The sequence below is a fragment of the Lytechinus pictus genome, chromosome 19 (assembly GCF_037042905.1).
Source record: "Lytechinus pictus isolate F3 Inbred chromosome 19, Lp3.0, whole genome shotgun sequence".
In the NCBI taxonomy this organism is placed as follows: domain Eukaryota; kingdom Metazoa; phylum Echinodermata; class Echinoidea; order Temnopleuroida; family Toxopneustidae; genus Lytechinus; species Lytechinus pictus.
Window position 1 is genome coordinate 6,272,908 of NC_087263.1, and position 144,179 is coordinate 6,417,086.

At 35.8% G+C, this 144,179-nt stretch overlaps 2 protein-coding genes and 2 long non-coding RNA genes across 6 annotated transcripts; 1 reads left to right on the forward strand and 3 right to left on the reverse strand.

The window, feature by feature from the left end:
* Positions 1-37,232: 37,232 nt before the first annotated feature.
* LOC135157626 (myoblast determination protein 1 homolog) lies at positions 37,233-61,196 on the reverse strand. 3 transcript variants are annotated; one of them, XM_064113966.1, is made up of 4 exons: positions 59,743-61,196; positions 53,745-54,459; positions 47,301-47,373; positions 37,233-39,001 (listed from the first exon to the last, which is right to left on the reverse strand). In XM_064113966.1, the coding sequence occupies exons 2-4, from the start codon at positions 54,297-54,299 to the stop codon at positions 38,880-38,882; spliced, it is 750 nt and encodes a 249-aa protein (XP_063970036.1). In that variant the 5' UTR covers positions 54,300-54,459; positions 59,743-61,196; the 3' UTR covers positions 37,233-38,879. The 3 variants fall into 3 exon arrangements, with proteins under 3 accessions (XP_063970036.1, XP_063970037.1, XP_063970038.1); XM_064113967.1 differs by lacking the exon at positions 59,743-61,196 and adding an exon at positions 57,899-58,181 and having other exon boundaries at positions 37,238-39,001; XM_064113968.1 differs by lacking the exon at positions 59,743-61,196 and adding an exon at positions 57,843-58,181 and having other exon boundaries at positions 37,239-39,001.
* Positions 61,197-61,894: 698 nt separating this feature from the next.
* LOC129282645 (uncharacterized) lies at positions 61,895-73,492 on the reverse strand. Its single transcript, XM_054918523.2, has 9 exons — positions 73,448-73,492; positions 72,528-72,581; positions 72,000-72,047; positions 71,653-71,706; positions 71,239-71,286; positions 70,275-70,349; positions 69,493-69,591; positions 68,795-68,971; positions 61,895-68,124 (listed from the first exon to the last, which is right to left on the reverse strand). The coding sequence occupies exons 2-9, from the start codon at positions 72,568-72,570 to the stop codon at positions 67,823-67,825; spliced, it is 846 nt and encodes a 281-aa protein (XP_054774498.2). The 5' UTR covers positions 72,571-72,581; positions 73,448-73,492; the 3' UTR covers positions 61,895-67,822.
* Positions 73,493-73,781: 289 nt separating this feature from the next.
* On the reverse strand, positions 73,782-78,957 carry LOC135157581 (uncharacterized). Its single transcript, XR_010296574.1, has 4 exons — positions 78,871-78,957; positions 77,574-77,637; positions 76,221-76,424; positions 73,782-73,835 (listed from the first exon to the last, which is right to left on the reverse strand). It is a non-coding gene; the product is annotated as an uncharacterized LOC135157581 (long non-coding RNA).
* A 16,646-nt stretch (positions 78,958-95,603) lies between these two features.
* LOC135157612 (uncharacterized) lies at positions 95,604-98,036 on the forward strand. The gene is made up of 3 exons (XR_010296608.1): positions 95,604-95,795; positions 97,227-97,328; positions 97,981-98,036. It is a non-coding gene; the product is annotated as an uncharacterized LOC135157612 (long non-coding RNA).
* The last annotated feature ends 46,143 nt before the right edge of the window (positions 98,037-144,179 follow it).

Sequence of the window (144,179 nt, forward strand, 5' to 3'; positions counted from 1 at the left end):
TATATCCCATATCAAATTATCGTATGTCTCCATGGGCCTCCAAAGGACTTGGATATTACCATGATTATGAAAATTTTCCCGGATTTCCAGATTTGGAAAGTAGGAGGAATCGATTCCTTACCCTGCCTTCCCGGGGCGCTTCTATTCACCCAAAATACCCCCAGCGTGTAACAATTCACTCCCAATTTACCGGAGTTTTTAAAGACGACAAAAGTGATTTCCTTGGATGAGATTTCATCCATTACACTTCAATCATCTTGCGATAAATGTAGAGATTCAATTGAGAACGTGATAGCAAGTTTTGGGTACCTTTTCCCACGGTTGGCTGATCGTGAACATTCAATATTATTTTCAAGGATTTTTGTTTTAACACTGCATTAGTTGTAAATAAATGAATAAAGAATTTCCCAAACTGAACTTCCAAAAATTAATGTGTTTTTTGTTACTTTCATCCGTCAATCATATAAAATTCCAAGAGAGTAACAATACTCGTCATCATCATCATTAACATCATCACCATCGTCATCGTTATCATAACCATCATCATCATTATCATCATCATCATCATCATCCTCATCCTCGAAAGTTTGAAGAACTGACCGATTTGTTTTAATAGCTCATATCTTTTTTCATCAGTTGTAATTCAAACATGATTAAGAAGAGAAAGGTGTACTGAATACTGATAGGCCTATACTTCTAGCAACGTCTAACTAAGCACAGCGTCATATCTATTACAGAAATCCCAAGACGCATCAGCCGATGAGAACCTTAATGGTTGGTGGTTTGGTTTTTATGGTACATTTTACTAAATAGATCCGCATTTCCAGTTAACCAAATCTGTCATCAGGTTATTGTTCCGACCAACTTGCGATGAAATAGTTTATAATATCCCACAGCGTGTATAGTCACCCTCTGTACGATAGCTCGGGTCATAGTACTACGTTACGTAAGGGCATGGCGCTTCTGATAATCTCTGCTAATTTAAAATGTCCCAAGATCGCGTCACTAATTACCGACCATTCCTTTCTTGCCTCTCCAAATCCTGACATTTATAGGTGGGTTTTTCACACTCTTGCATTTCCGCTTCGGTTTCCCCCATCATTCTTTCGTCCTTTTGGGGCATGGAAGACTCGGACGGCGGCGGCTAAAAAGACAGCTGTATTTCCGTTGGTATTGAATGCGGCTGCCCGATGAATACTCGTCGGTGACAAACCGTTGATTACAGATGCACCTCCCCCGTATCTTCCCCGGGACCCCTTCAAGGTCATCGTGCTTTCACCATCTTAGAAGAAACCCTTGACAAGTTTCCTTATATCCATTGTGCTCTCATTGCCCTCGTTTGTCATTCACTGTTTCTGTACAATAGACTTTGTGTTTTAACAAAGTCTTTGCGATTGTAGTTCAATTGTTTGAATCCTGCTTAGACACACATTTCATACAACGGAAAACTATTCATGCAACACGTATTGCAGGATTGTGTAAATTCTGATCAACGTTGTGTGAAATTGCACCAATGACACGTGTTTTTTTTACCTTATAATAAATACATAGGCATATTCTGTCCAAGGTAACATTATTTTTTCCCCATTGAACTCAATTTACATGTATTTAGAGCGCAGAAATATAATTCTTCAGTCACGTGTCAGTGAGCAATTATGTTCTTCCTGTCTATTTTGTCTAAAATTGTGTTGGGAGTAAAAGAGATATCATTTGTAAAAGTTTGATGTGGTTTTTGGATGATCTTGATTTGAATCCACTGATGTCATTATATACTTCACACCTTTCATGCCTTTGAATAAAAAAAAACACAAAAAATGATAATCTTAAAGGAGAATGAAACTCTTGGAGCAAGTTAGCTTTTGTGAAAGCAGAAAAATCAAAGAATAAGATCAACAAAAGTTTGAGTAAAATAGGACTAGCAATAACAGAGTTGTGAGCATTTCAATGTCGAGATCACTAATGCTATGGAGATCCTCCCATTGGCAATGCGACCAAGATCTGTGATGTCACACACGTACAACTCTCCCATTTGAACACTGAAAATATACCCCAAAACATCTCTTTTTGCTCATTCTAATCATATGACAAACGATTCATCAATGATATGATGTTGTGAAACCTCTGTACTTGTCATCTCATAAAGAGAACACCTCACCTTGTGCCTAGACTCTATAAAAGTGAGAATATAAGTGAAATAAGTACTAAAGTAATGAGGGAGTTGTACGTGTGTGACAGCACAGATGTTGGTCGCATTGCCGATGGGAGGATCTACATGGCACTAGTGATCTCAATATTCAAATGCTCATAACTTTCTTATTATTTATTCAATCTTCCTCAAACTTTCAACAATATGTTTCTTTTATTTTTCTTTTTGATATGGATTCAGCTCGTTTCAAGGGTTTCATTCTCCTTTAAGTAATTATCATCTATTCTTCCATATTAAGGAAAGTAGATTGATTCATAAAATATATAATTTTGTAGAAACGCGCTGCCGCGTGAATAGATCCTATGAATATTTATACTCATAAATTTTTACACAAAATCCCGAGATTGTTGTCTATTGCATAATTAAATAAAAGTGTTGCAGTTTTTATCAATGCAAGCAATATTCTTAAATATTATATTTTTAGTGTCTGTGTAATTTGGAAAACTTAAAAACTAAGTTTTTTGTCCCCCTTTCTGCTAAAAGTAGACATTAACAAATGCTTGTCATCCGGTATTACATTAAAAATGTAACTTGATAACAAGTCACAATGAGAGTGTTGGTGACTATGTTCAACATGACATATTATTCGAATATGTGTGAACATATCAAGCACCATTATATATTCATACATTTCCAATATGTTTTTTTTTTCAATTTGTTTTATTTGTACCCCCACTTCCCTTTATCGCATAGAATTGATAGTAAACATCCCCCACACAACCCCACACCCACACTCTCACGCACAATGGGGAAATATTGTGCTCCAACAGCGATTCATTTGGAGGGGTAACCTCTACGATTTCCCGGGGGCGAGTCGGCGACGCCACTGTCTCAATCTCCGATATAAAAGCATAAATCACGGGGAGCGAACGCGGACGTTTGGGGATGCGCGGGCAGTCCGCCTTCAACGCTTTGGCGCCTAAATTGAACATTAAAATTTCCAAGCTGTCGTCTGCTTATTTCGCAGATTTAAGTTTTTTCCGCTCAATGTGGTATTGTTTGTTAACCTTCGTAGAGTGTTGATATTGATTATGGGGTTGAAGACATGGAGACAGTGGATGGGAAATATCGGGGTTTAATTATTCCGTCGCCAATTTTGTCGCCAAACATTTAATGTGAAATCCTAGAACGCAAACACGGTAAACATGATACGTACTGGAAAAGAAGGATGAGATTGTCATTATAAATCTTGAAAGCGAAAAGAGGGAAAATACAGAAACATCAGCTTGATAAGTGTGTGAAACAACGGGGGGGGGGGGGGGGGGAGGGAGGGGAGGGGGAGGGGAGGGGGGGGTTATCGAGAAGTATCCTTTGAGATGAGGGAGGAAGAGAAAACCTGACACTTAAGAAATAGGCCTATTTGCATAACAATGGCGTCAAAGTTTCAATACACTTAGTATCGCCATCTACATACACGCTATACTGTATACATACTAGGCATTTCATCGATCTGCATCTCTTGGTTGTAGATCCACGATCACACCAAACTTGGCGAATTTTTTTTAAAGACACCTACCACCGCTCTCTGTCAGGAATCTTTCCTAAAATTCTGTATTATGTAGAGCACTTTACACATCCCAGTTTACCCATTCTCCATAAAGGAACATGCATGTCATTGCAAACAAGCTAAATCTTATTCTGAATCTTATTATTCTTCACTTAAATAAGGTTGAGTAAGAATTACTAGATATTGCGTGAAAATGAAACATGCATATTTCTTTGTGTAGAATAATTTGTAAAAAGTATGTTTTATGGGTTTGAAAAATAAAATCACTCAACACTGCGTTGAATTAACCGAGTGTTCATTCGGTGATATTTTCCCCAACAAACCAAATTGTTCCCGCTTACTCAATAATTGGTTTATTTTTCTTTTAAAGTGGAATGGAGTGACATTCTTTTTTTTTTCACTGGGCTATAATTTATTTCAAGACTGAGGGAAACTTTTCGTGCGGCGCAAAAATGTTACAAACCATCAGAATGAATTTTATAAATTGAATTTGTTCCTCATATGAGCTCGCCAAAGGAGTCTTAATTTTTCGTTTCCCGTCAATATCATTTTCCCCATACCGTGTCAAGGTTCTCATAAGTAGCAAAAATTTGTCATCCATTATAAAAAATATTGTTGGATTCCAGAATACATGATACACTTGGGAAAATGATAGCAAAAAGTGAAGGTAGTGTATATTTAAAGGGCAAGTCCACCCCAATAGAGTTTATTTGAATAAAAGGATAAAAACGCAAACAAATCTAAAGCTGATATGAAATAAGAAAGTTGTAACGTTTTGTTCAATTATAAAAAAAACCCAGTTATATGCGCGTCCTGGTTAGTATTCAAATGAGGAAACCGATGACGTTATCCACCTTTTTGTTGTTGGGGGGGGGGGGGGGGTATTTTATTAAATGAAATATGAAATATTTTTACTTTTCTCCTCATTATAATGTGAAATAAAGTTTAAATCCTCCCTGAACACGTGGAATTGCAACTGTTGTAACCAATTGTGATTTGATGAAGGGTCAATAAAATAGAAAGGAAATAGTGAGTGACGTCATCGACTCTCAATTGCATATTATCGTCATAATCGTGTTCTGCATATAACTGTTTTGTGAAAAAAATAAGTAAGAATTCAAAATTACAAATCTTTCTTATTTTACATCCAAACTGGAAAAAATGTACAGTGCTATGCTAGTGTGATTTTTCGCTATTTATTCAAATTAACTTTTCGTTGGTATAAATATATACTTTAACTTAAATTATAAGCCTTACACACATAAATATTTATTTATATCATGGACTTACCCACGTTTATATGAATACTTCAAAACAAATGAAAAACAAGTTATATCATGAAGATGCAACAATATATCAAAAGTAAAAGATTGCTGTCACATAACTATATACTGGTACCTATAAGTCTTTATTGCAAACAATACACAGTATTAAATCTAAAATACAAAAAAAGTAAATATTATATGGATTAGACGATTGCGTGGGTTCCTGGGGAATATAATTCCTAATCGCTCATAAAGCATACAAGGTAATACACTGTCTCCAGGGAGCTGCTTCCACAATCTTCTTCGCGTTTGGGATTTATTTCTGGATTATTAATCAACACTTATAGATCATTCTCCGTTAGCAAGATTACGTTAATTTGGTGATTCATCGTCTTATAGAAGAAGAAGTGCGAAGGAGAGAGCTTTACAAAGTTTCTTGTCGACGAGTCGGGCTTAATACCAGAATCCGATCGAGCGTATTGGCGATTTTCCTTCTCGTCCTGCGCTTGTTCTTGGCAGTTTTTGGCGCGCAGTTGGATTAAGAAGGATCAGGGTTCGATGCAAGTGGGGGGCTCGTCACCGTTTATACATAGCCTCGCGTTTGTGATGGGGGATTTCTGAGGTGGAGCCTTGTTAATTAGTCGGAAAGCTTAATTAGCTGGTGGAAATTAGGTTAAGGAATGCGTGCTTTTATACACGAATGAAGCTACAGGGATGGGTGTTAGGGTGGGGACGAGGAAGGGCCGGTAATGATTAGTTCTGATATCTCGAGAAATATTACTATCATCGACCCTTATTCGTTAATTGCAAAGCATCGGATGGGCTACCGAGTAGGTCGAGCTGTACCCGCTTTTCAAGTTTACATCGAAGGATTAGCAGCTAATGAGAGCTTGTAAATCGGAAATTGATATGTATTCTGTAATATCCTACAGACAATTAATTTGACTTGTATGGTAATTTGAGGATGGCTTTTTTTTTAGGGTTGGTACTTGAGGGGTGGTGAGAGAGGAGGGTGTGGGACCGAGACACTAGACTGCAAAAACTCCGGTGTTGATTGAACACCAGCCCGGAATCTATATATGTCCACACCAGAGAAGTATTGAAACAACACCAGTTTGGAATCAAACCGATGCTGTTTTAATACTAATTGGTGTTGTATAAACACCTATCTGGTGTTAGACCAAAACCAAACTGGTGTTGTATTAACACCTCTCCGGTGTGGACATACATAGATTCCAAGCTGGTGTTAAATCAACACCGGAGTTTTTGCAGTGTACACTTTGCAGTAGGTATTCGTAGATTTATTTGAGTGGTTTTAAGCAGAGAAATCAGAAGAACGCTCCACCAATGAACTCCCCGCAATTCTCTACCAAATATAAATTAAGAAGGAGGGGTTTATAAAGATTTTCAACCCCTTTTACCATGTTTACGTACCCAAAGTTCGATACTGTGCTAGCTGCAGTAAGTCCATGCCCGAACCTAGCAGTCTACTGAATAATCACAAGAGCAGTTAAGGTATAAACCAACTTATTACACTGGGAGATAGACAGGGATATTTAAATTCTACATTGTAATGGCGAAATCGGCCTACACATAAGTATTTTTTTTCTCGAAACCGAAAAAGGGACAACTCCTTCAAGCTTATTGGCTGACACAGAACCAAAGTCCAGCAATGTCCACCATGCCCAGAGGAATATCTTTGGAAAACATTACTTTTCGATACCCTTAGGGCGTTGTTCTTCTGATACATGTTGATTCGTCACTCCCACCTTAACTTATTAATTGCCAGAAATTAAAAACTATTCCCTTTTTCGCATTATTTTTCTAACTTAGGCTTTCCAAAATATATAGGCCTAATATAAAAAAGAATATGCCGCATCATTCCGTAGAGAAGAAAAACAGGCAATGAACATTGAGTCATATGCAGTCGTACGTAATGTTATAGTGACGAACGATTATTTCTATAATTTTGATAAAACCCAGGTAGACTAGTACATATATGTTATACTAAACAGGGTCAGCTTGTAAAGATCTAAGAGATTGTATTATCAATATTACTTCTATCACTGCTATACATCCACAATCCTGTGTGTAGTAATATTACTCATGGCCCCATCTTTTAAATCTATTCTAACTTTACATTATCATAAAAATCTTGTTATTATTCCATTTCAATATTTTTTTTATGAATATGACTTGTCGTTGGTATTCTAAATCTTAAATGTGGTGTAAAGAATGATGAAAAAAAAAAGTGTAAATTATTAGCTTGCTCAAGTGTCGTGCCGGGTATCGACCCCACGACCTCGTAGTATTTAAACAATTGCGTTCGACCACAGTCATGACCAAGACACGAATACATCTCCTCTTATAAGTTTTTATCTTATCCTTCCATATATTGGTCAATGTAGCTAATTTGCAGATTGACAGGAAACTTGTGTAACTGTAACCATCGGATGAGCTAGACGAAATGAAAAAAAAGAGAGTAGCTCACACTTCATTTTGGCGCCAAGTAATCTTTACAATTTCCATTGTCTTATCGCCAGACAAATCAATTGAGTGGTTTGTGTTTATCTTTATTTTTTTTTGGATCATCCACCAATATCCTTTTCGCCTTTTAACCTGCATAAACCATTTTCATTTTCCACTACTCGAAAACGAATGGCGATGTTGTGTTTCAAGACAGACTGTGGAAGCAGTGCAAAGGAACTCTTGTTACCCCCATCATCCCGGATCTAGAATAGAGTTGTAATTGTATTATAATAACAGGGCCTTCCATAGGGGCGTATTTTCTTTCGTTCCCGACCAATAACAAGGGTATAAAGATGACGTACTTAAGGGGGATACCAGATAGTTTTGTTTGAAAACTCGACCCCTTTTCTGGCGCTGTTGAAGAGTGGAAGAGGGGCGGTATCGGGGCACGAAGGATGCGGTTTTGAAGACAGTTGGAGGGTATACTTGCGAAACAAAAGTGCGTTGCTCCGTCTTGTAATAGAGTTTATGAACGCCTCGGGCTCTGTTTTTGGAAGGGGGATGTTTTTGACGGTATAAATGACTGTCAGTTACCGGGCGAGTAAAAGTGCGCGTGAACTGTCTGTCTGTGTATTAGGTCAATGGGCTATGCTACGTGTGAGCGGAAAATGTCCCACGACAATTTTACGGATTTAAAAAAAAATCTAAACTTATTCATTATATATATCTGACATATCACAATTATTGATTGGAAACTTTGAATGTAACAGGTCTTATGGAAATTACTATTATGTTTGTTTTAAGTAGTTTCTTTACAAAATGGCAGTGCAGTATGTTTCCGACAAGAATTTTACAGATATATGTATGGTTTACTGGATCAAAAGAAAAAAAACATCGAAAAATACGAGATTCCAGAAAATTGATGAATGAATGAATGATGACAGAAATAGATTAAAGGAAGTAGGGAAATGATAATGGAAATATATATACAACTTTCTTTTATATATATTTCTTACTGTCCCGTATTTTGATACGGTTTTATAAAACACCCCAATATTGGAAAATGTAGTCTTTCTTGGCCTCGGTTTTTTCAAGACATTTAAATAAGCAAGTTCCAAATGATTGTCATGAGAGATTAAAGTGCATTACGATCGGTCACCATGGAAGTTTTTGACGATTTTAGATTATGAAACGAAAATGACGACCTCTTTAGCCACGCCCATATTTGTACTTTTTCACCTGCCCTGAATTCTAATTCAATAAATGTTTAAGGGGAAAAGCTCCGAAATTCTCAGTAAAAAGTTACCTTACACTATGACGAAACCACTTTGAAATACAACCTCATCTGCAAAGATGTGACGTCATATTCATAACGGTTTGTCAGAGGGTTATCCTAGATCAAAGACGGAAGTAGGTGGTGGGTAAAACCCACATTACTCAGTATGTGTATACTTTGAAATTAGTATCAGTCTTCAGACCCAGTTTGTCTAAAATGCTGCTCATTTTTACACATGGATAAAGCATGATTGAAAAGGAGCCTGCATCATTAGGGAAACTATTTATTACACAATTGAACTTTATAAATTGTTAGATATCTTTCAAGTGTAACTAAAGTATAGAAACGGTTTTATTCGTATTATGTGAACAAAATTTTGAAACAAAATAATTCCATTAATTCAGTGAATCTAGGTTTTGTCTCTGTTGAGATTAATCCAATCAGATAAGGTAAATTTAAAGTCATATTTCTTCTCACTCTCCTTTCCAATTTACTCAATGCGGCACCTTTGATTTTGTACATAGATCTTACCTTAAAATAAAATACTAGTAGACCATTACTATGGCCTGTAACATATCTTCAGGAGAAAGTGGACTGAAAATCTAGACTAAAGATTAACCAATGACAGAGAGGGTGTCGTTGTAAAGAGGGTGACAAACTCACTACGCCATGTCGGAAATTCGGTTAGCGCGCTCCAATTTGTTGTCGAGTTAGCGGTCACATTTTGGCGGGAAACGGCGTAAATTGCAAACCATCTTAATATTTTCCTCCTGGGGGAAATATCGGAAACTAGGGAAATATCCGTATTGATAGAAATTAATCAGATTTAAAACAAGAGCTTGCGTGTGCTTGCCCCATACGTGGCAGTGGTTCCGAGGTCAGAGCAAATGAAGGGGATTCCCCCAAGTTTGGAATGGAAAATGGAACGACTACGACTTGTACTAAGAATTTTAGCACGAGTAGGCCTATACCTCTGCTTCTGCTTCGTCGAATAAAGCATTACATCTGCTTATATTCCTCATCTCTTATAATGACATTGATACACACTTCGTGGTATTGCTCAATATTCCCTAATAATAATCCAGTTTCGTCTCAATGTCAAATTCTAATGGTTTCTCTCAACATATTCATGTATAAACTTTTCAATTAAGATTTTACCTTATAAAGTATTTATTCATTAAACTGCGCCCTTCCTCTAAAAAAAAGATCAATTGCTTTATTTTTCACACCTAACACTCTGTTCTGTCATTATTGAACTACATCAAGTGCACTGCCCACAATAGTCCCGAGATGTATTTTCCTGTGTTTTATCTGTTGATATACGAACACACGATTGGAGTCTACTCCATCTCCTTTCCCTCTTTTCCCTGATTTCTGTAAAGCCATCGGATCGCGAGGTTCGGTATTGGGATTTTATCTGTTGTTCTTAAATCGGGATGCTATTTGTCTTAGAGAACTGGCTGATAATTGAACGTTACCGTTCTTCTGACATCTCAGCCTTTTTGTTCATATTTGTTCGTAATATTCTGCTCGCATTCTTTAACCCACTTACATCGGACGTCACTTCTCAAGGACTGTTAAAAGAAAATCCCACCTCTCCGCCCCACACCTTAAACCTTTTTGTATTTGCAGATCTTTCTAAACATTTCCTAGCTCATTTCTACCTTTTAATATAATGTTTTATAAAATGAGTTTTTTTAACATGCATAACATCCCCCCTCATTCTCTCCCCCTTTTCGACCTTGCTGCCTTTAATTATAGAAGCCAACCGACTTGTAATCTTTGTTTTTCATACTCCCTCCGTCCATCTCTCCATGTCCCTTCTCTTCTTCCCTTTTAACTGTATTCGTCTCCTTTTCCCTTTCAATAATTTTGTTTCATATATTCCTCTCTCACCTATGCTTTTTTTATACAACATTATTTTAAACGACTTCACCCTACACTCGCTCAACCCTCACCCCAACCCCACCCTAGTTTATTCCCATCCTCCTACATTATGGGCATGCGCAGTTCAAAATCCGCTAATGGGCCGGTATTATTTTAGTCTGGAAAGAGTAAGCTTGAAATACAACATCTATTGACTCGAATGAATGCTGCTAACATGTACAAACAAAGACATACATCCTTGCATCTATGGTACAACGATACAAAAAAAATTACTTTAATAAAATAAAAACGAGTATACAATCTCATTTGACCTGGCTGTTCTGTTTTCTCAGTTTTTTGTCCAATTGTGATAGAGATCTGGGCCCGTAAAAATATATATAGATTATGAATTTCAATCAAGCTACAAGTTACCTAAATGTTACACTTCTATTCGCCAAAAACGTTTTGTTACATATTTGATAACGATGTTCATGGTAGAGTGTATTCTAAAAAAAACAAAAAATGTAGTGCTTCCTACCACTACCCGATGGACCTCAATTAAAAAATTATATTACAAAAAATGTATTCATATACCCCATTTTTCAAAAAATATATTTTTAATGTGGGAATTGGTTAGCTGCTTCAAAGCAAGTTGATATTTTTCTTGAGTGTCAGTACGTTCAGTCCCGCGCAGTAACTTTGATGCAATCTTCGTTCATCGACCTCAAGCATAATGACACTGATAACAAGGAGACAACGAAATAGAAAACATTTCTTGTTGAACTCATTATCTTTATCATGTTTTATCGAACTTCCGTCTCATGATATGTTTTACAATCAGTGCCAGACGTTTGATATTTTGTCCATCTTACATCCAATTAAAAATTATAATTTTTAAGTGAATCCATTCGGTATTTCTGATAACGAATTGTTTGACCACATTATGCTGTTCCTTTGAAGGGACTCGAAAACTTCGCAGAAGTTTGATGTGCATGAATGGTTGAATATACATAATTAGGAACTGCTTTTTAATCTTCTAAATTAAAATGATAATTCACTTCGATGATACAATGCTCTGAACCACATCTTCCACTATCATCGAGCATTAATAAAATGGCCCTTAACTATAACTAAATCCTAAAAACATGTAGTGTTACGCAAGGCAACTATTAATGCTCCCAACAACGTTGTTCTTTGTTGCAGATTGGTATGCCTATAATAACATAAATACAACTCTTTGAAACCGTTCTCCAATAATGGCAATGCAATTTCAACTTCAACATAGCGTTTGAAGATGAAGAGATGAAAACTGTAGACCTAAGGAAGAGACACAATCGGCAAAACCCAATTTATTTTTGCCGATATAGAAAGACATGAGAAAAAGGGAAATAAAAAATATGGCAATGGCAGCCAAGCTGAAAGCCATGGAAACATTATATGAACTTCAGTAAATAAAGTCAGAAGTAATGACCTTCCCCTAAGACTTCATCCTCGTGACGACAAAAAAAGTTTCGTAAACAAGCTGTAAAAATTACCCCATTTTGTGAATGTGTCCCCGAGGAGACCTGCTAAGATTGAGGGAAGAGAAGGAATGGAGGGCAGACAGACCGTCAAGTGTTTCCCACTTCTTCTCTTGTTAGTTAATTCCCGCCCCATCCCCCCTCATGCCCCGGTCGCAGTCCACCCTTTGGATTTTAGTTTCAATCAGTGTTTAACTACTTGATGACTCTGTAACTGGCAAGCGGGCTGGATGTTACTCTTGACCGTGATTGAAATATTCAACAATGTCGTCATGGTCGTTGCATGGCCTTACCCAACCTGTATGGGGGGGGGGGGGGGCAGATCCCCTCCCTAAAATACACAAACAAGTAAATAAAAAAATAATTTAAAAATTAAATTAAGACGATGAATAAAAAAAAATGAAATAAAAATGAACAAATAGATAAATAAAATAAAAATGCAGCCCTCCCCCCAAAACCCCAACAAGATGATTATGAAAAAATAAAATCACACTTTAAATAATTCTTTAGTTTTTGTTAGATCTTTTAAAGTGTTCAACAGAAACTAATTCAATGCATGGATCTCATATATACAGTCTTTGGGCTTGGAAACACTCCTGCCCGCGACATGCTCGATATTATCAAGCCTCATTCGAATGTTATGTTCTTAATACGTTTATTCTTTTTTCGCTCTTTTATCATAGACGGACGGCAGTAGTCCGGGCTCATACTCATCGGATAAGGCACAGCAATATGGTGATGGTTATGATGTTTCGTCACCTTATGGTAAGTACCTATTGATTAACCATTAGAAGTGTTTTATTATCATAAGGTGGTAAATTCAATTTGGTCAATTATGTTGCTTTCTTTCTCGTCCGATCTTGCACAGGCGCCTAAAGAAGAGTTATATTTGAAAATCCAATCTCCATAAACACATTTTGGTCAAAGGGAACAGAATTTGATACTACAAAAATCAGTTCTTCTTAGAAGTGGATTTACTGCCTTTTGGAAATAATGCCCTTTTAATATTGTTGAATAATATCAATTGTTACTACACTCTTCTGGGTTTATTTCCATAATTTAACTATAACGGATAGCCCTTCCTAATAAGTAATGCAACAAAACATGACTTATTGACTTTTTATACTATTTTTTTTCAACGGCTTTCCCCAAAATATCAATTCAATCTCTTTCTTGGGATTCTTTAAATTTCATTAATGATCCATGGATTCGTAAAATCACCATGAATAATGTTACACAGAGACCATAGTTCGTTTGAAAAAAAAAAACAATCACAAGCGTGAAAATATAACTTGTTCATTATGAAATTCAATATTATTGTTTACTATCATAAACTAGGGAGTGCATAAACTCATGTCAATTAAAAACAACTGGACGCTAATTGAAATTCTGAAGAAAAAAAAAACAGATTGGAATTGTTTTGCAATTCGCAAGTACCCTTAAACCCACCCATGCGCGAACACCCACATACACCACACAAAACGCGCGCACACACACATCTACCACACGAATAACTACACATTCATACACGAACATCAATCACGCACCTACCCACACACTATCAGCACGCACACCCCACACAATGCGCAAAACACACACATACACACACGCGCGCACTTTAATACAAACAATCGGTAAAGTGAATTCCCTGATTAAACTTCCACGGAGAGCCACACACATCAAGTGGCGTACACATGTCTAACAAATAAACACGAATCACCGCGTTATTTTTGTGTCTCCCGATAATGAAAATGTCTTCACCAAATTCAATCCGTAATTTGTTTGATGTTTTCTGCAAGTCCATCGGCAGACCATCAATAGATCTCGGGACATTCCCCCGTCGTAGCCGTGAAGAAGATATAGCATTTGACGGGCATGAACAGGCGGCAGCTGAAAGAACATTTTTATTTCCTATAAAGACGATATGGGGGAATCACAATTACTGTTGAAGAGGATCTCCATCTAAAGTGAAGTAGCATATGTGAGGAACTTATTAAAGGCGGCATTCACGTATTTCCCACAACTGGGAACACGGTTTATAGTCATCACGAAAATCATGAATGAAAAACAGTTTTCTGTGTAAACAAAGCGCCATAACATATTCTTATATTCCCCCAAATTATATAGTTCTATAAATATTTTTAATTCACGTTTTTTAGATCACTCTCTTAAAAAAAGCATATAGATTTAGAAATGTAAATGGTTTATCATCTTTCCAATAGAAGCAACTTCTTGTTATCATTGACCATTTTATGTATTGTATTTGATTTTTTTTTGTATTTCATAATCATAGGTTTCGGGAATAAAAGATTTAACATTGTTCGTAACAAAAAAAAATAGATTTTGTACTATATTACTTTCATTAGATTTTTTTCAAATCGAATTATTTCTGAAACAATCCTGCCTTTTCTGAATTGAAATGATAATCTTAATAAATCAATATTTTTTAGAACAAGTCGATACTCAATAACCATTTTTTTTAATTGTAAAGAAAATATATTTATTTCGAAAATAAAATCTCGACTCTTAGTAATACAAATTATAAGTGCCCCTCAATGATCTATTGTTAGTGTTTCTTTAAATTTGTATGACATATGCGTAGCTTCGTACTTATCTGGCAACGTGATTAAGCTCAAAGTCTGTAGAAACTGTTTCGCGCTTGAGGAATCGTGAATGCTTCTAAAGGAACCGAAAGTTCTTTTGAAAGGAAATGTAAATGTCAGTGCACTTTATTCTCGTTTCTTCCCTATTTAATAGGTGGCGATCTTAATTAGAAGCGGAAATTATTTAGTGAAGTATCCTAAACCAGTCGGTTGTACCACCCATTTTTTCTCGTTTAACGCGATACTTTTGCTTTTTTGTTATTTACATTCACATACATTCATTCATTCATACATACATATATATATATATATATATATATATATATATTTATATATTTAGGGGAATTAAATTAAATTTATTATCTCATCTTATCAAATAACTTGCTTCCTGGTGTTAAGAATATGACTACTCTTGCTTCAGAACTAGATTGTCGATACTTTTCACTTAACAAATTTAGAGATTACCACATGATATACTATCATGGATTGAAATATTAAAAAAATGCGTTTTCCTATTCGAATTGCGAGATCATTTTTTATTTTAAAAATCCAATCAGCATACATTTAAGCATCAATTTGTATGATGTTTCGCTTAACAACAGTTATGAAAATGTTTTCGCGTCTGCACTCCCCTGTAATAGCCTACCCACTACAGTTTTACCTCCCAACTCCCGCGGTTTACAGCACGTAAGAGACTTTCCTACATATTAACTCCTCAAACCCCGGGGGACACAGTATAACATACTCGGACCTCTACTCTTTTCTGGGTTGGGTTTAAACGTTGTGTTTATGGCACTGTTGTGGGGAGCAGTGATTTGATCTTGACGCCAGACAGTACCTTAACCTCTTTTTCCCTTTTCTCTGTATCTTACTCTTGGGATGTGTATGGCCTCTCCTTCGCTGTGTAAACGAATGATAAATCTTAGGAATTCGATGCCGCAACAAATGTCTCATAAAGTGAAGAGTTTCGCACATAAATCCTTGGCGGAGTACTTGATTGTAATGGTGTTCGGAAATAGTTTCTCCTTCAAGTTTTGTTTTATGGTCGGATGAAAGCAAAGGATGAGGAATGAGCCTCGCTTCCATGGACTTGAGATTTTCTTTCGCTCATCTAGATTTCTTTCTCATCTATTATTGTGTTTTTCATCTATGACAATAGATTACTCCATTATTAAAGTCAAGTATGTTTTCACTAGAATTGTGTCTTAAAGGGATGGTCCGGGCTGAAAATATTTATATCTAAATAAATAGTGTAAAATTCACAGGGCAAAATGCTGAAAATTTTATCAAAATCAGATAGCAAATAGCGAAGTTATTGAATTTTTAATTTGATCAATATTTTGTGAAAACAGTTATATGTACATCGTCATGAATATTTCTTAGGTGGGTTGATAATGTCCCATCCATACTTTCCTTTTCCTCATGCTATTACAAGAATTCATAAATGTTACATTTTTCATACATGTATATGTCTCCATTATGCTGAAATAAGTTGCGGCAATAAATAAGTAATGCATTTTATCAGTTGTCAATCCAGTTGTTTTAGTTCTTGGTAGAAAAAAATTGAATAAACCTTATTTCATATAAGAAAATACAAAAGAACAAGTGGGGATATGACATCATCATCCCACCTAATGAATATTCATAAAGACATGCCTAGAACTTTTTCACCGGAATAATGCAAATCTTAAAAATTCAATAACTTTGTTATTTGTTATCCGATTTTGATCAAATTTTCAGCATTTTGCTTTGTTAATTTTACTTCATTTCTTGAGATATATAGATATCTCCAGCCTGGACCATCCCTTTAGATTAGTTTTTTATACATTTTATGTGCACTGTTAGAAAGTTTAAACAACGCTGTTTACTATATGAATCGTACAGTAATTTTTAAACAGCTTAAACAACAACAAATTTTAATAACTAATTTTCAATGAACTAAGCATGGCTGTTTAAAAGTGTTTTTAGTGTGTGTATAATAATAATTCTTTCTTTATTTTTTGTCTCCTCATCTTCATCTTTCTGTTTCGTTCCCTCCCCACCCTCTCTCGTTCTGTCCTTCTGTCTCTGTTTTTTCCACTACATCACAGGTTACAATTGCGGGAATGCTTCAAGTCTTGACTGCTTATCGTTGATTGTGGAAAGCATAACTCCGAATAAAGGCAAAGCCATCACATCCCCGAAAAAGGCAACCTCCGATGGACTTTGCATGGTCTGAAATAGAAGAGAAACCAGATTTCAACGACTTATGTTGCTACCAACCCAAGCTCATATGTGGACGTTATTTGAAAGACTGAGAACCCATGATGAGGGCTTCCAAAAACATGTGATGCTCTGTTGTCACCATCTTGACTCTGTTTGTCCATCCGGGAACTTTCAGATGATGCAACGTTGTTTTTAATCAACGATCTACACAATGTATTCAAAGGATTCTCATGGCAACGATTACAATTGGTTGTGAGCTTCATGTGAAAACACCTGTACTGAGTCTAGAAATGGAGAGGCCTCGAAATATGTTCCCATGGTAACACGTCCATTGAAACAACCTCAAACAATCACCGATTCGAGGTCAAAATTTTGGTTGCCATGATGACGGAAAGTTTCTCTGAGGAGTAAACTTGAGAGGACAACAAACCGATGATTATTGTGTGCCAATGTATAAGCAATAGGACAAAGCGATTATAATTATTGATGGTGTTCTTGCCTTGTAAAATGTACTTATATATAAATATATAAATATATACAAATAAATATATATTATTTACAGTCTCGGGAAAGTAGAGACGCGATGTTATTGTGTCTCTTTATATAGATATGATTGATGTTCATATGATATTATTTGATATGAATACTCTGCATGATAGCATGTTTAATAGTCTGATTTACCAAATAGCATATGCTCTTGTACTTTAATTCGTTTCGTTTTCAATACTGTTGGTGATTTGATTTTACTATTCTCTGTCAAATTTCTAAGTTTGTGCCGTCAGAACAGACACTTAAGAGCCACCATACCACTCGGAAGTCTACACTACTTGCAATCACTACAACAGTTGCTCGATCAAAATTTATCTTCCCCTGATAACTTGATAATATTCAGATTTAGTTTATTGTTATTATTTTTTTTTGTTAATAAAACACTCTTTGGATTATGCAAACAGGCCACTCCGACTTGTAGCCCTGGTGTTGAAACAACATTTCAGGATTTTTATTGCACAGTATGGGTTCATGATACTAATTAACACTTAATCGTTAAAAAATAAGTTTCCTTATTCCGTTCCGATTTCTCTTTTTTTCTCTCAGTGTCTATATTCGTCACCCAGACAAGTGACAGACGAATAATTTGAATCGACTCCCAAAATCTAATTTTATCACCGCTTAGTGAACGTTTCCAGCGGTATTTCGCTGCTCGCACCTAATCGCGTATTACCGGTGGATCACCGGGAGCGACGAAAACTTCACCCATTTTTATTCTTCTATAATTCCCGCGCAAACTCCTCTCATTGTCAGCTTGCGGAGATGCAGACACTTTCTTAAGAGTTTCGAAGGAAGGAAAGAAATCAGAGGAAATAAGTCAAACGAATCTCTTAAGAAAGAAAATGCTTTCTTTGAATTTTAGAGTATTAATGATGACTGGAAAGGGACCGTCAGTGAGTCAGAGGCGGTGCGATCCCCTTACTCTCCGCCATGGCGTCCCGATGGCACCGGAGAGGATGAAGGCGGCTTTTTACACGGTATCCGACTCCGTGCTTTATTGTATTTCGTTGCATCATCTCTGCTCTTATTCTCTTAGTCTATTTGAGTATTTTCTTCCCCAAGACGTTTCTTATTTAATGTTTGCAATATCTTGATCAAAACTTGGAATAAAACATGCATTACCCGCTTTCTTTTAAAAAATAGTCAGGTTGTGTATACAAAACAGCTTATACTGTATGTGGACGGTAACATCCATGTTAATGCACAAGCATTTTAATTATGTCTTTATCTAATTGGTCAAAAAGATTTTAGATGAGACTACTTCTATGACGTCGTGTTTCTTCGAGAAAATGTTGGGTATCAACCCTCCTCCCACGCTAGGGGCTCGCACAGTACTCATTAACCCTTCCCTTTCCATTCAAACCACCTCCAATCCATCTCAAGTGATTGCTACAATTTCTGACAAGCAATCGATTAATCCTCGTCACCCCTCTTCTCCTTCTAAGGGGATAAAACAGATTTCAATCAAGGGAAGAGCGTTTTTAGATGTAGATAGCGACGAAATTCAATAATCTCGAAGCGCCCTTCTACATGACGCGAGGAATTAAATATATCTTACTTATATCGAGAATGAAGTATTACACGACCTCAGTGTTAGCTTTGCAATCTACGTCAGTCTGAGTAAGATTGACTCAATTATGGACAATCTATTGTCAATAAACTTGAACCTGTTGAAGGGAAGATCAAATTCTAGATACGAAATCAATCTATAACATGAAGGAGAACGATGTTAAAAATAAGGCAGTTATTGCAAACCGTTTATAAGCACTCGGGGATACAATGAGGTGCAAGATTTTTCGAAAATTCAAAATGGCCGACCTTGTTTATATCACGTGGTTACTCAATAAATGAACTGTACGAGAGTAACCCCAATTCTTAATCAATTTCCTGATCCGCGAATCCGGTATCCCTCTGATTCATACCACAACTATCATTTTATGGATATTTCTTTTTGATCAAGTGAGGGATTTGACAATGTAGTATATCGCGATAAATCTCGTATTGAAAAGTATACTACGTTCGATTTGGAGATTGGTTTCAGATTCGAGGACTTGTCTCCTTCTCAGCAAATGTAGGCTCACTGAATGATTAACTAAGAGAAACGCCCATGAAGTGTTTGATAATTTCCCTTCTGACATGTCTGAAGAAGACAACATTGCGCCACAGTGGTAGAGTTCAATGATCTGCATTCAGATCTGATCCTATATCTACATCAGCATGTTTTGGGGTTCATTTCAGAAAGATATATATCTATAGTAACTTTGCCATTTATGTATCTTCCATTGTAACCTTGACCGTGATTGGCTGATCTGTCATGTTACCATGGTATTTACCATAATATTAAAGTTACAATAATCTGAACTACATGAAACAGGCCCCATGTTGATAACTAAATTAAATTTTGAATGAATTGTAATGATTTTAAAATTCAGTTTTCTACGATAATTGTAAAAATCATGTAAGTTCATCATGGCGACAATAAAAGATGTGTTCATTTTCATCGTTTCAATAAGAATCGGATGGTCACGGTGGTGTACATGTACATTTGACTTCGCTTGAACAGAAGACATATTCATTATAGTGTTTATTGTCAGAACTGTTCAGCAAGATATTATAAATGTACTTGAAAAACAAAGGAACAATTTCACGCCATCGTTATGCGATTGGTTGAAGTAAATTGAATATATGAAATATTATTTATGAATATTCATATTTAGTCACTCAAAACATTGTTAGAAATGCACGCAAATTTATGACTGGACAGTGTACAAATCGTAAAGGGTGGCATGTCGTCACTGTATAGGACTTCAAATAAAGGAATATTGTTTTTATTTCTTTTTCACTGAGCATTTATATATTCCTTGCTTTCGACAACAATTAGTATAATGCCACATTTTGTACAAGTGTTTTTTTTAATACAAGAACTAAACAAGGCCAACTAAGATGTCGGCTCATCAATGATCTCAGTTCTCAATAAAATCCAGTTTCCATGTTCATTATTTTTGTCTGGCATTATTGCATTGCTAGATTAGAATGTGATTATTAAATCATGATTCAATGTTTCTATTATCACTTGTGTTTCTATATTGTATTCTGGTGCTACGTATGTATTCATCTCCACGTGCCTTTTCTTGGTGCAAAATGCTATTCAAGAAACAATAATTTCTTTGTTTGATTTGTTTTGAGTGGTTGAAGAAGGTCAATAGGCCTACTGCCTTATTCCGTAATTATGCCATTATTTCTTTTTATAATATACAAGTTTACTGAAAGATTTTTTTGCAGGTAGCGTATTCCCCTTAGCACTAGAACATGTAGAAAGTGAACTCTATGGGCGCTGGATCTTTTTGAATTATATCAGAATAAAATTGTTTTCAAACATCCTTTTTCATTTCAACAGGACGATATTTTAATTTCTCAGTTCAATAAAATGATTTCATCTTCCCACAACCTCGTAAGATTTTAATAAAGCCGTCCAGTTTATACGCCATTTTATCTTTGATTAATTTTCGGAGTGAAGAGGGCAATGTATTGACTATTGCGTATTCAAAAATAATTGCATGGAGACATTATTCAGACTCTCCGTGATAATGTGTATTTATAATTTGCAATGTCAGTCATAATGAATGATTTATTGTTGATGTACGTGTATTCATATGTCTATTTGTACAGTTGTATTGTGAGTTTGAAAGTATATATGTCGGCATTTGATGGTAATAAAATCTCGCAAGGTTCTTTTATTAGTATTTGTAAATACTTTACAAACATTGTATCTGTATTTTGTACAAAGAATACAAATAATTGAGGATCATACTTATGCTTTCTTCTCTAGAAAGGAAAATGTGTATTTATTTCGTATGTCATTGTAAGTTGGTCTTGAATTATATTATGATTAAATGCCTGTTTGAGATATACAATTTCTTTGTAATGCTGTTTCTGTCAATTGATCTGTCAATCAATGTAGAGAGAGGTGGAGCATGATGAAGAGAGAGAGAGATGGGGGATGAAGAGTGTGTGAGAGAGAGAGAGAGGGGGAAGAGAGGGATATTGAAAAGTATATGAGGGAGAGGTGGGGGGAGAGAGTGTGGGAGAGGGGGGAGGGGGAGAGGTGGTGACAGGGAGTTAAGAGTAGAAAATAGTATTATAGTGAATGATAATGAGAGAATAGTTTGGCGATTATGCAGCCCTAAATAGCGTGAATAGTAAGGGATTGGGTGCCAGCCACATGGCGATCCTGTATCATAGACGATATTTTTTTCTGATGAAAAATAACAAACAAAAATAAATTAATAACTGACTAGGTCAAAAATCTCCGAACGTTCACAAAAAGATAAGAAGCAAAAGGACTGTAGAAACATGGCTGGAAAGCTCGTTATGAAATCTGATGGCGGCAACCCGGTAGGATTATCCGAGCACTAAATCCGCGATGTCCCTCCCGCTAAGCCTGTCATACATCATACTCATTCCCCATTGATAGCTGATCAGCTGAATATACCGACTACTAGTATAGGAGGTAGTATGGTAGCGGGAAGGAGACAAATAATACACTGAGTCCAAAAGTAAAATCTCCCGTGATAAAAACAACAGTCGGTGTTGTGATATGTTATTATTTCATTTTGCTTATAACAGTATAAAGCGTGAAGTTCTGATAGGTCACAATGTTTCAGGTTTTTGAATGTAATAGGATCAATATTAGGCATTTCATGTATAATTTTTTTAATTTTGCAATGGCCTATCATTTCGCAAAGACAAACAAAAACATGTAGCCTACATTATGTAGGTTTTGGTACATGTGGATGTATTAAACACATTACTGCATTAGCACTTATATAAACCAAATTACTGTAGTAACATCTGAAAAAACTGTAATAAACAAACGACAAAAAAATCAAGAATCTAACAATATTGGAAGTACGTCTCAGAGCTGAAAAAGCTAATCAGCTTTGTGAACTAAACCTTGAGAAAAAGGATACGTTTTTTCTATATTTAAGTTTGCCTGCTCTCTCGCTTTACTCCCTTTTAATGAGTTAGTTACGATTCTAAATCAAAATGATTTTATTTGATTTATTAATATGTTACATTAAAGTGATTGGTTAACATTGGTTTGACTTTTAAAAAATCTGAGCTAGAAGGTCACACTTGTCACCTGTGTCTGTGATATGTTACAAAATTGAAGCCCAGAAAAAATTGCGTTCGAAAATAATTATTTAGTGCTTCAAAAATTGAAATATAAAGTGACCGAAAACACTATCTTAATTTCATCCCATACACTTATGTGTACTATTTAGGCGTCTATAAGACGCCTATTTACAAAATCGGGATTTGCCTTGTAGTTTTAGCTTTTCATTCTCAATAATGGTTGTTTTCAGGGTTTATTAGTTCTAATACATGCACTTGTACACATGTTTCATCTTGGTTTGATAATTTTTTAAATCGGCTGCTCACAAAGTTAAACAATACCTTTAACAGCGACATGTTATGAAAACACTACAAGCCGGAAATAAGACAACATTATTGGTAGAATGATGGTAAAGAGGGATCTACTTGATCATGTTGATTAGAATCAAGATGACATAAATTGATATTTTTTATTACTCATTCAGAGTAATTATTCTGGGATACATGGTCATACACAAATTTTAAGTACATTACCATGAAGCAAAACAATTAGGAAAAATATGGGATTATAAAATGAAGATTAAGGACGTTTTTGCTTGAATAGAAGAACTGACATACAAATTGGGATTGGGGGCTTTGGGGGCATGGACCCCCCAGAAATTTTGACGAGCAAGAGTTAAGAGGAGAAAAAGGAAAGAAAAGATAAGGGGGAAATTCAATGGTGAAACACGATACCGTATTCTGAATATTATGTTAAATTCTGTCACAAACTTAGATTTTTTTAAATCATAAAGGTCAATTTTGGCTTGCTCGCAGCTTTTTAGAACTTTTGTCTTATGCACCATTTCTTGCCCCTCATTTTTGCTTGTTTTTGAGGCTCAATACGCTACTGAATGGAAGCATATAACTACATTAAAATACTCATTAAAAAAACAGTCTTATGTCATCTATAAATAGCAACTTTCGATATTGCGTATGAATAATAGCAAGGACAGGTATACGCTTGATCATCTTAAAATGATCGAGGTCAAGCAATGCTTTACGATCCCCGGGGAAACCGCTCCCATTTTGTATGGCAAATTGAGACATCTTGTCTGGGCTAGGATCGGAAACATTTAATAACAAATCTGTATCCTTCCCAGTCAAAAGTGATGGAAGATGATGGATGGTGGGGTAAAAGGATGGCGAGGAGGAGAGGGGATGAGAAGAAGGATGGAGAGGGTGTAGAGGGGAGAAGGAGGAGGGGGATTGGGACGAGGAATCGAGGGGTGGAGGAGGAGGCGGAAGAGGAGGAGGAGAAAGAGGAGGAGGAGGGATTATATGAAGATGTGAAATGGAGGGGAGGGGGGCAAAATAATGATGAGGAATGGATATAGGGGGCGGAGGACCATTGAGAGGATAACATGATGATGAATTAAGGGCCCGGGCAGGGGGCGCAGAGGAGGAGAAGATGGAAAAGGACAGGCAATTGAAGGGTAGACATGGTTGAGGGGCGCAGGAGTGGAGGAACGGTTAGGAATGAAGTGGTAGAAATGCGGTGGAGGAGGAGAGATAGGAGTAGGAAATTGGGGGGGGGGGCAATGATTAATGCCAGAGTAAAGAGTGAAGGAGAGAAGAGTGCATTGGTGGGGGAAGGGGAGCAGAAAGGTTAGTGCTTATAGGGGGGCGGAGGCAATACAATGGATGGTGAATGGAGGGGATGGGGGCTGATGAGTAGTAGAAAGAAGGATGGAGGAGAGGAGAGAGAATTGAGGGGGGGGGGAATGGGATGGATAGAGCTAGGTGGGGGTTGGTGAATGATGCTATGGAAGGAGGCAACACCAAGCTACCGAATTGTGTAATGGAAAAGTATGGGTGTGTTAAAAATGTTTTGACATTTGTATTGTAGACATTCGGAAAATCCCAAACTATTTTTTTTTTAAATAATTATGACTAGTCTCCATCCATCTCTCTCCATTTCTTTCTCTGTCTTTACGGCAAAAATATTTTCCTGATCATGGCGGATGACCCGTTGTCCCGTTGAGTCAATGGAGAGGGGGAATTTTCACCTTTTCAACGATGGTAAATCGCCAAATGCCATTCCGTCCATCAACATTTTGCCTAACAACCATTTGGTCCAATAATCACTTCGTCTAATAACCAGTTTGTCTATGACAATTTCGTCTAATAACCAGTTGGTCGAATACCCATCTTCTTGTCATTCATTTTGCACAATTTAACACTTAGTCCAATTAGACCAAATGGTAAATGGACTAAATGGCTATTGCACCAACTGGTTATTAGACGGAATGGCATTAGACTAAATGAGAGTAGCCTATGTGGTGAGTGGACGAACTGATGGTAAATGAAATGATAGTAGACGAGTTGGCAATTGGACGAATTGGCATTAGACGAATTGGAAATAAACCTCAATGATTACTGAATTAGTAGTTGAGATGTGTTGTAGTACCTGTAAATGTGTTGTTGTTGTTGCTACTGATTTTATTTTCATTATTATATATATGTTGTTGTTGATGTATATGCCTCCTCCTCGTGACTTACAAGTCATGTCAATATCTAAAAAAAAGCTTCATCCTTGGCGAATGATCAATGACACAATACATACTTCAGACAGGCTACCCCCCCCCCCCAAAAAAAAAGGAACTATAGTTATTGTGCTCTACCTAAAGATTAACTCAAATCCTTCCCTTCCTCACATACCCCCAAACAAATCTGTTTCATTGTAGAAGAGGCCGTCGAGTGCGGAGACACACTGGCTAGACCCCTGCCCCATCATTGGCTCACGAACCGTCGATCTGGCCCGGTCGAGATCAGGCTGGGAGTTGGTTTATTGCACCCAGGAGGGAGTTGTTTACCACTCACTTTGCACTCTTTTTTTCAATGAACTTTCGAAAACTGACTTTTGGGGGTCAACACGATTTTTGAAATATGCGACGAGGAAATGCAGTTTCCGAATTCCAGTTGAAATCGAAAACGTTAGTGGTATGGATAATTTTGGGGAAGATTCACTTGAGCGTGGTAAAAGAGCGCCTCCTACGCCGACTATTAAAAAAAAAAAAAAAAAATCATTTTTCACCTCTTTTTCATTTAGTAACAGGGGCCTCAAACTAGGGAAGGGGGGGGGGGTGGTTGCTGATAGGCCTGAGTCCCCTGTTGTACACAATTTCAATTTAAGCAGTACCAAAAAAAATATATATATACATATACCATCTTATTTTGTCATTTTTGCATTGTCAGCTTGCCTCTCCACCCAGTTTCAAAACAATACCTCTGATTTGTTCATTTTATTCATTTCTCAATCTACTTTTGAAAAAAAAATACTTATATTCTTCCAACGATCTAAAATCCTTGATAAAGGGGAATATTTCTCCAACTTTTTGCAGACTTATCTAATATTTTTTTTTTTAGATTTAGCTATATACTACTCTTGCTCATGTATATTCTTTGGGTGATTTTAAAAATGTAGATGGGATGCGAACTCTTTGCCCCCCCCCCCCCGTTTGGATCCACCACTAAGATGAATAATCAATGAATAAGAATATGAAGAATCATGGAAGAAGTAAAAAGAGAAAGGAAGAACCATCGATAATATTTATCACGAGATGGCGCACTTTGAGTTTATTTATGAGCGGTTTACGTATTTGTCCCAGAAACGCTGTTAAAGGTCAAGTCCACCTCAGAAAAATGTTGATTTGAATCAATAGAGAAAAATCAGACGAGCACAGTGCTGAAAATTTCATCAAAATCGGATGTAAAATAAGAAAATTATGACATTTCAAAGTTTCACTTATTTCTAACAAAATAGTCATATGAACGAGCCAGTTACATCCGAATGAGAGAGTCGATGATGTCACTCACTCACTATTTCTTTTGTTTTTTATTGTTTGAATTATACAATATTTCAATTTTTACAAATTTGACGATTAGGACCTCCTTGCCTGAAGCACAAAATGTTACAATAATGGAATTCCACGTGTTCAGGGAGGAATGAAACTTCATTTCACATGACAATGACGAGAAAATAAAAATATTTCATATTTCATATAATAAAATACAAAAGAAATAGTGAGTGAGTGATGTCATCAGTTCCCTCATTTGCATACCGACCGAGATGTGCATATAACTGTTTTGTGAAATGAAGCGAAACTTTAAAATGTCATAACTTTCTTATTTTACTTCCGATTTTGATGAAATTTTCAGTGTTATGCTTGTTGAATTTTTCTCTTTTTATTCAAATCAAGTTTTTGTTGGGGTGGACTTGTCCTTTAACAGCTTAACCTGCTATCACGGTCACAGAAGAGCGGTCTGTCTCATTCACGCACTTGACATACCTTCTTCATTTCACAACTACCATCAGCAAGCCAAAAATTAAACATATTTTAGGATTTTTTAAAATATCTAATGCAATATAAAAGGAAACAAAAATATAAGTATGCAACATGATATCCTCCATTCGGATCAGTAGCGTAATGAGTAAAACAAACTAAGAAAAATTAGTGTTTATTTCATAACGCAAGTTTAATTTTGGAATGGATTTAAACATGGTACATTTACACTTTATATTACATTTGACGCTTTTCCTTCCTTGATCTTTCTACCCCCTTCCCTTTTTTTTTGTCGTGAATATTGTTTTGGGGCGCGAGAGCCTCGAAGCTCTCTTTTATACGCCAGCGCATGTCCCTTTTTCTTTTTATCCAATACATAATTGGGCTTACAATCTCTGTGGGTTGGATGAAAATAAACCTTGTATAACTTCCAAATTATGTATCATAGTCTTACCTATTCAATAATACGATACATCATAGTGGAATTTCCATTAGCTTGAAGGAGGAGCATAATTTATTTTAATACGTTATGACAGATAGCACCAGTTGCCTTTGTCCAAAATAAAACCTTTCCTCCTTGTCCTAATTATGCAAAAGGGTGACGTCGTAACGTTGTTCCTTAAAAAAAAACAATTCTTTTGTCATGAAGCGAGTATGCGAAAAGTAGGTATTTAAACTTATCCCTCCCCAAATCGTTCAATCTTCATCTCTGTACAAACGTTATACAAATCATAAACTCTTCATTCCTGACACGAATCAAAATATGACTTTGTGTATTTTCATTTTTTAGATACAACAAATAGTAAACTAATGCCGATGGCATTACGAAACTTTGAAAAATTATGACGGAAAGTTATTTCATTTTTTATTATTAATCACTGGCGTTCATTCATTCAAATAAACCTTTATTTTCTTCAATTTTGACAAAATATCATTGTTCAATACAAATTATACCAAATCATTTGTCATGAAAGAGTAAAACAGATTTTTTTTTCTAACAGAAGAAGGCGTAATTTCCTAAAACATGTAAAAGCAAAAGCTTGTCTACATACGGGGATGGGCTTGCGGCCCATGGACCGATAAATTTTCACCACCAAGGAAACATTAAAGAAAAGGAAAAGAAAAGGATGACATATTATTTATTTTTTTAAATATTATGTGAAGAATTATCACAAAATCAGATTTTGTATTAAAAAAGATAAAACGTTTAGGTCGCTAGCACGCATCATTGTATAAACTTTGCCTGCATACGCCATGTCATCCCTCTCAAAATTTCTTGCTTATTTCGCCACTAGTATTAGTATAACTACTACTACTACTACTACTACTGTCTTTATTATTATTATCATTATTATTATTATCATTATTATTTGTAGTAGGAGTAGTAGTAGTAGTAGTAGTAGTTGTAGTAAAAGTAGTTTTATAAGTAGTAGTAGCAGCAACAGCAGCAATAGTAGTAGTAGTAGTAGTAGTATAGTAGTAGTAGTAGGAGTAGTAGTAGTAGTAGTAGTAGTATTAGTAGTGGTGGTAGTTTAAGTAGTGTCAGTGTTAATAGATGCAGCATGGTAGTCGTCGTCGCCGTCGTTGTCGTCATCACCGTATTTCATCTTCGCTCCTATATCCGACACCCGCTTGTCTAACACTTGTTTTCTTCTTATTTTGTGTATTTCTCACTTCTTCCAACTCGCACTATTTTCACTCTCCTCTAGCTAGTTCCCTAATACATACCCCCCCCCCCCCGCCAAAACCATGATTTTTGCCAAATCATTCAATAATTGGAGGCAGAAAAAAAAACACAAAGTGCGTTACTGCGTTGTTGACTGCGGTGGCAGGAGATAAACCAATAAATGCGCGCGTGCGTGTGTGTTGCTGACCCTATTAGAATCCTTACAAGACAACTGGAATTGACTGATGATTAATGTTTAGAAATGAAGTCAAGGTTTTCAGAACAATGCATCATCATAAAACACAAAGGATATTTCCCCTTATTATACCTAATTATCTTTGAGTTTGGGCAAAACTGGTAAAAAAAGAAGATAATTGACGTTTATGGAATGAGGTTTTATCCTTATCTCTAACATGACGTTTTCCCACTTTATTTTATGATGAATTATCTGGGCATAAAGATAAAGGAACGAACTGAAACGCCTATGAATGAGATCTTCACAAACTCCTCTTTCATCAAACTGTAGAGTCATTGCCACACTCATATATTTTTCAAAAGAAAACAATCAAAATGAAGGTTTGAATCAAACTGGAAACAAAATGAGGGACAAACTTTCAACATTCCCCCCCAGTTCTGTGATGTAAATTTCAATGAACTTTCTCGTACAAATATATGTAGTGTATGGAATTAAATATATAGTTTATGGAATTATGAATAATTTATGGAGTCATAATGTTGTATTATATCATTCTATTCTTATAAAGTAAAACATTACAAAGGCCTATATTATAAAATAATCACATGCTATCATTTTATTTTCCCAACATTCTCTATCAAATCCAAAGAATGTCTTGTTTACGTAAATCAGTCTAGGGACGAAAAGAGGCCCCTGGGGAACCACGTAATGACAGCAACATATGCAGTGCATGTTAGGATGCTGCTAACATGCACGTCATTTACTGGGGGAGGGGGCCGATGTCCCAGGAACGCTGAGGGGTGTAGCACTCACTTTTACACCTAACCCAAACAATATTTGACAGGGACGAATTCACTAGGCTCACCAGGAATATTTATGATATCAGGGTATCGTAACCTTTTTGGACGAGCATTGTAAAGAAATTGAATGATTTATTAGTTCGTTAACTTCACATATTCATTCATTCATTTATACATTCGTTCGTTTGTTTGTTCATTCATTTATTCATTCATTCATACATTATTTCATGCACTTCTTACAACAAATTAACCATTGATTCTCATTGATTGATTATTTAAATACGTTATTCATTCCTTCATTTATTATTTATTATTCGTTCTTTCCTTATACTTTCCTTCCTTCATTCATTCATTCTTTCATTCATTCGTTCGTTCGTTTGTTCATTCATTTATTCATTCAACCTATTACTCACTCACTCACCCACTCATTTATTAATTAATTAATTTATTTATATAGTTATTTATTTATTCATTCATCATTTCATGCACTTCTTTCAGCAAATTCACCATTGATTCTCATTGATTGATTGATTATTTTAAATAATTTATTCATTCTTTCATTTATTAGCATTCAGTTATCCCCCTGCCCCACAAGGTACTCTTGAGAAGGGAAGTGAGAGAAATGCCTTCTAAACTAGCTTCATTTGTAGAAATCAGTTGGATAAAAACCGTGAATTATCTCTATACATAGCATTATGAAATGACATCATATTAATCTATGACGCTGAGGTAGCAAAAAAAAAACAACAACAAAATTATTACATGTACATTATTTTAATACATCATGATCAATCACCACATGTTATTCTATTATGGTTATTTCTTTACAGTAAAAAGTATAAACAATAAAAGCTCTTTAATCAAACTCTATTTATCTTTGGTTGACATCTTTCCTACCGCTTGGATGTTGTGATAGAACAATAGCGATGGAACTAGCGATTATTCAAAAGCGTAGCTTTCCCAGATATTTTCAAAGAAAACGAAAAGAATAAAGCTGAAGGATGATACAGCAAATCGCGTGACAATAGCAAAGTACACTCACCTCTTCTACCACTATCCCCCTTCGATACTCTAACAGTTGCCGTTTTTGTCAGGTAAAATAATGCCCGGAGTTTTCCCCTTGTTTTTTCCTCTTTAAAAAAAGAGAGCATTTTCTCTCTTTTTAGGGGAGGCTTCGGGTTTTTACCGAGTCATTGTTCAGTTCTCTGATTTCTGGAGAGAGGTAGCTAAATGGTTGTGGCAGGGAGAGGTGTTGGGATGTCTCCGCTCATTACGGGGTACTGTTATGCCGAGGGTGGATGCAAACGTGAAGGTCTATGAGTGGGACAATAATGATCGATTTCCTGCGCGAGCGCGTCGCACGTCTTTTGGCAGTCGGTGAAAATTGAAAGTGACAGTTGCTCTCTCTCACACAGCTAAAAACCGTATGCCGCCCTCTTGCGTTGACCATAACGTTGGCGCCTCTAGGTATTTATGCAAAAATGTTTTGGGGCACAGCAACTGACTTCAGTTTAGATCAATTAGCTGATAATGATCGCATTTTACCAGGTCGCTACTAATTGGCCAATGTTTGGAAATGTTAGCAGCACCGTCAATCGAAAGCGACAATCCACCTGCATGTGCATGATGCAACATTTTTTCTGACATTCATCACCTATATACTAAGGTCGAACATTGAAAGAAGAGTTTGTCGAACTCATCACATGCATCTCGATTTCGAAATTTAATATAAAAAAATTAATAAAACTAGAAGTTTTGACGCGTTCCCCCTGTTTTAATTAACAAGCCCCTTTTCAAGGTTTGTAGTTTGATCCCTGGGTTACGTTTTAACCAATGGTTAATTAAAATCACAATTATCATATCGGAATGGATATGTGTAATTCCTGTAATTTATTATTTACATATTGTTTTTTCCTCCTCCATCCTATTATTCCTCTTTCTTCTTTTTGCCACATCCCCCTCTCTTTTTTCATCCTTTCACATACTTACTCTTGCCATCAGGGGCGGATCCAGGATCTTTCGAAGGGGGTGGGTGGTACATTTTCCCGAGGAAAAATTTGACGAGCAAAAAAAAAGAAAAAAAGTTTCAACCAAAAAATTAAGGGGATTTTGTCCACGAAAAAACTTGACAAGCAAAAAAAAAAAGAAAAACAAAATGTTTTCACTTTCAAGGGGGGGGGGGGGCACACTTTTGTTTTAACGGCATTTTTACAATCCAAATTTTAATTGTGCCTCCCCTGGATCCAGTGCTTGGGTGCTTGCTCCTCTCTCTTGCTCCTCACCTGCTTGCCTGTTTTTTTTTTATTAAATCTAACCGGCACGCAATACACAAAGTATTCGATAAAATATGAATCGTTCCATACTAGTATTAGTCAAATTTAAACTTTCCCTTCTCGGAAATTACAAATCTGGTAATGTAAAAAAAAAAACCTATTTTTTGTCAAATCTATATTTGCCTAGCACGGGCAAAATTGAGGAAAACTTCGTAAAATGAAAGCTCTAAAAAGTAATTTTGTAATATTTTCCATGCGTCATTACATAATTAGGATAATGGGATATCAATGTTGTTAATGTTAATGGGAATCAGGGAATAAAAAAATGCTCGCAGAGAACATGGATTAAAACATATTGGGTGCAAATTCATGAATTTTACAAATCCTAACAAAATAAGATATAAGCCGTTCCGATAAAAGACACCGTAGATTAATAAAATAAAATATAATATACTAGTAAATGTAGAGAACGAACTGGTAATTTCACTATTTGCACGCCAAGGCCTATGACGGACTATCTTTCCCCTTTTTCTAATTTTTTTTATTCAACCTCGACTCTCTAACCCGATTTTCACGACCCACCGCAAAGGTATCGTGGTATGAATCATGTTTTATTCATAAGTACCCATCAATCTCGGAAATTCGATTTAGACCTCTCTCCACTAAAAACGACGGCGGAATGTGGCGCAAATTCACTCTAAAACCGCTGCAAACAATAGGAGCTGACAACCCGACAATAGATACTAATTTGGTACAAATTTATCTCAATAAAATTGGCTTGTTCTCCGCGATGACAAGGGGAAAATTGTAATCCCTCAAATCATATTAAGAAGATCAATTCAAAATTTGATTTCATTTTATGTTGGGGGAATTTCTGGCAGTAAACGAGGGATATTATTAGTTTGGATGACAACTGTCCCACGGTAATGTGACGATGATGTTGTCTCGAGTTAATATTGTTATGTTAATCATAACCAAATTATTTTATAGAGGGCGCTGTCGAACCACATTGGAGGTAAGTTCAATTGTCACGGTTGTTGATAAGACCGCAGTCACACCCAACGAAACCGACTGCAATCCGACCGATGTTCTGCCATTGGTAATAACGTAATAGCTTTGATCGGTATTGAGATGATGACGCCTATGTGACTGTGGCGATATTCTGTTATCAGACATGAAAACGTGAATAAATCTGAAATCAGTTTATATAATCTTGGAGAAAAAAAAGTTGGTCGTCTGAGACGCAGAGTAAATTTGATAAAACGTAATGATGTGAAAGGGTAAGAGAACATGAAAAACCAGCAGAGGGCCACCGATACAGACCATTGGGGTAGGGGTAGTCCGCAGGCACCGACCTGACTAAAACTCTGATCAACAAGTTGGTCTCCTCGAAAAGACCAGCGATTTACTTCAGGGGGCCTTTAGTACACAAAGCGTTATACATGTAGGCTGCATATTCAGACCCTTACTCTAGAGAAGAGTGTGCACAGCGGACTAGGGTGGGGTGGGGATTTTAGTGGACGAAATGGGAGTGGAAAAAGACTGAAGTGTATTATTATTATTATTATTATTATTATAATTTTTTTTTTTTTTTTTTTTTTTTTTTTGGGGGGGGGGGCGTTGTCTTGTGGTTACGGCACTCGTCTGTAAATCTGAGGGTCGTGGGTTCCATTCCAAGCCATGGCGTGTTTTCCTTCAACAATAAATTTAGACTAATTGTGTTGCACTCAACCCAGGTGATTGGGTACCTGGTAGGAATTGATTGCTCGAAACACAGTGCGCGTAACAGCTGCTCTGCTAAAGCCAGGGTAATAAAGCTGCATTACTGTAGAGCGCTCAGAGACTTCTGATAAAGAAAGCGTTAAGCGCTGTAATAAGCAAGTATAATTAATACTTATTATTAGGCATGTTAGGATGGAAAGAACGAGATATTTGAATTGAACACATGTAAATGCCTCTGTCTGCGAAACATTTGTATCTAAATAAATCATTTTTAATTGAATATAATTGAATTGAAGTGATGGCATAACAAAAATTACAGGAAACGAGGTACTAAAAAAGCAGACGAAATAAAAAGGGACGAAAACTATTACACCAGGGAAGTGTTATTACACCATATATATATATATATACACACACACACACATAAATCCTCACACGCCCTTGGTTGCACACACACTGGAGAGCTCCCATGATATCGCCTAATTTACCTGGAAATTGTAAGTCATTGTTATCATGTTTGTACAACCTCGAAGATTTCTATGTTTCTTATTTTATTCATGCAAGCTTATGAATTACTGACTTTATCCCCACATAATCATACTGTGGTTACAACTATCCAATATTACTGTTATCCCATGTATAAAATTATTCTACTCTTCTCCTTTCTTAAATTTCAACATATAACATTTATTTTATTACTTTTACATGTCATTTTGTTATAGTCACTGTTATTGTATATATTTTGTATTTTACCTTGTACATAATTTCGCAATTCAGCCTTCGGCTGCGATCAAGTTTTCTTATAAACCATTTCAATTTCAATTTCACACAAATATCTTTCACCAAAGCAAATGAACACCCACGACTTAAAATCTCTCTCAAAATACACATCCGTCACCAAGCAATGGTCCTACACTAGTTATTATGATTATTTCAAAGTGATATGGTAACTTTCTAAAATATATCATGCTTTGACCGTCTAGATGAATCTAAAACAAAAACTAAAAGGAAAAAGTATATCAACCAATGCATTCGACACACACTGTAGTGTTTATAACGCTTCATTTTAAATATAATATTCTGGTTTATTGTCGGAAGATTCGAGGATGTAGCTTATAAAATATGTCTAATATTAAATCAAACAAATTTCATTCTTTTCCCAATCAGTTTAGTTCTTACCTTATTTCTGCCCTTATTTCTTCAGACTAGCGCTGACTCGCCGTAGATGGGGTAGTATCGGGAGTACGTGCAGTCCGAGAGAAAGGGAATGTCTGTTGGAGATAATTGGTATTGTCCAGCATTTCTGTTCATAGAATGTGCCTGGTTCTTTTGGATGTGAATGGCCTCCCTAATCCACCTTGTGCTTCCATTGTCATATATCTTACTAGGTTTGGCTCCTATTCCAGTTTATTGTGTGATCCTTAGGGCTACATGGTCACTGATAGCTAAATAATCACTGAGCAATGCGACATCTTACGTGGTTTAAATCCACACACATTTTAACAATTGAATGTATTGGTTTTTAAATGATGATGATGATGAAAATAATAATAACTTGTAAATAATTCGTATACGGATGTCTTTCCCAAGCAACCGGCGAGTTCACTCAAAGTCACCCACTTACACATCATGCTAATTAAACACGATGAACGGGCCGCAGATGGCGCTATTGACTATTCCATGAGCCTTGCAAACTCCGAACCAGACCATTTCTGTCGCCAAAGTTCAAAGTGCTTCTCGAGATCTTTATCTCGGTCACCGAGTCTTTGCTCGCGTCTTCTACTTCATCTCCTTCTCTCATCCCCCGAATCTCCTCTTCCGTTCGTGTGTTTATTCAAGGACTTTTCTCCAAACACTTTAAAGTTGTTTTCTCCAAAAACTCTCTCTCTCTATTACTAATTGTCCTTTCTAGCAGTTCTCTTTCTTTCTAGCAGTTCCTCATCACTCTTCCTGAAATAATTTTTTCTACTTCTTTCTCTTTACCTTTTTGCTGATTCCCCTTGTTTGACCCACTCAATGTGTACATTTTCTTGATTCATCTCTTGAAATGTTCTCTGTTTATTGATTTCACCGCTAACTACAATACATTTTCGTTCTATTATTTTACTCTTCGCAATAAACCATTGTATCTTTACATTACCCTTTCCCTTCATCCGTCCATCCATCCATCCTTCCTTCCATCATTCATTCATTCGCACCTAAATATTTATCAATTTATTCGTTCATTAATCCATATGTTCATTCTCTCGTTCCTTTAACCCATCCGTCAGTCCGTCCATCCATCCAATCATTCGTTCACTTATTAGTTGATTCATTTCCTTTATCCATTTAAACATATCGTTCCGTACTCCTTTATACTTTCATTCTACTTTCCATCTTTTAGCATTTCCTCCTTCTACCACTCTTCCACTATTCATGCGAATCACCGAACTTCCCAAAATATCTACCTGTAGAAGCTTTACCGATTCTCTATAAAATCATCTATATCTTATATATGAGACTTGTGGTTAATTCCAGTGGCGGTGGAAGCAAACAAATTTAGGGGGGTTGTCCACCTGAAATTTTGGGATGGACACAGGTAAAAAAAATTGACAAAACAAATCAACAAAATATTTAGGGGGGGGGGACAGGTCCCCCCTGTCCTCCCGCTTCCGCCGCCTATAGTTAATATCATTATGCTACTATTCCTCCAGACGGCCCCCACTGATCTCCCATGAATGACAACCAATGTCAACAAAGTAAGAGGGTGAAATCTTGTACCTTCAGAGGTATTTTCCTTTCTGAAAGGTGCCCACTTTTTTTTATCAAACAAGGGTTAAAAAGTTATTAAAGGTCAAGTCCACCACAGAAAAATGTTGATTTGATTAAATGGAGATAATTGTAATAAATGTAAAATGAGAAAGTTATGGCATTTCAAAGTTTCGCTTATTTTCCACAAAACAGTTATATGCACAATTCAATGCAAATTAGACGATCTATTATGTCTCTCACTCACTATTTCTTTTGTTCTTTATGGTTTGAACTATACAATATTTCATTTTTTACAGATTTGACAAAACCATATAGTATTAAAACAATGCTAATTCCACATCTTCAGGGAGGAATTAATTTTTGTTTTACATGACAATGAGGAGAAAATATCATATCTAATATGATAAAATACAAAAAAAAATAGTGAGTGGATGACGTCATCAGTCTCCTCATTTCCATACCGACCAGGTTGTGCCTATAACTGTTTTGTGAAATTAAGCGAAACTTAAAATTGTCTTTATTTCACATTCGATGTTGATGACATTTTCAGTGTTATGCTTGGTTGATTTTTGTCTTTTTATTCAAATAAACATTTTGTTGAAGTGGACTTGTCCTTTAATACGAAGGGCTGAGATACCCATCATTGACTATCATAATTTTATAATTGATTTGCATGTTAAAATAATAATAATAAAAAAGGTGGAAAAATCTCCAAGATGGAGAGAAAGATGATCAAAGTAAGGCATGTAAGGGAAGAGGCGAGAGAGGGAGAGAAGTGAATAGAGAGAGAGAGAGAGAGAGAGGGGGAGAGAGAGACAAACACACATCCACACTAATACACACTTACACAAATACAGAGAGGGGGGGGGGGGGAGGAGCGAGCGGGTAATAACTATAAATAATAAACCAGACAACACACAACTTGTAATGCATGATTTATGTTTCTCAATCTTATACGTAAAGGCATTCGTTTTAATTGTATACATTTTACCGTATTAAGGGCCATACAGATTGACCCATTGCAATCAAAAGCAACATAGACAATCAAGCTCGAAATAAAGTGTGTCGAGGATATTTTAGTTATGGTTACGATCACAAATCGAAACATCACAGTAGCCAAGCAGAACTGGCATGTCAATAATAACAACTTAGATTTTGAAAAAAAGTGTTCAAACGAACGCGTCTTTAATATTATACAAATTTATTTTAGCACATCGATTTTATTTTTTGGCTCATTAACGAGACATTGTGGCTCAGTGTTGGGTAAGTAGAAAACTTCTTTAATACAACAATTACATGGTCTCGTTCACGTATAATGCGGCAATGCGTGAGACTCCCGCTAGATTTATGTATATGTTTAGCATTTTTGTGATTTCAAGAATCTAAAACATACCCAGGGTGCTATTGGGACATAGTGATAGCGCACGCAAAGACCAAATTGTCACTTCTGGAAAGGTAAACTGCCGATTCGTCTACTCATCGCACATGTCGCATGAGCTCCCTTTGTTTAGTCTTATGCCATTCCGTCCATTAACGTTTCGTCTAACAGCCATTTGGTCCAATAATCACTACGTCAAATCACCAGTTCGTCTATGACCATTCGTCTCATAATCATTTGGTCTAATACCCATTTTCACTTCATTCATTTCGCCCATTTAACACTTTTTTTTCCAATTAGACCGAATGGTATACGAAATGGCTATTGGTCCAACTGGTTATTAGACGAAATGGTGAGTAGACGAAATGGCTATTGGTCCAACTGGTTATTAGACGAAATGGTGAGTAGACGAAATGGCAATTAGACCATGTGGATAGTGGACGAACTGCTGGTACACCAAATGATAATAGACGAGCTGGTAATTGGACGAACTGGTATTAGACCAATTGGAAATAAACCTCTTAAATAACAGGAACCATATTTTTTTGCATTATTTAGTATGTACACTCAACATGACACACGATTGATCCTTTTATTTACAGTTCAACATCGTTGTTTATGACCTTTTATGAAAAAAAAATGTTACTTTGTATTATTTAGGATGAATCTTTAGTTTAAGAGTTTTCCGTAGAACGGTGTAGAATTTGGTCCACCTTCTTCTAATAACATCACGTCGAATACCATGATGAGTGAATATCCATTTTAAACAAACCAACTTCGGCGGGGCAGTACGTGAGTTCCTTATTCATCTAAATTCACAAATACATACATGTAGAATACACGTCAATGCTGACTATGTGGCTCCTCTGACACATCTGCACTCTCGACTTTTCATCAGAAAATAATGATGTCCAACATAAATATTGAAGAATATTCGGTGCGAATTCTGATTTCCTCATTAAGAAGAAAAACAAATTATTTGTAAAGATATCCGATCGAATAGCCCATGATGATAAAACAAGTCAGTTTCGAGTGGTATCTTAAAGAACATCGTAGGTGGCGCCCTTGTCCTTAGGAGCGATCGTCAATTTGAATCCATCAGGCAACGTCACGTGTTGGGTACGAAGTCCAATCAGAGAGGCGGTGATGCGTAATTCGTCTTTTTTTGCGAAATTTTGAACTTCTTTCTAGGTGGCGCCCTTGTCTTTATCCCGACATTCCCTGCCTCCAGGGAAAGTGCAAGGTGTGTTGATATTTTCTACCATCAAAGAAAGGTGGTCCAAGCTCGATACTCGTTCTTCAATTTTAACTGAAACGAAAATAAAAAAAGGAAAGAAGAACAGCAGATTAAAAGTAAATGTTATGGATCAAAGCTATAATTCCAAAAATGTGTGTCTGTACAATTTATACTAATCCGTTGTACTTAAAGGTCAAGTCCACCCCAGGAAAATGCTGACTTGAATAAATAGAGAAAAATCAAACTAGCATGGTGCTGAAAATTTACTCAAAATCGGATGTAAAATAAGAAAGTTATGACATTTTAAAGTTTCACTAATTTTACACAAAACAGTGATATGCACAACTAGGTGAGCCAGTCGATGATGTCCATCACTCACTATTTATTTTGTTTTTTATTGTTTGAATTATTCAATATTTCATTTTTTTAAATATAGATTTGACAATAAGGACCAACTTGACTGAACATCATATTATTAAACAATGCTAATTCCACATGTTCAGGGAAGAATTAATCGTATTACTTGACAATGAGGAGAAAATTAGAATATATCATATTTCATATATAATAAAATACAAAATAAATAGTGAATGGATGACATCGTAGTTTCCTCATTTGCATACCAGCCACGATGTGCATATACCTGTTTTGTGAAATTAAGCGAAACTTTAAAATGTCATAACGTTCTTATTTTACATCTGATTTTCATGAAATTTTCAGTGTTATGCTTGTTGGATTTTTCTTTTTTTATTCAAATCAACGTTTTGTTGGGGTGGACTTGTCCTTTCAAGCCTGCACGATACATCTCCTAGTAAATTATATTTTGCGTTATGCTTGGAAATTCCATCCAAAATACAAGATATATATTTTCCAAATGATATTTATCCCCTTGGTACCATCCGTTTTAAAACGTGTATTGATATTTTCTTCCCCAAAACATAGTTCTATTTTAGATAACAATGCCCTTTTTTATAAAATGCTTGAAATGGAAAGTTAAGTCATTATTGGGTATTCCATGAATATAGTGGCAAGCAAGTCATATTTTTCAAGTCTGTGTTACACATCTCGCAGCCCGTGGGGAGCAGCTAAGAGTTATTTTGTTTTTCCAAAGAGAAAAGTGCACCAGTAAGAGGGCACTCTGTCTTGGCATTGCGGAGTCGGTACAGGGATCGCATGTTTCGGGATGGGGGGGGGGGGTGGATGGCAAGAGGATGTGTCCCTCCCCTCTAATAAGCAGGATGTGGTTATATCAGACAGATATACGATATTTGAGGAGTTACTTGTTTGTCAAACATCTGAACATGTCAAGTAAGGAAAACGACACATTTTAAACGATAAAACATTGTATTCATAATTATATACATAGATACATGTATATACATTTATATACACATTATATATTTCCGCTTCAATTAAAAAAATAATAGCGTACGGTAATTTGGCTGTTAAAAATGCATCAATTCTGTAGAAAACATATACACAACAAAAATAAAGCATTGAAAGTCAAGAAAAGCAGCAGGTCTACCTAAAAAAAAAATCACTGCCCTGAAAACAATACATTTATATATAAAAAGAAAATACACATTCATTAAAACCACAGCAGTAACTAACCCAACCTGTCTGCATGATAATTTTGATAACACAATTTTCGTACGGATGAATCTGTAACATATTTTTTTACTATGAAGATGTACGAAATCCAACATATTTTTATTCGCTGGAAATGGAAATAAACGAAATGAAATGAACTAATTAATCGAGTTCATTGACGCAATCACTCCACTTTCCCCTTGATTCTCGTAATGTCTGGGTACGCCATCGTGGCGAGTCATCCACATCTATCGACGATACCTAAATAGGGGACATCATCACCCGTGTCGAGACCCCGCCCGAAGCAATGGAACACACACGAGCATCGACTGGTAGAGGGATCGGTAAGGGGGGGGGGGGGGGGCGAATAGTCAGTTAGTAAGTGGGATCTTTGTACGACATGACATGTAATTACGAATACTGATTGGAGTAACGGTATGTACAGTATATAGAGCACACACGGGTAATTCATCCACTCGCCAGTGCATCGGAAAGGCGTAGACAAACTAAATCACGTTATTTGTATCAGTTTTATTGAAAATAACTCTATATTCGTAGTCTTTCGTGATTGGCTCTTTTGTGAAGCTATGATATATCAATTGCTTGTATTCGTCTATTCATTTACGAGATTTCTCACTCTGAAATGACTAGAATGTGATAGTTTGTCCCAATTCAGGACAGATATTTTTTTTCAGCTGATAAACAGTTAACAATTAAATGTATCTCTTTTTCGTTGTCTTGATAAGATTTTTTCAATTTTATATAAGATGAGATTTTAACACGTGAGTGTATGTGAGCCTGAATTATCCTTGTGCGCCCTATATGGGCCTACATGCCCTCGCAAGAATGGCAAGGTTGTGGCACCAAAATTCAGTAGCTTTGCAAAAGATGGAGATCATCAGATTCATTCAGAAGTGAACTGATGAGCTATAGAATTGAGTCAAATGGAAGGGGATGGGGGGGGGGGGTAGAAAACATGGTTAATAGGGATTTTTTGTTCTATTTTGAACTTGGCCGGGGTTTATCTATTTTCTTTTAATAACTGATTTCTCAGATATTTCAATGTATAAGTGAAATGCAAAATGCTAAAATATTCATATTTTTGGGGGGAAATGTCAATATTCTAATTAAATCAAAGTTAAAAATACACATAAAATAAGTTTAATCTTAAGCAAATGTATAAAAGTCAGATGAAGTGATTATTAAAACATTTGCAAAATAATGTACCAAGGTGGTAAAAAATTGCGTCTTTCTCTTTAGTTTTGGGACATGCAGGCCCTATTAAGTAGTTGTCATGCATCAGTTACCATACTTCCCTTCAATGTGTTACGAAAAGCTCTAAAATTGTTTCAAACTTTGGTTCCCTTTGTCCTTTTTGTAGTTTACACTGTTGATAATAGCTTTTGACCCATGATAACATTTACCAACAAAGACCCAACGAGCTGCTCCCAAGTTTGACAGTTTTGGGATTCTTTTTCACACTAGAGGACCGGGAAAGGACTTAGCACCTCTTCTTGTTTTGGTCTCTTTCGCTTCCTTTTTGAATTCTTATTTCAAAGTTTAGAGTCGAGAAGGTGGAGGAAAAGATGCCGAAAAGGAGAGAGCTTTTGTTTTCAACCTTTGTGTTAAGTGGGACTACAGGTTAATGATATTGGGATTTCGGTCCGTCCGAATTTATGTCCCACACGTCAAGGTCCACAATTCTAAAGACCTTTATGTAGATTGAATTACTGAGATAAATTTGAGCGAGCAATTTATAAAAAAATTGCACTTTCTTTTTTATATAACAATAATGAGGAAACTTTAAGCTTATGCTGCATCATCTTTGTCATAATAAATAATACTCGTGTAATATACTTTTACATATCATTTGTGTAATCGAATACATTGTAGTCATATCATAGACCCTACATGATCATATTGTGGCATTGTGAACATGCATGAATAATGATAAAAAACAAATAATTTTGTTTAGTAAATAGGGGATGCATATTTAGTAGAGTTACTTCTCTGATAGTAAGTGTGACATATTTCTTTTTGACGCAAAAAAAGATTGAATTATAATAACAATTAAATATCAAAATAATATAAATGATACAAACTTAAAATATTGGGCAACATACTGTACACTGTGTTGGGTATTGTATGTTGGTAAAAAATATATATGTTATCGGCAATTATTATCTAATTTAGCAAATTTATTACCCAATTATTAGTTTTTATTACCCCATTTGGGCAGATATTAACCAATAGTTGTGTAACTAGTATGTTGCCCGGGGTTGGGTAAAAGTTGGGCATTTTTTGCCCAACTATTTTAAGAGTGTACAAGTATTGCGAAACCAATTCACCCAGGCCTGTTTTTTCTCTTTCCACCACTTATCAGGAAAATCAGAGGAAAGGGTAACCACTTTACCCCTCATTCCTTAAAAATATACCAGCCCTATTAAAAGACCTATATCGCTTATTTCGTTTTCTTAGTGATTGTTAATTGTTTTTTAACCATAGGATTTCTCATGTATTAAAGTCAAGGTCTACATGTATATTGATAAGACCTATCACTTAATATACAAACAAAAAAATTGAAAAACATAAAGGCCCATTATGTCATCTTGACACCCATGCCAATTGGTGTAGTGGAATGCTGAAATCAGGAATCCCTCAATACAGCAATAAGGCCATATCTGTAGTAAACGCATTTTAAAGTATTTTTTATGGCCGTACTTTGACGTTTTCTTTGACATGCTTGACAAGACCTAAACTTGACTAAAAACCAAAAGATAGTTGGCAAAACGGGACAACAATTTTTCTTTTGCCTTGATTGCAGCTGACTCTGGGCCTACGTTTTGAGCTGAAAATCCAGGCGCGTTGATGTCGTACAAAGATTCCATATCGCACATCTTTGTTTTCTTTGCCTAAATTGGTTGGATTTGGGCAACCCAAGGGGGGTTTTCAGGATGAATTTTCTGGCTGTGTTTACCGCGATGAAGAAGCCGGAAAGAAGAGGATAAAAAAAATGCGAGGGGCAGGGAAGTTCACGCGTGCGTAAGGGTGCGTGAGGGTGTGTGTGTGCGTGCGGGCGAAGGGTGTGCGTGTGTATGTGTGAGGAGGGAGGGGTTGTTACGGACGAGAGAGGAGAGGGAATCGAGGGCACTTATATAGAAAAGGGCAATCTGGGCTCCGACAAGAACACAGGGGCGCCAATGTGAAACTGACAACCACCCTTTTATTTAAAAAAAAAATGATAATATATACGAAAAAAAACCTGACAATGGGAGACACAAAGAAAAATAATATGAAAAAAGAGTGGTCCGTGCCGTGTGAGTAGGGCTATACATGTATATCAAGTTATTCTTTTTAGATAATAAAAACAAATATTTTTGCCCCTATCAAGATATCGTTGTGCCCAATCGCAGGGAAATTAATGTAGGCTGTATAGAAGGCCTATTATTCATAAGGGATTGAAATTTAAACGAAGATGCTTCTTCATATACGTGTAATAAAATTTGTGGGGTTGTTGTTGGGTTATCCCTATATTTTCCCAAGATATCTGAGAGGGAAGCTAACCCAAATTAAACAAAAAACAAAACACATAACAAACAAACAAACAAACAGACAAACAAACAAAAAACCTTACCATGCCTATAGACCCTTGATTGTTTCAAAGATGACAATAAAACAACATCCGTTACATTACTTATTTCTATCACTCTCTTGAGGGGCATTTTGTTTTCGGCTTTACTTTCATCGTACATTCCCGATCTTCTCTCACAAGGTTTAAGGCTACGGGCATTGCTCGCACTCCGGCCCCAGAGTTCCCCGTGCCCTTGAGGCGAAAGAAACGCTCACATATTTATTTGTGGCGGAAGGGTAAATTATCAGCGTTTCATCACCAATCGTGCAAAAGTACACTGATGTTGATGTTTGGGAATACGCATGAAGGATAAATATGAAACCAAAAAACAAAAAAAAACATCAGAAAGCCCTTTATAATTTACCTCTTATTCCATTTACCAAATTTAATTAATATCATGATGTAAGCTAAATTGTGAAATACGAAATGCTAATAAACATGGTTGAAATGGAAAGAGAGTATACCAGGAACTTGCTTTTGTCGCCGAAAAAACAGATTTATAGTCAATGGTCTACTCTAACACTTTGGTCTAATCCTCACTTAGTCATGCTCATTAAGTCTAATTCCAATTACAGGGCCCAATTTCCACTTCGTCTAGTTGTATTGTTTTCACCTGTCAAAATATAACTTCGGTTCACAAAACAGTTCATCTAACAATATCGGCCTACGCCTACATATAAAGCGGTGTTACTACTATTAGGCGAATCAATTGAGAATATGAAAATTAGACACAAAGGCAAACGGCAATTAGACCAAAAAGTACAGACAAACTTGGGATTAGACCATAAGAAATTAGACTAATAGGAAAGTACACGGAGTGGGTGTAGACCAAATGGCAATTTTGACCCCATATATTGGCTTAAACCTACCATGCCTGCCAACCACAGGGGCATGTCTGCCTCCTCAATTCCAGAGGGAAATATCCGCAAAGGTTCGTGTACTTTTCACTAGTAACACGTCAAGGATCTTCCAATTCTTTTTATTTTTTTTCTAAATCAAAATCGGGCCTATAACATAAAAAACAAAAAAACTGACACTGTTTATAGCATACGAACACGTAGTGCACGGAGCACATGATTATTTTTTTTAAGAAATGCCCATTCCGATTCTGTCTTTTATTTTGGCATCACAATAGCCATATCAACGAGCTACCCCTTTGTGTGTTGTTTAACATGGTTTTCTTATTATCTGTTTGGAATCGTTTGTGCTGGCTTCACATTGCAATTTTTTTTTCCATTAATATGATTGTGATACAGTGTACTTGTATTTGTGTTGTAGGGCCATCCTGACAGTACACCAACTACTGATGGAGCTACCCTTCTGAAAGGAAAACTTTATGAAAACAATAATAAAATAAACATATGAATAAGTAAATTAATAATTAAATTAATAAACGATAAAAATTTAAAAGTGAGGTTAAATTTTGCGCTTTCTTTATTTTGTCTTTCGTGAAACTGACAGTTATGATATCAATTTTGTAACGTGAGGACGAACTATTAAATGGTTACATAATACTGTGTTGTGAATTTTAAATGCCATCCTTATTGTACCATCTTCGCTTACGCGTATTCCCGAGGGAGGATGCTATGATATTATGACATGATAATATCATGCATAAGGACTATTTGAAGTTATGAAACAACAATCTCTCATTCCTATTCTGGTTTCTTTCAACCTTTCGCCATTTCGTTTTTCATATGTTTTCTCTTTTCTGCCACGTAATTAATTGTCAAAGTTTCATTACACTTATGGATTGAACATAGATTCTCTTTACTGTTTTGATATCAGTTAGTTTTTCCTTGGTAAGCATGCTGTCCGCATTCTTAGTTTTCTCAGAATCTCCAAGTTAATCAAGGCAGATTGGCCTACTTTTTTCAAAGAATAAAAATATTAAATAGTTCATGATAGTGTAAAATATCGAGGCTTTTGGTAGTCCATGATAATAAAGATGAGAAATTGTTCTTTCTGCAACACACACGCTCTAACATACACACCCACATCCTCCCCACACAACACGCACAAACACAGCCTTCCTCTGTCCCTCGTAGTTTTACTTTCAGCCAAAACATACATTGAGATATGAAATTGAAAGATAAGAAAACATTAACGCGACATATTTTTTTTATAGTTACAAAAAGAAAGAAAGAACAAATTCTGACGATTCGTGCAGCTTAATTCGACTCTCTCACGCAACATCGGGATAAGAATGATTACGAATGTCATTCGGCAAATATGGTAAGAAATAAAAGTTCGCGGGCCTTGGGATCGACCGGCACGCTGCACCGCTAGCACCCCACGGCGCCCCGGTGTCTCCTCCACTACCTTGTCGTATATCAACTCGGCTGCGCAGCCACATCGCGCTCTGTTTGATTCATGGGCTATGGTATCCGAAAGTGACATCAACCTCGTCCCCGGGGATAGTGTCGAGTCCCAAGGACAAGTCGTAATATTTGGAAAATTATTAGATTGCAGTGCCGGTAGACCCATTGCTTGTGAACTGGCACAACACTTGAACCTATCCAGGATAACATTAATCACAATAAAGCGAAGGCGATGAGTGCTCCTATTCAATAATATTGAATGTAAAAAGGGTGAATAATACAACCATCCCTGTTAAATCAAGTATGGTAGATAAATAGTAAAGAGGTAGTAGAGTATATGCCCTAGTGTTAATTGCAAATATAATAATACAATTCAGAATTTCACAGAGCAAAGGTAAAGATAGTAGGACGTATTAAATTATAACGATAACGATGATTACAACGACGACAATAAAAAAATTGAATACTACTACTGCTATTACTACTATACTACTACTACTACTACTACTACTACTACTACTACTACTACAACTACTACTACTATTACTACTACTACTACTGCTACTCCTACTACTACTACTACTACTACTACTACTACTACTACTACTACTACTACTACTACTATTACTACTTCTACTATACTACTACTACTACTCTACTATTATTACCACTAACAACAACATCAGCAGCAACAAACATGATAATAATTATAATGATATATAAAGATCTTATTGAAATAATATTATGGACAGGGACACTAATAATAGTTTGAACAAAAAAGGTGACAAAGAAGGAACAGGGTCAGTTGGACAAAAAAAATGATTCTTACCTCTCCTGCAACTAGACTCGTGGCCAAGACTAGTATGATTTCCGCCATTCATTATGTTCCCTCCGTGCCTTATCTAAAAGAAAGAAGAAAAAAGAGAAAAAAAGACAGAAAAATGACGTAAACTTGACCCATTAGATACATGCTAATCATTTAAAAAATGATATTCAATAGCACTGTGCAGAAGGGGAGGGGGGGGGGGGGAGATGGGACTCTGATTCCTTAATATTTACATTAATATGGAAAAAAAAAAGAAAAAAAAAAGATAAAATATGTTCTTTAGTAGGCCTACTCTGTAAAAATCTATCACAAATTCAGATTCTCATTTAAAAGAAGGGAAAATTTTTTGCTTTATCTTTAGGTATAATTTCCAATATATTAGGCCGACATGTGACTCTTCATTTTTCCCCCTTCCGGCCGTATCTTGTCTCAGTATGATAATCATGACTTACCCTTTTTACGTCGAAATTTACTTGACGTTTTAATGCTTATATCTTTTTATCAAAATGTATAAAGCAAATTATTAATGTTGGAAATAGAAATAAACGAAATGAAATGAAAGTGAACTCAAATCACTGCATTTTGGCGCCAATATCAACGTAGAGGGCATGCTTCAATTATATTTGTTTTGCCACAGGCAAAACTCAAACGACCAAAAAGAAAAAGAAAACGAGAAGATGTGTTCAATTTTCAGTTTTGTTAAAGAAAACAGTAAAAACCAAATGAATTACAAAAAGTGTTTGACTTTCTTTATTTTTACAAAAAAAAATTCAAACAAGTCTAATTTTGTTTTTAACTTACATCATGCAGAGGGGAAAAAAATCATTGGAATATGGTAAAACGACATTTGTCAAATGTCGATATACATATATTAATAATTGCATTCATGTTTAAAATAATTAGTAAACGAGAAGTTTTCTGTTTTAAACTTAGAATTCTGTTTTCGCTTCGTTTTCATATCTACATTATTTAGAAAAACGAATTATCTGATAGTACCTTGACTTGAAACACACTGCGATTTGCACTGCATATAACACAGAATTTTGCACATAACGTAATTGACCTGTAAAAATCTGAAAATAGAAACACAGTTATGTGGTTCACATACGCATATGGCACACACTACTATGTTTCGCACTATTTTCTTCCATCCTTTCTCCATCTTATATTCATCGTCTGAAGAGCTAAATACTCACTGAAGAGTGGAGGAGATTCGAACGGAAATTGCAAGGTGCGACATATTTCCTCTCGGATTATTTGGAAACAATGGTGGAATTTCTCGGATGACGGCGGAACAACATCAGACTGGATAAAAGAACTGCCCTTTCTTTCTCCACCCCTTCTGAAATGCCATGAGTATATAACCGCCACGTCCATCCTCAAATGGATCAAATGAGACCAGCTATTTCACACCTTCGTTAGGCTTTGTTCAAGCCGCCTGGAAGTTGTTCACCGCGGTGGCATACTGCGGCCTTGAAATTGGGTCGACGAGAAAAGATTCCGATTTGGGGAAAGTCGTCCCAATTTTGCTATTCACGGACGATTTTGATTGCATGAAAAAAATAGGCAAACTAAGCATGATAATTGCATGTACCCCCCGAAAACAAACATGAAAATAGAAAAGTACGAACAGAAGAAAAAATATATATTTACCCAAATGAGAATGTAAAAAAAGACATTGAGTGAAAATATCATTTTCAACATCGGCCTTACATTACTGCAACAGGGATACGCAGTGACGTCATGAAAATGACGAATGATTGGTAAATAATCAATATCTTATCTTTTTCAAGTTTCCGAAAAAAATACATTATAGCAGCCTTTATTAGGCCCTATGACTTTCCGTGGTTCGAATCAATCGAAATCCTGAAAATTTAAAAGCTTTCATTAAACAAATGTTTAATGGAAACGAAACTGTCCACTGCTATTTCTGAGGGGACCTAATTTCGATGGACATTTTACGAAAGTCCAACCACGTACCTGTAAGTTCCACGGAAGCCGCTATTTTCCCCCTTTTCCGCGGATTAATAAAGAAATGCCAACACCATATTAATCCACCACGATCAAGCGTGGTTTAATCAAGGGGGTTAGTGGCAGCACCCTACCGGTAAGACTAGGGTTTTTGCTACCGGCACACCTGGTAATGGGGAAATTATGATATGGGTTCTCCAATAGTTACCAATTCCATCACAAGTTTGTTTTACTTTACCATCTTCCGAATTTGTTATTGACGGACCAGTGCCGCGGATCCGTTTATTCTATACGTTTAAAATTTCTTGTGTTACGATACTTATCTTTAAAAATAAAAATAATTACTTACGATAAAAAATAATCTTTAGTATCATATATATGTAGGTCTAGATATTAAAACTAAAATTGGTTTCTCCTTTCTAGGCCTAATTGTAATCTATAGGCATACATGTTATCAACCACTCATTAAGTTCAATTTTGTATTTTATCAGAATCATCTTAACTATGGTTTTGTTGTGGCTTGTTGTTACATCCATATCGGGGTGTCTCTATAGACTATATACCCCCTTTTCAATGTTATGGATAGGGCCTACACGATGAAGCCCTTATCTGCTCTTTACTGACTTTAGTTTAGGAGAGAGTTTTCAAGTTATGACCTGCAGTCTGTCATGTTGGTACAATATTCAGTGGCAACACCTAAATGAGCAAGGGTATGATAATTGATATTGTGTATTTTCTTCCGAAATAAAACAGCTTACCCCTTTTCTTTTTGAAGGGTAACATGCAGCATATCCCTGAGTAGCAACGGGGGGGGGGGGGAGGGGGGGGGGTGATCTGCATTTATTCCAGGGTAAAATGTTGCCTATTGCTAACCTGACGATTTAATCGGCACTTTCTCCTGATTGATAATGGTGCCTACTCTTCATCCCTTTCTCCACTCCATTAGGCATGTTAGGGGTAACACTTCTTCCGATAGTAAATGGTGCATGCTGGTTACCCCTCTTCACACGAAGGGTAACACGACGTACCCCTTTAAGGAGTCAGGGGATCATCTGCACTTTCCTCTGGAAGACGAACATGAATATCATAATCCATGGTCTATACGAGTACTTGAAAGTGCTCTGGTCGGGTCGAGATAAACAAACAGCACGAAGGGGGACAACACCTTACTGGTTTAGCATTTCATTCTTCGACACCGGTCTTAGAAGATTCTGGCTTGAGCGGATGAAATTATGTCCCCCGACTTTGACTTCGAGCACCAACTCTTAACTTCTAAAGGTGAAAGGGGGGGGGGGGAGGGAGGGGCACCAGCTGAAGTTTAATGCTGGAGCAATATAACCATGATAACCAAGATAAGACTCTTTAAAAATGTTGAATTGGAAGGGGGAAAAGTAACTTCCTTAAACACGTATGAAGACGCGATCTTTAAACCTTGAGATATTGAACAATGATCTGGGCAGTTAAACGTACCCTAAAAACAATCTCATTAAAACTAATGCAAGTGGTTAATTTATAAAAGGGGTTGCGGAATAAAAATATATAATAAAGAGAATCTACTCATTTTAAACAAGAATTAACTATAAAAACAACATGAAAGTATCCATCATCTCCATCACATGAACCAGATCAACCTTCTCAATTTTTGAATTCGACAAAATAAAAATTTAAACTGACAATTAGACGAATGCCAAGTAATTTTATATCTCTATACCATGCACATAGGGATCGCCAGTTAAACTACATTTTGCCGCCAAGTCGACCTAGCTAGCTGGAGGTCGCAGAGCTTCTTCTAGATGCAGCCATTGAGACATCTTAAGAAAACATCTTCATAATAGCATTCATATTTTGAGCAGGGCCTGTCTGCTGTAGGTTGCTAACAGTATAGGGTGCTTCATGAAAATGAACATAATGAAATGAACTCATAACCATTGTGGCTATGAATGTTCGGAAATCTAATATGTCCATGGTTCGATCATATGTGCTTTATCATGGAGAATATTTTTACTAAGTAGTAAATTATGTAAATTATAGATTAACAGACTGAAATAAAGATAGCTAACATTAAAAATTCAAGCACATAAATGCTATGGTGGGTTAGGAATTTTCTTTTGTGCCAATAAAAAGTTAATTCAATATTCATTATCTATTCATTTTCACAAGAATCAAGCTCTATGAAATGTTCTTCCGACATGGTATCTTTTTACAGAAGCATTTAGTAGATTGTTTTCAGGTATTAAATCAGGTAAATAATGTCCATTCTGACAATCAGTGTCAAACGGTTAAGATTGCACTTTCATGAAGAAAATAGACCCCGGAAATGACGTTAAAAATAAATTGATTGCATATCTTACGTAGATCATAGTTTATAATCTAAATAGTCTCTAGAAGATGATGTATCATTATTTTTGATCTGCCTTGATATGAGTCTTATAGGATATACCCTTTCTTTGAATAGAAGCTATATTGGATAAACATTTTTTTCGACACACCCTGTACTGCTTACTGTAGGACAAAAGTTCATGACACACAACTGTACTTCTTGGTCGCTCATCATAATTAGGATATAGGTCTATCGCTACACGGGTTAGTTTGTATGGGCTTTTCCTCGATATATGACGTCACGAATTATGTAAATAATGCCATCTCAAATTTGATATGACTCGATTTGATTTAAATGGGAATCTAACCCAAATAAACACTTGTTTTTGTAAGAAAAAGAAAAATCTGACAATTTGTTCGGGGAAAGTTTGAACAATATTAGACAAACAACAAGAAAGTTATGATTTTTTTTTAAAACTTGCACATATTGTTAATTACTTTATACCCATGGAGACTTCAAATTGGCCGCATATGAGATGTCATAGTGATGCAAGGCAAGGACTACTCTTCCATGTACTTCAATATATATAATGGCTGAAATGTAATTTTCCCCACAAGTTTTATTTCAAATTATATTGTTCTTTTCATGAGGACATATACTACACTGGGTTATATTCAGATTGCTGCCCCAGGGGAATGAGTACTTCGGAGAAAACCGCAAATTCCTGATAATTAAGTCATGATTTACTCACCGAGTTGCCAATTTAAAATCTACAAAGTATTAGTGCTCTCAATTCTAAAGCAGCTGGAACTTTCTTATTGCTTGTCCGATTTCTTTCAAACTTTCACCATTCTGTTGAATTTATTTTTCTCCTTCCCAACACAACATTTTATGGCCAAGGTTGGATTCCCTTACATTCAAGGTAATACGTCCATTTCTTCTTCAATTCAATCTTTTGAATTAAAATGCTAGAATTAAGAATTCGAACTGAGGTAGATTAGCTAGATTTGTTAAAAAAAACATAATTTTTCATACAAAAAAATACGGGAGTATCGTGCTCTACAGTTTGCAAAAAATAATACATGCGTATGGGCATGATGTGGTGTTTTTAAAGAAAAATTGTGAGCCCTTATAATACAAAAATATAATTTCGTGATAAATTCGTATACTTTCATTTTCTTTTTATTGACCGGGGGGGGGGGTATGCCAGTGTTAATGCCAGAGGGCGATGCTCCCTTTATTAGAAGTCCGATTTAGCCACCCTCGCGTTATGCATTTTTATATCGATTGTCCATCCCACATAAAACAATAGGGGTCAAATTACAAGTTTATTGTCAATTATTGGTCTCACGCCAATTCGTCCAATTACCAACTCGTCTACTACTTGGTCTACCATCAGTTCGTCCACTATCCACATGGTCTAATTGCGATTTCGTCCACTCACCATTTCGTCTAATAAACAATTGGTCCAATAGCCATTTAGTCCATATACCATTTGGTCTACTTGGACTAAGTGTTGATTTGGCGAAATGAATGAAACTAAAATGGATATTATAGACCAATTGACCATGCTGATTATGAGACGAAATGGTCATAGACGAACTGGTCATTAGAAGAAGTGATGATTGGACGAAATATTTATTGGACCAAACGGTTGTTAGACGACATGTTGATGGACGGAATGACATTAGACTAAGTGAAGGTAGACCGTGTGGTGAGTGGAAGAGTTGGCGGTAGACGAATTGGCAATTCACCAAATAGCTAGAAGACACCTAACGCGCAAATGCGTGGGTTCGCATCCCTTTTGGAACTTTGCCCTCAATTTGACCGTTCCTCAAAGTGGTATATTACAATACTTCTAATATAATTATATTTTGAGGCCTACAGTCTGACCATGCATGACAACAGTCCAGAGTATAGGCACGAATATTAATTATTTTCCAGTAACTTACAGCCAATTACAGGAGGTGCCCTAAATAGGCAGAACATAGTGTATGAAGTTAATGTTTCTAGATTTATTTATTTTCGAGTACATTTTATCAAGGTGAATGGATATAATCATCTTCTTTTAGTCTATCCTGATAGTTTAAGATGAAATTTTTAATAAGAGTAATATCATAACATTTTAAAAAATAACAATATTCTACCATTCTTACCTCATCGCATAAATCAATATCTCGGCAATCCATGCCACCATACGAACTCAAGTACGCATCCTGATCATCAGCTTCGTGTAACATCAATTGTAATCGTTCAATATATTGGATAGCATTCCTCAAAATAGTCACTTTGGGCATCCGTTGCTCCGGATTCGAGCAAGTCCGTTGCTTGAGGATTTCGAACGCGGCGTTCACCTTACACAGCCGCCGCCTCTCCCGTTGAGTCGCCGCCCGCCGCTTGTCGAACAGGCTCGATTTCTTCTTCTTCTTGCAGGCCGAGCACGCCCACAGCAGGCATCGTCGCTCGCCGTGCTCCGAGCTGCACACGGGGGCCAGGACGTGCGAGTGTCGGTGGTGGTGGTGGTGGTGATGGTGACCGTAGCCGTTGTCGATGGAAGCGTTGTTCGAACTGATGATCATTGTGTCGCTGCGTTCTTGGTCCTGGTCGTTTCGTCCTCGGCAGTGCGCCGACGCATAGGCGCATGAATGACCGTTGGTTTCGCTCATAGACATCGAATAGCTATCAGATGTAACTTCGCTGTACGGGTACATTGTCCCTCTCCAACTGCCTATTCCAGAGTCCCAAGTAAAAATGAAGTTTTCAAAGCTGAAATATGTTCAAAATTATACTTATTAAATCCTCTTTGCATCCGTCAAATGTAAGACGATAAATCACACACAGCTCTCAATGTGACATCCGAAGGAAACTCATCTGTAAATGAAAGGAAGAAAAATAATAAACTTTAATAGTTTCATACTGCAGGAGTTTTTTAATACTTGAAAAAAAAAATACTTGTATTACATCATTTAAAAGGTGCACTGAAATACGATTTTCAGTTTAATTTCAATTCATTTCATTTCCACAAAATTAAAATATATACAAAGCAATATAAAAATACATTTTAAAATAGTGGTAGACCGAATGAAAGCTCATCAGGCTTGTTTGGATGGCCCAAAATAACATACGTAATACATAATACATACATAATCATAAAAATACATCCATATGGCATGAGACAGGACAGGAAAGAAGGAGGAAAGAGACAGCGAGGTTATGATTATTTGTGAAGAGAAAGGGGTTGCTGAGTGTAAAGTAAATGTCGTTTGTAATTAAAGTTGAAAAGATATGTTCAACTACTCTACCAAGAGGCCTAGATTATAGATACCATTAAATGAAGTTGAATTTCATACTGATCTGACAATCTTTGATATGATTGTCTGAACGTTACGTTGCCTTCCGTCATTTAAAACAAATCAGTGTGGAATTTTCGGCTTGTCTTTTTAAGTTTGAGCAGGCTGGATCATAAGATATTACAATTCGACTGACAAACATTACATGAACCACCTTTTTAGGAAAAATGAACCTTATAGCACATGTATCTTTAAAATATGTAGGGCCTATATAATGGAATTAATCTAAAAATGACTGTTTGCTGGCACTTACATAATCTAATAGTATACAAGATAAAGGCCTATGGTATAGATGTGGTTAAAGATAAAAGAATCACTATAATAGTGGTTATTTTGACAATTTGTATGAAAAAGGAATGATCTCAATCATTTATAATACTCAGTGTGCTGAAAGGCGAAAGTGTTAATGAGATCAAAACGTATATAGGAACGTTAGGCAGTGGCATCCTGAACAGACTTGTCGAAAAAACACAAAAAAATCACAAAAAACAAAAAATATATAAAACGAAAAGGGAGGAGACATGGTCAGAAAGTAACTGGAGCTGTTCTTTTTTTAATATTTAAAAACAACCATCTATCATACCTGCCTAATGTACCACCAAAAAGCGATATAGTCGGCGAAACATTATTATTATATTTTTTCGGGGGGGGGGGGGGTCTATTAATGTACTGTGTAATGATGAATTATTAGAAAGAGACGTTTTTGAAAATCGATACAGATAACCCCAAAACAACAGAAAAAACATATTGGCATGGTAAAGGAATATTATAGAGAAATAATCATATTTGTGGAAGAGATAATGAACAGCTAGAAGTGACAATAGGAGCCTGAAAAGACAGGGAGGGGGAGGGGGGGGGGGGGTAAAAGAGAAAGAACAATAGAGGGTGAAAGGGTGTGCAAGAGAAAAGGGGTGGGTGACACTTCGAAAGGTGTGATTACTGACAGAAGGAGAAAGATTGAACTGAAGCTCACCGGATTAGCCATGTGAACATTTCGAGAACTATTTAACTTATTGTGTTTATTGTTTTTAAGGCAAACTTGTTTTGCCCCCAAAATATGTAGAATGTCTAAAATACATCCTTACAAGGGCGTGAATGCGAACAACAAGGAATCTTGCTGGATCAACAAAATTACGATTCTGTGAGTTAAATCGACTTTTCATGACTTTCATTGCCATTTATAAACTGTAATCTTTTTAGTTTTATGCACGTTAAAATGTTTTATGAGACCCTAGGTACCCCGGATGTAGGCAGTTTTAACGCTCCCCAAATCGATTCGGCGCCCAAGATATAGAGCGATATTGACCTTGTGTGTCGGCTGGGGATCTCTTTACGGGAGCTTCGAAATATATTTCGAAATATTCCCACAACATAACACACACACAAACAAATTATAAGAGCAATTACAGCCAAGGGTTGCGTTAGGTCTTCATCTAACATGACTAAGGGGTGCCCCGGGCTGAAGATATATATTTTAATAAATGGAGTAAAATTCACAGAGCAAAATGCTGAATATTTGATCAAAATCGGATAACAAATAACAAAGTTATTGAATTTTAAAGATTTACATTATTCCGTTGAAACAGTTCTAGGTTTGTCCTCTTTAATATTCATTAGGTGGGCTAATGATGTCAATATCTCAACTTGTTCATTTGTTTTTTATTATATGAAATTAGGTTTATTCAAAAATGTTCTACCAAGAATTAAAACGATTGTATTGATAACTGATTAAGTGCATTAGTTATTTATTGCTGCAACTTATTTCAGTATAATGGAGAAACATCATTTACACATGTATGAAAAATGAAGCAATTATGATGTCATGTAATAACATAAGAAAAAGGAATGTGGGGATGTGACATTATCTGCCCACCTAATGAATAATCATAACGACGTGTACATAACTGTTTTCACAAAATATTGCTAAACTTTAAAATTCAATAACTTCTTCAATTGTTAGCCGATTTTGAAGAAATGTTCAGCACTTTGCTCTGTGAATTTCACTATGATTATTTAGATATGATTATTCTAAGCCCAGTGCATCCCCTTAACGAACAAAACACAATATTTATGTTTTATACATATAAAACCTTTTTATAATCCTTTACAACTGTGGGAATATGACAAATGAATTCAGTACTAACAATTACAGAAACCACAAATTGTTTGATGACAAAACATGATGTGTTTTAACTTCATTGTTTGTGGTTGAAATAGAGATGATCTGATCTTACGCAACACTAGACGTGTTACTTCAATACCATAGCATGGTTTCGTTTGATTACATGCCTAACTGATTTTTTATTATTTTTTTTAAGTGTGGGGGAAAATTGATTTATGAAATAAGCCAAATATCATTACACTTAACCATGTATGTTCGCAGTAAAAAAATTTGATATAATTCTCCTTGTTTAACGATTCAAAATAAAGATATAAACAGATCTACGTCCGCCCAATTTACAATAGTTTGGCACTCGATGAGAGATAGATTTAAACACAATAAAATTACATTGAATTAAACTTATATCTGCGCTAACAACAAACAGGCTTGCATGCACGAAATAGCCGAGGAGAAGATTGTCGAGCATGATACATGCCAATAAAATTGTTGTATGTATGGCTCTACTCTTTCTAACGATTAATTCTTCACCATTTTGTTTGTGATGAACAGAACATCATGTCCAACAAAACATTGTCACACCCCAAATTGTCATCGTGATTAAGTAAAATCTTATCAAGACACGCGCGTTCGCAATTTTTTCTTATTAATTTAAATCCAGTGATTTAAAATCGTGGATATTTTCTTATGCACATCATAATCTCTTGAGCCTCGATCTATGTCCCCGTGATATAATATATAGCAAATTTCAAAAGACAAGTTTGATTGGTTGATAAATAACTCACTGTTAAGGATAGAGTTGAAACTTGATCTCAACACAAGAACAAATTCGAAGAATTACCTCGAAATTTTCGGCTGCTAACTGCAAACCTTCCTCAGCGATGACCGGAGTGACCCGATTCGACCTGGTGACGAATAGTTTCTTGTGTTGAGATCAAAAGTTTAAACATTATGTTATCTTCAACCAACACAGATGAACTTTCCTGATCGAATGTTATACAACGATGATTTCGATTGGCTAATACCATTACGCTATTAATCCCTGTGTTACAAAACCGTGTTGTCAGAATTTGGCGCCCAAAGATAAGACGATGCATCGTAAAACTAAAGATACATTAATATCTGATACATCCGCGGTCGGCCAACATCCAAAAGGATGGGAATTTTATCATCGTCGCTCTATCCTTGAAATAAACCTTAAATGACTATTGCAACATTTAATGTTTCCGGGTTGGGATCTACCCGTAAAGCGGCGAGAGAAATCTGGTTTCAATTATGAGTATTTTTTATCGTTCGGATGTGCCGTTTGAGCTCCGTGTGATTTATGTTGTGGTTGGTTCCAAGTCCTTCAGTGTTAAGTTGTTTTAAATAGTGTTTGTGGAATGTATGTTTGTGAGTAAAACGCGGCATACCTACTGTATACATCAAAAGTAAAATCATGTACCATATACCTGGTAAATTATAACGCAATGGTTGTGAAAAAACAAGTTATAGAATTAATATACATGAATAAAATAATCACTTAGATATCTCAGAAGGAAGACAATTTTCATAGGAGTGAGCAATTAGGTCTACAGAACGATAGTTGCATCGATTTCGAGTAAATATAAATAGGTCAAAATGAAGAAACATGTGTCGGATGCAGACATATATTTATTATGTAAACATAAAATAAAATAATTTATTTTTAGTATCAGAAAATTTTCAGGCATGCGGTTCTTATGCATGTCGAGCGTAAGTTAAATCGAAAACCTCAGTCGAGAGAAGTTAATTGTGTTATTAAAATGCTAACAAATTATGATCACGACGAAATATATAACCATATGACTGTAGTCATGGTGACAGGTAGTTCCTATGAATTAGTTGACTTTGTTGTATCAAACAACATGAAAATAAACTGATGAAAGAGAAATCAGAAAGCATCATTAAGGAATAAAACAACTGAAATTTATGCACATTTATATCTGACCTACTTTGTATACTGTAAAAATAAAAAAAGGAAATCGAAATACGAGTACAGCACGACTGTTGTCATGAGTGTTGGGTAATTGGTCAAGTTCAAGTTCAAATGAAGATGAAAATAAACAACAATCTAAAGTCGTGATAAAAAAAATGGAACTTTAAAGCAGTTGCCATTTAAGATTGGCATTCCTTTCAAGGGAAAACTGATTTATAGCGTTTTTGTATTTCATTCCTCAAGGCAAGTTTATCACCCGTTATATTACCATCTTACTAGTAAATGGATTCATATTAACCTTATAGTTTACAGTTTATAGATCATAAAACTTAAATGGAGGCAAATTAGTAAAAATTTTAAATTTTCGTTTTGCAGTATAAATTATTAAAAACAATCGAAATCAATGATAGGACATTGAAAAGGTGAGCATAACTTTCACAACAATACATTATTTGAAATATGCCATTTGATATTCAAATATGGACTGGCAATGTATGCAGGGTGCGTTGTATTTCAAAGTCATTACTCCATTCCGTCTATTTTCTATCTCAATACCGCTCTTGTAAAATTAGATGCAATATTAGAGGTGATTGTATTTGGTTAACAGGTAACAAGTTAAAAAGGCCGGGTCAGTCAGTAAGATGTATCTGGTTTACAGGTTACAAGTTAAAATGCCGGGTCAGTCAGTAAGATAGGATGACATTATAGCAATGACAATTAATACCCACCTTGATCGGTACAACTTCCCTTCTTAGACGCCGACAGGTCTGGCGGTCTCCGAGATGCGAGTTACCATCAGCACCGGTAGTGATCTGCGTGGATGATGCTCCTATTCCTTCTGCACTAGACTGCGGAATATTTTGGCGCGTCGAGTCAGCCAGCTTCCCGATAAACGCGACATCAGCGTCCGACACAGGCGAGATGCTAAGTCCGCCTTAACCCCTCGCGCCCCGGATAAGCACCTCCACCTTCAACTCTGGTGAAACCAAGGAGATGGCGAGGCTGGATGGGGTCGAATGGGTTGATGGATTGACATGTATGGGGGAAAGGCTATAAGGATGCTTGATGTCGAGATTAAGAGTCCCTCTCTGCTATAGTCCGATGTTTGGAATACTGGATGATCGTGATGAACTACTCCTCTACGCCAATGTGAATGGCATTCGTTGATCTTTGGGGGTTGGGGCGACTGAGGGAGTGTGTGCTAATAGTAGTGGGGCTCGGGCATTTTGTAGTATTTTTATTTCTTTGAAGTGCTATAGGAAAAGGAGACTAGCAATCATAGGTCTAGTCCATTTCATTTATGTTCATCCCTAAATACGAAAGTGAACACATATAATTATGAAGGGTATGTCTAGCTTATATCAAAATTCATCTTGCTTTCGCTCTGATCTTATTTCCGTTTACTCTCCTAGTATCTCAATTGATTCATATTTTCTCTTTTCTCCATTTAGAATGCATGTATTCACGTTGTTTCTGTTTATTTGCCTTAATAATACCTTTCCTCTTTTTCATTTCTCCAATTATTATCCCTATTATTTATTTTACACCAAAAGAAATACATTATACAATGATTGTAATAGATTTCAGTGGCGGATTTTATTTTGTATTTACTTGTAAATCAGTAAATGAACCGTCATGTTTCTAAATCAAATTTCTATTTTATATACAAGATAATGGATAATGAATTTCAGGCTATACAAATATTTTCAGAAATTATAGTGATGAGAGTGTACAAAGGAAATGAAATATTCTAATGAGATTTTCCTTGCCCACGTGTTAGTCATTGGTATTTCTTCTACATACGTTTAATAAGGCTTATGTTTGATGTTAAAATATTTTATTCTATCGGGGGAAATGAACTGTAGGCTATAAAACCCAACGTATATAAACATAACAAAGAACATACTTTTGTAAAACCATGGACCTTTGCTAGTAGGTCCATGGTAGAACCATGTCAACTCGCTGTAAATTGCCACCTGATTCTTAGCGTTGTGCTCTCAGCTTTTTTCTTCAATAACATGCCGTTGTATTTATAGCGTAATAGTAGTTTAAGTTAAATTTTGAAAGAGAAATCTAACAACGCGCTATTAGCTTGAACTTTTCTATCATTCCTTACAGCATACGAAAGTTTCTTTTGCACGTCGGGAGCCACAGCCTCCGAAAGCTTCAACATCACACCAAAGGGGTTAACATTGCACCCCTTACACTCCCTCTATACCACCCTCTCCGATGTCTACCAGTACCCCCTCCCGATGACATCCCGAAGAACGAGACAGGTGTGCACTTCGCTGTGACGTCACTAATGTCATTAGCAAATGGGAGGAGATTTATTGCGCTTTGTGGCTGGCTGGAGGCCGCCACGACCAGAACTTTTGTGGGTTTATGTTTTTATTATTTCCTCTATTCAATCGTGTTCGCTGCGCGTCCCATGTGGGATCTCATTTCTCCAATTGGTCCTATATCACAATTGTTTATGATATTAATGTAAGAGTTGAGTGTAAGCAAAAATATACCGAATCATAACATGCGACGAGCGTCAGATAGAAGGGAATACCAGCATCTAGTTCATATCTCAATTAAAACCAAACATGCTTCGCCATTTGATTTTGGTCAACGTTGTTTTGATGAATCTTATTGACTTTTCTATAGGGTATGGGATGCATGTGAAACATAATTGAAATTACCTAGTGAAATGTAAAGAAATGAAAAAAACCCTAGAAACCTGACAATATTATAAATGAAATAAAGTTCTTCGTCTAGCGTTAAAACTTTTAGGTTTGTGTTTTCTCCCCCCCCCCATTTATTCAAATGATTATTTTGTTTTGAGGTGCAGTTGCGCTTGAAACAATGACACAAATGATGAAAGTCGAGTGTACTTCGTTACATGAAACTAATTCCTTTTATTGATACCATCACTACCAGAAAGCACTAATCGCTCACAGACGAAAACACACGCACACAAACAAAATCACAACAAAATCATCAAAGGTAAAGTTTGAAAGTGTAAGACTAATTTTGACAGGCATTTATCATCCCAAAATGACGGGAAAACTTGTTATGATGTTAATAATCAGTATTATATTGATATTACGTCTAATTCATATATCAAAAGATGACCATGTATGAGTGTAACAAATTGTGTAAATGTAAATGTCCCAAGTCAAAACTGTTTTGCTTGCACAAAATGAAAATAAAAAAGAAATTACAATTCATCTAGTGCTATTCGAAGTGGACTCTTTTGCAGAATATCGATTTTTACCAGGCACGGAACCAATATCTATTTTTCATCCCCAAACACAGGCACACACTTGACAAAAAAGCATAGCATTTTAAATGAATAATAAATACCCATGCACAATATAGAACAGATAGAAATATGGCAATATCATTTAAAAAATTGCAGATATAAAAAGAACTGAACAACAACAATATCTTTGACGCAATGACATGAATGAGTAAGACTATAATTGCGGACGTTCCGTCTCTCCAAAGGGAAAATTCACCCTGACGAAATTGTGTTTTATAAAAAAAATAATAAATTGGTAAAGATTTGAGGAAAATCCATCGAATAGTAAGAAAGTTATTTGAATTTCAAGATTTCTATTTGTGACGTCATATACGAGCCGCTGCCCCATATGTTTTGCAATATAAAATGCATAAATTCCAATTATTTAATGGTTCGTAATGACTAAGAAATGTCTTCTTTCAGGAGCGGGTGTGAAATAACTTGTCTGTTGATATACTAAACATGCTAAAGGTACAATATAACCCATTTTCCTTTTTTTTTCTTTTTTAGAAAATGACATTTCATTGATATTCTCCATTCACGATACATCAGAAGCTGCTCGCATGTGACGTCACAAATCCAAAAATTAAAATTCTAATAACTTTAAAAATATTTAATGGATTTTCTACAAACCTTCACCAATATTTTTTCCATCATTTTTATGCTAGTTTTACAATAAACATTTTGTCAGGGTGGACCTTCCCCTTTGACATGTTTAATACAATACGCTCTACAACAATGTGTGTGTCAAACGACATCCACATCTTCCGATTTCTCCCGCCAGAAAATCCACCGTGATCATGGGCGATCAATCACAGAATCCAATTCATTCATAGAAATCCGGAGGTTGACGACTATTGGAATGTTTACATGCAATCTCGCTCTGATCTAATGCTTTGTTTATAGGGACAATTAACGTTGGGTATACCCGAAGAAATTCGTGTATGTCTTCAATCACGTGCACAAATTAGTCTGCTGTGCAAATTTCACTCGAGTTAAGGGTCTGAATTGCAGCCTACTCATGCCTTGTGTACTGAAGGTCCTGGATTGAAACAGCAAGTTTTGTATGTGCTAGTCTTTGCGTGGAGACACACTTCTTGATCAAAGTTTCAATCAGGGTCTGTGCCTGCAGACTATGCACAAACTGTGAAGATGTCACGTGATACGATTTAAAAGGAAGAAGATGCGACATCAACTGTGCTCATTCGAATCCCTAACGACACATTGCACATGGATGTATATTGGTTTTTGCTATAACTTAGTCGTGTAAAAAAAAACCCGCCATAGGTGATAACCATATTTCCTTACAGTTTCCTTCAAATCTTCAGTGTTAGCTTTGTTTTAATATATATATTTTTTTATTAGTTTGCTTTCATATTACTTTGTTTCAAGTGAGAAAACACCTTTTTAGTAGTTCATCGTTCGAGAGAGAGAGTTGTTTGTTTTCTGGGGGGTTGCATTGTTTCTAAAAGGTTTGTGGCATGTTAACATACATGGTTAAGATTCCTCTTTTTTTATTTTAAAAAGAAAAAAAAGAGGAATCTTAACCATGTATGTTAACATGCAACAAACCAGGAACCAGTTAGTGCAGCCTCTTGTAGTTCTATACGAATTAACAAAATCGATTATTGTATTGCTGTTGTGAATGTTTTGGCATTACGATGTCAAAATAGATAATGCATACATTTTGTTTTCTTCGCATATGCAGAAAATCTCATTGAAAATGAATAATTATTTCGATTTCAAACAATATTATTACCAACACATTGTTATTGGGGATTTTCAATTATGGAGCCAGGGAGTATAGTATTTATTAATTTATCTATTTATTTTGTTATTTTGCAGGGTTGGCCTGTTTAGTTTTGAAAAACTGCTCTACATGTACATTTAAGGTGCCCTGGAGTTAAACATCAAGTAAAAATACAGGGTAAGTTAACATCATCGACATCGTTTATTATTATGTTTATAATGTATCTATCAGTTGGAGGGGAAATTGGATGATACCTGTCCAGAGCAGCAGCGATGAGGGCGCAATAACTGAGCAAGGAATATAAACATCAAGCTCTCTTTTTCGAGAGGAACAATCAACATCATTGCATATCGTGATATCCCTATAAACTTATGACTACGGGCCTCGCCGGTCCGTGGTACACCAAGTAAGATGGTCGAATATCATAAGGATCTCGTATCAATTCGTGTTTGAATTGCATTATTCATCTGAAAAGATATAATTAGTTATCATGATTAACAGTGGTACTGAATCTTTCCGAAAGTTTAATGAATGGCTTTATTGATATCTCCCGTATTAGATTGGGCTGCTTTTCATTGTGAAACACATCGAAAATAAACAACTATTCAATTATGTCCTCACGACATGGCCCGTTTCCAAAGTTATGATGATTATCATCATTTCGCATGTTATGAAAAAATAATGAGGTAACTGAGTAATGAATGTTACCTCGCTAAATGCGGGGCTCCTGGCTTAAAGCCGGGAAAACTTTGCTATGTATAAAACATTGCTCTGTACTGCTAAAAGGCCAAAGGTAAATGCCAGTTGTGGTAACGATATCAAAATGAGTTCGTACAGAATCCAATGAAATGACCACCAAAGTGTCTGTTTGTATAAATAAAAATATGTGCCAAAGGATTCTGGAAGAAATTGTGTAATTGCTGAGAAATTAGCAAATAAGCACATGATTCGGGTCAAGCGTCGGGCTGACATTCAAAGCAGTAATAATACACTGTCCCGTGTGCGCTTATCTGTGTTGGTGATCGTCAGTGTGAACATTTTTCAGCGTAGATTTCAAGATTTCACAAAGTTCAGTTTATGTAACTGTACCAGATCTAGATCCTTGATGATATACTGACAATTAAGCCTGGTTTTACAGACTTTCTCATGAAATCAGTGTTTACTGCAACTACTGGCATTTATCTTTAAGGTATGTTATCAGGTATTAAGGTACTTGGTCACTGGCGGGTCCGGAGGGGGGAGGGGGCATTTCCGGTCCGTGCACATCTTTTGAGAGTCACAGCAAATATTTTTAATGGAAATATGTCGTTCATGCACAAGTTTGGAGTTTCAGAACAGAAAGTATCAAGCGCTATACAAATGTAACTATTGTTATTACATATTATTATGATCATGGTCATATTAATCAATCCATTTCGCAACCAAACCGTCAGATAAAAAGACAACCCATACCTCGAATGAGTCATTGCTAATCCAAGAAAAAAAAAAATATAATAATATAAATATAATATATAATATAAAAAAATATGTTCGAATTCTTTAAAGACCTATTTACCCTAATTCTGTATAGTTTGTAAACAGGTGGGTGTTTCATAAAGCTGTTCGTAAGCTAAGAGCAACTTTAAGAACGACTGGTGACCCTTTCTTGTGGTAAATGGAATTGAATTGGCGATTGTTTAGCGCGTATAAGAAGGGTTCACCAGTCGTTCTTAAAGTCGCTCTTAACTTATTAAAGAACAGCTTTATGAAACGGCCCCCAGGTGTGAAGGTACAGCCACACCAGCGAAACCGGCTCAACTCGACTGATGGTGCGCCTTTCAAAACAACGCTATGGCTTTAATCGTCAAGCGTGAGTTCCATCGGTACGACTGTGACACCAACGAAACCGACTGAACCCGACCGATAGTATACCAATAACTTTGTATAGTCTTGACTACCTTTCATCAACAAATGCCTTTTGACAGGTTTTCAGATCTGACAACCATCCTTAATGGCTGAAACTATAGTAAAAAATAATTATAATTACTTAAGGACGTTCCCCAGTTATGTTTCTGCGTATCCATATCTGCGCATATTTTAATCTATGCGCGTTGACGTCACAATAAGGGAACAGGTGAGTAATCAGCTACATGTATCAGCCTATTTTTTCAGTCATAAGTTCTCTAACAGCAAAACTTGATGTGTTATTTTACGAAGCTGATAGCTGAAAATAATCTATAAACTAAGTTTTTAAAGAATACGTTAAAGCCCCCTCACACCTGACCGAATGTAGGCGGACGAAGGGTGACGAGTGGGAAAAAATGCACGAAACGTACGCGAATTCAACGAATTCAATATAATTTCCGTCAAATCATGCGATCAGTAACTATTGTCAAATTTTAACAACGAACGGTAAGCGACGGATAAATATGACATGCGCAGGATATCGATTTTTCGGTTCACCTGTTTGAGTAAATTACAGCCGAAGGCGAGCGAAGGGCTGATATAACCATGAAGCTATAATAGCTTCATGATATAACCCAATCAGATGAACGAACTGTGAGCAATAGTTGATGAGGGAATAGATCGGGCGTTCTTGTACGTTTGTGTCATCGTGTTGCTTAGTTAAGGGTTCTTCCAAGATCGGTCCACCTTGGCAAATGCGCGATGTGGGACTATGCGCGATAATTCTGAATGTACGAAGGTGTACGAAGTTACGAACTCAAACACGAAGGGTAAATATGATTTTACTATCAGTTACCATTGAAAACGATAAAAAATTGCACTTCGCCAGCCATCGCAAGGCATATTTCAGGCAATTCGGTTAGGTGTGAGGGGGCCTTTACTCTACAGGGCTGCGAAGTATGACGAATATGATCTCGAGTTTGGTTAAATGGGATAGTGGTGTAGAACTTTCTTATAATTCTAGATACAAGCATTTTGGCGCGTTTTTGTGTATTTAAAAGCACATTTGCTCCAAACAAGTGCTGATAGTTTGAAAACAGGCACATGAACCCCCGATATTTAAGGTTCAAACCTCTTTAGTATACCTGTTTCTACCATGCAAAGATTGGTGAAAATAGCATGGGTTTTAATAAAGTCCAGCATTTGTTGTACTTCCTAAATTTGTTATATAAATTTCAAATTTTGTACATGATTTTGTCGTCTTTCATGTCCGATTTTCAAAATTGAAGGTGCTGCTCCCCCCTTAACATAGCAAACGAATAGTAGTATCAGTGGATTCTCTATCTTAATTATTTAGATCTGAACTATAATGTAAAATTTGGCGAAATTTAAATGGATTTTGACGGAGTAATAAAGGTATAAACTTAACGTTGTAATCTCGTGGGGTCTAAAAATGCACATTGATTTTTATTGCGTATTTCTCAATACCTTTCAAATGGGTGAACGTCAAAGCTTAGAAATCAAGAAAATAAACCCATGTTAAATTTTGCATTTTTGGAATATTAAAGTGCTAAAGTAAGTCTGACCAAATTTGGTGAAAATGATATGGATTTCATTTTAAATGCGGAACGTCCTTGAATGCGCTTAAATCAGAACTCTCTAAGCACCCTACAGTAATCATGGTAATGTAACATAAGTGCCCACTTTAGCCGATCAGCTTTTACACGCACTCCTTTCAGCTATCAGAACTTTGTCGGGTAAAACATCCGAAAGGTCCTTTCATGGAACACTCCTAAAAGTCGGTTTCGTTGGCGTGACTTGAAAATACTAGTAAAATGGTACAATCGAACAGAATGATGATAAAATGATGGCCGACCATTTATTCTTTTTAACAATTTAACGGGAACTTCCAGAACCCGCGAGATCCATAGTCAGAGGACACACCAATGAAGTTAACATCCAACGGACTTGAATCGTGCCACTGCATCAAAGCTCCGTCGTGGCCATCGCGAAAAAGCTGAATGTGACCGTCAGCAAAGGAGATTTCGAAGCGGTCGTACGCTGGGATTCCGGAAAGTGCCATTGCCGCAGGATCATTCTCGCGGCGGACCTCTGAGCTACAAGGAGAATCCCAATTGCTCCAATTGCACCGACGGATAGCTCCTCCGGTGTTATTCCACTTGCCGATACCTTACGGAAAGAATGACATCGTCAAAGTATCAGTGGTAACAACGCCCTTATATTATGACGATGTAACACAAGTAAAGATGTCGTTATGTAAACATCAATGAAGAGATATCATTTAAAAATAATGAAAACAATCAGATGGTATTGATGTTGGTCCTGGTCGTAGAAGAAACAACGACAAAATTAATAATAGTGACAATACGACCAGCATTACGATGGCAATGATGGAGATGTCATAATGGCAATGGTTATGGTGACAATTGCAATAACAGAACTTAAATAAAACAAACTTAATTACTACCACTAACACTACTTCTACTACTATTACTACTACTACTACTACTACTACTACTACTACTACTACTACTACTACTACTACTACTACTACTACTTCTTCTACTACTGCTGCTGCTACTTCTACTTCGACTACTACAACTACTGCTGCTACTACTACTACTTCTACTACTACTACTACTACTACTACTATGTAGTTCTAGTAGTAGTAGTAGTAGTAGTAGTAGTAGTAGTAGTAGTCTTTGTGAAAATAGTAATCGTAGTAGTAGTCAGTAGTAGTAGTAGTAGTAGTAGTAGAAAATAAGCGAGCAAGTAGCTGAAAATGTCATTCATCAAAATGTGAGCAAAATAGATTAAAATTGGAAAAACTCAAACCTACTTATCTCGTACATATTATAGTGATCGGGATAACCAGTAAGTCCGATGATCGCGTTGCTATCAGCGCTGACTTCGAATGTAAATGACGTCACACCTTGTGGAATATGTATACCGGGAAATGTGTAGTCTCTGTTGTCATAGTTGAATTTTATATATTCAGTGTAGATCACTTGGCAAGCTAAAAAACACAATTGATAAATGCATGGTTTCAATTCTTCCAAAGATCGTACATGTATTGCAATCAGTGAGATGATGAAGAAGATGATTTGGACGGCATTGAAGGTGATTTGGGTGATTGTGGTGGTTATGGCGATGTTAGTGATCGTGACTGTGATGATGATGAGATCATGACGGTGGTGATGGTGGTATGATGAAGATCATGATGGAGATGGTGGTGGTGGTAGTGATGGTGGCGATGATGATAGATAATGAAGAACACGATGATGGTGGTTATGATGATGATGATGATGATAATGATAATGATGATGGTGGTGGTAATGATAAAGGGGATGGTGGCGGTGATGATGATGATGACGGCGGTAATGATGGTGCTGCTGCCGATGGCGGTAATGATGGTGGTGATGATAATGTTGAATAGGTCGATAATGGCGATGAAAGTGATAAATGGAGTGTTTTTTATAGCTATTTTAGTTTTCTGAAGATGGTAATAATAATTTAAGAAATATGTATTATGCTTACAGCATGTTGAATTGTAAAATTCTGTCGGGCAGTCACACTGAAAGCCTTCGGGAGTTTCCAGGCAACTCCCTCCATTTTTGCAAGGGTTCGGGTGACAAACTGTGAATGAATGGGGGAAAAAGACACACAAAAATGATACATTAGTTCAAAATAGTTTTTACTTTAATGTTTTCTGAAAGATGAAAATAACCAGTTTAGCATTTATGTTTGCTTACTTTGATTTAACGTTCTATGTGACGTATATTTTTAAATTGTTTGTAATAAAAAAATGGGTCCAAAGTGTCACTGAGAAAGAGGGTTTATGTGATAATATTCTTTTGCCCGTTTTATAGGTGCACATTCAACGTCACACCGCTGAGGTGTAGTATGTAGACGAAATTATATTTGAATTTCAATAGATTTATCAAACGAAAAGAATGAATACTTTGGGGGGTTAGGATGCCGTTTTCGCTCGTGCATCTATTCATATTGGCACATTTTATTACTGTAAAACTGCGCAATGTTTCTTCCATCTCCGCATGCGCTGAACCTAATGGTTTCAGCGCATGCGCTCATTTGCCTTAAAAGAACTGTGCCTTATTTGTATGTTATATACCACAGCAGGATATATTACTTGAAAGGAATAGACCTTATCCATTCTCACGATTATTTGACTCCTATATCTTATGAATTTCAAGTTTCCATGTGCAATTCATCGAATCTGCATAAATATTGAATGACTTTACAAATGCTTTTTAGTAGTAGTTCCTTGCTCTTACTAAATACATTTAGAGTGATCTTACATGACACGTTGCTTTGTTGGGTGCTAGAGTTAGACATATCGTTTTCTGCTAGCGTTGAGGAATATTCTGCCTTCCCTGCAATAGGAGACGTGATAATGACAGATAGGGAGCGAGAATCAAATATAGAGAGAATGTTTGTCAGAGAGAGAGAGAGGGAGAGAGAGAGAGAGGGAGAGGGGAGAAACATTTAATATTGATCGAACAAACAAGAACGTATAAATAAATATTCGGGGTCACATCAAGAGGTTTATGAGTATTACTGACATTGGTAAGTTCATTATCATTTGTACAAAATTAACAAAATAAGAAATCTTACCAAACCTTAATTCATACACCATGCTTGATTAATACTGAAATCGTGGAAATACAATATGCATATTGGTAGATCTAGAAAATCAGGTAGAGTAGGTACTAGTAGGAAATTACACAAAAACATGTACATTCTATGAACTTACGAATTTCCTACGAAAACTTAGTTACAATGATAGGTTATAGTTGTGATCTACTTGTATAATAATGTTATTATCCTGCTATTTCATAATACATGGTAAATGGTGGGGACTTAATATAAGCAAGCAAGCAGAGGACCGACGCGTCGCGAGGTAATCTCCGAAGGACCTGGAAATGAGGATTAATGCATTACCAAAAGTGGGAATCGAACCCGGGTCACCGGAATCTGAAACCCCCGCTCTACCGACTGAGCTATCGCGCCTTCTTACGATAGATAAGTCTACACTTTCAGAATTTGCTTAACCGACCAAAAAGTTGATTAAAACATGACCAACTGTCGGTTTAAAAATTAAATCCCAATTAATTTTTTGCATGCAATTTCGTTTTAAAAGCAGTTTGAAGGTTTATATTTTAACCAAATAAAAGGTTCGTTATCCCAAATCTGAGAGTGCATATTGGATCCTTTGAACATGTTGAACTAAAAACAACAACAAAATGCCCAAATCGTATTTACCTGTTGTATACGCTATGGATGTAGTTGCTGAAGAGGTAGGCACATTTACTGAAATAAACCACAAAGATTTATAATTTTATAGAGCAAATGATCATATGACATGTACAATTAACGGGACTGGTAACTGGTGTATATTCATTGGACAAACATCGTGTAAATAGGAAATGAGAAAGATCAAAAATGGTGAAATTATCTGTTTAAAATAGCGAGAAGAGGATCGCACAAGCACTACTATAATATGCTTTATTTATACTAAAAAATGATTCCCTAATACCATTTTTATGTAGTCTCATAATCTCTAAGACGCCCGTTGATCTAGATTTAAATAAATTAAAAATCTAGTCATATTCTGAAAGACAAGAATAGCAAATTCCCTTTAATCAAAACCAAAGGGGGAATAGAAAACATATTTACCTGATGTCTGTTTGGTTGTAGTTTGTCCAGAAGTAGTAATCATTGAAACGCTTTCTGAAATAAATCACAGAATTGATGAATCCCATGAGTCTTGTCATGTGCATCTTTCTAAAAGCATATTTTATTAAAAAGTACTAATTTATTTATGCTCGATATGTTTGGTGGTAGAGTCTTTCAAACTTTAATGATAGCGTTTTAATTTAATTCATTTCGCATGCACTTTTCTTTAATAACAGCAGTTTGTAGCTTCATATTTGAACCAAATTAAAGATTGGTTAAACAATATCTGAGAGTGAATATTGAGATCCTTTGAACTAAAGAAAAAAAATTGCCCAAATCGTATTTACCTGTTGTATACGTTGTGGATGTAGTTTCTGAAGAGGTAGGCTCATTTGCTGAAATAAACCACAAAGAATTATAATTTTAAGAAGAAATAATCATATAACATGTAAGATTGACGGGTCTATGCCTATTTCACATAAATCATGTAAATAGGAAATGAGAAAATGAAGATAAAACGTGAAATATCGAGATAAGGATAAGACTTTAAAAACATTGATATGACATTACATGCGTATTCTCCACACTAACAGATTTACTAATACCACTTTTAGTCTCATGATCTCTTAGACGTCCGGTGATCAATATTCAATTAAATGAAAAATCTAGTCATATTCTGATAGACAAGAATAACAAAATCCATTTTGTTTAATTTATATTCAACATTTGTCTGTATTTGTCTGTATTATCGATTATATTGATTATGTATTGTTACTTTGATTATATTTTGAAAAAAATTGTTGAACGGAAATAAAATCTATATCTAAATCTAAATCTAAACTAAAACTACAGGGGAAAAAAGAAAACATATTTACCTGTTGTCTGTTCGAAGGACGTTCGTGCAGAAGTAGTAATCATGGTGACGCTCTCTAAAATAAAATTGCTTAATCTCATGATTCTTGTCATGTTTACCTTTCTAAACGCATATTTTACATGTTTTATTAAAAAAGTACTATTTTAATTTTGCTTTATATCTTTTATGGTAAAGTCTTTAAAACTTTACTGCTAGTATCTGATTAATTTTCCATGCAATTTTGTTTTAAAGGACAAGTCCGCCCCAATGAAAAGTTGATCTGAATGAAAAGAAAAAATCCAACGAGCATAACACTGAAAATTTCATCAAAATCAGATTTAAAATAAGAAAGTTATGACATTTTAAAGTTTTGCTTAATTTCACAAAACATCGTCATCCACTCACTATTTATTTTGTATTTTATTACATGAAATATGAAATATTCTTATTTTCTCCTCATTGTCAAGGGAAACAACGATTGATTTCTCTCTGAACATGTGGAATTAGCATTGTTTATTACTATATGGTTCAATCAAGTTGGTCCTTATTGTCGAATATGTAAAAAATGAAATATTGTATAATTCAAACAATAAAAAACAACAGAAATAGTGAGTGATAGACATCATCGACCGACCCATTTGCATGTCACTGAGTTGTGCATATCACATTTTTGTTAAAAATAGGCGAAACTTCAAAATGCCATAACTTTTTTATTTTACATCCGATTTGGATGAAATTTTCTGCGTTATGTTTGTTTGATTTTTTTTTCTATTTATTTAAATCAACATTTTTCTGGGGGTGGACTTAACCTTTAACAACAGATGGTAGGTTCATGTTTGAACAAATTCAAAGGTTCACTTGGTTAACCAATATCTGAGAGTACATATAGGGATATATGAATCGTTTGAACTGCAACAAAAAAATAACCCAAATCGTATTTACCAGTTCTATATTTTGTGGATGTAGTTCTTGGAGAGGTAGGCGCATTCTCTGAAACAAATCACAAGGATTCTAATGATGATGAGTAGTAGAAAGTAGAAACCTCTTTAAAAGATTGCTTCCAGGACTTCACATCTGCATACTACCAACTACATATTTAATTCATTTAATTAATAATAATTAATGAATAATTTCCTGATACAGTTTGCATGTAGTGCCAGAAGTGTGCGACGTCTAGTGATCTAGATTTAAGCGAATTAACAATATAGTCATATTCGGATAAATTAGGATAGAAATCCCTTTAATAAACCAGGGGAAAAGGAAAAAACATACTTGCCTGTTGTCTGTTCGGTGGCAGTCTGTGCAGAAGTAGTATTTATAGTAACACTTTCTGTAATGAAAAAGAAAATTGATTATCATAATTCTTATCATGCTTATCTTTCTAAATCCCATGTCCCCGTAAAAAAGTACTTTTGTATGTACTAGTATGCATGATGGAATATTTGTATTACCTGTTTCATTATCCCCTGCCATTTTTTTTCTTTAACCCAAGTACAAACCCTAAACAGAACACAGTGCGCTTAGAAACACCAGTAGTAAGCGCCTTATTAATTGTATGTATTATTATTATTATTTGGCTTTTGATGTAACCACCATGTATGACACTTCCTGCGTCGATGTATATAAATTGTTTACTAGATGTACTATACGTTGATTTGCTTCTCCTACTATTTTGAATATAAACCTTTAGAAATCAAACAATTGCGATTATTTAGAATATAAATGGTGTGGACATATTATGAACCAAGACCTTTCAATATGTATCTCCTACTGTTTGCAATTAACCAAACCGAAACGTTATGCCAGGAAAATACATTCTGACTACCCATTAATATTCAGAGCGCGCCGAAGTACCATTGATTAAAAATTGATATGAATTCATTGTAATAGCTTGCTACGTGCCTCCTTAAAAAGGTTCCGTTTGAATTTTAAATGAAACGTGGTGGACAATGTGGAAGCCATTACTTAAAAAAAAAGAATGTCAGTTTAGCGTTTCTATGTCTATTTTCCGTTTTTCAATTCGTGTTTGCTTGTGGTAGAACAAATTATCAATGTTTGTCAAAGTCCATTGTTCTGTCGTGTAACCATGACGTCAATTGATTTATAAAAGGTTTTGTCCTATAAGTTTTCAAGGTTGAACATTTTATATTCATTTATTATGCACTATTTAAAAAGCTATAACATTTTACAACAACATAGAATAAAACAGAAAATTCCACAGAAAGAACAAAAATCTTAAATTGAAGAGCTCACTTGCAAATGGGGTTAGGTCCATTTTTCATCAAATTTGATTTTTATGTCTCGATGTATAGATTTTTAGTAGCTCTATAAGATGATACCGAAGAAAATTTGAAATTCCTTTTATAAAGTGAACTAAAATGGCAAAGAAAAAAATCATTTTTTTTCAAAAGGGGTTAGGTCCATTTCAGTTTAGTTGCAAAAGAGGTTAGGTCCACACATATTTTTTTGGAAAAGAATATCTTTAAAAATATGAAGACAGGAAGATTTCTTTTATACCCAATTTTATGTTCTCATGGTAGGGTATCGTGAAAATTTAGTTTCGCATACGACTATTGCAATATGGGCGAGTGGACCTAACCCCTTTTGCAACTAAACTCTTCTGAAGAACTCATTTGTCAAAAGGGGTTAGGTCCATTTGTCATTAATCTTATTGTTTTCTGTCTCTAAACCTCTAAAACTTTAGTCACTCTGATGATACCAAAGAAAATTTGAAATTTAAATGAAAACGTGAATGAAAGTGGAAAAGAAAAATCACTTTTTAATCAAACGAGATTAGATTCATATTAGTATACTTGCAAAAGGGGTTAGGTCCACAATTATAATTTTTTTAAATATATAGAAAAAAAAATTGAAGACAGGTAGATTTATTTTTTACCCATTTTTATGTTCACATGATAGGGTAGTACATCATGACAATTTAGTTTCTTATAAGAATATTGCAATAAGTGAGAATAAAAAAACATGTTTTTTTCTCGGAATGGTCCAAAGTGGACCTAACCCCTTTTGCAACTTAACTCTTCAATTGTCGTTTAATATGAAAATGTCTGCATTTCAACATAACAGATCGATAAAAATATGAGTACAGGAAAATGTAAAGGTTTTCCGTGATTTAATACAATGCATGTACAGTGCATTAAGATTGTAGGTGCCCTCGATATTCTGTTGCATAATTTATCGTTTTTCTGGGGGTCTTATAATATTGCAATTACACATTCATATGTAAATTGGCTTTGCAGTTTTGCAATCAAACAAGTTTTTAATCAAAGGAAAAAGATAGCAGTTGCAACAAACGACTATTTCATGACAAAGTCTTTACATAAAGGTTAATGGTCACAATATTATAACTGATCTACACCTGGTACATTAATATAAACCTATCTTTGTGAAATCATGACTTTTTGCTAAAAAACAATAATTGTGATGATCACTAACACAGAAAGGCATATGCGGGACAGTATTAATATTACTTGAAAAAATCACCATCAATTGATGGTATTCTGCGCTTATTTTGCTAATTTCTAAGCAATTACATATTTTTCTTCTAGAGTCGTTTTGCACTAATTTATTATTCATACATACAAACACTTTTTGATGTTATTTTATTCTGTTTGAACTCAGTTGGAGATCGATACCACAACTGGCATCTGTCTTTTAAGCAATATCATCTACGGTGATTAAATCATGACGAACAGACCTGGTAAACGGCAGACGCGATACCCATGCAGAATATCGCTGTGATGCATGGCATTATATCCGGGACATCTAGGGTTAGGGAATCTCATGGGGACTACTTTTGGGATGAGCTGTATCTCCCTGCCATTGACCAATTGGGTCCCGCATTTGTGGAACATTGGTAGAGTGTAGGGACGATTGTAGCCATCTGAACATGAACTGCTTACTGTGTGGTTTAGAGGGGAGAGAGGGAGGGAGAGAGAGAGAGGGGGAGAGAGAGAGATGTAAAAAAATAAGAAAAACTTGGTGTGTGTATTTGCATTATTTTATATTATTAACTACATCGTCATTTTATTATTCGTTAAGTTGTTGCGCTGTACTTTCTATTTCTGCTACAATAACTTGTATTTATAGTCGGCCGGCAAGGCAGTTCTTTGCCGGGTTCTCTGCCGCATAACGCCATGATGACAATCAATTATATAGAAAATGCTTTACATCTAAATTAATTAGTGACGATGGCTGACCTCGTAAACGACATAAAATACCCTCGACCCATGCAGTATTGCAATTGAAAAAAAAAATGTTGTGAATGAATTGTTGAATTCAAATTGAAATCCTGAGGCTGAGCGGGCCCCTGCCATATTTTATACAACATGTATTTGACAATACATTTTCAATGTACTTGAAATCGAGTCGTGGAAGCGAAAGCTACCTAGTGTTCTTCATGCAAAACTGCATTATTTTTGTTGCATGCTTTAAAGGTCAAGTCTACCCCTGAAAAACGTTGATTTGAATAAATGTAGAAAAATCAAGCTAGCTTTACGCTGACAATTTCATCAAAATCGGATGTAACATAAGAAAGATATGACATTTTAAAGCTTTGCTTACAGTCGATAAAGTCCATCACTCACTATTTCTTTTGTTTTTTATTGTTTGAATTATACAATATTTCAATTTGTACAGGTTTTGACACTAAGGACCAACTTGACTTGACCATATAGTATCAAAACGATGCTAATTCCACATGTTTAGGGAGGAATTAATCGTTGTTTCAATTGCCAATGAGGAGAAAATTAGAATATTTCATATTTCATATAACCTGTATAATAAAAAATAAAATAAATAATGAGTCACTGTGGATGACGACATCAGTCTCCTCATTTGCATCCGGACCAGGATGTGCATAATAACTGTTTTTGTAAAATTAAGAGAAACTTTAAAATGTCATAACTTTCTTATTTCACATCCGATTTCGATGAAATTTTCAGTGTTATGCTTGTCTATTACAATAAACTTTTGGCTGGGGTGGACTTGTCCTTCAACATCCGATGTCATTGGCCAGGAGGCCGCTTATCTATAAGAAATGAAATCTCACCCGAAGAAAGCAGGAGGCTCAACATTGCAGTCGCCATTAAAAGCACATAGATCGGAGACAATACCTGTAATGATCAGTGGACAAATGTCGATCATTTATTGATTGGACACTAGCCTTGTTATATTTCCAACCTTCTCTGATAATGGCAATTATGATAAAATATGAATGAATAGCACACTTTATTGATTATACCGTTTTTGCATCGCAAGCTGGAGAGGAAAATGTCTTTTGTTGCTATTTTACTTGTCTCTTACTTTAGTTATTTATTGGAATGGTATGTTCATGGATTTTGTACTGTTTTGATGCAAGTTAGAAGAAAATAAGACCTTGGAAACCAAATAATCTAGCTTATTAAAATGAATGACTACCTATTAAAGGGAATATGTGCTCAAACACCAATGATTGATGCGATCATCATACATGCACGACCCTTGGAAGCGGGGTTGCTGCATGGTGCTGGGTGTATTATTCTTCATAGGCAGCACCCCCTGGAATTCCGATAGATGTTAAAAATAGAGAAAAGTAACGAAAAGGACCTACATTGTACATGTTGTGGTGAAAACCTGTTTGGCTTTGCTTGTGAAATTTCTCGGGACAAAAAACAACAACTTCATTTTGTACTGAAAACAGTTTTTTTTTTTTGCTTGTCAAATTTACATCAGCACCACCAGCTAAATATCGTTCGCAGAGCCCTGCACACTTGCCAAAAGAAAAACGTCAAGAATAGCGCTGAGACTTACCAACATTCGATTCAAAGTAAGAAACATCACTGAACAGATTTCTACAATTTCCTCCAATTAGGTAATAGTTTAAACATTTTATTGAATTATTTACAATTTTCCCATGATAATAAAGGCATCCCAATGTAATATTTTGTTCAAATTAAGCGACATGTTTTGTATGGAATACTATTCCTTGAAAGTAACACCGTATTATAAATAAGCTGTCTATTAATAACGTTATGCCTACGTTAACTTGTTCTGAATGCATGAAAACTTGTACAAAATCTTGAACATGACATTTCATTTCTGATATTTTTATTTCTACCTGTTCAAAAAGTGAAAACACTCCGCGGCCAAAGCAGCTCTTTCAGCTACATTGTCCGTACATATTTGTATTGCTTTCTTCTGAACGCATATGAACAATTGCAATGTATCTGAACGCTTATGAACAATTGCAATTTATTTAAGTTTGGAGACCTTCACTTCTACTTAAGAACAAAATTATGCTAAACTAATTTGAACACATGCAAATTTGTCAAGGAATATCTACAGGACTTTCAGATGCTAAAACTTACCATTCTGATGTTCATGGATGTCTACATACATGTAATACAAGAGATCGATCCGATACACACCTATCGGCCGATAGTGTGACCTGTTCCCTTTGATTCCTGCGAAGGTTGAAAATGAGTTGGATAAAATCGCTTTAATATAATTTCGATATCATGAGGATTTTTTTGTTCATGTAAGTTTGACCTCATATGACCTTTGACTCGCATTGCTAGTGACACATGATATTCTTCATATACAAGTTATTATTTATTTATTTATTTCTATATTCATTTATTTATTTACATATGGGAGGAGAGACCTCAGTCACAGTTCTGTGTGATTCCCCTTCTTGGCTCCTCCAAAAATCCGCCTTTGAATGTCTTTGAAAGATATATGGCGCTACACAACAATGCCGTGCATCAACATCTTCATCATCATCATCATTTATATATCTATTTAGTTTATGATGAAAACGTAGTCCATTATATCAACTACCATATACCTTATTATTTGTTACTCTGTCAGTAGTGGTCAATGTCAAATCCCTGATGGAAAGAACACAGTGTCACAAAGTATGGTCAGATGGTCGACCGATGCTTTTCACACTCTACTTTTTTCCTTAACCCCGGGGAATTGGTGGGGCTAAGGGGGGGGGGTGGGGTTAGCCCCATCAATTTCCCGGGGTAAAGCTTAGCCCACTTTATTTTTCACACTACGTTTTAGCAAAGAGGGCTAGCACGGGATATAGTGCGGTCCTACCTGGCCCTGCAAAAAAGCAGGGTTAGCCGGCTTATTGTGGTGCCAGCACCACAATTGCGGTGCTAAGAGATGCAGTGTGAAACGAAACTGGGCTAAGGAACAGTGGAGCTAAACAATAGCCAATCACAGAAGTCGAATTGTACGTTAATCACGCTCTGTATAGTAAAATCATCAATATTCATGAGCTGTGGGATAGTCCGGGGTTAAGGCGTTAACCCCGGCTAAGCAGATAGTATGGGGTTAAGAAAGACAGTGTGAATCCAAAAATGATAGTATGGGACTAAGGATAGTCCGGGGTTAAGGATAGTATGGGGTTAAGGAAATGCAATGTGAAAAGCAAATGAGTGAATATGTGATTAACAATATTGACATGACTGAAATGCTCAAATTTGATAGTGTGCGAAGGTGATTTCACATTGTGATCCTTAATGTGAACACCATGTTGCATACATTGTGGGACAATTATGTTCTTTCCAAAAGGGATGGTGTAATAGTTTTTTTAAGTTGATCAAATACTCTGACATTAAAAGGTCATTAATTTACCTAGATGACCCCTGACCTTGTCCGAGTGACCTGACATTCGACCCACACGACTGTTAGTCCTTGATAATTGCTATGTTTGATTTGACATGGAAACAAAAGACATGTCCATGTCAGAATTCTTTTCAAAAGTAAAAAAACTCAATCTCCGGACAAGTTTTTTTTTAAATATTGATACTACAACATATATGTATACAAAGTTGTTTACCTTTAACATGTTCAATGACCCTCGACCTTGGTTGTATGACCTGAAATCCATGTCAAAGGAAAGTATGCTGTAAAGTTTAAACTTATGAGATAATGCTCATGCCGCTCCGCCATCGTTTATGCTTTGCTATTCAACTTAGTCTTCTGATCTGAGTTGCCCAAATACTTGTTTTTTTTTGTATAAAAATTATTTAAAAAATCGATAACATAATGAAATATTTAGTGTAAGCAATCTTAAACTTTTATTGCTTCTGTCTATTTTACATGGTTATTACTTTGTTGGTTGCGGCACTACAATTTACCTTGTCTATATTCGTTGAAAATGGGAATAAGAGGAAGTAGAAAAAGAAGAAGAAGAAAAAGAAAAAGAAGAAGAAGAAGAAGAAGGAGAAGAAGAAGAAGTAGAAGAAGAAGTAGAAGAAGAAGAAAAAAAAGAGGAAGGAGAAGAAGGTAAAGAAGAAGAAGAAGAAGAAGAAAAAGAAGAAGAGGAAGAAGAAAAAGAAACAAAGAAGAAAAAGAAAAAAGAAGAATAAAGTATTGAATACCAAATACCTTCTGACCAATCCCGATTAAAGAGAATTAAAATGTTTTATCTTCAGATGTCTTCCACCAAGGTTCTTCTGGATGCATTCAATCCTATAACGACCCTTTTTCGATGGTGCCAGAGAGCTTGCAACAAGTCCGACGATTATTTCAATAAATTACTTTTGATTAAAAATACAAGAAAGAGAGCAGACAAATCAACTCGCTACACCTCCACTCACTGACGATCTGATTTGTGAGACGAGATGCCTTTTCTCACTTCCAGACTTGTACGGAGATATTAACTATTGATACGGTATCATTTGCCCAATGCAGCCAAACGATGGGCTGATCTACAGCTGCGCATGCTCAGTATACTGTCTTGACACTGTCCAGGCGGTCATTTGTGACGTCCCATCATTCACTATGGTTACTGATTCATCAACGGAGAAAAAAAGCTTCCAAGCTAAGAAGTCAGAAGTGTCGATAATTGTTTATTTAGGTTTTATTCAGTCTTTAGGCCTGTAGGCCTAATCAGAAAAAGGAAATGCCTTTGGAACAATCATAAGTATGCTGCGAAACAAAGATTTTTTTCAACGAATATTGTTTGACTCACTTGTACACGTTTGCATACGTGGAATGGTGATATTATGTCTGTCCTTCGTAAATTCCTAAAAAGCAAGCCCTAGAATGTCCCTTTTCAGGTCTGAATTTCAAAATGTATCTGCTCACGCTCGCATCATTTGGTTAGTGAAATACGTATCATGTTCATGATTACAATGACTATAAAAAGTGCTTCATCTGTTTAAGTGAAATTTCTAATTATAATGTATCTTTGTTAGGTCTGAATATCACAAATTTGTAACTCACGCTTCGCGCTTGCGTTATTTGATCAGTGAGATACATATCCGTTTAATGGCACAGTTCTTAAATGTTTCCATTTGGTCAGTATACCTGGCTATTTAGCGCGCTTCGCGCGCCCACTACATGACTATTTTTTTGTTGTTGGTGCCCCCAATGCCTAGAACCACGGTACGCCACTGCCAGTGACACGAATTTATACGAGACTAATAAGGGCTTAATTCATGACAGATATCACCTTATGCTGTATGTTCTCGAAAATCTTGATAAAAAGTTTCAATAGTCCTAACTGGTTCTGCCTTTATTAAATCCTATAAATAAGCCATATTTGGAATCACCCTCATGCTTTGCAAAAATGTTAGCTAGATCACCATCATTCATAAATGATTTATGAACAAATGCTTAGCCCTTATAATCATTCGCTTACTGTAACACCTCCTAAATTGACGTAAATTTCTTCTCTTTCTTCTTAAAGATTTCTTTAACTAAATTTCATACTCAAAACCTATAGTAGACCCACATTCATTCAGCGAAATACGGTATGTTTACATTTCCTGCGCCCTCTACGCATTTACGCTACTATGCTCATTAACATATTTTTTTCGATTTGCTTCCATTGACACGTAAGCACACTTTTTGATCTTGACACTGACAGTTAAATGAAGCAAAATAATTTACCTTTCCCTTTTTTGATATGAATACACAAAATATCATTTCTTCTGCGACACAAAATAGATGGCGCTTTTCTTGTGTGATTTCTGCTCAAGACATCTATCCAAATCAAGCTCACTCAAAGGTTTACTAACGGTTAGTCTAACATCACTTGGTCTAATCATCAGCATGATCAGATGGGCTAACAACATTCGGGCTAAACCCACTTAGTCCAATTCTCTTTTGGTCTAATGACCACTTGGTCTAATAGCCAATTAGTCTAATGACCACTTGGTAAAATACCCAGTTTGGCTAATCCTCACTTGGTCGATTACTCAGTTGGTCGAGTGTGCAGTTGGTCCAATTTCCACTTGGTCTCATTTCCACTTCGGCTAATTTCAACTTGGTCTAACATTCATTTCGTCTACATACCACTTGGTCTAATTTGTAAAGTTATGTGATTTGTTTTCAAATCTCTGGTGAAATTTGTTAAGTTTGAAGCCGCGCGCCGGCTTCAAATCTTCACACGCGCGCCCCTTGATATTGGAGTACAGTTAGTGTGACGTACGGTATATTTCCACCCTCAAATTTTTGAAAATTTTGGGATTTTCAAAAGCCTTTGGGGAAGAAAAAAAAATATTTGGGGATAAAAAAAAATTGTGGGGATATTTTGTCTATCAAGGGGACTTTTGAAGGTTTAGGTGAAAAACAATAAAATTTGCTATTTTCTGTAAAATAACGCTGATAAACGATCATAAAGGTGAAACAAGTAAGATCTTCATTTATCCACATCTATGTAGGCCTATACGATCTACTGTACGGCTTGCTTAACCCAATCAGTGTTCCCAGTTTTTCAAGAAAACAAAAATCCCTGATTTTTCTCTGAGGAAGTTAAAAAATTCCCTGATTATTATTTAAACCCATTCCAAGTTTCTCATGTTTTCATGTAATTATGTACCAGTAGGCCTACCTGTACTGTAGTAAAACAATGCTACACAAAAAACACACACCATTAATGTCATTCAATTAGTGCTGTTTTAATATACAACAAAATATAACAGTGTCTGACTGACTATCGTGCTTTCGACTTTTGGGCCGATTAAGATTCCTTGATTTTGCCCTCATTTATTGCATCTTCCCCTGATTTGAGGTAATTCCCTGATTTTTCCCTGACTGGAAAAAAAAAAAAAAAATCCCTAATTTCCCTGATTTCCTTAATGGGCTGGGAACACTGCCAATCCATTTTAGCTGTTTGAGATAAAGTGGTTGGCATTGTCATAATACATGTAACCAAGGCCTACGAAGATATTATGTAATACATCCGTATTAAAGCACACCGCACTGAAGACCATTAGTTGATTCCGCATCTCAGATTAGCAAGATTGTCACACTGTCTTCATGACAGAGATCACAATAGCCTCATACATCTTTTTTTTTTTGGAAATAAAGGCTTATAGCAGGAGCCTTCTGACGGAAAGTCTTTATACAGATTTTCCTGGTCCGATGAAGGGGGAATGGATGACTGCAATTCCTCTTGGCCCTCTTTACCTCTCGGCAAGGATTTTCAGAGCCTCGAAAATCCTGAGCGAGTGAAGCGAGCGAGAAAAAAATAAGCTTTCATGAGAATCTAGCTTTGTATATTATAGGGTTTCACATGATATTCAGAAAATAACATCATATTCTACGCTTTTCCTTTTCCTTTTTGTTCTTGGTTGTAGAAGTATATGGGGCCATGGCACGAACCCTTTCATCTGTACGCCAGTACTATGCGGGTGGGGTCAGGGAGCACAGCCCTTTTGAACCTTACAGATGGTCGCTTTATTAATCAAATCGCGGGTATATACATTATATGTGACTTTTACACAACACATTACTTAAAGGAGAATGAAACCCTTGAAACTAGCTGAATCCATATCAAAGAGAAAAATCAAAGAAACATATTGTTGAAAGTTTGAGGAAGATTGAATGAATAATAAGAAAGTTATGAGCATTTGAATATTGAGATCACTAGTGCCATGTAGATCCTCCCATCGGCAATGCGACCAAGATCTGTGATATCACACACGTACAACTCCCTCATTACTTTAGTACTTATTTCACTTATATTCTCACTTTTATAGAGTCTATCACAAGGTTAGGTGTTTTCTTTATGAGATGACAAGTACAGAGGTTTCACAACATTATATCATTGATGAATCGTTTGTCATATGATTAGAATGAGCAAAAAGAGATGTTTTGGGGTATATTTTCAGTGTCCGAATGGGAGAGTTGTACGTGTGTGACATCACAGATCTTGGTCGCATTGCCAATGGGAGGATCTCCATAGCATTAGTGATCTCGACATTCAAATGCTCATAACTCTTTTATTGCTAGTCCTATTTTACTCAAAGTTTTGTTGATCTTATTCTTTGATTTTTCTGCTTTCACAAAAGCTAACTTGCTCCAAGAGTTTCATTCTCCTTTAAATGCAGTTGCGTAGAATAACCTAATAATTTGAGGGGAAACATCAAAGCAAATGTGGGAAAGTCGCCTCCGAGCGAAGCAAGCTATCAATTTAATGATTAATTTTGCAATCAATTGTAAGTTTTGGGCTTGTTTTAAAGTCAAACAAATAATAATAGCAGGGCCCGCTGGGAGAACAGTTTTCGGAACTGAAGCGGCTTCCCTGGGTAAATATACCTGTATTATTATTACTATTATTATAAACATTGAAATGAACCCTTCCCCCATACAATGTTTGAAAACACCCAAAGTGTATTATTTTACTAGGTATTGCAATCGATTTATTAATCGAATCGCGGGTATATACATTATATGTGACTTTTACACAACACATTACTTCAATGCAGTTGCGTAGAATAACCTAATACTTTGAGGGGAAACATCAAAGCAAATGTGGGAAAGTCGCCTCCGAGCGAAGCGAGCTATCAATTTAATGATTAATTTTGCAATCAATTGTAAGTTTTGGGCTTGTTTTAAAGTCAAACATTGAAATGAACCCTTCCCCCATACAATGTTTGAAAACACCCAAAGTGTATTATTTTACTAGGTATTGCAATCGATTTTGAATGTGATAAAATCTTATTTTGGAGGTCTAATATTTTCGAACACATCAATCTAAAATATACCCCACAACGATTATTTGTAATGTAAGGTTTATTAATTTGAATATTTAAATGTGATAATATCAGCATAAATCTAATAAATGATTGTAAGTTTGGAACTGGAGTTAGAGTGTGTTCGAACGCGAAGATAATTATTTTATACAACGATATAATTACACCCACGTTAAAAGTATAGGCTATACTAGGGGCAATAGCAGCATAGAGAGGGGGATGGAAGGGGGAGGGGGTCAAGACGCCGCGGCGTAGAGATGGCGTCATTTCTTCACATACATATTAAAGGTTTTATTATATAGGCTGGTCCCATCCTGCCTACACGACCCGTGTCCGGTAATACCCCACCTGAAAATTGTCATTATGGTATTATCACAATAGCTAATTATTAGCTTTTGCTTCCATATCATTATCATTGAAATGTTTAATAATTCAATCAAGGACAATCTCATCTGATCTTGGTTATCTGTTATCAGAGTAATAGAAACCGAGTTCTGTCCATAGCATTCGATCCCTCTGATCAAAACCTATCAATTATCCTTTACAAGTTCCATTAACTGATGAATATCATGCACGACGTAGCAAATGAATTATGTGGAATTTGTTTTCTCTCTTAACAAAAAACCAAACAAAAAACAAGCAAACTCAATTCCAGTTTATTACAATACACGTGTAGATGATAGGGCAAGCGGGGGAGCCGCCAGATGGGTTACAGTAGGGGAGGAAATCCCCCTATCCTGCCTATGATTCCTAAAGCTATTGCAGTGAAAATAATAAAGATAAAGACAAAGAAGAACAAATACATATACAGAGAAAGATTCTTGGTTACCCTTTAAGCATAATGATCTAAAATATAACAGCCCTTTATGAAAATATAGATTTGTAGACGTCAATTCATTTCAACCCACGTTGTAAACATATTCAAGTGTTTTTTTTTTTTATATATCATACTAACTCTAGCTATTTAAAAATATAGTATAAACGTACTATACTTACCGTCGCCAAGTGCTTTTATCGCTATGCAACAATAATAATTAATATGTTATCAGAGAGCTCCCAGTGCTGTGTCTATTCATGTTCAGTTATCACATGAGTGCACTAGGTATCCATGACGACTGAGCAAACGGGTAATGGCATGGCCTAGAAAAACGCTGAATCTGTCTGCGCAATGGAAGCATAACACGCCCTCTGACATGTCTGAGAGGTTTCAGACTATATGCGTCATTTGAATTCTGAATTGTAATGGCGCTCGAATTATCTTATGTTCACACTGATGAAGAGGCTTCGCGGATTCTGCGGTTTTACGTTTCGTACCGATAAGAAGAGGTGTCGTTTTTTTTTTTTTTTTTTTTTTTTTGGGGGGGGGGCGTACCCCATTAGTCAATCGTCCAGAGCCCAAGTTGGCCAACAGAGCAGTAAATAGTGTTTTTTTTTCTGCGGAAGTGGTTGAAAGGACACCGTAAGCTCCGCCCCCAAAATTACGTTTTGGAGGTCAAAGCATTCACACGGCTGTTTAGCTCCGTCAATAGGTAGTTTTCGCATAAAGAGACGCACAACGCATCGACTCCTTTGAAAATGTAATCAAAATCACAATGGATAGCTGACAGGCTTTTGTCAAAAGTTGGTGGACTAGGACAGCAGATTATCCGAAGATTTGCGCCGGACGAACTATTGCAAAATTGTGTAGTTGAATTATTCGTAATTTCATTTTCTCAGCAATGAATGCTCCAGTCTTCATGGTTTCAGAATGAATAATACATATTTTACCTCTACTATAATTTTAATTAGATGTATTACCCAATTTATCCAAATAAATGCAGTTTTATCATAATTTGCTTTAACAAAAAAATTATGCTAGTTTGTGACTAAGGCTACGTCTCGTCTGCTCTTTCTGCCGATATTATCGATATCAAGGGATTTTAGTTAAAGGGATGGTCCGGACTGGATATATTCATATCTCAATAAATGGAGTAAAATTCACAAAGCAAAATGGTAAAAATTTGATCAAAATCGGATAACAAATAACGAAGTTATTGAATTTTAAAGATTTGCATTATTCCGGTGACACAGGTCTAGGCACGTCCTCATGAATATTCATTAGGTGGGCTGATAATGTCATATCCCCACTTGTTCTTTTGTATTTCATTATATGAAAATAGGTTTATTCTAAAGTTTTCTACCAAGAACTGAAACAATTGGATTAACAAGTGATGAAGTGCATTAATTATTTATTGCCGCAACTTATTTCATCATAATGGAGACACATCATTTACACATGTATGAACAAAAAGAAACAATTATGATTTCTTGTAATAACATAATAAGAATGAAAGTGGGGATGTGACATCATCAGCCCACCTAATGAATATTCATGACAATGTGCATATAACTGTTTTCACAAAATATTGATAAACTTTAAAATTCAGTAATCACTTTGTTATTTGTTATCCGATTTTGATTATATTTTCAGCATTTTGCTCTGTTAATTTCACTCTATTTATTTAGATATATATATTTTCAGCCCGGACCTTCCCTTTTATAGCCCTTTTGTGAAACGGGTTTAGTAAGATTGGAACTCCGTGTTTGGTGAATAAAGATATGACTAACCTGTTCAGGTATTGAGTAACGGATCCCATGTCCACAAACTTTCGACAAAGGCCTCTCAGCATTTTGAAAGGATTTGAAGCGTTGTGGAGAGTTTCCCAAGAGTAAAGGGGGAAAAGTCCGGATTCTCGAACATCGTCACAAGAAAACACCTCGATCCCATTATTTGAATTGCGCATGTCGGCAAATTACGCTAGTTTTTTATTCAGACACTCAAGCTGCGTCATTTGAATGATCGTTCGATCGTTGACGCAAAATGTGAGCGTGTAAAACCCCTCTGAGGTCAATAGACCAGTCCGTATTTAACTCATGGGCAATTTTGGTCAAATGACCTTCCATTTCTCTCGTTATGAGAGGCAGATTTCAAAGCAAGATATTATGTAAACATGCCTTACATAGTAGGATGCAGAAATTGCAAAGACAAGGGGCCCGTTTCTCAACACCGTCATAAGTCTAACTTCTTGACTAAATCGGAGATAGTGAGCCCTCTTTGCCAAGATCAGGGACAACAACCTGACTAAATATTTATGACGCCTCCGTACCTGTCATAACTTCTTTCTTGATGACGTAGTGATATCACGTGGGTAGACTATGACATGCGAAAATGCCTGGAAATTTGAAAATATTAATTTTACGTAATCAATTATAGAGGTTGAAATTACATCACAAAACAAGTGGGATAATGCATTCAATGATAATTGTAATACAAAGAAACTATAAAAACTGTTGGTAAAACGCCACAAAGCCATTCACTTTGAAATAGTAAAATAATTTAATCGATAAAGATTCTACCACGTCAGGCCATCCATAACTTGACTCGTATCTGTCGTTTTCAGACCCCTATTAACTTCTGGATAAATTCTATCTCTAATTTATGCATATAATTTGTCAAATCGAATGATTCGGTATCAAAGATTTAAAAATATATTGTTAAACTATATTTTGATGATGTTTTGAATCGTAATAATTATCATCATTTTACAAAGAAAACCGATATGGTTTACTTTCGTAAACTATTAATTGGATATCCCGGGGGTACCCATCTCAACGTCCACATGTGATTTTTAGTCATGAAAATAATTCTTCATAATTTAATTTTTTTCAGCAATTGAATGCTCCAGTCTTTATGGTTTAAGTATGTATGATGCATATTTAACCTGCGCTATTATTTTGAAAAGATGTATTATCACAATATTTGCAATTTTTTCATATTTTTTCTTTTAAAAAATTATGCTATTTTGTGACTAATTGTCTGCTCGTTTTACCGATTGTATCGATATCAATGTATTCGATTAATTTAGGAAGCCTTTCGTGAAACGGGTTTAGTAAGATTGGAACTAACTCCGTGGTTAGTGGATAAAGATATGACTAACTTATCCAGGTGTTGAGAAACGGGCCCATAATAACACAGCAATGAACACTCTATATATGAAGGTTTTGTTGCTTTTCTACTTTGAATGCATTAGCATGTTCTTATAATAATGTACTTGGCCACCTGTGAAATACCAGTCGCCAAAGTGGACGCATTGTTTTTTTGTGGATACAATGAAAAACACAATTCAAAAGAATATATGAATAATCAAGAGAGTGCTTATCTCATTGAATATTAAACAACCATGTCACAAATGACCATCTTCTGATCATGCGCAGATTGGACCTACGAACTGGTCTCAGTGATCAATTGAGCACGTTGAGCGAGGAGTCGGAAAAGGCAACTGAACGTGGTTGAAGGGGGATGCTCGCAAAAGGCGCGATGATGTTATTCATTGCTCATCTTGTTGTCATTTGGCGACCGTCTTCATCGTGTTCATAAAGACAAAGGCATTGCGTGGTCGTACGTTCTTCTGTCATCTTTCTTTTAATTGGGGGAATCTCTTCCTTTTGAAAATTCGCCTAAAGCAAGGATATTACTAAAACATAGTCGTTTGACCAGAGAAGTGCGATTTCTTTTAAATTTCATTCATCAATCTATTTTTTTTTAATATAAACTAGAGGATTTCACAACATTTCGATTGATTGATAGTCTGATCTGATTTCTACAAATATGGTAAGTTTAAAAAATCGTGCATGAAGATCTTCTTTTTATTTTATTGACTTGTTCACTACACAAAAGCTGGCGAATGCTGCATTTCTAGTACAATTGAGCCTCTTCGTATGTATATATACATGTACTCCTTGAACTCTTTGGAGCATTTTTGTATTCAAATAGACACTCTGTATCTATGCAAATTAGCCTTAATTACCATACATAACAAAAATGAGCTTGTAAAATGAGTACTTTACAATAAAAAAAATGTTTTAGAAATATAAAGCTACTTCATGGAAACACAATTGTTTCCACATTATTCTGAATAATTTGAATTAGTTAAAAATACCAATAAACATGGTATGAAAACAATAAATGGTAAAGAAATGTCTTCGGGTTCTCAGTGGAAAGACACTGCAAAGTAATGTTTTGATCAGCCGAAAAATAATATATTTCTTCCAATAAAAAATAAATTGAAATGATAAGAAATTTAAAGAGAACTCTATATGAGGAAACTATTTTTCTATGTTATTCATTGTCTAATTTTCATTAATTATGCATAAATTTTGCACATTTTCAGCACAAAATGATTTGATTTGATTTATTTATTTCTCCATTCACATCAGTATCAGAATTACAAAATACATATATACAATATACAAAGGTAATACATATAACAAAATAATAATAGTCGTATAGTGTAAATAAATATCAACAAGATGTAATTTACATTTTTCAAAACAAGATTATTTAAAGGAATGCAGGAGACCGCCATCGTGAGCGATTAAGCTTGATGATGATGGAGGCCTAGTAAAAGGTACACGTAGTTCTTCCTTGATCAAGTGGGTGCGGTGCAGGAGCGGTAGAGAGCAGTTGAGATATTAACTTGAAGAGGGGGCTGCATAAGATGTAATAATGTTACGTTTAATATTGGCTTTCTTGGAGTAAATTGTTGAACATGATTTAATATTGTCTGGAAGATTGTTCCAAATATCAGGACCATAATGTCGAATTGATTTGTGGGTTATTACTAATTTGGGGTTAGTAAGGTGGAGGTTTCCAGATATGCGGGTTGGGTAGGAATGGACAGACCTGTTGAACATAAACATATTATTAAAAGACTGAGGAAGTTGATTATTGAAATACTTAAACATAAATATTGCAACTTGAATCATATTAATATCAAATAGTTTTAATGTTTTGAGTTTGTGAAACAATGGGTCAGTATGAGCCAAGTAATGTGAGCCTGTACACATACGGATAGCTCTTTTTGTAGTTTAAATATAAAGTTTAGTTTAAAAGAGCCACAGTTTGCCCAAACGACATTGCAGTATGATATATATGGAAGAACTAACGAATTGTATAATAAGAATAAAGTTTTATGAGGAAGAAGGAATTATAACTTTGAAATGATTCCAATACTTTTTACAACGCACATTGTAACATGATGTATGTGTTCGTTCCAAGACAAAAATTAATCCATAATTACACCCAAAAATTTAGAATTGTTTTTCTGTTCTAAAGGCGTACCGTCAATGTTAATGTACATCGGGGTGTTGATATTATGGGATTGATGTCTGAAATACATAAAATATGTCTTTTTTGTATTTAAGGAAAGTTTGTTGGCCTTAAACCAGTTAGATACCTTGTAAATTTCACTATTTAGTACGTTGTTTAATGAATTAAGGTCTTTATGAGAATAAAATATATTTGTATCGTCAGCAAATAAGACAAACTTTCATAGAATAAAAATATGCTAAACGTTATCTTTCCCAGCAGACCGTTTAACAAAACAAAGAATGAATTTGGTCATCCACTTTGAGACAATGCTTAATTGGATATAGAGATAAAGCGTTTGGTACACAAAAGGGTGGGTGTAAATAGGGATGAATTTGAGGAATGGCGGGAAAAATACTATATAGAAGAATGTTAAGTACGTGACTAAAGATAATGGTTCAACCATGTAGTTGAAAAGACATATAATGTACAGTTTGTATTAGCATAATCAACACATTTGTATTAGCGTAATTAACATACATGAAAGAATATATTTTTTCCCTCTCTCTCCCTTTTTTTAATCAAATGATGTTAGCTGTAAAAACAATCGTATTAATCAATTTCCGTCTATTAGCAGAAAACAATAAAAGGTTGTTTTATGCCGTTGAAGAATGTAATTACAGTGCGAGTACAAAAAAAGTTTACTTGCGTTATTTCAGTTGTTGCTAGCTGTGCATAAAACTTCATTACGTAATGATTTGTCATAGTAAAGGGACAGAGAAGAGAAAAAAATGATTTGGCAAAGATCAATGAAGTTTGCCCACGGTCAGTCGACATGAAAGAATGTTAAGTACGAGACTAAAAATAATGGTTCCAACCATGTAGTTGAAAAGACATACATGTATACTCTACAGTTTGTATAAGCATAATCGACACACTGGCAATGAGACATGAAAGGGTAGAATGTTTCCCTTCTCTCTCCCTTTCTCTTTTTTTTCAAGGATTTTTCTTATAATAGCAAAAAACAATAAAAGTTGTTTAACAGGCAACGTTGAAAGATGTAATTACAGCGCAAGTACTAAAAAGTTTGTTTCTGGTATACAGATTGTCGCTAGAGTTTGCAGTAATGATTTGCCATTGTAAACGGAAAGAGAAGAGAAATAAAAAGATTAGGCAAGGTAAATGCAGTTTGCCCAGGGTCAATAGTCATGTTCTTAAACATGCTCGCTTATCGACCACATATTTTATATAGAAAAAAAAAAAACGTTTAAAATATTTTGACATGTCAATCGTAATCCAATTTGGGACAATGCTGTTAATTGGATTGAGAGATAAAGCGGTTGGCACACAAGTGGTGGGCGTATATAGGGATGAAATTGGAGAAATGGCGGGAAAAAATACTAAAAAATGTAAAGTACGAGACTAAAAATAATGGTTCAACCATTGAATTTGAAAGACATGCAGTTGTATAAGCATAGTCGACATACTGGCAATGATACATAAAAGGGTAGAATTTTCCCTTCTCTCTCCCCCATATGGTAGACATATACTAATAAACATGAAATAAATGCAATAAGTGGTATACATGTGTCACTGTGAACGTTTTAATTAATGCAAAGCTACGCCTACCATTGTTCTCTTCATTTATCTATTATTAAACTAATATATATATATATTATATATATATATATATATATATATATATATTTGTATATATATACATATATAAATATATATATACATATTTGTATATACAGTGCGCATCAAAAAAAGTTTACACTTTGAAAAAGCCCCTTGGAATTAAAAAAATATACAACATGTGGGTAATTTTTTCACATATGATCTTGGGTTTGGGTCTCATCTATCCAATGAAAGTAAAAGTTTTGACAGAATGTTACACTTGAGTGAGCACTGTCCGTTTTTGTAAAGCTCGCAGAAATCTGTTTGCGCAGAAATGCTCGTTTCCACGATGTGTCAAGGGGAAAGGGCGAAATCAAACTTACACTGCACAACATTTCTCAAACATTTCCCTTGCACTTTTAGTCAACTGAAATAAAACGGATACATTCAAGCACTCTGTAACAATTTTGCCACCCAAATTGAAATTTCAACACTTAGTAAGCGCAACATTCACCCTTTTCGTGCCAGCTGGATCTGAGGACATAACTGAATCTAAACAAAAATTTATATCAGACATCTCCAGCATTTGTTCACTATGTTTTTATCATTTAGAGTGGGTTTACATTTCATTTTTCATTCAATACTTGTTTCTCCAAACTTTTTCCAAGCTTGACAATGATTAACAAAATGAAAATCAAACCTAAGCCATTTCATGTAAATCACAGCTCAGTGTAAAGCAAATATCGTCTCAATGGCCTCGGTGTATGGGGGAGTGGGATGGGGCGCAGTAAACTCTTCGAAGTGTTTTGGGCAAGGAAACAAGTTAAAAAAGGTAAAAGATATCTTCAAATCAATTTTACTAGCTAAATTCCACGTGTTCTTCATGATTGTGGTCTACTTTTATTCGCATAACTATTTTAAAGTTCTGCGCAAATCATTTTTCACTAACTTTTCAAAAGTAAGTGGTGCTCACTCAAGCGGAAATATTTTTCGACAGTTATATTGTCATTTGCTAAAATGGATCTGTACCAATATTAAAATGTGGAAAAATCTTCAGGATATGACAAATGTATAATTTTACAGGATTTTTTCTAAGTGTAAACTTTTTTTTGATACGCACTGTGTATATATATATATATATATATATTATGTTGTAAACTGTGCTGCCGAATTTGAGCGCGATAGCATCAATACTTTCAAATAGCCCAGACCTTACAGGGTTGACCTTCATCGGGCTCAAAATATCCTATAAATGACATTCTTGTTCGGTTTCAAGCGCAATCCTTGGAGATTAATCAGTTAATTGCCACTTATTGTAATAAAATTGATCTCTGATATATGAGTATTCTTTTTTTTTTCTTTTGTTATATTCATTCGGCAGGCAATTATCGAGAAATTGATTCTTTTATCCTCTCTCACACCGTTTATATGCCAGTCTGTTACGGCAAGTGAGTATCATCCCCTCTATCTTTACAGGTATATCACTTTCTGGTCTGATTAACTTTTATTTGTCTAAGTATTCCTCTTTTCTCGCTTCCCCGTCTCTTTCTCTCTCTAAAAACTCTCAATAACATCACTATCGGCGAGGAAAAAAAATTAACCACATCACAAGACAGGTAGCCCCTGGATGTGGACGCATCGGACAGAGGGGCGTTATAGTTACGAAACAAAAACAATATATGTAGAACAAAAGAAGAGAGAGCCAAAGAGGGGAGAAGGGCAGAAAAGGAAGAAAAGGGAAAGAGAGAGAGAGAAGAAAAATAAACAGAATATGAAAGAGGGGGCAAGAATGCTAAAGAAGTAAGAAGGAACTGAAACAGGAGCCTGGGTGAGAAAAAAGTAGGAACGGAGAAGAGAGGGAAAGGGAAAATAGAGAGAGAGAGAGAGAGAGAGAGAGAGAGAGAGAGAGAGGGCGGGGGGGGGGGCTAGAGAGAGAGAGAGAGAGAGAGAGAGAGGGTGGGGGGGGGTTAGAAGGCAACACAGAAGTGGAGTAAGAAAAACATATCACTTTGACCTTGATCTTTGACCTCAAAATCAATAGGCTTCCTGGGATATATATTTATCAATTTTTTTTTTTTTTTTTTTTTTTTTTGGGGGGGGGGGGGGACTAGCTGTTGGGTCAGACCAGTAAAGACTCCCACGTACACTGCCCAATATAGGCCATTTCCATCGTATTGAATCATCCAACGTCGAAAACATCCAAGTCCCCAGAAACCCCCTCAAATGTTTTAGTCTAGAACCAGCACCTGGGCGAATTCAGTCATGCCTTTATGACGCATGCAACTAGGCTTTTAAAAGTGCGACTCTAAACCATGCCTTAATCTTTGTGAAATACCAATACCGCCAGGTGGAAATTCATGTCCTGATGGCTACGATCTCAACTATACCCTACCGATGTTTAAGAGGTGTGATGCGAAGATGGTTAATGGTAGCCTGGTGCAGCTCATCCCCAAGCTCATTCCTCGGCAATTAGGCGCTCAGAGTTGCAACTACGGACGACGTCACGACGGTGTTCCGGCGGGTTATCGTATTTGCCGTATTCCAGGTAATAATAATAAAGATAATAAAATCATTGATGTCTGTATAACCACTGTTTTTTTTCACACAGAGCTCAGTTCATGGAATGCTCATTTACAATATTTTATATGAATGTTTTTTTTTTTAATATCGTTTCAATGGGATTTCCTTCCAAATAAATTTAGACGAATTGCTCATTTTCGTGGAAATATGCAGTCTAATACTTTAGAACGATTCTACAATGATATAATGTTACTAGAGATTGAAATTCTTGTTTTTTTTTTACATTTCTTTAATTTTGAGAGACAAGCACAAGCTTTGTGAAGGAATATAATGCAATTTTAAACTGTCCATGAACAGGTGAATATAAATCAATTCGATTTGGATAATATTTTATTGTCATTTCTTTCTGGTCAGCTTCAAATATGATTTGTATTAGATATTTATTATTGACATTAAACAAATATATCAGGCTTTGAGAAAGTATAGTGGAATTATTTATCCGAGGTTGGTCTGGAAAATTACTATTTTTCCCGAGGGGCGAAGCCCCGAGGGAAATATAGTAGTTTTGCCATTCCAACCGAGGATTAATAATTTCCACTATGCTTTCGAATGAAACGCCTGATATATTTGTTTTATATCCTACTTTTAATAATTCATAACCAACATCTATGCACTGGGCTTGCAAAGTCCGGTTACTTGCGTTGAATTACCTACTTTTCTCCGAGCCACCGCGCTCAGCAGAACGCAGATTAGTGCCTGCGCCGACGCATCGCGGCGGGAGAGAGAGCTCGCTGGCCGGTGCGCCCGAGAGTTTCGCTAAATATCCAGATTTCTGAAATAATGACGTCAGAATATTGGTATAGCGAAAAATGTTTCGAGGTCTGACGTCACGCAACATCATAGTTGAAATATATTTGGTCACATTATGCTTTTTGAACCAATCACTATACAGGAGTCAATCTATGTAGGATATAAAGTAAAACATCTGTCTGATATCATAATTCTTTGAAAATGCTTATGCTCTTCCCTGGAAGCTCCCCCCTCATGCTGTTGATGCTATCATACTTAAAAATAAAGTTTCAAGTTTGCAATCTAAATGAAATACCAAAAGTACATTTTATGGTGTAATATTGCACTTTAGTTGGAAAATAGGTTCACAAAATGCACCTTTCGGCTATTATTTGCACCCACTCCTGCCAGAAATGCTTGTTTGCACCCTGAAATATACAACATTGAACCTTTTAGAGTACATGGTATGTAAACGTAAAAACAAAAGAATCATATTTGAACACCCTATAGGTTGCTTAATGTAGCTAATTGCACAATGGGAGGTGCATAAATATGCAAATTAACAACCCTTGGGTGCTGCGGGTCGGACAGGGAGGGATAACATAGTAAAACACATGCCAAATTAACCCCTGCATTCTTTCATTTCATTTTTGAAATTTAATTTTAGATTGCTTGAGCAATCCATGTCAAAGTGGGTGGTGTGAAGAACAGATGACTAACTACACTTGTCATTGTCTACCAGGATTTGTTGGAATACATTGCGAAACTGGTTAGTTTAGAGGCCTTTGAATGATTTTAGACTTTAAATTGATTTAAAGAAATACATGCACAATTACTAAATCGACGGATATTAACATGGACGCCATATACTTTTTATTTATTCATATAGATCTTTATTTGATGATAGATTCAATTATTGACGTATGGAAAATAAAATACATATAGCAAATTAAATATCATCTCTTTGCAAAATAATAGGTATATAAAAACTCATATACTTAACACTCTGTTATTTCTTTTTGGAAGCACTAATATAGTACATGTATATTATTATTTTTTCTATAACTTGCTACTTATTTTTTTAAATACATGTATGTATGTGTTATATCAAAACTTCGATGGTGCATGTAACCTGATGTGAAATCAAAATTGCGTCTTAATTTTCTATTGTATATAATTATTTTCATCAGTAAAGATCATTATATTATTATTATTACTGTTATCATTATTGATATTATCATTATTATTATTACAATTATCAGAAATTGTCATAGAAGTAGTATTTCCAAATCTAATACTCATTGAACATTGCTTTTATGTTTTTGCTGCCAGGATAGTAAATTCATATTTATCACTATTTCATTATATATTATTTACATAATCACTACAATTAATGCATTGTTCATACTTCTTCTCCTTAGAGAGTACCACAGCCACACCAGAAAGTAAATCGCTGTCAACTCAACGAAATACTGCAGGTCAGTTTCCAAGATTGCATATCACTATCATTGCAGATAACATTTCGAGGGGGGATGACCACGCAATGATTTGTTAATTAAAAAGAGAAGAAAAAAGAAGAAAATGAAGAAAAAACAATGAGGAGAAAGGGCAAGAGAAGGAAGAAGGGTTTACCGATAATCCAATTGAACCCCCGCCCCCATAATAGCTTTAGATCGTCTTGCCCCCACCCAACGAATATACGCCGCTCCTCCATAATGTTATTAATATTAATTAAAGGGATAATCCAGGCTCGAGATATTCATATCTTAATACATAGAGTAAAATTCACGAAGCAAAATACTGAGAATTTGATCACAATCGGATAACAAATAACGAAGTTCTTGAATTTTAAAGATTTGCATTATTTCGGTGAAACATCTCTAGGCATGTCTTCACGAACATTCATTAGCTGGGCTGATGATGTCATATCCCCACTTGTTCTTTTGTATTTTATAATATGAAATTAGGTTTATTCAAATCTTTTCTACCAAGAACTAAATCAATTGGATTGACAACTGATTAAGTGCATTAGTTATTTATTGCCACAACTTATTTCATCACAATGGAGACACATTATTTACACATGTATTAAAAAAGGAAACATTTATGATTTCCTGAAATAACATAAGAAAAAGGAAAGTGGAGATGTGACATCATCAGCCCACCTAATGAATATTAATGACGATGTGCATATAACTGTTTAAAAAAAATATTGATAAAATTCGAAATTCAATAACTTTGTTATTTGTTATCCGATTTTGAGTTTTTAGCATTTTATTCTTTGAATTTTACTATATTAATTAAGATATAGATATTTTCAACCCGGACCATCCCCTTAATATTGTTAATGATTAATGTGGAATTGGAGTCCTATTTCAAATTCCGTCTATTGCATCCATGACAATTCAAATGGCAGAAACCTAACGCTATAATAGCTAGCAATGGGAGCGTCGGCTATAATTGAAAATCCCATGCACAATTATCAGACCTAAACATATGATCACGTTTTTCAAGTTTATTCATGTATTCATCACTTGATGTCATCACCTTGGTTATTGTGTATTTAGTGCAGACGAATAGATTCGGTTACATACGCATTCTATAGCCACCAATTTACCCAGTGCCATCATGACAAATATAACTAAATTCGAAAAATGATTATGTTTTGCGTCGTCGTTTTTGAGAGCAGCTTCAAATTGCCAGAAAATGCCGTTTGATCAGAATACACTTTATGGCTACCATATCTAAGAAAAAAAAAGTCATATCTTAATCAATCTTTGTACCTGTCAAAAATTTGTAGTATCGCATAAAGCATACGTATTTGCATAACAAATTCAAAATACCATGAATATGTCTCTCAAATGTAACAAAAATACAGAGCATTGTACAACGCCACATGTTAAAACTATCGATCAGTAATATGGTCATTAATTTTTTCTCCTCTTTCTTGCTTTTCATTTTTCCACTTTATCAACCCTCATTCTTATCTTTACTATTATTGGGATTACACATGTATTAATGTAATCATTTAGTGTTGTAACTGTAATATTTATAATTAGTTTATCACTGTATCGTATTATAGCCCCCACCCCTGGAGCCCCTAGTTCTCCATTTCCATGGTGAACTTGATACACTCGTGTTAAGAGTTCATGTGCTGTAATAAATTCTTAGTTTCCTCGGGTCCATGTTGCCAATAATAATAATAATAATAGAACATTGCTTATATAGCGCATATAACGATGATATAATAATGTCTCTATGCGCTTTAGAAAGAAGAATATAAAGAATGGAGAAGAAAGAAAAGCCTGTTCACAGAGGAGCAAATATATAATGAATTAGTAGGTACATAAATATCTTATTTTACAAAAATGAATGTCTTCAAAAGGGACTTAAAGGATTCTACATTATTAGCTTGTTTAACAATATCGGGTAATTTGTTCCAAAGTTCAGCAGAGGACATTTTGAATGAACGAGCGCCGTAGAATTGAGTGTTAATTTTGGGAACTACTAGGATCGAGATTTGTTGTTTGACCTTAATTTCCTTTGGGTTACATATGGTCAATGATAATATATTGTATTCAATACGGGATTTTACAGGAAGCCAGTGTAATTCTTGAAGTATGGGTGTTATGTGTTCACTGCGCCTCGTTCTTGTTATGAGTCTCGCTGCCGAATTTTGGATCCTTTGAAGTTTATTAATTTGATTATCACAGTCAGACGGCAGGTCCCAAGAAAGTGGCTTCTTTCATCCAAGTGATATTCATGACTACAGATGTTTTGCATATTTAATGAGCTTGATGCGGACCAAAACACCTCTTTTCATTCGGTCATTGCTGTTCTAATTGTGCATCGAATTTCATGATTTTGGTATCATTGTAAAGGAGAAGAATCATTCTTTTAGGTCATGTGTTGAATTTATTCAAAGATTTTGTAATATAGGTTAAAATTTTGATCTAAAATATGGTACAAAATAATTATTTTTACTTGACAAAAGCTGCTATTTTCAAACTTTATTTTTGTTTGAGCCCAAATGATTTTTAAATCATAATAAAGCTGAATATGTATGCTTTAAAATGGTATAGATTTCAAAAGAAGAATTGGTTTAATCGGGTCAATATCACACTTTTCATTGGCAAGTACATAATGCAGCTTGAAAACGAGAATACTGCACTCTGATTGGTCAAAGAGACCACACACTGGCAAATTCCAACAGTTCCAGTGCCTGGGTTCATGGGAAGGTCACACTTCCCATGTGGTAATTTCCTCAAATCACCCGCGCCTGTTGTTCTGTGAACCTTATCCAGCCAATCAGAACTCTGGATTTCATGCAAGTACAACATTTCAGAAATCTCGTCTTGTACCTTGGTGGGAAAAGTGTGATCTTGACCCGATTAAAATGTGCCGCATATCAAGAGTGGCATTGTGAGAAAGTGCAGAAGTTCAGCTTTATGGTGATATATATATCATTGAGGCTCAAAATAAAAAGTTTTGCATAATTTGCAAAAGAAAACAGAGGAAGAAAATTCAGTTTTGTGGCACATTTTCAGGCCAGAAATTTACCTATTTATCAAAATATTGTATACAAAATAAATGACCAATATGAAAGAATAACATTTACTCTATCTGATGGTGCAATAATATTTCATTTAACTTGAGGTTAAAACAACTAAATTCTTAGAGAAAGAAAATATCACGAATCACGAGATTTTACAAGGAGGAGGATTCAGCCACGAGATGATTTGGATGAATCTGGCCTGTTTGCTCATTAGCATAGGGACCTGCGGTCTGACTGATCAGGGAGGCGATACAAAAGGCTATTACAAAAGTCAATGCGTGATATTGCAAGAGCTTGAACCAATTTCTTTGTGGATTCTGTTGTTAGAAACTTGCGAATTTTCCCAATGTTATACAAGGCAAATGAACTAGTTTTACATATATTGTTTATTGGAGCTTTCATACTTAGTTTTCTATCTAGTTGTAAACTAAGATTTCTTGCAGTTTCTACACATTTTACATAGGTATTATTCCTTCTATATGTCTAATATTTCTAAATTTACTAGTGAGATGAAGCACTGCACTTTTATTACAATTAAGTTTCAGTCCATTATCAGTTGACCAAATAATCACATCTCAAAAACATGAAAGTGTCGTCCACATATTTTACCAATACTTTGGATTTGTGTGTTGTTGACTGGAGAGTCTGTAATTGTAATTTCTTTAATCAGTTTACTATACAGTGCGTATCAAAAAAAGTTAACACTTTGAGAAAATCCTGTAAAATTATTCATTTGTTATATCCTGAGGATTTTTACATTTTTTAACATTGGTATAGATCCATTTAAGCAAATGACGATATAACTGTCGAAAAATATTTCCGCTTGAGTGAGCACCACTTACTTTTGAAAAGTTAGTGAAAAATGATTTGCGCAGAACTTTGAAATAGTTATGCGAATAAAAGTATACCTTAATCATGAAAAACACGTGGAATTTAGCAAATAAAATTGATTTGAAGATATATTTTACCTTTTTAAACTTGTTTCATTGCCCAAAACACTTCAAAGAGTGCATTGTGCCCCACCCCTCTCCCCCTCACACCAAGGCTATCGTGATGGTATTTGCTTTACACTCAGCCGTGATCCACATGAAATGGCTTCGGCTTGATTTTCATTTTGTTAATCACTGTCAAGCTTGGAAAAAGTCTGGAGAAGCAAGTATGAAATGAAAAATGAAATGTTAACCCACAACAAATGATAAAAACTTAGTAAAAAAATGCTGGAGATATCTGATATAAATTTTTGGTCAAATTTAGTTATGTCCTAAGATCCAGCTTGCACGAAAAGGGTAAAAGTTGTGCTTAATAAGTGTTGAAATTTCAAATTTGGTGGCAAAATTGTAACAAAATGCTTGAATGTATCCGTTTTATTTCAATTGACTAAAATTGCAAGGGAAATGTATGAGAAATGTTTCACAGGATAAGTTTGATTTCGCCCTTTCCCCTCGACACAGCGTGAAAATGAGCATTTCTGCGCAAACAGATTTCTGCGAGCTTTACAAAAATGGTTAGTGCTCACTCAGGTGTAACATTCTGTCAAAACTTTAACTTTCATTGGATAGATGAGACCCCAACCCAAGAATATATGTGAAAAAATTACCCATATGTTGTATATTTTTTAATTCCCAGGGCTTTTTCAATGTGTAAACCTTTTTTTGTTGATACGCACTGTAGTATCGTATTGCGGATCGTCAAACTCAAAGTACGTCAGAGGCCACTACGCAAACTGTCACAGACATGGCCACCTCTATATGTTGTTTTAATTATCTTATTTATCCTTACCGAACCTTGAATGTATATAAACTCAAATTCAATATACAACACTCAGAGAGTGATCATTGTAACTATTAGAAATTATTACCATTCTTAATTTTCTTTTCCTCTTTCTTGTTCACATTCCCTACTAATTCTTTCCTCCCCAGTACTTTCATTATCAATATTAAAATGATATTTCTTTTTTTTACTATTCTTTATATAATTGTTAATGATTATATTATATTATAGAATCTCAAAGTCAAAGTACGTTAGAAACCACTACGCAAATTGTCACAGACATGGCCACCTCGCAAGGTATAGCATGAGTTCTCATATCTATATTGTTTACATAGCAAGCCTTATGTTATTTATCCTATACTCACTAAACCTGTATATATAGTGCGTCCCACAAAAAACGAAACCGAGATTTATCGATGGTTTATCATTGATATCTTAATCACAAATACAAAAGACAAATGACCTACCATTGTAAAGCTTAAAATCTCCTCTTTCATCTGAAATTACTTAATAGATTATTCCTCATTCACGCATGAGTGAGCAAAAACAGTTTGAAGAGGGGATATCAAAAAGTCACTTGGCGGGCTGTATCTGGGTTTCAATATCTGCTCTTTAATTTGATACCTCAATAACAGAAAATGGTCAAGAAATAACAAAGTTCTGGTTATTTGAAATAAAGCTTGAATTTCAATAATTTCATATAATGAAGAGGTTTTACAGGCTAGCATTCAAACTCACTCGACACTCAGTTTTGTTGACGATCAGTCATGCATTAAGTCTTTTGTTAACCACGCGATAGCTTCTGTGGGAAACCGGTGAAAACTCGTTTATTTAATGAAATTATGGAAATAGAAGCAGTGTTTCGAGGGAACATAACTTTTTTACTTCTTGACCATTTTTTTGTGATTAAGGTATCAAATAAAAGAGCAGATATTGAACTTTTTAGGCATATGATTTTCTTTTTGAAATTCAGATAACCCCCGCCAAATGAGTTCTTGGTATTATTTCTTCAAATTGCTTTTGCTTACTTGTGCGTGAATGAGGATTAATCTAATATCAGATGAAAGAAGAGATTCTAAGCTTTACATTGATAGGTAATTTGTCTATTGTATTTGTGATTAAGTTATGATAAATCATCGCTTAATCTCGGTTTTGTTTTTTTATGGGACGCACTTGGTTGCCTCGCAAAGCGGTTGAAACTTGTAAAAGAGAGTCACGACGTTTCATTGGCTGCTGCTCGACTTTGTCAAGTGATTATATTTATATATGTATACATGAGTTTATGTACATGTATTACACGTATGTTTATGCATATGTTCTTTTGTTTATCTGTTATAGAGCCCATGAAGAACGCTTAAAGCCGATAGCTTGACTGAATAAATTCGCTCAGTGTGCAGGTTTGCGATAAACCTGGTGGGAGGGGACCCCTGTGCCGTCCTCGTTATCTTTGTAATCAGGAGGAGGATAGCCACCCCCCCCCCCGGGAGCCCCCTCGTTCTCCATTTCCATGGTGAACTTAATACACTGGTGTTGAAAGTTCAGGTGCTGTAAGAAATTGTTAGCTTCCTCAGCTCCATGTTACCAAACTACAAAAATGTTGTCCACGTATCTGAGCCATACTTTGGGTTTTGCGTTGTTGACTGGAGAGCATGTAATTGTCATTTCTATAATCACTTTACTGTTGTATCGTAATGCAGATCGTCAAAGTCAAAGTACGTCAGAGGCCACAACGCAAACTGTCACTGACATGGCCACCTCGCCAGGTATAAAAAAGTTTTCCTATCTTTCTGTATCTTGTTTTCATTCTCTTTTTATTCTTAGACTTACCATGCTTACCGAACCTTGAATATAATGTAAACTCAAATTCACTATACAACACACACAGAGTGATCATGATAACTATTAAACATTATCACCATTCTTAATATTTTTCTCCTCTTTCTTGTTCACATTCCCTACTAATTCTTCCCTTCCCGGTACTTTCTTTGTCAATATTGAAATTGTACTTTATTGTGTTATTTTACTATTCATAACATAATTGGTAATGATTATATTTTATTATAGAACCTCAAAGTCAAAGTACATTAGAAACCACTACGCAAATTGTCACAGACATGGCCACCTCGCCAGGTACAGCATGAGTTTTCATAACTTTTTATATCTATATTCTTCACATCGCAGGCCTTATTATATATTTATATAATACATGCATATATTTAGTTATATGTTCTTTTGTTTATATGTTATAAAGCCCATGAAGAAGGCTCAAAGTCGAAAGCTTGACCGAAATATTTTGGTTTTCGTCAACGTCCTATCGTCGTGTATTTCATTTCGTCTACATTTTTACCACGAGATAATAGAGCCATATTGTTGCTGCCTGTTTACATTTGTATAGATTTTGATTTTTGTTGAGTGTCTTGAGATGAATCTTCAAATTTTAGAAAATGTTTTATCGTCATAATTCACTATTTGGCTAACTTTGTGTGTATAATATCCATATCTAAAATGAAAAGATATCATAATACATTTATATGTACCATATACAATGTAAATTTAATCTACCCGCTAACCTCATATGTTACCGAGTCTGTTTTTCTTTTGTTTTACGCGATATTTGATAAAGAAATTATGTACTACTACAGGTGGTCCAAATCATGTGTATCGCGTATATCACTAAGCGCCTCTTAAAGAGCAGAATACTGAACATATCACTACTGGAAATAACACAGTGTTACACAGTGTAATCACAGTATGTTCACATAATGGACTATGATATCATTCACGCTGTAAAATCGAACAAATTCAAAGCTGTGAAGGTATCTCCATACTGTGGACACTTCGAAAATGTGGCTCTGCACTGCTCGTTCACACGGTTAACTATGTGAATCCTAACTGTTGAAATGCTCAAGTTTAACATCGTGAAGGTAATTTCAGATTTAGTTTCACACTATGAACACACTTAGGACAGTGTGTTCTTTCCAGTAGGGTTGCTTAACGTCACATGTTTAAAATCTATCAGTCAAATACTACGTTTATTATGCTTACCTCCTCGTTCTTGCTCTTCATCTTTTTTTATCACCCCTCATTATTATCTTTACCATCATTCAAATTTTATCATTGTAATTATCTAGTACAGTGTACTTGTAATATTTGTAATAACAATATTTGCATTGTAGATCATCAAAGTCAAAGTACGTCAGAGGCAATTACACAAACTGCCACAGACAAGGCCAACTCGACAGGTATATCATTAATTTTTAATATCTTGTATTATTTTGTTTCTATAATTCATTAATTAATGGAAGCTTATGTTGTTCATCAGAGAAATAAAAATAACCATCGTTGATCCGATATAAAACCTAAAATCACTCAATTATCAGGGAACTCGGACCTCATTTAGCGATGGTTTGGCTTAGTGGTTAAGTCTTCGGCCTTTGAAGCACAAGGGCTTGGATTAAAGTCACACCACAACATTTGCATCCTTCGGCAAATGTTGTTGTTATCATTATCATAATTATATGATTATTATCATTATCATTATGATAATAATTATTATTGCAGCCCATTTTTACTTTCCCGTTCTTAGTGTATGCAATTCTGCTTGGTTCATACTTCTATATAATGTATTGTCATGTCAAGATAATGGTTTTTGCTTGAATCATAATGAAGAATGCTCAATCTTAAACTACATGTATATTTAGAGAGCAGATGTCAGTCGAGCCCTTGTCAAAATGGAGGAAACTGTACGGAGACAACCCGAGGCTTCACATGTACTTGCGGCTTCGATTTCTACGGCTCGACATGTTGTAAGTGTCGCGTATAAGCTTCCCTTTTATTTAAGGCCAAATAAATGAAAAAAATATGGAAAAAAGAGAACAAATTGTTCATATCATTCCATTTCATTTCAACAAAATACAAAGTAAAGTAGAGTAAAACATGTGAGTGTGATTATCGTGCAATAGTTACAGTTGAAATGGATATCCATTTTTTTACTAATGAAAATTATAATGGATAAAAATGGCATTAACTAAACAACCATGTGACTTATGTTTGAAAGGGAAGATACTAAGAAATAAAGCTTTCCATTACTAGCCTCATCAAATAGTCGGGCAGCATATGTCATCTACTTCGACAAATTGGCTAAGTCTGATTTTTCACTTTTATGTGATTGGTGACATCACAAGGAACAACTTCCAACTTGGTGACAATTTCTAATGGTCATCTTGACCATGTGAGGGGTCAAAATGGGGTCAATATGGGTCAATTTTTGAAATTGCTCCGATTGTGTTGTGTCATACATCAAATTGTTTGTCTTGTTATACTGAACAAGAAAGTGTACACAAACATATACTCTTGACCTCCCGTTAATAAAGTTATGACCGGAAAATGTCAAAAGGTCAACGAACTTTCGCTTAATGGCATGCAAATTACACTGGAGGAGTTAAGAAAGCTACTTTTTTCTCCTTTTTTTATTTTTTATTTTATATATCTAAGAAGACATTATCCATTGGATAAAAAAAAGGTCAAATGTGCTCACTTAGGAACAAAATAGATAAACAGAGATAGACGTCGAATACATTCAGTGTGGTATCATAGTATTGCAGGAATACCTTGAAACGACTTGACAAAATCTAATGCCCTTACAATCGTATCATCTTTATGATGTTATAAGTGCAACGCTCTTTCCGAGTTTCTTAATTTAGGAATTCAATTCAAGTCCAATTCATTTTCAATTTACTAGTCTTTGATATGTAAAGAAACATTTCATCCATTTGCTTTGTACAGAATATTTTAATCAACATAAATTATTGTAATGTATTGGGGTATATGTGTAATACTATGTTAACAGAGTAAATACATCGATAGATCAGTGCTCTCAGCTTCTAAGAAAGATGCCTAACATCTTATTTGGATTAAGTTACGAATACGATAATGAGGTTAGGATTGAGGCTCCAATTGCTCCTTCATTAATTCTAATGTGTGACGGTTATATTATTTCTTACAAAGAGGCAACATCGTGCAGGCATGGTCATTGTAGTCAGTCATGGGTGTCCATCATGCTGATGTGATATATTCTTACCATTACTCGATCTCTGGAGCCAAGAAGGACTACACATTTCTGATGTGCTGCCATTAACACGGCTTGTACTATTTTATCAATTTTTTTTTCCAGAGCATACAACGTGAAACTAAACTTAATACCAGTTCTCACGATAGTGATGTTCATAGATGCAGATTTAGTTTTTGTTCTTTTGTCGTTCTTGTTTTGTTCCTACTTGCTGAACTTAAAGTAAATCATGGCCATACCGCAGCGGGGGGGGGGGGGGGGGGGGGGGGGGCTGGGGGCAGCTGCCCCCAGAAATTGTGAAGACTTGCATTTTTACTGAAAAATAAATATAATTGACCAAAAGTATCCTTAAATCCTTAAATTTCACTTTACAAAATGCAAAAGGGCACAAATGATAAGCTCAAAACAGCATATGCAAGAGAAATGTGTAGTCCTTCTTGGCTCTGGAAATCGAGTAATGGTAAGAATATATCACATCAGCATGATGGACACCCATGACTGACTACAATGAGCATACCTGCACGATGTTGCCTCTTTGTAAGAAATAATATAACCGTCACATGTTAGAATTAATGAAGGAGCAATTGGAGCCCAACTTATCATATCATCCTCAATCCTAACCTCATTGTCGTATTCGTAACTTAATCCAAATAAGATGTTAGGCATCTTTCTTAGGTGCTGAGAGCACTGATCTATCGATGTTTTTACTCTGTTAACATAGTATTACACATATACCCCAATACATTACAATAATTTATGTTGATTAAAATATTCTGTACAAAGCAAATGGATGAAATGTTTCTTTACATATCAAAGACCAGTAAATTGAAAATGAATTGGACTTGGATTGAATTCCTAAATCAAGAAACTCGGAAAGAGCTGGTTGCACTTATAACATCATGAAGATGATACGATTGTAAGGGCATTAGGTTTTGTCAAGTCGTTTCAAGGTATTGCTGCAATACTATGATACCACACTGAATGTATTCGACGTCTATCTCTGTTTATCTATTTTGTTCCTAAGTGAGCACATTTTACCTTTTTTTATCTAATGGATAATGTCTTCTTAGATAGAGACTTTTCAAAATAATTAACCAACTTCTAAGATTCTAACCGTTTTTAGTGTATTTTGGCTACCAATGAAAGTTTGTTGACCTTTTACCTTTCCCTGACCTTGTCTCGACCATTTATATCTTCTGGATAAGGACTTCTGAAGACGAACTTATCAAAATCGAAATTAAAAAAGTACACACATATACAAAAAAGAAAAAAGGAAAAAAAAAAGCTGCCTTAACACCTTCAGTGTAATTTGCCATTTAACGAAAGTTCGTTAACCTTTTGACATTTCCGGTCATAACTTTATTAACTGGAGGTCAAGAGTATATGTTTGTGTACATTTTCTTGTTCATTATAACAAGACAAACAATTTGATGTGTCACTTGACAGAATTGGGGCAATTTAAAAAAAAAATCACCCCTATTGACCCCATTTTGACCCCTAACATGGTCAAGATGACCATTACAAATGTGTCACCAAGTTGGAAGTTGTTCCTTGTGATGTCACCAATCACATAAAAGTGAAAAATCAGACTTAGCCAATTTTTCGAAGTAGCCGGTAAATCATGACATATGCTGCCTGACTAAAATGGTATTCACAAGAAATATGACAACAAAAGAATGGTTATGTTAACAACAAGCAAAGCGAAATACAGCATTAACAACTTTAAAAGACACGATAGAGATATCCTGTTGTTATCCAGAATGATATTATAATTTTACTGAATATATAATGATGATACTCGTTCGATTCATTTGAATATATACCAGGTGCCACTAATCATCCTTCTCATGAATATTAAGGTTGAGCACCCTTGTCATTTCAACATAGATTAACATGTGAATATGTTAAGTTGAATAAATATTGCCAATAGACATGATAGAAAAGGCATGGCATTGCTCATTGTGCTTATTAATGTTTTTTTCTCATTCTAGCATGCATGACATTACACACACACGATGTTGCTAAAAGCAGACAATATACCTTCTTAGATCCCGCTTTGGAGATTTCTGAAAATGTGACGTCATTTGATTTTGAAGTCAGCGCAAATAACGATGTCCACGTCGGACTATCGCCAATCAATGCGGAGCAAGAATCCATGTATGAAATAGGTAGGTTTTATTGTCAATATGAAGGATAACGTGATAAAAAAATTTGTTACAATACTTTCAAATGCATGTTTGATTAATTTACCGATTTTACATCAACATAATATATGTTTTGATCAGCTGCCAAATAAAAAAAATCTGCGTAATTAAAATTTTGCCTTTTTAAATAAAACACGTTTGCAACCATTAACTTGAAATTTCCGAATGCAACCTCTATACCGTTGTTATAATCAAACTAATGAATTATAAAGTGCCCAATTGAATATTGAAAAAATGGAAAGCCATACATGTAGATGTCAAATTTAAGGTAAATTGCCAATTCGTCTACTGCCAACTCGTCCACGCACATGTCATTTGGTCCATTTGTAACCATTTGCTCCAAGCATCACTTCGGGTAATCCCCATTTCGTCTATGACCATTTCGTCTCATGACCAGTTGGTCTAATATCCATTTCATTTTCATTCATTTTGCACAATTTAACACTGAGTCCAATTAGACCAAATGGCATATGGAATAAATGGCTATTGGACCAAGTGGTTATTAGACAGATTGGCATTAGACTAAATGAACGTAGACCATGTGGTGAGTGGGCGAAATGATGGTAGAACAAATGGTAGTAGACGAATAGGCAATTGGACGAATTGGTATTAGACGAATTGGAAATAAACCAAATTTAAATACGAACCGCTGAAAAATGCCATTTTTGAATTTTGTTGGCTGAAAAACCATCCCGTGAGTACTTCACATCTGTAATTTTGAAATGTTAAATGATACTAGTGTATACATGTATAATAGATCCCATTACTGAGCCTTTACCAAAGCTTTACAAGACACACTTCCCAAACTTGCCAACGTCTCCTAAATCCTTCTCTTTTACATTTTTTCACAGCAATTGGTGGTTGGGGAAACTCGGGTGGCATAATCCGTCGTGGTCTTTCGCATTGGTACCCACCTTATGCAAACAAAATTATAAGCCCCACGACGAGCCTATCCGGTATCCCCCGGTTTGACCACTACACGATATCATTTGCAATGGGTCACATCAAGCTGTATCGCTATGGTAACGAAGAACCTCTGATTGCGTTCAATGACAGCCACCCTCTGGATGTCAGCTATGTCGGTTTCTGGACCGGGTTTGGCTCTGACGGATACTGGAAATTCCAATCATTTCATCAAGAGCATTGCCTCTTATGGAGATCTATCTGACACTGGCGTAAACCCGGTCCCAGTGCAGTGGGGGGGGGGGGGGGGGGGGGTGAAAACAATGTAGTGACCTGAACATTATAAATTTGGGGGACACCCTACACCTTAGGCTATTTATAAGGGGGGATAAAACTGTATACATAATACTTTTATCTTTCAGTTAAAGGCCTCTAAGGATTGTTTTCAATGGCTATAATAATGAATCTTTTTGTGTTATAAACTAACTGAATTACAGTTAATATCCAAATGCGAGCGAGCGAAGCGAGCGAACAAATTTTCATTAGTTGGAAGACATGATGACCAAAATTGTATTTCATTGGATAATGTGGCGAATGAGCATATCAAACGAGCAAATTTTCAGTAGGTGGAAGAAAGAATGTATATACAACAATAGCTCTTTCAAGTGTTGTTTGATAATCACATCACGGGTTATATGTACATGGATATATAACTGCGTGCACAATACTACCATCTTTCACTTGAAGGACTATCACAATGATGGTTATATTGTAATGGATGTGTTATGACGTAAACTACTGAATTACAGTTAGTATCCGAATGCGAACGAGCGAAGCGAGCAAATGAGCAAATTTTCCATAGTTGGAAGAAACAGAAATAGAATGACTATCAAATCGTCTTTCAAGGGAGTGTAATTATGGGAGAAAATGAGCGGTGAGCGTAGTTAGCGAGCCTTTAGTCTTTTATGCATTAAATACAGGGGATGATAAGGGTATGTTATCAATAGCGTAAACGTTATAATGTTATGAACAGGAAATATATAAAAAGGGAAAATAGGGATTTAAATAGTTGGGTTTTATTCAATGAAAACTCATATGCTCACTGATCAAAGGTGAGATGAGAATAAAAATAAAATAGGATCATGATTATCAGGAATAAGAGTACCATACGAAATGATCAGAGGCCATCACAGGCCACAATATAAACTTCCAAAAACGTGAAAATATCACAATGATGAATATGAAAATGAAAGATTTCGAATAATCTTTAAGATTATATTGGGAGATGATGCAACATTCCAAATTTTGAGCAAAATTCGTTTATGAAATATTTATTACATTGTTGTGTCAATTAATGTCATTTAAAGTTCCCAATAATTGGACAAAATGGTAAAGATGATTGTTTCATAAACGGCATTGATTTGATCAATGTCATCGGTAAGTCATCGTGTACTTTTGAAGAATACATAGGCCAAACATTTTTCGTACAAAATCCCCGCTTCCACAAAGATACCGTGCAGATGATCCCCTCCCATATTCACAAAAGTGAATTTAAGGGATGTTCTAATTCGTTTATGATAAAATTTATAATCATTAAAAGTCATTGGAATCACATATTCATAAATGGACTTATTATAACTAAACTCCCATGATGCAGTGGATATATCCTTTGCAATAAGCTAAACATGATAAACGTAGGGATTTGTCACGGCCAAATTCTTGTAAGAATATGTATGTTGAATGCGGTAGCGGAGCGACCGCACGACAAATTTGCTTTAATTTTTAGAATGCAAACTTAGGCCAATTAAAGCACTTTGACTGCATTTAAAGATGAATCCACACATTAAAAGTAGTATTAACCATTTGATGATTAAACAAAATATTTTTCTTTTTTAAAAAGTGGGGGAGGATGGGGTGTTTGCACATGCCACCCCCTCTCCGAATAATGGGGGGGGGGGGGTGTTTTCCACCCCCCCCCCCCGGATTTACGCCCGTGCAATCTGAGATGGTAGCTGCTGCTGCAGTCTGTGATCAGTTGATGACTGAATAAAAAAAAATGTAGAAAATAGCTCTATTTAAGGACATTCAAAACATAGTTTGTATAGTATGTCATTTACTATGTCTGTTTCTTGTAATTCAATTTAATTTCCTTTAGCGAAAAAGATCGGAATGTATTCAATCGCATAGTTATTTTGCTTAACATAAATTGTATAAATAATTGTTTATATCTGTCTTTTAATATTACGAGATCATCATACTATTACTGATTGGTGATCAAATGCAGACACTGATCTTTTCAAAACCTGCAAAGGGATTTTGATGTCATCTGTAACTGGCTCAACCTTAACGGTATGCATTTGCATCCAAACAAGACAAAAGTCATGGCATTTGGTCATAGGGAAAGATTAAAAATGATGCTTTAATGATAAAATATAGAAATGATCCCATATAAAATGTAAATATGATGAAATACTTGGGTGTAACTCTTGACTCTGGCATGACGTGGGGAGAACATGTATCTAGTATCATTGTTAAAATATTTCGTACGATACATACGATAGGTTGTATAAAGAGAATCAAACAATTCCTTCCGCCAAGGATTCTTAAGAATTTATATTTTTGCCATGATTTTACCTTACATTGATTATTGTTGTGCACCTTGGGGAAGCTGTGCAAGAACCAACAAAAATAAGATACAAAAAACTGCAGAATAAGTATGCCCGAATAATTTTTAATAAGGACTGTCTTACTCCCCAACATGAATTGTTGTCTACACACAATTGGCAAACAGTGGAGAAAGGTATTAAACATAAATTTTGTGTTGCTTTCAAAATACAAAACGATTTAGCCCCAGCCCATCTGGGACCACTTATCTGCAAACGTAATGTAACTTATCATAAAAAACGATATTATGAACTATGTCCCCTTCAAATACCCTGCCATAGGACAGATTATAAAAGAAAATCTCTTGAATATGTTGTTGCCGTCGTATTTAATGCTCTCCCTTGTGACATGTGTGATATGCAAAAATGCACGTCCCTCCATGCATTAAAAAAACAATATAAATCATTACAATTTTGACTGTCATACATGTAATTACACTGAATAACTTGATGTAAATGTAATGATTCCATGAGTAATGTTGATTTCACTCTATATGTATATAATGTATTCTGTTTTTACTTTATTATATGTTACATACATTGAATTTCTATGATGTTGAGTTATTTGTTAAACTGCAAGGCGCCTTTGGAAAGTAGTTTTGCATAACTGAACAGGCCTACCATGCATTATAAAATATAGAAAACCAATAAATAATTCCAGTCGGTATAAACTACTTTGTTTATAATTACTGTATTGAAGCGAAGCCATTTAATTATAATTAATTATTCATGCACTTTTTTTAATTAACTGCGATTGGCCTCTAGAATAGCAAAATAATTTTTAGTGATAATTTATACACAGTGGATGTGCAGTCTGTGTTGCCAATCGTGTGATATTGTTATGTTTAATTAGATTACTAATCATATTGTATACAAATGTATTCATTATAATGTAGGGAGATTGACAAGTGCATATTGAATCCTGCAAATTCCAGGTGGTATACTTGGTACTTGATGAAAAAATTCCTCTCGAAGCTCCAAAAGCTAAACTGGAATGAACTTTCGAATACAATGTATGTCGTGAAAGATTGGTGTCATAGTGAAGATCTTTATTTCACAATAAATGAGAGTGCGTTGTGCAAGTAAAACCTGGATACATCTTAAAGAACAAGATCCGGTTGGATGCTGCAGATTTCTAATAATGGGAAGCGCAGCCTCCTTGAATGCTGGTAGAGCTGTTTTGTATACAACTTCGCCAGGCAGGTGGTTCCATATCTGGGTAGTCCCTGGGAAGAAGGAGTATTTGTAGGAATTAACATGATTAACTGGTGACTTTGGCACAGCAAATTTCAGTGTATGGTCCTTCCTTGCAAGATATGTTGCTGGATGGACTATAGCTGGCAGCGGCATGTTGACCAGTCTGTAGTGAATCTTGAAAAGAAGAGAGCATTGGTCTAGCAGTCGCCGATAATGTAGCGTGTCCCGTCCGTGAGCAGACAACAGGTGTGAGGATGATGTGGACCACATGTAGTCATGGGCAACAAAGCGATATGCTGTTCCTTGCACTTGCTCAAGGTTTCTGATAGCAGTCAAGGTGTAGGGATTCCTTTCCACTGAGGCATATTCAAGCTGGGGTCGAACCAGAGCTGTGTAAGCTCTCGACTTCACTTCTCTTGAGCATGGCGAAAGATTTTGGCGAATAAGGCCTAAGGTCTTGCTGGCTATTTGCCTGATATTTTGGCAATGAGTATTTCAGCGAAGATCTGGTGTTACAGTTACTCCCAGGTACTTATACTCCGAGACTCTTGGGACAATATCATCCTGGATGTGATATTGGTAGATCCTTGGACTGCGTTTCCGAGTAAAAGAAATCACACCACGTTTTTTAACGTTGAAGTACATAAGCCAAGTTAATGACCATGTAGTTAAAAATATGAAGGTCCTGTTGCAAGCATTATAGTCAGAGTCTGATGGAAATTCACGAAATATTACACAGTCATCAGCGAAGAGACGTATAGATGATGAAATGTCATCTTGGATGTCATTGATCATGTTGATACAGAGTAGGAAGAGAGTAGGGCCAATAACTGAACCCTGCAGTACTCCTGATGAGACCTCCTTCCATGATGATTGGCTCCCATCAACAACAGCTGACGGTGACTTTCCTATAAAAAAAGCACGGATCCAGTTGAGAGAATCCCCAGAGATGCCATAATATTGTAGTTTGATGGAAAGACGTTCATGCGCTGCCCTGTCGATGGCTTTATACTGGAAATCCAGAAAAAAACAGCATCAGACTGACTACGACTTTGAAGTGTTTGAAACCACTCATGAACCACCGAGGTAAGTTGTGTAACAGTTGATAACCCTTGTCAAAAACCGTGTTGTGCATCGGCTAGAATGTATTTTACTGCAATGTGCTGGGAGATGTGGCTCAGAACAATGTGTTCAATGATTTCGCAGGAGATACAAGTCAAAGATGAAATTTGGCCTGTAGTTGGATGGGTCACTTTTGTCCCCTTACTTATGAATCGATTAAACGGAAAATGAGGAAAAGAGACATGCTTTTTAAAAGAGCACGACGACAGCCTAGTACTGCTGCTTGGGAAACCTACACAAGATTCAGGAATCATGTGGCTAAGCTTGTTCACAGGGCTCATTCTGACTACGTGAACAACATCATTGGAACCAGTCTTGTTGAAAAACCCAAAACCTTTTGGTCGTACATCAAAAGCTGCCGCTCTAAATTCCTTGGAATACCATCTCTACGCACAACTACCAAGATGTTTGCTACAGCCAAAGAAAAGGCAGAGGGCCTTAATGACCGCTTTCAGTCAACGTTCACTCTAGAAAGTAGTCAAACATTGCCATCCAAAGATAACTCTCAATACCCACCAATAGGGCACCTACATTTCCATAGGACTGGTGTGGAAAAGCAGTTGAGACAGCTGAATCCCTCCAAAGCATGTGGTACAGATGAAATCCCACCGAGACTCCTGAAACTTGTATCCCAAGAAATATCTCCTGCCCTCTCTTTATTGTACCAGCAGAGCTACAACTCTGGTGTTACCCCATCACACTGGAGACAAGCGCTTGTTGCCCAGTACACAAGTCAGGTGACAAGAGTGAACCTTCACAGTATCGCCCTGTTTCACTCACATGTATATGCTGTAAAATCATGGAGCATGTTGTCCTTAGTCATGTCTCAAAGCACCTTGCATCTAATAATATCCTGACAGATGCACAGCATGGATTCCGACAAGGACTCTCCACGGTCACCCAACTAACGTCAGCAATTGAAGACTGGACCTCTGTCATCCAGAAGCGAGGACAAGTTGATGCTGTCTTTTTGGATTTCCAGAAGGCTTTTGACAGAGTACCTCACCAACGGTTACACTCAAATATCCTGTATTATGGCATCACATATGATACGCTCAACTGGATCATGTCATTCCTTACCAACAGACGACAAGCTGTGGTAGTTGATGGAATCAAGTCACAATGGAAAAGTGTCACTTCTGGAGTGCCGCAAGGCTCTGTGATCGGCCCGACTCTCTTTCTATTATTCATAAATGACATCCAAGATCAGATAAGGTCAAGTATGACTGTATGAGGCTATTTGCTGATGGCTGTGTAATTTAAAGAGAGATTTCAAAAAGTACGGACCATCACATTCTTCAACAGGATCTCCAGCAACTATCCAATTGGTCTACAACCTGGTTGATGAATTTCAATGTGAAGAAGTGTGCAGTTATATCAATAACTCGAAAACGTGTGCCTGGCTTCTATGATTACTCTCTCTGCAATGATTTTATACCAAGAGCAAGTGAATACAAATACCTAGGTGTGACGATCACTGCTGATTTACGTTGGAATAATCAGTTCCAGAACATCAGACACAAAGCAAGTCGTACTTTAGGACTTATCCGAAGGACCCTGTCACCATGTACCAAAGAGGTGAAAGCCAGAGCCTACACTGCATTGGTCCGTCCAAAATTGGAATATGCATCAGAGGCATGGAACCAGCATACAGCTACAATTGTTGGCTCAATTGAAATTAATCTTTTTAATTAAGTTTAATTGCCGTAATCGTATTCATTTTTTTCAAAGACGATGTTGCTGTTTTAAGCCATTGTGTCTGCACTCGGATGGGATAGTCTCTATACACGCCGTCTTCTTGCTCAGTGTACCCTCTTCCATAAAATTCATCATCATCTAGTTGCTGTGCCTTTTCCCCCTACCATTGGCCCTGCCACATACATTGGACGACAATGCTATACCGAAAGCAACCACTGATGCATATAAGTTCTTTTTCTTCCCACGTACTGTCAACATTAGGAATCACCTACCAGGACCTGTTGTAATGGGAACAAACCCAGCTGTATTTAGAGAGGCTGCACTGCCATTCATCCGCGCGATGCAGCCTCCCGTTGGGTCTCTTATGCTGTAAACCAAGAGGCAGTGTTTACTTGCACGGTGCACATTCACTTTTAATGTATATAAGTGAAATTTCAAATTACTTCACCATGGCACCCCGCCCTGATACACAGAATGTTTTCATCATGGGATAGCTTTGGAGCTGCTGAAAGGGATAACTCTTCAAGGTTCTCCAATTGGATGGAACCACACCATTGTCATAACTTTGCTGAAAGAGGAAGGCTAATGGTGGCGCAAATTCATGAGCCACAAGCTTGAGCAGTCTTGGTGGAATCTCATCAGGCCCACTTGCCTTTGAAGGGTTTAGCTTTAAGAGTTGCTTTTCAACACCAGATATGTGAATAGGCCTGTACATCTGTCCTATGGCTGGATATGGAGAGGGACCTATCCGAGCAATTGAGAGGACATCTTTTTGTTTAAAAACAGATGTGAAGAACGCATTCAAACTTTCAGCTTTGTCAATTGACGTTGCACACAACGTCGGTGCCCATCGAAGTAAGGGTATTCCAATGCTCTCTGTTCGGCAAGACTTGACATTATGACCAGAATCTTTTGGGGCTTACTGTAAGACTGCATTGTACCTCCAATGATTTTGTTTACATAGTCAGAACACTTTAATCAACATTTTGCCTATCTACTTTTTTGGTAATATTCATTTTGTTGTGCAATAAAAGATAATTCTTCTTTTTTCAATATCAAATTTCCTTTGTATTGCAATGTAAGCTATTTTAATGTTTCTTATGGACCCCATGGAAGAACAGAGTAATTATGTTAATGACTCTGAAATGGGCAATAATTTCGATTATTTTATCTATTCAATATATTTGCAATTCATTTTGTTTATTTCACTTGATGCCATCTATGTTATTTATATATATTTATGTTTTGTGTTTTTAATAATAGGAAAATAAATAAACAAACAAACAAACTCAAGTTCAATAAAGTACTGACGGGACTGAGAGGCTGAAGAGCACACATGAGTAGTTCGTCATGTTCATCTGCGCGCAATGGATTCTGGTCAGGCGTATTAATGACTTTATTAACCAAAATAATTCCTCTAAATTAGACAAACTGATCCCATATCAAATGATAAATGATATAATTAATTCTTGTTCATGTTGTTTCCTAATTGGCCCTTTAAAGATGCTAGGCTGCGTTGTTTTTTTCATTCTTGTCGGCAAAGTAGTTCCGGTTTTCTCCCTGTGAACTGACCAAAATTATGGCTAGTTTTTTTTCAGGTCATATAACCTTTGTTTCGGCTGGAAAAGTACCCAATTAACGTATCTAATTTGGCTGTGCTTTAGATCTATATAGGGGGTGATATTTGATTATGATTTGATGAGCTGTGATATACTCATGTGCGCCATACAGTGAGTGCGCCGAAATAAATGTTTGAAAAAGTGATGACCTTCGGGGTGTCGGTCAAGTAAGAAGATATCCTTATGGTATTCAGGGGCGGAAATCTCTCCTAAAAGGTAGGGGGGACAAGGGGCTGGAAAATTTGACAAGCAAAAAAAAAGAAGAAAAAAAAAGTTATCATTCCAAATTTAAGGTCATTCCGACGAAAATAAATTTGACAAGCAAAAAAAAAAAAAAGGTTATCCCAAAAGTAAGGTCATCTCGTCCTAAAATACATATTCTTATTTCGATTTTGAATGATGTATTTCTTACCATCATAAAAGACCACATATAGTAGGGGGACATTTAATATTGTGTCCCCCCTACTATTTTGAGTAGGGGGGACACGTCCCCCCTAGGATTTCCGCCCATGATGGTATTGGAGATACAAGGCCAGAAGGCAGGGGCCTAGGTAATTTGATGGGCCCAGAGGGAATGGGTAGGGTGGCAATACGACCCAAGTTTTATCTGTTGAATGTCAGGAGTGTGTAGAATATATTAATTGTGGACCCCGTAAAAGGGCAGTTGCTTCCGCCTTTTTATTGCTTATCTTTTTTTTCCTGCGGCAAAGAAATGTCCACAATTTTGGTCAGATTACCTTTTATTTCATTTCATGTTCTTTTTTTTTTTATATTTTTTAATTTTATTTTATTTTTGCAATTTAATTTAATTTGATTTATTTTCAATTTAATTAATTTACTTATTCATTTATAAATTACTTACTTATTCCCCCCCTTTTTTTGGGGGGGGAGGGCTAGTCAATTTTTTTTTTCAGGCACATACGCACCAAGCTAAAATCATCGTCTGTATAGATTAAGAATTTGAGGTTTTGACCATACCCAAGGATTGTGCAAGAACAACCTACTATCAGAAGGTATTGAGCAAATCATTCTCAATTATTTCATTAGACAGCAAAGGAGTTGTGAATATTTGTCCTTGGTAATTATCTTCTAATACTACTTACCGTCGATTAATGTAATATTGATTCACATTCAAATTCAGCTTTAGTGCCTCAATTAGAAAACAAAATGTATAAAATGATACAAATCATTGAACGAGCATGTTAAGAGATATTTTACATGTGGAGGGGTTGTACTGCTGTCCTTTCACACCAAGCTTAATGAATTAATGCCATACGTACTATCAACCTGTTAATTTCAAACTTAAAATTGTGTACCCTTGATTAATATTTTTTGCAGCCTTGATTACTATGGGGTTGCGATTCTTCAGCCAATTTGATTCTAGGCCCAGTTATGTGTTGGTGTCAGTGTATGCAATTTGACAAAGGATAGCGTTTTAAATGGCGCCACCTCAAGAGTTGACGGCGATGTGCTTACCAGTCTGGATGATGTGTGGGGCGTGCCATCAATCCTCCCTCGTATGAAGTTCAAATCTTGTTTAATCCAAGGATCCCGATCCGGATCGTTGGGACTCGCCACCCAGTAGGAATCAAACGAGTCGGATGTGTGGTTAACCACATGACACAGGCATTCGAATCCTTACGGACCTGGAGCCCGTTCCTTTGCATAAAAGTTACTATTATAGTAACTTTGACACTCAATGGTAACTTCCTTTAAATCCTTGCTAATGATTGGCTGTTGAGGTTTGTCGTCATGGTAGTTACTATTGGATAGCAAAGTTTTTATTAACTTCTAAGCAACGGGCCCCTATGCAAGGATACATGTAGACGTCAAGCTGGCAGACAGCAGTTGGAAAATCACCTGCCCGTTTATTTATTATGTTTATTCCCTCGTTGATATTTTTTTTAATCATTGCTTGCGAAGTTGGGTTAGTAATAAATGAAAACCGTTTGCTTTTAAATGAAATCAAGTTTTTCGTGAGCATTAAAACGGTATCCATTAAAAAAAAAGCAAGAAGGTGATTTAAATATATTGGGATACGACAATGACAATGACAATGACAATGACAATGATTTTATTTCTTTGACGGCCCCTCCTGGGGGCATAGAAGAAATATAACAACTTACAACAATGGCAATAATAGGCATAAGAAAAAAATACCAAGGTAACAAAAAAAATAGATTAATAAAAAGAAAGAAAAAAAAAATCAAACATGATGATCATAAACATATGTAAAATACAAGAGCAGTAATAGAAATAGAAATAGAAACGGGCACAAATTAACACACCCACTCCCGACATGCCAGAGAGTATCTGGAGACCGGTACCCCACTGAGCATGTGCAGGTGCAATCCAACAAAATCTGAAATCATGCCCTAATACGAGAAAGTAACCAAAACAGCAACTACACTTAAGATATTAAAATTTTGACATAATGAATTTACAAAATCTTGACAGATTTTTCAAGTCTTTTGTATTTCGCATATTAAACAGCTAGTGCATTTTAATCACGTTTGGTCTGACTAAATAATACCCTCTAATTAAAGCTTTCCTTTCACTTTCAAAAGCAGGACAATTAAACACATAATGAAACTCGTCACCTGGCTCATGCGAGTCACATAGAGTACAAGTTTGCAAACCTTGATTAGGCAGGTAACGACCATTAGCAATTGGCAATCTATGATTTCCACAACGATATTTACAAAGTTTAATCCTATCTGCAAAATCTAATTTCACTAAATAGTTCTCAAACCCAAAATCTTGTTTGAATATCCTATAATTCATGCACAAACGGTTTCTATTAATTTCAGTATTCAATTCCTGTTTAGCAATATCATCCAATCTGAGACTCACAGTTGACTTAACCCACTTAACGTCCAAGACCATATTCTCAACACTCCACAGGTTAGACATCCCACATCTATCCAAAATGTTTTTCACTTTTACTATCCATGGTGACTTATAAAGGTCCCTATCATGAAGTTGACGCAAAAGCCTATAAATCATACTTGACAATTTAGATTTTCCATTTACACTTTGACGAATCCTTGCCCAAAAAATTATCATACGCTTTTCAATAATATAAAGCAGACTGACTCTTCCCAATTCGCCATATGCCATACAATTCGCAGACCCTCGACTAAGTCCAAGGAGGCTTTTTATAAACTTCTTATGAAACATTTCAATACAATCTACATCACCAAACCCCCAAATTTCACTACCATATAACAAAACCATATAACAACAACAGTTAAAATTACAGTTAAATACATGACAAATGAAGAAAATATTCATTTTTAATGAAAAAAAAAAAACGTAGAAGGGGGAGTGGAGGTGGCTACTCTCTCTCTAATGTTGCCCCCTCCCCCGCTTACATTTCTGCCAAGCAACTGCGAACTGTCATCAATTGAGATCGTACCGACTATGACGTTTCGACATGCCGACGACACGACGTACGGTCGGGTGTACGGACGAAAGGAAAACATTCCTCTTCCACGCGAGCATGCATGCTTTGTTTACTTGACACGAGTGAGACATCAGGAGCTCGATCGAGAATGGTTGCGTTCCCAACTGGCAGCTGATTGCACAGGCTCATTGGGCGGAATCGAAATCAAGTATCATCCGTCTCCTCCTCATCTGCTTGGCTTGCTTGGAGTGTGTAGTGGAAGTGAATAAAGGGTTCGAATGGAACTTATTGCACGTTAAGGTGAGTTAGATATCTTTTTAATTAAGTTTAATTGCCGTAATCGTATTCATTTTTTTCAAAGACGATGTTGCTGTTATATTTACATCGTTTTGTCAATTGGTGGTGATATTTTACCTGATTGCTAAGAAAGCACGAATGCTTAATGTAAGCAATCAACCATAGGACGAACGGAGTAAGGTAGAGCTCTCAGTCGTTTTGATCGTTTTATTCGTCATTTAAGAACTGTATATGAAATGTTTTTTTTTTGTTCTGTTAAAAAAAGCTCACTAAGAAGTTTGTTTAAGACTAATACATCTCAAACAACTGACGACAGAAGAGTAATACGATATCGACCATTAGAATACTTCAAAAGTCCTTGGAAGTTGCTACTTTATACTTAAAATTTATGTTGCTATTTTCTTTTTCATTTCATGTGATTTATCCCAGTAATACATTAATATTTTTTTCAGACAGTACAAGACAAATATACAAGTCTTAGATACAAAGTTGCTAATGATATATATATATATATATATATGATATTATCTTCCTAAACGGTTCATTTGTGGCACTGTACCAGATATATTGCAGAAATGCACAAACAATACGATCCTTACAACAATATTGTGATTCCAGAAAGTCCATAATTCCATTTCCCGATTTAGTTACAGCGTAAACCAAAATGAAAAAAAGAGGCAAAAGAAATTGAAAAAGAATATTACTGCATACTCTATCTTTATAGTCTTGTTTCAACCGTATCACTCTGGCATATTTACTGACTGCTTAAGTATTTGAGCGCCACTGCATGCACCGTAAGCAAACAGATTTGACGATAAGAATAACCACACTGAAATAGTTCCCAGGTAGTAGGATCCATTGAAAAGCAAAGAAGAAGCAAGCCAAAAATAATAATAATGATAAAACAAAACTTCCGCCCACTACGTAATCGTGCAATAATTAGATCAGTACGCGACAATATTCCAAGAAAAATGCGTGTTTTGTGAGTGGAAATTGTACAGGAATGCGGACATTAAAGACGAAGTTGCGCAATGCTGGTTTTCAGGAGGTATAAAATTAAGTCAACCTAATCTTAATTCTTCAAAATCAATCTAAATGTTGTCCACGACGACATCATTATAATGATCTGGTCCCATTCCTAAACGAAGATTCCCTAACATATTTGGTGGTTTGTAAGTGATTTCGCGATATTGTTTGTTTCTCAACTTAATTGAACTTGCCGAAAAGGGACTTCTGTGTAAGTAATGATACTTATATTTTCTGTAGATAAATTTCGTCTTGGCATATCTGAGTTCAGAGCTTGTGAATGTGTACTTTGTATTTAATAATTTTAGTAATCGAAGTTTTGAATTGGGTGAAGATTAGTATGTGTATGCACTTGTACCACTGGACTGATATAAATTATGGACGTTGTATTATATCAAAGAGATCGAGAGAATGTAGTGCAATCTATGCGTTTGATAAAGACAATATACTTGTACTCAATGTATCATCGATTATAACTACATTTGAGGAGGCTCCTAAATACAAAAAAAGACCTTTTATATGGCCTACTCCACCTCTTTCAGTCTCAGAACTGCAATATTTTATTTTTTTCTTTTTACTGAAGTTTATGGCTACCATGACTACGACAGTACGAGTTAATTGCATACTCATCATCTTTTAAGTTATAATATATGTATGATCATGATGAAACATGTATACATAATTATATACAAAGTAAGTCAATTTGACACTATGTACAATGGCGTATGAGCACCCGAAGACACCCACTCAACATGGCTGCACAGTCGCCTCGTTTGCCAAACAAAATTGACATCACATTTGGCATTTTATTGATTTTATGAGCTACGAATATCCTATTGATCCAGAATCAGAGCTTCTTTGGTTTTAAAGTATTTTATTTTGTGTGTCGGATATGTCCTTTGTTCGCCAATCCGAAGGTGCACCTGCAGTTTCCTGTAGTAGCCCGTTGGAACATGCAAGACAGGTGTAACAACCATTTTTCTTAAATTGATAAGCTAGGGGTTGCGGGGTTGCCGATCTGTGCCCAAATCTGGCGAGTACCGACGCACACCATTTTCCACGATCATGTTCGTATTACAAGTTGGCTCCGTTGATAATTTGGTAGACTCATTGAAAGTAGGGTACGGGTTCGGTTCCAAAATAAATCAAACCAAAGGTAATGGGGCCGTTCATTTAAAGTAATGCATTATCTTTCCGTACCTTCAATGATTATCATGGCGACGATGATTATTATTAGAGACGGTGGAACGATTTGAAAAGTTTGGGAGGGGGGGGGGTAGGATGAACAAAAATGTGTATGTGTGGTGGGAGGCGTCTTGAAATGCTGGAATCACCATTTGACGGTCATTTTCACACGGTTGTAGGAGATTATTGGAAAAAATGAGGGGAGGATTCTAATTTTTGAACTATTGCTACTACTATTACGAAGATCGTAATTATGTTATTGTTAGTATTATAATTATTTTAATACTGATAATTCATTATGATATTTATAATTATTTTATTATCAATAAAATTATTATTATCATTATATTTACCATGATTATCATCGTCGTCGTCTTCGTCGTCATCATCATCATCATCATTATCATCGTCATAATTATTAGCATTGCCCTATGACGCCAAATCAGTAGGTACAGCTTATGTGCGCTACATGTGTTTCCCCTGTACTGCTTCGTTTGTTGACGGTTCACCAGGCATTGTGAGAGGGTTGTTTGACCTGTATTGAATGTCACCATGTTGTCATGAAGTCTGCGACTGCTAACCTTGAACCGTGACTTCCAAACAGTGGCGTTCATCTTGAATTTCTAATGGTCCATTTCAACGGATGAGAAACCGAGAGGAGCGTTTACAAGTAATCCAAATAAAACGTTTGCTCCCTCGAAGATATAGGTTTTAAAGGTCTGATGTTCACGAGGTTTCGAATTCGGAGTGATAAGTTGAAACAAGAAAATCAATTCAGCGTTTTGTAAAGTTGTATTTATATGATTAATTGATCAATTAATTAATTACTTAATCAATCAATTAATTTATTCATTTATCAATGTACTTATTTATTTCTTACTGGCTTTTCTTGTATGGATTCAAGTTTATTCAAAATGGTCGTGAAGCTTCAATAGAAAAAAATACATGTACTCCAAAACAGAAAATATTAAAAGTCTACAGATAATTGACGTAGAGAGAAAAATAGTCACTATCAACTTAGTGCAATTACAATGGACCCTCGAACACTGCCCCTCCTAAATGTAAAATCATTTAATTGAATGAAAGAGGATGAATAAAAGGGGTGATTCGTAGATGATAGATTTAATTTCAATCTACTCTATTAGATGAACTGGTCAAAGCTATCGGAATCATGCGCGGTGATTTATTTAGAATTTTGGTCCAATTGTGCAACCCTCCTTAATTAACTACAAACACAATTCGAAATGCAAGAGGGAGATGAGTGCCCTCCCTCATTCAGCCCCCCCCCCGCTCCAGATTCCAGATCGCGGCACATTTCAGAGGGATGAGGTTCGAAAGCATCAATGGTTGCACCTAAGGAAAGGGAGAGTGTGGAGCATATCGGAGTGGGGGCGGCCGGGGTAACCATTGCAAATTGATGTCAAATAGGGATCTAGATAAATGAAGATGAATATATTATTTCATTAATAACGAAAATTTGATTGATAGATTTATACAATGTAGCTGGAGAGGAACGTGGAAGTAGAAAGCCTATCTCTTAATACATATCGATGGAGATTCATGTGTGCTTTCAAATCTCCTAAAGGGGTAGGAAATATAAATATATGTATTTTTCCTTTCCTTTCATATTTCACCGTTCAACATACACTTTTTGAAATTCTAGTGAGAGGTGGAATCATGCATGAAGCCATTTCGATGTCCTTTGCAGAGTTCGGCGTCGGGGGGGGGGGGGAGGGGGGGGGGGTAGATTTCGGTGTTTCTCTGTATGCTTGGAAGACAATGCAAGAAACCGGACATGTGATGCCTCCGGCATGGCGTATAAACACACAGTTGACCGTGAATGCATCATCTGAACCCTGTAACGGTATCCCCGAAATATCTACGAACAAAATAAAAACCCAGGTGTTTATGGAAAACTCGCAGTGGGTCCATCCCCTGCTGATTCTGGTCTGTTCTGATATGCAAGCAGGTCCTTTTTACTTCTTGCTTTTTTAAATGTTGTGTTGATTTCGTAAAAACCTATGCATTTACGTTAAGTCACTTGCTCTCGCGTGACCAAACGACCCCCGCGATCTTCCGCAGAGCTGTGCCTCCTGGAGTTGAACGAGTTAAGGGCGCCTGTAAAACGAGTTTGCTTGCGGACACGCGCCTCTCTTGGGGAAGGACGAGTTTGATATTAATTGTGACGGAATATTGGCCTCCCCGTGTTGTTATGCGACGTGTTATGAATTTGAATTTGAGACGGTGTGACTCGCGTGGGGTGGATATTGATAGTACGTGTCTGGTTAAGGAATTGTGCTGCGGGCATTTTTTCCACAGTTCGACGCCCCTCCATTAGATCGACCGACCGGGCATATAAATATTACCGGCTTCACTTTGATCGATTTTAATGATATATCATGCAATATATTATCTCGGAGTTATCTTCAACGTAAGGAAATATGTCTTAGATTGATTTCCTATCTACTCTAAGACGAGATAATAAAGTGTTCACATGGCGCTTCCTAAAAAAAAAAACATTACACATACACTCCCAAGTGTTCCAATGTCATGCAATTAATTGGAAATATGAATTGATTGAAATGAAGTCCTAAATTTTGACTTTCATCAAAATTAGTGTGAAACAACCCATTACCGGAATTCTCCTTCGGAAAGTTTTGATTTTTTTCGTTTTGTTTAAAATGCAACTGCTCTATGGTAATCATGTTTTGATCGTCGAATTCTCGACGTATTGATTAATGAAATTAATGAATCTCTTCCCAATTTCAGTAGTCAATGTGTTTAGCATGAGTTGTATACGGAAACGGCTCTAACATACCATGGACCCTACTTAAAGGACAAGTCCACCCCAACAAAAAGTTGATTTGAATAAAAAGAGAAAAATCCAACAAGCGTAACACTGAACATTTCATCAAAATCGGATGTAAAATAAGAAAGTAATGACATTTTAAAGTTTTGCTTAATTTCACAAAACAGTTATATGCACATCCTGGTGGGTATGCAAATGAGGAGACTGATGGCGACATCCACTCACTATTTCTTTTGTATTTTATTATATGAAATAGGGAATATTCTATTTTTCTCCTCATTGTCAAGTGAAACAACGATTAATTTTATTCCTCCCTGAACATGTGGAATGAGCATTGTTTAATATTATATGATTCAGTCAAGTTGGTCCTTATTGTCAAATCTATAAAAAAATAAATATTGTATAATTCAAAGAATAAAAAACAAAATAAATAGTGAGTGACGGACATCATCGACTTTCTCTTTTGAGTTGTGCATATCAATGTTTTGTGAAAAATAAGCAAAACTTTAAAGTGTCATAACTTTCTTATTTTACATCCGATTTTGATGAAAGTTTCAGTGTTTTGCTAGTTTGACTTTTCTCTATTTATTCAAATGAAAATTTTTCTGGGGTGGACTTGACCTTTAATATGCACTGATCTTTAAAATTATTTAGTTTTTTTTAATGAACGAATAAAATATAGTGATTTAGAACGGGCTGCTTATTTTAAATCGTACATTAATGAAACTGTTCCATGAACTATACGTCTGATACACACGCGCAAGTTCCTATTCTTTTTCTAATATTTTTTTTTCTTTCTTGCAGTTGCAACAGAGTCCCGATTCACCTTATTCAAGTTCCATTTCTTCAGCCAGTCAGGGTGGACCAGAGTGTGAGCTAGTTGATGTCATCATACTCCATCGGCCAATCAGGAGCTTACAATAGAAGTCATATTCAACGACGGGCAGCTTCGTGACGCGTTCCGAATGTGCAATCAACCATGCGATCCAGTTGGAGCGAGACTTAGAACTGAGCACCATTCAAGTTCATTCACTTCAAGTGCGATTCGTTTCTGCTGATACACATATAATAGGCGCAACGCGTTCAAGCATTTCGTGTGATTCGAATTAAACACCATCACTTTTGACTTACCTGGAACCAGTCCGTCTCACCGAATTTCAAAGGATTCGTCAAGGGATCGACATCACTCGTGGTTCTTGGTTGTGCTTTCGCTGCTTCTACGCACTGACCGATGACGGCAGATTTGGCACGTTGGACCCTCGAGACGCAGCCAATTATCTCCATGTGCGGGTACCAGCAAAACCGACGAACACCCGAAGACCGAGTGGTGCCCGAGCACTTGAAGTCTGCTGGAGACAAAATGGCCGACGCTCGCATCGTTGTGCTAGGCGAAAAGAAAGTCGGGAAATCGGGTAAGTTTAATGAATTATATATTTGGCCGGGCGTACTTCACCCCCAGTGAAAAAGTTATAAAAATGTCAGTTTTTTTAATATGTTTCCTAATGTAAGGAGAATTATGTTTGAATTAATCATTGTTTCTAAATTAGAGAGGGAGCGAGAGGAAAAGAGAGAGTGGAACTATGGAAGTACAGATGCTAGGTACAGATGGGATGCAGAGAGAGAGAGAGAGAGAAAGGGGGGGGGGTGAGAAACTGAGCAAGATAATACTGACCCACAAAATATGCCTAATTAGTATTCATAATGCATTTCTACGATCTATTTTGCGGGCAATGGGCCACGCTTTTCACAACACATGGCTTTGTGAAAATGACGACTTTTTTGGCATGGTATATGTATCTATCCCTACTTTATCTCGCTATTGCGGTTGTTTTTACTCTCATTTTATTTATTGATTTATCAATTTATTTCTACGTTATTGTTATCATTTTGGGGGGTCATGCGATGTTTGTTGATCAAGTGACAAATATTGTTAGGTTCCACAGAAATGGTGATATAGTTTTATGCGCACACCCCTTCGTTTTAGAAGGGTGTCTGAATTTTAGAGCCTGCATGCCCTGGTCGGATCTTGTGTCATCAGCACGAGAGTATCAAAATTTGATTAACGGTTTGAAATCGCTAGACTTGATTCACACCCACTTGTGCAAATAGTTTTGATGAGGGTCTGTAGCTGCAGACTACATCAATATGTTTGAAACCTTGCTCACGGGGTCCCGTACAATTTGTAAAATTAAATTGATCGGAGTTTGCCAAATTTAAGTGCATTTAGTCCTGCCAGCGCAAACTGATCGAACACATTACTGCGAGCACCAGGTCTAAATCCCAGGGAAAAAAACTTAATGTGGAAATTTGACCCAGTGGCGTACCAGCAACCCCCCATCCACCCCCCCTGCTAGCCTCTTACAGTCATTATGTCATCCCGGCGCATTCAGCAAATAGGTAACTAACTAACTTACTAACTAAATATTTATAATCATAATACTGTTAATAATGATAATAATAATAACAACAAGAACAACAACAATAATAATAATAATAATAATAATGGTACTAGTAATAATGATAATAATAATAATCATCATCATGATCTAGACTTTATATCTTTGTTATTAAAAGGGGTGGACTGTGACTGGCAAAATACGATAATGAAAATCTTGTTTCGCTAGCAGACCGCTAGCAGAACATTTTTTTTAAATTGATTTTTGCAATTTCATTTCGCAGGTGTCTATTGGGCAGCAAGCTATATCGTTATTTCATGTATAAGTTATATTGCATTCTTTCAAGTTTATACGACGTTCGATAGGATAAAAAAATGAATTCGTTGAGTCAACTGCCATCGAGACACTTGTCTCTGGTGGACAGAAATATAAATGGTAAACTAATGACGCATGTATATTGCCTTTTACGAGTTTGTAATGAGTTGTACCCCAAAAAAGCTAACTATTTATTTTAAAGAAATTTATCATATATACATTTTGCACATTCGATGAAACTCTTTTTGTTACTATTATCATATGCTCCCATGACCTGTAAATCTTATATGAATCTTATGATAACATATACGAAAATCGTACACAAATCATTTACTGGTTTACATGGTTTATGGGTGTGATCACTCATTTCTCACACGCATTATTATTCATGTTGTTTAATTGACCTATATGTAGTTTCACACTTGAAAGTGACCGGTTCTCTGAGACTTCATGCGCCTGAACGTTTACTAAATTACTCTTTTGAGAAAGTGAAAATCTAGAATAGTTCGTACTACCAAAGAGTTGTTGCGGTGCTTCTTTATGCTTAATCGATGAAAGTTAGGACTTAATCCCGTTTAATGAACAACAACAGAGCTAATCTACATGTGCTTTCGCACGCTCACTTATCTTCGGATTTGCTCTTTCAATTATACCACACTTTGACAATGCCTATTGTATTATGGGTAGATATTGATTTTTTTTGTTCACCTCTAAAATAAATTTTTTTACTGAGGAATGGGACTAAAATTATACGTTTTTTAGGCTCCGTCAGAGGAGAAAAATAAAGCTAGAGGTAACAGTTCCCGCTTGTTTTTTTGTTAACGAAACCTCGATAATTTTTTTATAGCTTGAGTCTTTCAATCTGCAAAAAGTTTTTTGAGATGATTTTATAAGAAAGAAGATGAGTAATTTCAGGACATCTTTACCGCTTTGTTTTGGAAATCGGTAAAAAAAAAATGAACGGGCTAATCGAGCAGCATTAAACAAATCAAATAAAATAATTGAATGAATGAATTAATTAATAAATGAATGAATAGATAAATAATAAATAAATGAATACCTAAATACGTCTTGCGAGAACCAGAATGTTTTATATTATCGAGCTTTCATAACTAAAAGAGGGACAAAAGGTGACTGTATCGTGAAATTCCATTGAAGGGGAAGTTCATCCTGACAGAAAGTGTACTGTAAGAAATAGCATTAAACAATTATAAAAGATATTGCCGAAGGTTTGAGAAAAATTCATCAAAGAATAAAAAAGTTATTATAATTTTGATTATTTGATTTGGGACGTCGTATGCGAACAGATTTCCTACATATCGTATGGTAAAACATTAATGAAATGTCATTTTCTCAGAAAATTGAAAATTGATTTTACTGTACCTTCAGTATAATAAGAAAAAAATCATTTCACCTTACTCCTAAAAAAATAAATAAAATAAGTCATCAAGAACATTGAAAAATTAAAATTTATGCATTTTATATTACATAACGTATGTGGGAGCTGCTCGTTTATGGCGTCTGAAATTATTATAACTTTCGTAAGTTTAAATAGTTATTCCTCAATCCTTCAATAATATTTTATGTATTTTTCTGCTATTTTTTACATTAGAGTTTTCGTCAAGGTGAACTTCCCCGTTAAAACTACATATTGTGGCATATGTACTGTATATCAATATGCATGACAAACTTGATCATGTTTGAATGTGAAAATTACTGAACTACTCGTGGATTTCAATTACCAGCTTACGGATCTGTCACTGTCAGTCATATTTTGAGTTGGATATATACTTGTAAGAACCGGTAGCATGAAAGACCACGTCGGCAACTTTTAGTGAATAAAACCCGCGCAATCCACCGCGAAAAAAAAGTAATATATCTTAATCAACTCCAATATGATCAATTCATTTTTGCAATCTTAATATCAATACTTTTGAACTGGTATGCTTCATTCATAATTTTAGACATAAATCATCGGATAAGAGGTTATCCCATACAAACGTGTCGTAAACTGTGCTGTTAAGCTTGAATACTATGCAATTTCCGTATTTTACGTGGTTATATTTCTTCTGTTCTGTTTTTATTTTGGTTAATTCTTTTTCTTGTATCTCCATCTTTACCTATCCATCGCGTGTGGAATAAATCTTCAAATCAACGTCACCTTTTAAGCTGCCATGCGACTGAAAAAAGAAGAGTAGTCCTCATCGATCCTCTTCTCACTCTATTTAACTTCGAGTTCATTGCTAAAATTTATTAGTGCGATTATCAAGGGCCGGATTAGCTAACCGAATAGGGATTTTCTTTAAATTGTATTGAGAGTCAATCGCCTTTCAATTAGATGGGTATTGAAAGTTACACCTTCATACAGATTATAAAAGCCTGTCCGGACATGATTTAACATGGTTGCGTGGCCAAGTGGTAATGATGAAAAGATGGTTCTAAAAGATATATGAGCAGGGTAGGGAAATGGTTAATGTGAATTTATCATGCTTTTCCGTCTAAAATGAGAATCAGCAACCTTTGTGGTAAGTTAGGTCCAATAACTCAGTAAACGGGTTTAAGCAGTGTAACTGACACTGTGCTTGGTGTCTTGAAGAAATGTGACTATAGGAAAAAACAAAACAACAAAAATAAAAACAAAATGAACTAATGAAATTATATAAATATTAAAACAATCTTTACAGATGAACAAATATTGATACAACAATGAATTATTAATCACAACGCACAAAACCTAGGTCTACGTTGTATGAATTTTGCGAGTACAAACTAAATTAATTCCTGCATTTACACTCAACGATTAGTAATCGCGACGGTTATGCTTATTTCAACAAGAGTAAACAATTCAAATTAGTTCGTTTCTAAAACATTTCCCCGTGTTGCTATATACGAGTAACATTTCCATTATCCATCTAGTCGATGTAAATTAATTTTTAATCAGGCGACTAAAAAAGTCTCTGGTTGTAATTGAACGGAACCGAAACGTCGGTCTTGGTGGGTAGCAAGTGAAGCTCCAAGCTTGTTGGTAAGATTGCTTTTTGGGCTTCTAACGATGGACACTTCATCTCGCAAGATTGATGCAGGTTTTGATTACCCTGTAAGTGCGACCGCACATTCGAAGAAAAAACATCGGGGAAAGTGATTATGCTTCCATCATGGATGGCGAATTTTTCGCAGATTGCGTGCGGAGGGTTACCTTGCCTCGTATTTTGCATGTATATTTCAATGTTTATGCATGGTATCGTGTTTTAAATAATACATTATTAAAGATGTTCTCCTTTTCTTCGCGACATTCGACCTCTTAATCAATTCACTGGATGTTCGTAAATGAAGCCATCTATGTTACTCCTGACATCCATCTCACCATTAAATTTATAGGCCCGTATTCTGAAGTCGGGTTTAACTTAGACTCAGGTTTAAAGATGTGGTTTAAGTATGGGAAGCCAAAAGTACCAAAATTTTTATTAAGTTGTATGTTTCTTATGTTTACTGTGCTCTTTCCTGATTCATCGATGGTGAAGACAATCATCTATTTATACTTCCTACACAATTATGAATGATTTGAGAACCAAATGAGCTGAAAATATGATATCTCCACTGTTAGTGATTATGTAACAATGGGCTGTCCATACTTAAACCACAACTTTAAACCTGAGTCTAAGTTAAACCCGACTTCAGAATACGGGCCATAGAATCCAGGTGAGAAACTGCCAACCGATAGCATCAATGGCATTTTGGACAAAATGTGATTTCTGGACCCCGGTCTGGACCCTGAAATAACTCAACATTTTGCGTAATGATTACGCATTTTCCTCTGAATATGTAAAAAAAAAAATTCAGTTTACTCCAAATAATGGATGATGTGCATGTTCTATTTTTACTTATGGTTGAGTATAATAGTTCACTCAATATCTTGAAGTCTGGCAGAAGTGCGTAAGAATCGATTTCAAAGCCTGCTCCAGTGTTTCACCATTGTTATAATTATGAAGTGTTTCAGACTCACACGTTGGGCAAGCCTTCTCACCTGACGCGAAGTTTATAGTTAGGCCCCTTGGACGTAAGTGTCCCATCTCATCTCCGATTGCCTGCCACATCTTCAGCAAGGCACATGGTTTCACGATTGACACCACGACCATCAAAACTCCACACTTGTTTGTGATCGGATATAAAAAAGGGGGACGCAAGCCATTACAAAAGACATGGGGAGATCGGACCTTTTCCGGTTTTTTTCTTTGAGAGTTTAACATGGGATGCAAATGTGTTTGACTTTAAGATCGATATCAATGATGTCGACCCTGATCATCAACAGTGATTGGTCTGGAATGTATAACTCTACGAAGCCCATGTCATTCACAATAGAGCAAAAATAACGACACCATATGTATTTTATCGTGCCCCCAACCTCAGTTCAGAATACCCTGAAACCACCCCTAATCATAACTGTATCAAAATATTTTTGAAAAAGACAATAAATATCAACTATAGATATAGATAGATTATTATGGGTTGACTTGGAGAGAAGACAGACACGTCAAACATGTGCCTGTTTACGAACAAGACACTCGTTATTTGTTTGCAATTAGTTAAATTGCAAAATGATAATTGATAAATGCCGATAAATATCAATTTACTTTCTAATATTGTTTCAAACCAAGCTACGATATAATGTCCTGGTAAAAATAGCCTTTTGGAGTACTCGCAGCCTGAATAGTTCAAGTTGTTCATGTACTGGTTCATACCTCGAAATTGATTTTTCAATGATGATGAACTTAAACTCACCCCTATTGAAATTCCAACTTTTATTAATTTGCAAGTTTCAAAGGGGACGAATAGCGCGCTTTGTGGTAACGATACGTTGCACCATGCCCGCTGATAGTCTGATCATAGCATATCATGGTTATTGAAGAGGGGGGACGCTTTAAATAAATCAGTCAAATTGACTGTATCCGTAGTCAGCTGGGTGCAACTGATATGTCTAGTCACGTTTATGTCAGAAATAACTGTTCTAATGAAATACGACTAGAAAGTAGTCAAATATGATTAGAATAAAAGTTGCACCATCTCACCTGATTGGCTAGTCATTTTGACTAATTTGTTTTGTGAGTGTAGTTCCATTCTCGAAACCACATGCCCCTTCCCGCTTAGAGGGTATCCCTCCCCCTGTATGCCCCATTCTTCATGTAATTTTCCAATTGCATATAATTCAGCCTGCATGGTTTGTGCACCAGATCGATAAATCTTATTTTTGATAAACCAAACATGATTAGATCGGTCGCTCCGTTAAATGTATACTCCGGGCTGAAAATAATCATATATAAAAAGAGTGAAATTTACTGAGAAAAACACTGTAATTTCAAACGAAATGTGATATCTAATTCATTAAACTGACTGTCAATTTTACAGAACCTTCACAGTTTGTGATAATAACATTAAGCCATATGTGTAGATAAAGTTGTATTCAGACAGTGTTTAATCTCAAAACTAATCGTTACGCATAATAATTATGTGCGATATAAAATATACCATCTGCATTGGAATCTCCATGCTCTTTATCAAGCGCAACTTCTCGATCGATTTCACTGAAATGACATGAACGATAGAAACATATAAAGATTACTTCAGTTTTATAATGCAATTTCAACTTCTGTATTTCTAATTAAAGGTATAATTCAAATGTTTCCTATTGCAATGTTTTGTAGTAAAATGTATTATTGGTAAACGATATTTAATTGGTCTTTGTGTATCACTGGGTAGAAATGTGAAAAAAGAAATCGAAACTGAAACTATTATATTCTGAAACATGTTCAATGAACAAAAATAGTTGTGTTACTTCTATTTCAATTCTGAGTGACAAAAGAAATAGTTATACGAAATATGTTGTTACACGAATAATCTGAAACAGATTTCGCATACTGTCACCATCGATTAAATCAAATTGGTATACCCTCAAGCAAAACAAACAAGACAATATGCATCTATATACAGCAGTCATTCGTAGATTTTGGGACATATTAAAACGAACCACAAGTTATTCATGATAATTCACGAACTGCGATGAACAGTAGGCCTATTCCATTATTCCACCGTAATGGTGTATATTCATAAAAAGCACAATCATGACAATTGGTCTTGAATTCAATTTCAATCCATTCAGACTAATACCCGAAGTTTAACCTTATTTATTCTTATATTCACAAAATATCTACCTCCACAATGTTTCTTCTCTAAAGTACAAGGGAAGACGTGTGTATTCATAACAAAAACCAAATAACTTCTTTGTTAAAAAAAGGTTTCAGTGGAAAATTAGGTACCTAGTAACTTACCTTCGACAATTGTCATGATTGTGCGGTTTACACTCCAACGATGCCTTCGCCAGACGAATAAATGTCACAAAACCTCAGAAAACCACACACTTATATAGTTTGAAAGCACTTTGTTCATGCAGTCCAAACCATCCAAATCACCTATATTTTCTGTTTTCAAAGAAATAATCCACTTTTTCGTACTTACATATGTTTGAAAGTTGGGAAGAAGAAAAAAAACCCGAAATATCTCAATATGATATGCATAGGTATGCAATTGTCTAAAGTACCGAGCTTTGACGAAGTATAACAAACTTTTCATTTTTTTTTCATCGCTTAACATGTATGCCGGTGTCGGTGGAGGAACAATAGAGAGCATAAACCTGTATTCCTTGCACGATTTGGGAAATACATCTTCGTGATGATCGGGTAGAGTTGCATGAAAAAAAACCCCGAATGTGGGGCAAAATTAATCATATTTTAGAGCTTCAGGGCATGCTGACCTAGAAAGCAGATCAGCTTGCCGCTCCTAGATAAGAACACCATCTCGATGGAATGAGAGAAGCATCCAGCGAGGCACCAGTCTTGCAACGCCAATTACCCTCGACAAAATGGGGGAATTTGAACACGATCTGATCTAATACGAATGCAAACTGAATATTTCCGTTTGATTTGGATCCTATTTCGTTCATCCTTTTTTTCCGTATTATCCGCCAATCTTCTCTTTTTCAACTTCTATTCCTGCTTTTATTTCTCGTTCTGCACCCCCACAAGCACGTACTCTCTCTTTCTGTCATTTACTATTTCCATCCTTCTCCCCTATAACCTCTCTTCCTTTTTTTCGCTCTGTCTTTCTCACACACGTACAGACTTATCTATTAAGTTCTCCCTGTCTTTCAACGTTTCAATATATCCCATCTCTCTCTCTCCCCCTTCGAATACGTTGTGACAATGAATGAAGAGAACAAAGGTGTGCGTTGCTTAGATCAAGAGTTGCCAAAGCTGTTGTACATGTAAAAGTTCTCTCTTATATATATATATATATATATATATATATACATATATATGTATATGTATATGTGTATATTCATATATATATATATATATATATATATATATTACACACAAAAAATCTTTATTATTGCTCCTAAGCGCCAAATCGCTGAGGTTTAACAGCATTTTCTATTTTCATTTCTGCATGATGGTTGATACAAAAGAAAAAAAAAATATTCCCTGATTAAAAAGAAGTACGACGTTTTTGATCGGTAAAATGATGTAGACTAAATACAGTAATCGAGAAAACCAAAATACCATTCATTTTTTTCATTGTAGGATACTCGTCAGTATAACGATAATTGAGAGACTGGTATCTATAGTTATATTGTCGTTGTTTTTGGCTTATTGCCATAATATTTGGTTCTTTAATAGCGCATTATATAGATCAAATTGCAGATTATTGCATGATTCAAATATTGATGTTCTGACCAAAACGAAAAGAGAAAGAGGATTTGAGATATATAAATACACTCTAAAATCACTGAGTAAAATTTTACCCATTGTCGGGTAGAAAGGGAATATGCATGTTTAATTGATATTTTTTTAAAACCCATATTGCGCTATTTCGACGCAACATTGCGTAAAATTTCCCCAACCAACATGCATGCTCCCATTTTACCAAATATTGGGTAAACCTTTTTTTTTTAGAGTGTAGATAGATAGAATGATTTATAGAACCAGATAGAGAGAGAGGGGGAGGGGCGGTGAGAGAGAAAGAGAGGGAGAGAGAGAGGGGAAGGAGGCACATAAATGTATATCTATAATGAAATATAGACGTAAAGGGTGCAAGAGGAGGAATATAATGTTAAATCCAAACTTTGTAAAAACGCAAATTTCCCCTTTATACACGTGTCAAAACATTGGCGCCAAATGAGTTATGGAGTGGCGTATTTTTAGAATTTTAGAATCGGGAAAAAAGACGGGTATGTTATTTTTAGATCTTAGAAGGTTAAGGGATTGGAAGGGGGGATACCCTCTTTGATTCATGTTATCTTCATATGGAATAAAATTGTACCCCTGTATTTTCTCGTTCCTGCTTATTGTTGTTTTCAAAGCTAAACTAGTATTAAATGTGTTTCGTTAAACCTGGCCATTACTTAAGTCATAATTATGTGCATACCATTCTTCCAAGCGCTACCCCCTTTCCATTCTTTAATCTTTATCAACAGTTTGTTGCGATTGAAATACAAGTTAATTTTAATTTCATTATCACCATCAGATGTTTCATAATATATAACAACGTCTACGAATGTGTATGTAAATAAGTTCACCGATCCTTAAACATGTTATACGTATACTTTTAAAAAGGACTTAGAACTACATTCGCGGTTTGTTTATTCACGTTCCCCGGGCCGATGTATTCTTGTCGGCAATACAGCATCCTGTTATCCTTTAGGGACGGATAATTGATACTTTGATGAAGCATCGTTGTCCAATGTTCATTAGATTAATCACTCGCGCATGCGCTAATCAGACCTTGAGACTGGTCTTGATCACGTTTTCCCGATCACTGAGTGAATATGGGAATGTCGTTAAAACAAAGCAAAGAAAATCTACTGCACATCATCCGGGTGTGTCCCCATTGCTAGTGAACTCCAAGTATAATTCAAGGCATGAGTTTCCATTAACATGAACGTACAGAAATGTAGGTGTCTGCGTGTAGTGGGTGTGTGTGTATTTGTGCATCATCAGTATTAATGTGTGTTTCATTTATGCTGTGTTCTGTCCATTGTTCTTTCTTGAATTAAATTAAATGCTTGATGACTAACATTGAAAAACGGTAGGCTTCTCTAAAATAATTTAATTTCATTCTGTCGGAGAAAACGATAGTAATTCGCATGTGTAAAATGAAAATGAATAGTACTAAAATAAATGACAATAAAATATGCAATACATTTAAGAAATTGGACACAGAGAAATCACAAAGCAACACACAAACTGTTAACTCCAACACTTTAAATTTTATATTAACATTACATCTACATCCACCGTGTTTCTTCTCTATAGTACAAGGGAAGAAGTATGTATTCATAATAAAAACAAAATAACTTCTTTGTTCAAAAATGGTTTTAGTGGAAAATTAGGTACCTATAGTCACGTTCCTTCGTCAATTGTGCGGTTTACACTCCAACGATGCCTTCGCAAGACGAATAAATGTCACAAAACCTCAAAAAACCACACAATTATATAGTTCGAAAGCATTTTATTTATGCAGTCCAAACTATCCAAATCAACCTTTTTTCTGTTTTCAAAGAAATAATCCACTTTTTTTCATATGTACATCAGTTTGAAAGTTGGGAACAAGAAAGAAACCTGAAATATCCCAATATAATATGCATAGATATGCATCCAGCCCTTTTAAACACACGGACGTCAATTTTGCTATTTGCGCCATTTACGCCAACAGCCATATCCGACAAGCGATGAACTTATTACTGGGAATAGTATTCATTAATGAAATGTATCCATGCTTCACATGTGAATTAAAGGGGAAGTTCACCCTGACGAAAGGCTTGCTGTAAAAATACCAGAACAAATAATTATAAAAATATTAGTGAAGGTCCGAGGGAAATATATTAAAGAGAAGAAGAGTTATTCGAATTTCAGGATCTTAATTCATGAATACGAGGAGCTGCCCCATGTGTTATGTAATGAAAATACATAAATTCCAATTTGTAATGCTTCATGATTACTCAAAGTTTACTTACTTCAGGAGCGGGTGTGAAATATTTTGTCTTTTGCTATATGTGGAGCGTTGTGGCCCAGTGGATTAGTCTTCGGACTTTGAAACAGAGGGTCTAAGGTTCGAATCCCAGCCATGGCGTAATTTCCTTCAGCAAGAAACTGATCCACAGTGTGCTGCATTCAACCCAGGTGAGGTAAATGGGTACCGGTAGGAAGTAATTCCTTAAAAAGCTGTGTGCGCTATGAACGCCTAGCTTAGCCGGGTAATATAGGAGCGCCTTGAGCACCTAACAAGGTGGATATGTGCGCAATATAAATACCCTATATTATTATTATATAGAGGTACAATACAATCCATTTTCTACTTTTTGAGAAAATGGCATTTCATTGATATTTTCAATTCACGATATTAGAGAAGCTGTTCGTATATGACGTCATAAATAAAAAAAAAATTATAATGACTTTCTAATGACTTTTGAAAAAAACATTTTTGATGGATTTGCCTCAGACCTTCGCAAACATTTTTTATTATTATTATTATTCTGCTATTTTTTACAATAAACTCTTTGTCACGGTGAACTTCCTCTTTAAATTACTTTTTTTCAAATTTCAATTTACAGTCGCTAAAGTCACAAAAGATCAGTTCCTATTTTGACATATTGTGATAAGGATCTGCTAGCTGTGGGAATGCGCCCTGAAGATCATGGATACAGGAACAAGACGAAGAAGAGAGAGAGAGAGAGAGGGGAGTAAGAGGATGTCTGGGGGATGGTATAAGCTGCACGATAATACGATTAGTTCAGTGTGTAATCTCTGGCTGCTAATTTCATAACAAAGTTCAAGGTTGCTTGTTTTCTATGGCGTTTCATATCTTCTTCCTGTCCCCCCCCCCCTCTCTCTCTACCACCCTTTCCCGTTTTATTGCATGTTTCTTCACAAAAACGTAAAAGGAAAATAAAACAGATCCAGACGTATATCAAGTGCATATGATTAAATCAAACATCATCAGATTGAATCTGAATTGCAACATCAGTTGTTTATCAAGTGAACCGTACTTTCAAACCGCTTCTCGAGCTGCACTCTCGTATAATATTTATGATAAAGGATTGAAAAAGGTTCTCAATCTATATGTCTGGTTTCTCTAAGTAAAGCGAATAATCTTAGAGGAAACGACCGAGGAGGTTTTGAAATATTACCATACGTACTTTTCTTTTTGACTTGTGGTTTCGACATAGCCGCTTCGAAATATCAATGCTACAATGAAATGGATTTGATATATATATGTTTTACCACATAGTATTTTGCGGCCTTTTGCTATATTTTTTTCGATTTATCATCTTCATTTTCATTAATTGCAAGTTATTAACCATGTAAACATCCCCTTCCCCCTCTATATTATATATTTGAATATCTCTGTATGCTTTCTGCTGCGTTATGTATTAAAAAAATGTTCAATCTATTAAAAAAATAGGGGGAAAATCAATAAAATGAAACACTTCTTGCGCATGCTATTAAACCTTATTTTTGTCTACAAGTCAACAATGGGTTTAAAACGTGTGCCAAATTGATATTTGTTTTCCATATGATCGTTTATTTTTTATTATTGACATTTCTTATGATGTTTCACATCATTTCATCTTATGTTGAATATTTTTCATTCGTTCTTATTCCTGAAATCAGATATCTTGTTTTTGTTTTTATTTTTGTTACATGCTTCCCCTTGATTCTATATCAATATTACTTTTATTTTTTCTCTCTTTTGACGAGGACATTGTGCGACTTTAGTCAAATGATTAAGGTTTTCGTATTTCCTTCACTTTTGGGAAAGTACCTTTTATTGTATTCTATGATCCAAGGACTGGCAATCAATCATAAAAAACAGCCAAGATTGAAAAAAAATATATAGTAAAAAAAAATAAATGCTCCCTTCTATCATATTTTTAGATTTATGGTTTGAACTGTCATTTATCATCCGGTAAACAACCATTCCTTTAATTATGTTTGGCGTTATGATTTTCGCATCCCCTCCAAAGATGACTTGAAATCGTGTTTGATCACAATTACTGCCATCGTTTATCTGTCATTTTCATTGTCATGAATGTAATCCTCGTATTTACTCATGTCACTTGTCATGGGAAATTTTAGAAATAACAATCATATTCCATCTCTTCCTGCATAGTTTCCAAATCACTTAATCCACTACCGTCAAATTCGATAGAATTCCTCAAAAAAGGGAACATTTATCTAAAGTACATTTTCACGCAATGGGGTAGCACACCGTTCTACACAATAGCAATAATAACGATAATAAAGACACACACACCCTCACGCATACCCTCACACCCACCCACATACCGTCATACCAACCAACACACACTGTCACCCTCTCTCTCTCTCTCACACACATCTGTATATATAATATGTGTGTGTGTGTAATTTATGAGAAATTATACGTGTACTGCGGCTTTGCCGACTCTTTTTATTGGAATATGTTGTGAAAGAATTGGGAAAAGAGAGATAAGAGAGGGGAAACAAAAATGTTTTAGTTCCCAATTTCTGTTACACGCAAACTATACATTTGCATGTATATACATACATACATACACCCTTATATGCATACATGCATACATGCACGCATACACACATACATACATACAACAATGCATACATACACCCACCCATACACCCGTACTTACACACGTACATATATACATATATATATATATATATATATATATAATAATAATAATAATAAGATGAATAAATATACACCTATTTTATGATTTCGTTAATCAGATTTCTTCCATTCCATTGGGATAGAATCTATTAAAGCAAATAACAAACCTGTGTTAGAAAATTTCATAGATCGCCAGTTGTGTTGACTCTGAATACATAGACACGATTGAACAATAGACTAACTGAAAAAAAATGATGTGAAAATATAGAACAAGAAAAAAACGAAATATTAAGTTTCAAAGATTAATTAAAGCATCACTCACACAATGCCTTAATTTTTTTTTGTATATGAGATCATGTATTACGCGCCTCCTGAATATGGAAGTAGAGAGAAGGTTCGATCGATTTACAAAAATACCCACACACAGGATTCTCCCTAAGCACATTATAACTCCCTGCATTAACATATCCTCCCATAAAAAGCACTGCGAGATCAGAGAAGTGGCGGCAACTCCCACATCCATGCTTAGGTGATATACACTGTAAGACCAACAGAGGTATAGGGGTGGGGACGAGGGTAAAGAGAATTTAAAAAAAGAAGAAGATAGTTATCACCCTTCTGATATTGGATCCCACGCGAGTTCTGTATACCCTGAGGGTTGCACCTA

Excerpts from the sequence above, each read along its gene's own strand:
- LOC129282645 (XM_054918523.2), bottom strand. The coding sequence starts at position 72,570 with ATGATTACTACTTCTGCACGAACGTCCTTCGAACAGACAACAG. Across the intron at positions 70,350-71,238 it reads ATCCATAGCGTATACAACAG|GGAAGGCAGAATATTCCTCA; the intron begins GTAAATACGATT and ends CTCCTATTGCAG. Across the intron at positions 69,592-70,274 it reads CCAACAAAGCAACGTGTCAT|TTTGTCACCCGAACCCTTGC; the intron begins GTAAGATCACTC and ends ATTCATTCACAG.
- LOC135157626 (XM_064113966.1), bottom strand. The coding sequence starts at position 54,299 with ATGTACCCGTACAGCGAAGTTACATCTGATAGCTATTCGATGTCTATG. Across the intron at positions 47,374-53,744 it reads ATATTGATTTATGCGATGAG|ATAAGGCACGGAGGGAACAT; the intron begins GTAAGAATGGTA and ends TCTTTCTTTTAG. Across the intron at positions 39,002-47,300 it reads CGAGTCTAGTTGCAGGAGAG|TTAAAATTGAAGAACGAGTA; the intron begins GTAAGAATCATT and ends TTTTCGTTTCAG.